The sequence below is a fragment of the Phaenicophaeus curvirostris genome, chromosome 10, assembly GCF_032191515.1.
Source record: "Phaenicophaeus curvirostris isolate KB17595 chromosome 10, BPBGC_Pcur_1.0, whole genome shotgun sequence".
Classification (NCBI taxonomy): domain Eukaryota; kingdom Metazoa; phylum Chordata; class Aves; order Cuculiformes; family Cuculidae; genus Phaenicophaeus; species Phaenicophaeus curvirostris.
The window spans coordinates 27,570,922-27,712,670 of NC_091401.1; the positions used below are offsets into that span (position 1 = coordinate 27,570,922).

The 141,749-nt window shown below is 49.1% G+C and overlaps 5 protein-coding genes and 2 long non-coding RNA genes across 13 annotated transcripts in view; 3 read left to right on the forward strand and 4 right to left on the reverse strand.

The window, feature by feature from the left end:
* Positions 1 to 3,175: 3,175 nt before the first annotated feature.
* LOC138724660 (G-protein coupled receptor 35-like) lies at positions 3,176 to 91,492 on the reverse strand. Its single transcript, XM_069864840.1, has 3 exons — positions 91,487 to 91,492; positions 7,287 to 7,460; positions 3,176 to 5,652 (listed from the first exon to the last, which is right to left on the reverse strand). The coding sequence occupies exon 3, from the start codon at positions 5,638 to 5,640 to the stop codon at positions 4,693 to 4,695; it is 948 nt and encodes a 315-aa protein (XP_069720941.1). The 5' UTR covers positions 5,641 to 5,652; positions 7,287 to 7,460; positions 91,487 to 91,492; the 3' UTR covers positions 3,176 to 4,692.
* Positions 8,973 to 37,454, reverse strand: LOC138724658 (G-protein coupled receptor 35-like). Of its 3 annotated transcripts, none has more exons than XM_069864836.1 (3): positions 37,408 to 37,454; positions 12,583 to 12,717; positions 8,973 to 10,406 (listed from the first exon to the last, which is right to left on the reverse strand). In XM_069864836.1, exons 2-3 carry the CDS (start codon positions 12,663 to 12,665, stop codon positions 9,437 to 9,439), a joined length of 1,053 nt encoding a protein of 350 aa, XP_069720937.1. In that variant the 5' UTR covers positions 12,666 to 12,717; positions 37,408 to 37,454; the 3' UTR covers positions 8,973 to 9,436. The 3 variants fall into 3 exon arrangements, with proteins under 3 accessions (XP_069720937.1, XP_069720936.1, XP_069720938.1); XM_069864835.1 differs by lacking the exon at positions 37,408 to 37,454 and adding an exon at positions 13,868 to 16,105; XM_069864837.1 differs by lacking the exons at positions 12,583 to 12,717; positions 37,408 to 37,454 and adding an exon at positions 13,868 to 16,105.
* ST6GAL1 (ST6 beta-galactoside alpha-2,6-sialyltransferase 1) lies at positions 40,119 to 76,515 on the reverse strand. 5 transcript variants are annotated; one of them, XM_069864517.1, is made up of 7 exons: positions 76,421 to 76,515; positions 54,893 to 55,020; positions 53,130 to 53,802; positions 49,760 to 49,857; positions 44,517 to 44,618; positions 43,076 to 43,250; positions 40,119 to 41,110 (listed from the first exon to the last, which is right to left on the reverse strand). In XM_069864517.1, exons 3-7 carry the CDS (start codon positions 53,758 to 53,760, stop codon positions 40,869 to 40,871), a joined length of 1,248 nt encoding a protein of 415 aa, XP_069720618.1. In that variant the 5' UTR covers positions 53,761 to 53,802; positions 54,893 to 55,020; positions 76,421 to 76,515; the 3' UTR covers positions 40,119 to 40,868. The 5 variants fall into 5 exon arrangements, with proteins under 5 accessions (XP_069720618.1, XP_069720619.1, XP_069720616.1 ...); XM_069864518.1 differs by lacking the exon at positions 76,421 to 76,515 and adding an exon at positions 75,654 to 75,676; XM_069864515.1 differs by lacking the exon at positions 76,421 to 76,515 and adding an exon at positions 62,979 to 63,163.
* ADIPOQ (adiponectin, C1Q and collagen domain containing) lies at positions 91,083 to 96,788 on the forward strand. The gene is given in 4 exon segments (XM_069864843.1): positions 91,083 to 91,167; positions 91,170 to 91,213; positions 94,150 to 94,369; positions 94,772 to 96,788. Coding segments are annotated over 4 exon segments (852 nt in total). The 5' UTR covers positions 91,083 to 91,097; the 3' UTR covers positions 95,290 to 96,788.
* A 684-nt stretch (positions 96,789 to 97,472) lies between these two features.
* Positions 97,473 to 100,042, reverse strand: LOC138724665 (uncharacterized). The gene is made up of 3 exons (XR_011338089.1): positions 99,929 to 100,042; positions 99,776 to 99,844; positions 97,473 to 98,130 (listed from the first exon to the last, which is right to left on the reverse strand). It is a non-coding gene; the product is annotated as an uncharacterized lncRNA (long non-coding RNA).
* An 11,170-nt stretch (positions 100,043 to 111,212) lies between these two features.
* LOC138724666 (uncharacterized) lies at positions 111,213 to 112,155 on the forward strand. Its single transcript, XR_011338090.1, has 2 exons — positions 111,213 to 111,253; positions 111,692 to 112,155. It is a non-coding gene; the product is annotated as an uncharacterized lncRNA (long non-coding RNA).
* A 25,210-nt stretch (positions 112,156 to 137,365) lies between these two features.
* LOC138724752 (uncharacterized) overlaps positions 137,366 to 141,749 on the forward strand; it is a 10,088-nt gene continuing 5,704 nt past the window's right edge. The window contains exons 1-5 of the mRNA XM_069864967.1: positions 137,366 to 137,685; positions 138,292 to 138,481; positions 139,643 to 139,755; positions 140,979 to 141,069; positions 141,403 to 141,524. Of these exons, the coding sequence (XP_069721068.1) occupies positions 137,366 to 137,685; positions 138,292 to 138,481; positions 139,643 to 139,755; positions 140,979 to 141,069; positions 141,403 to 141,522 (834 nt within the window). The 3' untranslated portion in view covers positions 141,523 to 141,524. The remainder of the gene's footprint in view (positions 137,686 to 138,291; positions 138,482 to 139,642; positions 139,756 to 140,978; positions 141,070 to 141,402; positions 141,525 to 141,749) is intronic.

The following is a 141,749-nucleotide window of genomic DNA, read 5'->3' on the forward strand; positions in this document are numbered from 1 at the left end:
GGTTTCAGTCTGAATCATGGTAATTCTCTCATCTTCCATAGTTCTCATCAGCCAGCAATTCTGAGAAAATGCGACACCGTGACCCTGTGACCTGCTGACTTGGTGACAGCTCTGCGGTTGCAGGCGTCTGCTGGTCAAGGGCTCCTCCTTGGCTGTCCGTTGCAACCCATTTACAAGAAGAGCTCAGACAAGTTGGCTGGCAAGCTCAGGGGTCCTACCATTAGTACTTTGAGCTGATGTCTTGGGCAAACACATTTCCCCTTTCTGCTTTCCAGGTCATTTTAGAGCAGTTTCAGGAATATTTCTGCATTGTCTGCTTGTGGATTACAAACCGGCTTTTGGGACTGATTCCTTGCCAGCATATAGTCAGTATAGCACTTAGCTTAAATACTTCTAACTTTCCAGGGACTGCTTTTGCCTTTCTTTTGGCTGCATCTTGGTGGATGCTTATAAGTAGTGACTGACTTATTAGTACACCCAGCTCATTGATCCCCAGCCACCATCAGTTTTGTGTTGTGGTTCTTGTTAGTACTTTAGTTTTCAAAGTCATGCAGCTCCTGGTTTGTGATAGCCTCACCACTGTACAGAAAACACTTTGCATCATCCTCAAGTGTTGTCCGTACATTCCTATTGCCTACGTCAAGGCAATTGCTACCAATATTAACCATAAGCTGTCAAAATTAAGCCTGGAGGGAGCTCAGCTCATAGCATCTGTTTGGACTTGATGATCCAGTGGGTCTCTTCCGACCTGGTTATTCTATGATTCTATGATTCTGTCTCTTCATCTTTGTGATGCTTCCCATCCACAGCTTGCTGCCAAGGTGGCCAGTTGAGGGCAAGTATGTCTCCCACCAGTCTGGTGAGGCTTCAAGGGAGGCACAAACCCCATCACCAGGCACACAGCATCTGCCTGTGATCAGAAGGTTCACCAGGATATGTCAGAGAAACTCACAACCAGTTACCAGCAGGCAAAGCTAAAGAGAACTTAGCTATCCCCGGTGTATCTCTCAGGTCCCTGCCTGATTTATTACTGGACACTGCTGTGTCAGGATACTCATGCCTCTCTTCTTTACACATCAGCTCCCGATCAACCACCTTCTAGACTCTTGCAGTGGCTCATCGCTGGCTTCTTACATCCAGGCACAGTTTTTATCCCCTCTGCCGTGGACCAATGATGCTCACTCAGTATTTTCCCCTGCCTCTGCAGTTTTCAGTTTGCCTCAGCTCCACGAGTGCTGTCACCATGTGGTGTAGTGCAGGTAACACTCATGCTGCTCTCTCACTTGTCCTTGCTGGCACTGCTGAGCACCAGGGCTATGCAAAGCACCTTACTACTCACAACGTTCTCCAAGGGACCTTTTATTGATGCCAATGTCTCCCACACCATGTCTAGAAAAGTGATTTTCTCAGTGAAAGAATTCAGTAATGCAAAATACTCCTGTAAGATGAAGAACCCCTTAACTTCTGCCTTTCTGTTTGTTACATCCCATTTCATGTTATTCAGATGTGTTGTGAAGCTGCACATTTTCTTCAGGTTTCAGCATAGTAGGGCTGTTACTGACCAGACCCTTCCTTTTCTTCCTCCAGTCTAGAGAAGGGATTGTGTTTGACCATCTCTGCCCCGATCCTATTTTGGCCCAGTATTTAAAAGTGTTACTGTGGGTGTGAGCTTTCATGTGACAATTCCTTTAAAATTCTGGACTTCTTGGACTCCTTGGTTTTCCTTACTGAAAACTGTGACAAAGTAATCAGGTGGTTTCCAGGACATACCCATACAACTTTGTTGGTTTTATCAGCACCAATACTGGGTGATCTCACTTCTTTTCTTGTAATTTGTGTATACAGGTAGCTTTTCATATCTAAGGGAAGAATTTGCTAAGCCTCATTTGATCTTTACTCTTCTTGATCTCCAGGACTTTATTTGGTTCTGTACAACTATGCTTTCTTCCCTTGTAAGTTCTGCCTCATATCTTGCTTGAGGCTGTTTCCCAGCCAAAGCAAACCCTTCTCATGAGTGTTTCCTGTGCCTCTGGTACAGACTGCTGGTAGGCAGGGCAGATAAGGTTTGATGGGCTTCTCCCTCCTTTGCCTGCCAGGCAAGATCTCAGCCTCCAACACCTCCCAGAGACTGTGCCCTGCTGGCTATAGCTGCTGGCACATCTCAGTGGGACAGGGCCTCTGGCAGGGTGAGAAGGGTACCAATACCACTCCACAGGTGTGCGGGGAACAGAAGACACTGTGCTACCCTGTGGCATTCAGGCTCTGCAGTGCCTCCGCCCTCTGTGGGGTTGTTTTCCCTGGTTTTCTCATGGGAAGACATGATGTTGTAACAGCAGATCTTGACCAAAACAGAACTACATGGCTGGGAGCAGAATTCGTCAGTCTTATTTTTAGCATGGAAAGCTTGTGAAAAGGCAGTGTTAGGCTGACTGCATCAACCTCGCACAATGGTGAACCCTAGCTGTTGAGATCGTTTCCTCTTTTCCGTTCCTCAGCAGTACACAGCAATTGCATTACTGCGTGTGCTCATGGGGTTCTCTGTACTGTAGCCCTCTCCATACTCCCACAGCATCGGCACTGAAGGGGCTGGCCACACATCTCTGTGTAAACATATCAGCAGCACCGATTTTTTCATTTAAAGTTCAAGCCATTCTTAGTATCTTTCTCTTTCAAGAGATGGAGAGATCATATTTTGTTGAAATGTTAGCAGAATGCAGTGGTCCAGCCCTGCTTGCTGGAGCTGCTCATGAACTGTGACTGCTGCTCCCCACTGTCATTGGCCAGACTCATCTGCTAGGAAATGGGAAAGATTTGTTCATAACCACCTTACCTTCCTCATGGACTGCTGTTCCCGTGCTGTATGCTGGCTGGCAATTGCACTGATAACTCATCTGTTCTGTTTACTGGGAGTGTTCAGGGAGGTGAGGTTTTGCTGAGAGTGTTGGAAACCCATCATAAACATCATTACAACTTGTCATGTAAACCAGATAATTTTTGTCCAAAGTAGTACATATGTCTGCAGGTGATCAGAAAGTTCCTTGCTTATCTTTGTCTTGCACTGTAAGTATCCTGTGGTATAGCTGATCTTCTACCATGATAGCAAAGTCTCTTCTCAAAATCTCCAGTACAGGCTGAGTGTTGACAATAGAGGACTTTGATATATTGTAAATGGATATTTATTTACAGATATATTACTCTGATATAGATTTATTTTCACTTACAAAAGAATGTTTCCTTTCTTGGTTTTTTGGCATTTCAACTAAAAAAATATTGGTTACTGGTGACAGGAGTTGTGAAGTCAACAGATTTCCACTTTGCAACAAGAAAAAAAAAGACATTTATTTTTATAAAATGTAGAACATGAGAAAACTGTTTGTTTTCTAAAAGAGAAAAGCAGTCACTTCATACAGCTCTACCTGTAGTAATGTTGGTTATGTATAGGAATGCCAGCTGTAAATTCTTTCACACAGGTATTGTACTGGTTTTGGCACTGACAGGGAGGAGCAAGTGGCTGTGGGGTGCTTAGGTGACAACCACAAGGAAACCAGGGCAGCTGGTTAGTCCAACAAGAGCGTGCTGTCTGTGAGCCTGCGTTTAAAACTATAGAATCATAGAATGTTTAAAGTGTGGAATGGTTTGGGTTAGAAGGGACCTCAAAGCCCATCCAGTTCCAACCCCTTGACCACCTCCCAGTGGCTCAGGGTGCTCAAAGCCTCATCCACCTCCAGGGATGGGGCAGCCACCACTGCTCTGGGCAATCTGAGAGACCTGTATTTAAGGCCACACGCCCCAAAGCCTCACTGGTTTGTATTTCAGAGTAGTCAACCTAATTGGAGCCCGTTGTAAATTGGACAAAGAGCCCCATGTTAACAGGGAGAAAATATGGACATGCATGGCTTTGGAAAAAAATCAGTTGTTTGCTTTCTGGATTAACAGTAGGATAACAAGTTTATATGAATCAGCCTTCATCTTTTTTTCAAAACAATAACAATTTTCCCAGTAATCTGTTTGGAACAGGCATTCATTATAACCAGTGAGATGCAAAATCCTAGAAGGGCCAAAGGTGGTTTTGAAGGCCCTCTGCAGTGTTTCCGAGCACAGAAGTCTTTTTCCTTGCTGACCACCACTTGCCTGGAGACATAACTGATGCTTGTCATGAGGAGGGATGGCACACCATAAAGGAAAAGGGGCTAATGGGGACTCATAGCCTCTCACTCTCCAAGGACAGGTAATTGCAGCATATTTGCTGACAGCTACAGGGGTGACCACACTAGCACATCTCCGTTAGTGGTAGACAGGTTTTAAGACCAGGAACTATTTCTCTCTTCTATCTTTTCCTGTCTTTGAAAGCAGACTTTAAAAGGAAGAATGAAGGCCTGACAGTGCGCAAGGATTAGGTTGGTCATATACACATACAGCCCTTTTGCTCTGCTTGTAGTGAAATGTCAGTAGTACCAGTGCCTGAAGCTGCAGTACAACTATCCAAGACAATAGTCAAAGCTGGAGTCAAGTCACTGAGGACAGAAGGACAAAATTCAAGTAGACATCAGACCCCATGGAGTTGACTTTCACTTTTTGCACATGTGCCTATACCTACAATGACTGCAAATACTGTAGGTGGACCCATTCCCTCTGCCTCGAAACTTCAGCAGCATTGTGGCTTTTAACACCTACAGGTGCACTACACCTTTGTTATGACATGACTTCATCTGTGGGTTGCTGTGACTCTTCACTTTGGTTCATCTTGGTCCTCATTGTTATACAAGTGGGGAACAGAGAAGGAAATTCCGGAAATTCCTTGGCTGCAAAGTAATAGCAAAATGCATCCAAACAGCAGTTAGAATTTGCTAAGCATGCACAGATATGAATAGAAGCGCTAACTTTTGAGTGCAGAGAACAAGCTCCAGCAACATCTACTGCAAACCGCATGAGCAGTGTGATGTAGAAAGGTGAAAAACACACAACGAATACAAACAAATTCACTGAAACAATGTGGACTGCTTTCTGGATTAACTTTGTCTCATAAGGGCTTGTGGTCATCTTCTTTCTGAGACATTTGATGACTTGTACTGAGCAAAAAATCACAATCCCCAAGGGAATAAAATACTGAAAGATAATGGTGAATAACAAAGAATAATTAGGTTCAAGAGATTGTTTCTGAAAACAGTATTTTTCATTTTGTTCCTGAAATTTTGGTTGCAAGTAGGAATAAATTATCAGTGTTATCCAAAGTAACACACAGATAAAAGCTGATTTCCGTGGGGATCGAAGTATCTTTGCTTTTAGAGGGAACTTGATTGCAACGTATCGATCAATCGCAATCAGGGTGATGATAAAGATGCTCATAGGCATGTTTGTACAATAGATGTTCCGTATGGTGGAACACAGGTTGCCTGTAGGATAGTCATACTTGGTAAAGTATATCAGGAAAGGCAGGGCAAAAAGCAGGAAACTGTCAGCAACCATAAGGTTGATCATGTACACCCTGATCTCGGTCCAGCTCTTGAGTTTGCAGCAGAAGACCCAGAAGGCAACCATGTTCAGTGGGATCCCCAAAGCAAGCACTGGGATATAGACAATCAGTTGAAACAGCACGATGCCATTCTGCAGTGTGTCGTCACCTTCAGTGCAGTTCTCCATGTCGGGCTGTCTCTGCAAGAAAAGGTTGCAGGCATGAGACCAAGCTTGGGGAGAGGTCCCCTGGGCTGGATCCTACTGCAGTGTCCCTGCCCACATGGCTCTGTGGGTCCTTGCAGCCCTGTACTGCACAGGTAGGCAGCCTTTGGAGGGGCTCACTGACTCATCAGCAGCGTATATCCCTCAGCCATCAAAGTTACACTGCCGCTCTCCACCAGCTAGGAAAAAAACCACAGAGGCAACCCACTCTTGAACCTTTTAAAAGGTTAAGCCTGTCTCACCCTCCATCCAGTCCTGGTTTGCACAGTTTAGGTACGCAAAACAGAACGCTGATTTTTGTGGCCCCTTATCTTTGCTGCTGCTGTGGTTATCAGAGAAACACCAATTTTAGGGTAGCCTGAAGCAGAGCTGGAAAGCCTTCTCCCTTTGCCCTCCCTTTGCTGTTGAAGCCACACCATGGGTTTCCTCCAGGTCCTGCCAGGCCTGCGAGCCTCCACAGGACCTGAGCCTTTCCACCTGTGAGGTAGCTCTGGTGGCTTTATGGCTGCAGGTAGCGGTGGGTGCATGTGTGCCATGGGCAGGCCCTCCTCTCACTGCAGGAAGCTGGGCATGAGTTAGCTCAGTGTACCTCCAACCCCAGCAGACAGCGGATCTCCAAGGAGAGAAGGAAAAGCAAGCACAAGTACCTGATTTTATCCTTCAAAGACAGGAAGCCAAAATGTTGCTAGAACAGAAACACACACATTCAAGAACTTAGACTATATCCTGGTATTCTGTTAAATCTTTCAGGGCATTTGCTACCAGCAAGGACTCTGCGGAGGGTGAATCAGACTTAGTCTGCAGCTCATCAAGGAAATGTTTACCCTGAGGCAGGAAAAAAGCCCTCCCAAATCCCTACAATCTCTTATAAATACATTGCCTTTTCAGTCAGCAGATTCTAAGCATCAACATCTAAACTATGGTGAAAATGTCCAATTGTGTGAACTGTTTTTAGTGTCTGAGACTGGGAGGTGGTTCTGGCGGCCACAGAAGAAAGAGTAGCTCTGGTCCTGGCACCAGAACTGGTATGGAATTACTGAACCACAAGGATACAGCCATTTTGGGGTGGAATTTCTGCAGAAACTAACACACAGCTGGTGTCCTGGCTCTCTTGCAGACCTCACAGGTCCTTGGCTGCACTGTGGTACCACCTATACCTCAGCTGTTCTGTGTTGACCTATCACAGTCATCCCACAATGAAAAAGCCGCCCTGCATGCATAGCACTGCCCCAAGGAGCAGCTGAGCCCACTGGGCATCCCAGCCCCATTGAACGCCTCACATGATCACAGATCGGCGGTCATTCCCAGTGTCCGGTGCCACAGTGTACCTGGCGCCAGGTGCATCCATGCTCATGGAAGAGACACGGTAAGAAGCGTTGGTGTGAAACTGCAGCAAGGGATGAAACCCCCACCACCACCCGAATGACCTGTTTGGCTGCAAAGCAGTGAGGCGTAACAGCTGTGAAAGCAGGAGGAAATGAAGGCATCTCTATACGGCTGAGGACTGAGGGCAGGCAGCCTGATCAGTCAAGAGATGAGAAAGCACACCCTGAAGTACTGAGCAGAGCACACCACCCCACACCTGCGTGGGAAGAATTAAAAGATGTTACCTGTTTCTTGTGGGGCTGTTGGGCAGTTTTAGTCCTTAAGCCGGCTGCAGTGTGGATGTGGGCGTGCTGGCAGGGAAGCAGATCGTTTGAGGCCGGGGGTGCTGGTGCAGAGGGCACAGCTGCCCGCGAGTCTGCTGTCAACAGCTCAGGAGTGCTGAGACTCAGCAATGAGCTCTTTGTTTCCTCAAGTGTTTCGTTTATCATCTACTTTTTGGGACGGTGGAGTCTCTGGTGCCCTCTGTTGTTCTACGTCAGCTCAATGTTTCATCCAATCCACACTCCTCTCACAAACCAGCAATTAAAATTTAATATTTTCATTCCTGACAAAACAAATAATTTCTGAAATAAGCCCCGTAATGGCTGCAAATTGCCTGTTTGGCAGCGAGGATTTTCCTCAGGGAGCAGAGCAAGCCGTGCAGCCTCTGCTGTGGCTGCGGAGCGTGCCCCAGGCAGGCAGCAGGGTGGGTGCTGCTGGCCTGTCCAAGGGGGAGCGTTGGCATTTGTGCACCCCATGGCAATGAACCCAGGAGAGGGGGACCCAGCATGCTTCTCAGCGGTGTATTCACAGGAAAGCAGACAGACATTATGGGCCTGCTCATCCCCTGCAAAGCAGCCGGGCATCTAACACTTCTCCGCAGCATCACTGGGAAGCCCACACTGGTAATGGCAGTCACTGCCCAGTGGGCATGGACAAGAGATCCTGGTGTGGCAGTGAGCACACCATAGGTGTCAGGACTGGTAGAAACATATTTAAGAACATGCCCCCGTTGTATTTTATAGTCTTTTCATGGCTTTTGCTGTCTGTTGGCTACAGCAATTGTTGTCCCATGTGAGTGAGCTGGTGGGAGACAAGCTCTGAGTCCCTCGGGATTTTTCGCATTAATTCCTGTCTCCTGAGCTTGCAGTCCCAAAGGTGACAACAGCAGATTGAGCAGCAGCCCTGAGCTCCTTGAAGGCAGGTGCAGGACACAGGGAAAATGCAGAAGTAGGCAGGGAAGACTCCTCTACACTGTCTCCTGGCATGCTCTGAGCATTGCTGAGCTGAGCTCAGAGGCCGTTTGGGGTATTTTTCAGTGTTTAGAAAGAAGAGATGCCAGTCCCAGGGAGCACTGGAATAACATGTAGGGGGTTCAACCCACTCCCCACATTCCCTGACTTTTCTAGGCTGCTAACTCTTGGACAAATGCAATTCACCCCTGAAAATGTTAGAGGTGTCAGTGTGGGCAGGCTGTGGAAACTCGGACCCAGCTGTGTCCAGCTGCAGGGCGGTACCCTGACCCTGCGCTGCAGCCAGGAGGGCAAACCTGGGGGCCAGCCTGGTACCACTGTGTAAACCCAGGGAATAGCAATGTACAGGTGTCAAAGGTCTAGAAAGAGTTCAAAGGGCTTCCCCGCAGGTGGAGCAGCAGCCCCTGGGAGATGACTGCTGGAAGGATGGGTGTGTGTCTGTGTCAGGGCTGAGCAGTGAAGCAAGAGGGGAGGGGGCAGGAGGTCTCTGAATCCTCCTGGACTTTGTGCATTTATAGCACTGGACAAGTCTTGCTTTCATCTTAAAAATGTTCTTTCACATCAGTCTCACCCATTGACTTGAAGAGGAAGGGCAGCAACAGAGCCTGGGCTGTTTTGTAGGGCCCATGTCCTTACTAATATGCTGGTACTACTCCCCTCCACCCCCACCCCACTTGCCAAAAGAATATGATAACAAATAAACTGGATTATTTTAATAATGTAAACAACCTGAAATACTCAATGAGGTGAAACATCATATATTTTTTGTACATGTTGGCAATAAGAATCAATTTACTTTAGCTGCAAGATGAACCAAAACAGGGAGACATAAATGGGTCACCTGTCTTCCCATAAAAGTAACAAGTAGGTGCTGGTCATTGCAATGAAGACATGTTAACAACTAGCAATTACATGTACACTTTTACAGATCTCTGTGATACAACTTATTTGTTTGATAGAAGCACGGAGTGTAAATCACAATTAACTTAGTAATGCTAAACCCAACAAAGATCTCCCTCAAGAGAAAGAGCAAAATTCATCCCACTAAGACTGAAGATGTATCTACTCTTGATGTTGTAGAGTCATGAATTTTGGGGGGTTTGGTGTTTTTTCGTGTGTGTGTGTGTGTTTTTCCTCTTCCTTTAACAAGTGTGCGTCTGCATGGAGTGGATTTGGTCTGTTTTTTCAGTGCTGGATTTGGGCAGTAGAAGGGCTTCATGGAACTCCTTGCTCACAAAATAGTAGCAGATGCTATCCAGGCAACAGTTGGACGTGGCAACACACCTTGTCACAGAGGAGAAGTTCCTCATAACCTGAATCAGGAAACAGGTAGCTCCGACCCTCTCCATTATGAACCTGGCAAGCAATCCAAGGTAGGCTGGCAGAAAACATACTAGAAATACAATCAGATTTGCATAAATAATGTAAACAGCTTTCTGGATTAATTTATTCTCTGGTGAATTTGTGTTCAGATGTCTCTTAAGGTTCCTGATGACTTCTGTGGAGCAAAAACTCAAGATTGCTAATGGAACAGTGAAAACGAAGAAAATGGAAAGCAGGCTTAGAGTAGCAGGTGCAGTAGTATCCTTCTGAAAGCAGAGAGTGGCATGTCTCTGCCGATGATGTAAGGTGGCACCAGTTATCACAGAGACCCACAGAAGCCCACAGAGAAGGGCAGCCTTTGATGGTGACCTGAAGGTCCTGGCTTTCAGTGGGTGCTTTATGGCAATGTATCGATCAACGGAGATAAATGAAATTATGTAGATGCTCACTACCATGTTGATAAAATACATTGCCTCTACAAACTGGCAGAGTTCATCTCGAGTTGACTTATTCCAGATTAAATAAGCCATGAAAGGCAAGGTACAGATGACGAAGCAGTCTGCAAGGACTAAATTGATTACATACACCCTGGTTTCTGTCCAATTCTTTATCTTGCAGAAGAACACCCAGAGGGCGAGGGCATTAAATAGTGCTCCAGAAAAGAAAATAAGGATATACAGAGCAAATTCAATGAGACGAACATGGTGATAGAGTTCTAGATCTGTGACACTGCAGTTGCTGGATGCATTCATTGTCCTGATGTGTAGATGTTGCGTGATGTTCTGAGACCTGAAATGGGAAAAGGTATGGTAAGATTTTCTTCCTACCTCTCAATAGCTCCTATAAAAAAGGGTATTTAAGGAAATATTAACTTTGTTGTGAATGTAAATTTGAGTCTACGAAGATGGTCTTCTCAGTCAGCCTGTAACTGGGATGCATCCTTTGTCAAGCTTTTTTTGTATTTTCTCTGTCACAAAGCAAATAGCTCAAGGTAGACTTCCAATAGGACATGGCAGACAGCCTTTATTAAACAGGGTCTTCTTGAGTGAGAGAGGCAGTTAGAAGAGCTCCCATTGGTAGCAGGGGGCATCCTGTGAAAATGTGAATGCTAATTCTTGTGCAAATGAGGTCAAATCACCCTTAGTTTGGTTCTGAGCTAGACGGGGATCACAGCAGTCAAAGCTAAAACCCAGCACAACCCATGAGCAAAAGCTTTTCTATCAGTTCTGCTGACTCGGTAGACAGATAAGGGTGGTGGAGGACTGCAGGGGCAGAGCACATACCACTTGGTAGACATCCTCGTACTCTGACTCTTAACTGGGCAGATTTCTGAGCGTTTGGACTGCTTTGAGAATCTGGTGTTCCTGCTCCAAGCTGAGGAAAACCAACCTGAACCTGAGTTCCTGCATCCCAAAGGCATGCTTGAAAACCCTACAGGAGTGACTGAGGCACTTCCCCTCTTCAGAAGGGGAAAAGGGAGAGGGGGGAGGTTGAGCGGGGGAGGTTGAGGGGGAGTGGAAAGATTAACCTGATTTAACCCCATTCATATCACGAAAGGGTATGAGCCTGCAGATGTAAAGCAAGAAGACACACACGAAAGAGGAAACACTGGTGCAAAACAAGGAGTGTGCCATTAAGGACTGCATTAGATGGTTCCTGCTCAAGGCAGGTATCCTGTTCCCCTGGGAAATCTGTGAGGTTTAAATAGTACGTACTGAGCCTCTGTCACACTGTCTTTCGTAAGAGTTAGGTGAAGAGTATGAGTTCCTGGGCTGATAAGAATCACCTTTCATCAGACCTTATCCTGTGCAAAGTGGCTCTGTGTGACGTGCACATGGAACAATTCTCTGAACTGGTGATCCTGTGTATATGTCACTGCATTTCTGCTTGCATATAAACACACCTTGGAAAGCATTTAACCTTTTAATTTAAAGCAAGATATTTACCACTTTAACAGGATAGTGAAGTGGTGAGGGAACTAGTGAAATCCTACAGCTTTCAGAGATGTAGCAAGGGACACCATGACTGAATACATCTAGGTAAGCAGTTATTTTTCTCTGCAAGCAATGCAGCCCTTGTGGTCAGCTGGTGAGGGCACTGCCTGCAATATCCAACTTCATTTCTGGATTAGGTGATAAACATACAAATAACTCAATTGCGGGGGAGATATGCAAGTGTCTTAGGTGCTAATAGACACCATTGTGGCTTCTGCACAGAGCTCTCACAGTTCTTGTGTGCTCAGGTCCAGGTTTCCCAGCAGCTTGCCACCTGCTGCCTGCCATGGGAGGAAGCTGGCATCTGTCACCTGGGGAAAACCTCTCTGAACTGCAGTTATAGCAGCAGGGAAACACCTTACAGCAAGGGCCGAAGCTGCCATATCATTGTGCTCACTAACTGCATGGCACAGACATCTTTGCTGGCACAGCTGATGCCCAGGTTGCTTTTTGCTGGCCCTGGTCTGCAAAACCAGCAGGGGCCTCTGTGCTGCAGTGCAGCACAAAGTACAGGCAAACCATGCTGGCGTGCTCTGCAGTGTGAAAGGGCTGAAACCGCCTTGGGACCCGGGGATGTAGCCCAAGCACAGATCCCAGCATCTGCCCTGCCATGCTCAAGTTCAGGATACGCAAGGGCTCCAGGCCACGAGGCAGCCTAGAGACTCAGGGGAGAAGGGAGGAAATGAGCAGAGGGTTTTAAACCAACCCACATCACATAGATATAGGATAGCTGAGTACGAAACATCATTAAAGAGATGCAGTTTGATAAGTTAGCATATCCTGTGACTGCTGGAAGTGCTTAAGATTGGGTAGATGAGATGATTGCAGCATCAGAGGTGCTAATCAGCAACTTACAGCTTTAAGAAATGAATGGAGATGACTAGACAGCATCTTGCTGTAGCTGGAGGACCAGGAACAGGCTGAGGCTCAGCAGACATGGTCACCAATTCTGTGGAGTGTGTTCTACTCACCTCCCAGCAGAGACCAGGGAGAGGCGGTCAGCAGCAGTAGTCCCAACGTGGAAGCTAGTGAGGAAGCGCAGGGCTGGGCTCATGTCCTCCAGCAGATCAAGCACAACAGACTTCTTCCAGACCTTAACAGAGAGCCTAGAAGAAGACAAGCAAGGCAGAGGTTGAAGGCCCAGTGGGTGTCACAGTAGCACTGTGGTGGTAAACATCCAGTGTTTTTCCCAGACGGATGCTGCTCTGGAGAGGGAACCTTGCATGTAAAATCCTCCTTCTTCCTTCTGAGAGGAGCTCAGAAATGAGCAGGTCCTGGAGGAGCAAAGAGTGAATATCGTGGGTAAAACAGGGCTAATGGCAGAGCAAGAGATGAGGTAGGCGTCTGGGGTGGGTGAGGGAAGGGACCTGGAACTGAGCAAAGAGAGTGGAAGAAGGAAGTTGGAATGGGAAGGATAGGGTGCAGCACAGCATCTTCTGCATCGGCTGACTTCAAACCTGCTAGGTGGCAACTGCCCTGATTATCAGCAACTTTCCTATATATTGAGTGGGTAGCTGTCAGCAAAGATTTAATAAAAATGATGCACAATATGAGAACAGACTTAGAGAGGGCAGTGCTCCATGGGGATGTTAATCTGAACATGGGTGCTGCTGGCCAGGCTCTGGGCAGCAAGCTGACCTGGGAGGGAAGCATGGCCAGAAAGAGAGAACAGATAAACTGCCTCCGTAACAGAAGAGCCCTTAAATAAAGGGATTTTTTCCTCTCTGTTTCCCAACAGCACAAAGAAAGCTGGAAACTGCCTGCTCTGACCTTGCTGTTCTGTTCACAGCTCTCAAACACAGTGATCTAAAGCACAGCACTTCTTTATTTTCTTTTTTTGACACTTGTGATCTTTTAGACTTATCTATAACTGCATCCCTTGAAAAACATTAATGCAATCCCCTCAACCACAACATTGCTTTGAAAGACCCTGGAAGGGGATGCAGCATTCACTCAGACAAAAAAAAAAAAAATTGGAATAATTTCCCATGTTGGGATGAATTTAGCTGCCAGTTCCTAGCTTCCATTAGGAACTAACATGCTGTTAAGGCAAAGTACACAGAGAATATCTTGGAGTAAGAACAAAACTGAAAGGCTCGGAGATCAGAACATGCCGCATGGATCTCTTCAGTGCAGGAACTGCACTGCCGTGCAGGAGCCAGGCAAATAAGCCTCCTCTGTCTCCCTCCCCAGCCACAGCAGACCCTAAGCAGCAGTTCACAGAGAGCAAGAGAGACTGAAACAAAGTGATGTTACCTGTAGGTTTAAGAAGATCAGCTGCAGGTCCCACTGGAGGCAGGGCAGAGCGGGGCTGCAGAGCCGTGCAACCCAGCCAGGAGGAGTAGGGCCAGCCAGTGGTGCTGGAGGACTGGCACTGGCTGCATGTGCAGGGCAGGTGACCAGCACCAGCAGTTTATTGTCATTCGAGGGTTTCTATGGCACCTCCCCCTCATACATAGGAGATTTCATGTCAGTTTGGTCTTGAACGTCAGTCTGCTGACCAAATGGGGCTAGCAGTGTTACTCAGCAACTATGACTGTGAAAAGATGTACTGAAACCTAAGCTAAGCAAGGCCAGGAAGATGAGCTGCCTGGTGTTAGATCACCCTGTGCAGCCGGAGATGCGAGGCCTTCCAGCTGAATGCTGAGTGGAGTCATGCTTGCACAGCTCTGGGCAGGGAAGTGGGCACATCAAGCAGCTAGGAATGCAGTATAGACTCTCTCTAGGCTGCAGAAAATCTCCCCAACATGGATACTGCTGCACCCAAAATCCCTTTTGGGATGGACGTGGTGCTTGGAGCAGGGAGGGAGCAGGAGATGGGCACAATGGTGCCAGTGGCAGGGCTGCAGGCTGTGCTTTTGTCTGAGCACAGGTACACCCAAAGCACCCGAGAGCCTCAGGGTGGCAAACGAACCAATGCCTTGGCATCTCACGTGAGTGATAAAGAGACTCACTTGTCAGACCCTACACTGACAGAAGTGGAAGGGAAAGAGAGGGCTGTAAGACCCAAAGGGCTCAGTGATGGTCTACCAAATTGATGTCAATAATCAGCATGCAGTATAGCTAGTGGGGAATTGTCTCACTTCCCACTTACCTGTAGTACCTGACCAGCTGTAACACTTCTTCATTGCAGTGATGCTAACAGTGGTTGGATGCTCATAAAATAACACAAAGGAGAGACCGCTGGCTATTAAAACACACAAGCTGTGAGAGAATGGAAGCCTGCTGGCTTGAGCTCAGGGTGAGCACATACAGGCACAGACAAGGTGAGCAAAAGGATGGCAGGATGGTGATATAGCCCAGGTATCCCTGGCTCAGGAGGCACCAGGTGGCACCAGTCAGAGGAGGTGCTTTGGCACAGCTGTCCTTCAGGGCTATGTAAGGGAGAGGACACAACAGCACATCCTGGAGATAAGACCCACTCACTCTGCTCCACCACAAGGCTTACTCACTAGCCACTCTATAACCACAGAGATGTGTGTGCCAATCACAGCCTTCAAGAGGCAACCAGGCACCCAAAGCCCCCCACACTCGTGTGTCATGGAGGACAAACCATCAGCACATAAGGCAGGAGCCACATAAAATGTCTCTGAACCACATGCTGATTAGATTCTCAGATACCATCTGGCATTTGCAGGGTGTTGTGGTGGAAGAGGGCAGGGAAGTGCACTGATATGGAATATTGCAGTGAAATAGGGACTGGAGGGTCCCTGCCAGTGTTTAAGGCCAGGAAAGACGTGTGAGGAGACCACAAAGAAAATGCTGTGGGAGCTGCAGATGCATTTCCCAAATGGAGGCTGATGCTGTGAGATATTTTTGACTGGGAGCCCAGGATGATGGCTTTTTTCAAAGTGGGTAAGTTTGGAAGGGACCTCTGGAGGTTTAATCCAACCCTTTGCTCAAAGCAGGTTGGCCAGGGCCATGTCCTGGGTCCATCCAAGCTTAGTCATTCACAAGCAGGTGTTAGGAGGACAGGTAGGAGACAAGATGGCTCAGTATGCATCTTTCCATCTCTGTCTCTCAGAGATGTGGTAGGTGCTGAAGTCCAAAATCAAGATGTGAAGGATCCGGCACCTCTTGCTAGCCTTGCTGCCAGCAGGACAGACTGCCCAGCCTCCACTAAGTGAGGTAGAAAGCCCTGACTGGCTCCTATAGATGGAGACAGATGATTTGGTGGCCCCCTCAAATGGAAACAACAGAGTGTCATGAAGTCACCTGTTTGAGTAGTGAGCCCCAAGGATCATCTGAAGTAAATGTGGTGGAATCCATCCATGGCTGGGCTCACAGGCACTGCCTCCTGTACAAGAGCTCTGTCTCCCTCATGGACTGGGAGTACAGTGACTGCAGTCACCCAGGGAACAGACCCTACCCGTCCTCTGCTGTGTGGCAGCACGTATGGTTTGGGATTGCAGAGTACATCCTTTGGTAAACAGGGTTATGAGGAGCAGCTGAGGCAACTAGGACTGTTTAGTCTGGAGAAAAGGAGGCTTAGGGGCAACCCCACCTACAGTTATATATATATTTCATATATTTCATATAGCTCTAGAGCTATATGAAAGGAGGCTATAGTGAGGTGGGTGTTGGTTTCTTCTTGCAAGTAAAAAGTGACAGGACAAGAGGAAATGGCCTCAAGTTGCATCAGTGGAGATTTGAACTAGATATTAGGAAATATCATTTCACAGAAAGAGTTGTCAAGCATTGGAACAGGCTGTCCAAGGAAGTGGTGGAGTCTCTGTCCCTGGAGGTATTTAAAAAGTGTAGAAATGTGGTGCTTAGGGACGTGTTTTAGTGGTGGACTTGGCAGTGTTAGGTTAAGGTTTGGACCTGATGATCTTAAAAGTCTTTTCCACCTTAAACAATTCTGTTACTCTCTAGAGATGGTGCCTGTGATGGTCTTGGTGCAGCTACAGTTCTGTGGTGTCCATTAAGGTGCTTGTGCCTGCCAGTGCCAGTGCCTGCCAGTGCCAGTGCTAAAAGGACATTGAACTCATCCCATGGAGGAGGGGAGAGGGAAGGAGGTGTGTTTCATGGCAGAGTGTTGGAGGTGCAGGTGAGAAGCCCCTAATTTGGAGGTGGTGGCCTAGGAAAGACCCTCCTCCCAAAGAGGGACGTAGGCCAGGAAGGTGAGGTGATTAGGGGAGAAGACATGGGTTTGAGGACAGGGGCAGGAGACAGGCAGGCCATATAGTCAGGACTGATGTGATCTGCCTTGCACAAAGGCTGGAACTGGCCAAGGGACACAAAAATATGGCAGAAGACGACCTCTTGGATGGTGGCAACTAAGCAGCACTGGGAGAAGGTAGGTCTGTGCCAGTGACACCAGCCTGCAGACAGGGTGCCTAGCCTGGACACAGGAATTCATTCCTCCAAGGAGGACAGGAGAAGGCTGTACCTGCTGGGTCTTCCTGGGGTCCTGTATATTTTCCTGACCTTTTTCACCAGTCTTCTGCTGAATCTCAGTGCTGGAGAATGCTAAACTAATACAGATTACATCTGCTTGTGTTTTGATAAAATACAGTACACTAAGCAGGACTATCCAATATGGTTTGGGTTGTGGTGTGAAACAGGGGCAACGCCTACACAGGATGCTGCAAACCTTCACGAGATAGCCTGGGTGACTTTTGAGGGTACCACCTTTTCCACAGCAGCAAGGCAAAAGTACTCTTAAACGTGGGTGGTTTGTTTTTCCTTCCCACCTCTCAACCATGAACATCTCTTTCCTACATGATCAATCTAAAAAGTCACTTTGCTGTTTGATCCTTTGGGTGGGGAACCTTTGGGTCTTCACCTTTATTAACAACCCAAATTCAAAGCTTACTTTATTTACAATTTACATTCACACGTCCAAGAAGGAAAACAAAGATGATACAATGATATCATTGCTTGTAAACCAAGCCATGCTTTATTCAAGTGAAGGCTGCACCTATTTCCCACTTATACAACGCTGTAGAAATACATCATACAGGTGCCTCTGTTCTGAATTATTTGTATGACCTGAATACGTTCTGGAATGGATCCTTAGTGCTTTTCAGGCTGCAAAACAGTGTATTCAGCCTTGTTAATGTTGATACTCTATACTCAAATAATTGATTTCTTGAGCTGAAAACCCTACTTTTGCTCTTATGAAATAACATTTTGTTTCTGAATGCCAGGCATTTGGGCAGAAACATCTGATGTTTCAAAAGCTCTGGCAGATTTTTAATCTCTTTCTCTCAACCACAAGACACACTAAAAAAAAAAAAAAAGGAAAACCAAACAAACTGGGTCTTGCTAATAGGAAGAAACAGAGGAGAGCGGGGGTAGGTCTGGTAGTTGCAACGCATGCCCACCTGACCTTGTCCGGCTCCCAGAACAGCTCAGTTTATCCTCGTTTCCACCAGCTGGTCTGTAGTTTGCCTGTAGTTAATCCCCCATTTCTGCATTTGAACAGAGGCACTATCAGACCAGGAGGAGCAATCACTCCTGAGATGTAGCACATTTGAGTGTTTGTTAGAGGCTTTTGCTTATATTTTTGGACTTTGCCTGTGGGACTTTTTTGTTCCTGGTCTTCTAAGCGTTACTGGCATACACTAGGCTGAAATGTATTGTAGACACACTGATTTCCTGAAATAAAGATGTCCTTAAACCTCACTGACCTCTGGATGCACTGCCCATCATCTCTCATGCTTATTTTTCCACTTGTCTTCAAAATTACATCATATCTTGTTTTTTTTATAGGTGTGGATGAGAAAATGAAGTTTAGTTGAGAGGTTTCCCCTACAGAAGTAGCTCTACTGCCCGGTGTGCTGGCATTTTCTACAGGAGATACTATAAAGCCTCACCTTACCCTTGCCACTGCATCCTGCCCTCCTCTCTGTAGCAGCTCATGGGTCTGTGCTGCTGCTTCCTCTCCAGTTCCAGTAGCCTTTTCAGATGCTGAGGTGCCTGGTGGCTCCAGACCATGCGCTACCCTGGAGCTAACAGTGCACTGTGCACACACAGGCATGCAAAATGGAAAAGATAGAAACAGCACAGAAAAACAGTCAAAAGCTAATGATACAAGGTCCTCTTCTCATTTTCAGTTATAACTCAGGGTCCTACGTCCTCAAGTGATCCTGCCTTTGTGGACAAATGACCATTACTGAACTGCAAACCTTTTGTTGCAGGAGGCCAGAGATAGGGAAGCAGTTGTAAGGCTCACAGAGGTACTGGGGAGAGAGGGGAAAGAAGGGATTTTTTCCATAAACATACCTTTTCCAGAAAGAAAATTATCCCATTATTTAAGAACCAGAAAAGCCTCAGCAAAGGAGAGGTGACAATTTAGATCCAAATCCATCTCACACCATTCATGAAAGATGATGCCTCTGTACCAAAAAGCTGCTGTTGCATCTGATCAATTTCCTGAAATGCAAAACAAATTTAGAAATACAGCTTAATAAGAAGTTTAATAGATGTAAATGTTAGGAATAGCTCATTCACCCTTTGATTCAGTATTTTCAGAAGGGCTATGAGCTAACCAGCCCTAGAGAAGGAAGTTAAGCAGAAATTACAAATGCCAAGGGTTCTATTTTAATCTCTTCTTCATTACAGGATACCAGAAAACCACCCATGGTTCTGCTGGAGGGGTGAGCCATGCACAGGAAGGTAGTGGATGAGCAAAAAAAAAAAATCACAGAACCACTCAACAAAGCATAATAAAGTGTAGCAGCCCTGTTAGTGATACAGCAGTGATGGCCAATAAAACCGGCCACGCGGCAGCATCGCACAGGGCACTGTCTGTGCGTGGAGCCAATATGCTGGGGCTGGCCACTGCTGCTCAGCAGCACTTAGGCTGGTGTCCTTAACAGGCTGCACTGAATAGGAGGTGTAAGCCCAGCAAAGAGCATTTGGTGGAGGATCCCCAAAGCACCAGCAGCCAGAGGCAGCCCAGCTACCAGGCAAGCTGGCACGGAGGAGTTGCTGGGTGGTGATCTCTGCCTGCTCCCCAAGATGCCACAGGTGACCCGTATCAGACATGCTATCAGTGTCACTACAGAACCCAACACATGAAGTCTGCCTGGGCTCAAATGCACCACTGGTTTCCAAACTGTGCCTCGAGGCATTAAGCTGTGCCTTGCTAACCAAGGGAGATGGCAGCAGAAGGTGGATATGGCAGGACTGTGTTGAAGGACTTGGGCATGAGGTTTATCTTTCCTGTGTGAACGTCACACCACACGAGCACTGTAAGCACCTGTCCCAGCTCCAGTGAAGATCAATGTCTTGTCAAGGATTAAGTAGCTAAATATTGGTTTCCTACCAGACTTACCCCAGATTCGTCAATAACATTACACAGCTCCAATGCACTGAGGCCAGAAGGCACAGAAAATAATGATGACAAATGGGCTTTTCCTTCCTGTGTATGCTATGAAGTATTCAATGTAATTAAATTGTGCAATTAGAATAACAGGATTTAATGCTAATGATGCTACCAAAAGCCTGCTGGGTGGTGTCAGCTATAAATCTGTTAGTGCATTTATAAAATATGTAATACATCAGTGATTGTATTGATTGGTAACATTTACAGGACTAGCCTTTTAGACTAAACGATTTAGTTGTTCATGTTTGCTTTGATTTTCATGACAGGGAAGCAGAAAAGTGTACCTATAAACATCAGCCTTTCCTTTTTCTGAAGCTGTGCTGGCACATTACACTTGGAGAATGAAACAGAAGAGCAAAGAACATGCACTTGACCAATGAGCACAGGGTCTGCAAGACAGGCATATTTCCTCCTTACTTGTACTCAAAGCAAGGAGAATGTGGGTTGGGAGGCTTGTTTCCGAACTCTGCCACTGGAATTAAATTTTGACCTTGAACATCTTGGTTTTCAGCATCTCATGTTTAAAACACGTGAGAGAGTGGAGCTGAAAGCAATGCACTCACAGAGCACCACTGATTTTCACTCTTACTGAATTGGTCATGTACTCTGTCATCCAACTACTCATTACCAGTGAGAAGTCAACATAGCATAACACTTAAAATCCCTGACCTTGTGCAACAGACAGCCTTTCGACTCAAGCCCTGACAGTGCAACAGTTTCACCAACACACATACGTCCGCCCGGGGCCTCCCATTTGAGACCTCTGTGTTGTCTAGGAAAAAGAAATAAAACTTGGCCAGGAAATCCAGCCAAAAAGACACTGTCTGGTGGTGGTGGCCGCTTTCCTTCCCAGCCCTCATCAGCACTGAGCAAGCACGGGGCTGCATAGAATGGCGAGCTGTGGGGGTCAGGGAGTGCATGAGGAAGGGAAAACCAAGAAGCCCCTAAAGATGTTCTGGATCCCATTTAACTATGAAGTATATTTAGTGGCTGGGCTTTTTCTGTATTGCTCCATTACATTTCATCTACGCGACAGCCTTTCACCACAGCTTCCTACTCAGAAAAACAGCAAATTTCCCCATAGCTCCTTTGTGCAAAGATCTGACCACAGTGTATTTTCTAGATGCTCCTGATATGAGCTGCCAGATAAACACACACCTTCTTACAACTCGAGTGCCATCTTACACCCGTTCGGGGCCCTGTTTCACTTGGTGTTAGCCAAATGACATCTTGACCTGCCCAGGTTTTGTTTTTGTAATAGTCACAACAGTCTCTTATTTAGGTCCCCAGACACACTTCTCTGTCTAGATCTGGGTTGTCCTTCCCCAAACTGGGGGCTTCCATGAAGAGGCAAAATCAAAGCTGGACATTGCTGCTGGACACACCTGGGCACAGCCGAGCGTGGAGGGCTTGGCACTATGGAACTCGTTGGGAAAGACAGAGAGCAAGGGGAAGCTGGGAAGCAGCAGTTCTGCAGGGACAGTAAGCCCTGGGCTGCTCCCAGCTGGTTACGCTGATCTTCAGCTTCCCCCACAGCAGCAAGATACAGAAGCAGCAAACGCCCTGGTGTGTGTAAGAGGAAGGGAAAGAAGACTGAATAAAATAAGCTTCACAGGAAAGCTAAATATTTAAGGAATTGAACAGCAGATATTTCTGCTTTTAGATGGCCCCAAATTACAGGCAATACTCTGTAAGCCTTTTATCATGCCTTCAGCTCCTGTTGTAAATAGCTTCCCGTAACTGAGGTTATATGCACCACTCACAGGAATAAAATTGCAGTGGGAGATAAGGGTGTTTAGTTTCAGCCAGGCATGAAAAATTACATCCTTTCACTTACCATTTGTATTTTCACATTCTAGTTTCTGTTATTCCACACACACTCCTGTCCTGGGTTGAATTACATCACTATGAGCACAGTGATGCAAAGCTCCTGAGGTTTAAGGGAGGTTTAGCAGCTGTTTCACCTCAGACTCCAAATCTGACCAGCTCCCAGACATTCAGTTCCCCTTCTTGTCCCAACCCACCAGAGCATCCTCCCTTGAACACAGAAAAGGAGAAATGGCATAGCTCGTCAGAGGTCAGGGCTGCATCCTCATCTCCTGTTCTCCAGCTAGCACTAGCATGCGAGCCAGAGGACAGGTACCCAGCTCCAGCAGCCCATGGGGACATTGATGCCCAAAGCCACGAGCACCCACACCAATGCACACACTGGCCCCCTGGTATGGGGAGGGTGAGAGGGCACAGCAGAGCCCCAGGCGAGATTTCCTCCCTCCAATACCTCCCAGACATGCTGGCTACGTGGACCAAAGGCATTTTGGGGACCATGCAATGGAAATAATCTTTTGTGGCCTCTTAAAGCATATGCAGGCTTGTACCACCCTCACCAGCCACTGCAGGGCCCTCTAAGCCCTCAGCACACCAGGGTTAATCACAAGCAAGGCAGGAAAAGCTGGGCTCTAGGCATGCCTTCCATCAGACTTCTGCCCTCTTAGTCCCTCAGGTGTTATGGAAAGGGAAAAAACACAGTAAGGCCTTTGATTTGTTATGTATTAATGTCATTAATTAATCCAGCAGTTCACAATGCTGGGGTAATAGTTTTATACAGCTTGGGAGAGGAAACTGGAGGACAACAGCAGTATTTGCCAACTCCCTAGCACTGGCAAGAAGGGGGAAGGGTCCTCAAGCATTTATCCAGACAACTATTAAAGCTGCTGCAATACTTACTCAGAACAAATTCAGACTGACCTGGGGATGTGCCCAAAGGCAGGAAGCACTAAAGATTGAGAACTGAAACACTTCAAGAGGCAGATAAGAGAAATCACTCAAACCAGAGAAACTTGCCTTTAGGAAAAAGAAAATCCACCTATACACAAAATAAGCAAGGAATTGTTTTTCTTTGCTTCATTTGACTTCAATCCCTGTCAAAATGCAGCTGTGGGGTGCTTTTATATTTTCCCACTTGAACGGTAGCAGTAGCTCTGTGCGTTAACACTGCTCATACTTTGTTCATCGCTAGAGCTGCTCATACTCGATTTGTCTCTGCCACAGGTTCCTTGCAGTAAGTGCTGCTCCCCAGCGCTGGAGGAACACTTCCATTAGCAGCAATAACTCGGGGCACTGGAAGATCAGACATCTATGTAAACACAAAATACTTGTATGACAAGGGCAACAGGGCACATGGTGGCTCTGAAGCGAGGGGCAACACTTCCAACCCTGAGTACAGTGATCCTGTAGGATTTGTTTTGAAGAAGGGCACAGTGACTGCCTTTGGCTTCCCTAGAGAGCCGGAGGGGACACACCTTGTGCTCTGCCGCTGCGTTCGTGTGCAGCAGGCATGTGGCCAACAGTAGTCACTTACTTGGGGAACACACGAAGGTTTTTCCTAGTTGAAAACAAAGCAGCTGTGAACTTTTTTTAGCTAGCTCAAAGGTTTTTCAGCACGTGCTTCAGAAACTCAGCGGTGAAGGGTTCAAGCATTTGCAGATAAGGAAGCAAAGTTTTGCGCACGACAGCAGGGAGCAGCCGTGCCCCGCAAGCTGGGCTGCATGCTCCTTCCTAGAGCACAGTCACCTCCAGCACCAGAAACTGTATTTTCCTTCTCCACTGCCTCTTCATGGGACTCTTTTTAGTGTCACAGGGCTGCGGGGTGACCCTAGGCTCACATCCTTTGCTCTGCTACCTACCACACAGCATTTCTGTCCATTCTATTATCTGCCCCATCGCTGCCCCGGATTTCAGCCCTTGAGCACCTACTTTGCAGGGAAAGTGGGCTCTGGGAAGGAAAAGGGAGAAATCTGCCCCAGGTCTAACCAGCATGAACGTAAGTAGCGCTGAAGTATTTCAATATTCATTCTCACTGGCATGTGCTATGCAGGTTAGTAAGTCCAAAGGCCATGCTTCCTTTGAACTGTAAATATTTTCTGCTTTACACAGTTAAGTATGCCAAAGCCTTTTTCTAACCCCTCTGTACTAGAGAAAACTCACCAGAAGGATGAGGCAATGCTTAGAACCCTGAAACCTCCCAGCCCTGCATCATGCCCCCACTTGGCACTTGAGCTTTCGCAGACATCAACCATGATGAATTATATTAATATTCTGATAGTTAAAACAAATTAATCCCTTTTAGTGATTACAATACTTCTTACAGTTTGAAGCCCTCTATGCTTATAAAGGCAAGCGAGGGGCTGAATTTAGATTTAAATTCTAATCTTAAATCACGTGGTCCATCCTTGTGAGGACAGAGGTGAGTGCAAGAGGATGCTACGAGAACTTCATGGGCACATCTGAACCACACAGCTCTTTCCCTTGTACAGCACAAGCCCCTTCCTATTTGTCATCTGGCACCTTCCAAGCCCTCTCAGAGATGAGAAAAAATTACTTTAGCAGAGGTGAAAGACGTCAGCACAGCAGATGGGAATGGATTTCTTCTCTTTCTCCCCTCTTGCCTCCCTATAAACTTTGGCCAAGGTCTGTGTTAATACTGGAAACCTCAGCTTTGTAAAAACAATCAATAACGGTGGGGTCAGGTCCCTCTGCCCATGCAATAAATACCCCTGCAGGGACTGTGTGATCCTCTTCCAACAGGACACATCCTGAGACCAATGTCTGCTGGTTACAGTGAGCTTTAGGTACTTTTTGTCCAAATTTCCATGATATCATTCTTAATACACTTTCCGTGGGAGATTTTCCACTGTCTTCGTTTACTGGAAAAAAAGACAGTTTGCGGAGGCAAATCTTCAGCCAATCCTTAGAGCCGGGCAGCAGCAAGAGCACAACCTGAGGGCCAAAAGTTGTATTTGAACCCACTAAAAGGGTGGTGTTAGTATCCCCTCTGTATGAATAGGCAAACTTGAAATATTCTGGTGTAAACCCAGCATTAAGATATATGAACACATACTGCATTTAAGGTTATGGTTGTGTGATTTTAAATACTATTTTATGCATAAACATGAAGAGGACTCAGGATCACAAGACTTCCCACGTGTCATGAGGAGTCATAATGTTTATCATCTGGTTCCCTTCCCCTGTAGCCCAAACAAGCGAGGTGAAAGTCTCTACAGCACTCCAAAAGCAATGATGTGCTCAGGTCAGCCTGAACTGTGCTGTAATTTCCAAGGCAGCGGAAGATAAAGCAACATAGAAAAAAAAGAGATGGGGGAAAAAAACAGTTTGACTGGAAAAATGGATCACTAATGTGGATTTTTATCAGGCTTCAACCATAAAAATTATTCATCTGGCTGAAGATTTCTTTGTATTTTCATGCGCCTTGCTGTTATCTTATCCCCTCCAGGGATGGGGCAGCCACCCCTGCTCTGGGCAACCTGGGCCAGGGTCTCCCCACCCTCACAGTAAGATGTTTCTCTGTAAGATCTCATTTCAACCTCCCTTCTTTCAGCTGAAAACCATTCCTCCTCATCCTGTCCCTGCCCTCCCTGATCAAAAGCCCCTCCCCAGCTTTCCCAGAGCCTCTTTCAGTACTGGAAGCAGCTCTGAGGTCTCCCCAAGTCTTTGACTCAGATGAAGGAATTTAGGTTTCTGTCATCAAAATAATGATACGGGTAAGCCTAGCAAGATGCTGATTTACTAGATCTAAACCAGGTAGAAATCACACTAGGAAAATGGAGAAGCAGAAGTTTCCAAGTGACAAACCAGCATTGCTGCTGTTTTTTGCCTCAAGTCATTTTAAGTCCTGCCTCCTGCTTTATTCTTCCCCACCTCTCCCAGTGCAGTGCTATAGTTTGACCCACTGGGCTCAAAACTGTTACACTGATGTAAAATCTGCTTTGTAGAGTGAAAGATCCAGGTCAGCCAGGCGCAAAGCACTTCTCTTACAGACAAGTATTAAAACACAGCTGTAACACATAGCTGGCAACTTGCTTTTTTACTTTTGTTTTAATGACAAGGCATTCAGTGCGTGGGAATTTTAAGAAAGCCTAAGCTCTGAATCAAAGATTACATTTTTGTTATGAATGTGGGTAACATGTTACTAGGTTTTATGATTGCAGTAAGAAGCTTTTAAGCATAATTCAAAGCCTCATGTGTTGGGAGGGATAGAGAAAACTTCCTCAAACCCAAAATCTAACAGCATCTTGCAACACTTCTGTATGGTAGCACCAGCCATTTATTTTTCTTTATAAACATCAGTATTTCAACATTTTTTCACGACTAGGAAAGGCCACAAGCTACTGTTAAACCAGCCACCCTACCATTGCCCTCTGTTCCAAAGCTTCAAGGAAATTCCCTCGAAGCCTTGCAGTAGATTCTGAGGCCACTTTCCTTTCTGTAAGCATTGTGTTAACTTACTGTTTGAAGCTTTCTGCTGCGTTTCCATTTCTTACTTGCTCAGCTCTTGCTAAGCAAGTCCATGCTTGCAGAGGTGGCTGTTCTCATGCCAAGAGGTCTCATGGCCTCTGGATCTCCTGCCCCTGCTCACCAGGTTATTTTGGCAGCCTGCTTGATGCATGAGATACATCCGATGTCATTTTAAGCACCTCATAGCTCTTTCCATGCAACACAGAGGTGTATCGATGTGCATGCCCAGAGATCTCCTGACCTGGCTTACGAGCACCAACCAAGAAGATACAGCACAGAAGCACTTCACAGGCAGTTTCCCCGGAAGCACGTGATGTAACTAATGCAATCCTATTGCCTACATCTATCAGTTCTTGAAAACAGGGAATAACCTGATGTGCAGGGACCATTGGGAATTCTCGCATCTACTTCAGAAGAAATTGGATTGACCTTTAATGCCCAGGCACTGAAATTTAATCAGAACTTTATTGGGTTATAGGCTGGTTCTCTAATATGTATTCAAGTACCTGCAATTATTATTTCACCAGGGCAGAGTATAACCAGTTATAGCTTATTTCATAGATCTTGGACACTATTTATTGACACACAGAACCAAGGCAGTGATGTCTGAAGATGGTTCTGCTGCTGCCACAACTCAGGGGTAGCTGTGCTGTCCCTTTAAAAGAAATGCAGAAGCTTTGCTCGTGTAAGTCAGCGGCCTCAGCAGGGGTGCTCAGGCCATTGCATACCCAGTTGGTTTATTCCCTTCTATCTCTCTTTTTTCCAACTTTTCTCCCATTAGTGCCCTTGTCAGCTCTCCAAGCTCCAAATGCTCTGGTAGTTTCACATAGTCAGTCACTCAGCTAAGCTTCTCAGATCAACTTGTGGACTCAGGAATTAATCCCAGTGGGAGCTTCATGGCTAAACCTCCCAGGCAGTTGTGGGTATACCCAGCTGTGCATTCTGGTCCTGGATGTCACTGAGCAATTTCTATATCCATTGCTGAAAATGCGTGTTTTACTTTCCTAGCAATGTGATGACTGTTATTTCTGCACCATGTGTGTCAGCAATATCAACCAGGAATTTGCTGTGTCCACAGTGACCTCCATCTAAACCTGTTCATATTGTTTGCATTAGTCTCTCATCCACATCCTTCTCTGGTAAGTGACATCCCTTGCCACACCACATATACCCTGAATTTGTAAGCATTTCAGCTCAAATCATTCCCGCTGCACTAGAATGATGGATGCACAAATTCCCAATTATGGTCAATGAGAAAAAGGCAGATGGATTAGTCACTTCTGTGGGCTGAATTGCCTGCAGTTACATGAAGTATCTTCTTTTTTAAGTGACAGAATTCAGCACAGGAATTGTCCGTCTCCTATGTTTATGTCTGTCTCCACTATGCATCCCATTTAAGAGCAGAAGCTAATAAATAGCACAGGCCCATCATGGTTTAGAGTATCCTGAGCAGAGACAAACAGGCAACAGAACAAAATCCTACTGCATCCAGCAAACTCTCAAGTCATGACTTGCATTACGAGAACACATAGTCTATCAGCTCAAATAGAAATGCCTATATCAGATTTAAAACAAACAAAATGCAAAACAACCTCCTCCCCTCCCTCTGAGCACAATCCCAGTATTTTGACAATATTTATCATCTCAAATGGCAAGAAAAACGTGAAACAGCAACATTCTGGGGAGAACTACTTTTCAAATCCCATCACACTACAGGGAAATTACATCTCTCAGATGAGATTCATACTGAGGTACCTCCACACCACTGTCAGCATGGCTATCAAAAACTGGTATCACAGCACTTTAATCACCTCGCATAAGCCAAGTCAGAGCCAGGATACACAGAGGCATAGGTGAATGAGTAATGTAGGAGAAAAAGTGAATTGGATTTTTTTGATCACTGCTTGAATTGGATCCATTTCAAATTGCTCAAGTTAGATTGTTCCCTATTCGTATGTACATGTAGCTCATTCAGGAATAAACAAAGCGCTAAGGACTTCTGCACAGTCCCCACCTGCAGCTGCTGGGCAGTGAGGATGCTGTATTTGCCTGTAAACCCACACCCTCAGCAAATTCCCCAAACAGCCTGTGCTGGACATGTCCCAACAGACCACAAGCACAATGGAAGCCCCTGCACCTCTGCTTCCCCCACTGACCCTACCAATCCACTGAAAGTCATTCCTGTTCAAAGGTCTTAACCCTTCAGTTTTACCACCAAACCCTGAATCCTTTCACGTGTCTTGGGGAGGCTGAGGGTGTTCGCCAGTGGCAGGGTTAGCACAGCACGGTGCTTCCACGTCCATCACATCGGGTTCTTTCTCCACATTCCCACCACCATGGAGCACTCTGCACACACCTCTAGGAGAGTCCCTCTTACAAATAGATAGTTTTGACATTTTACAGATACTTCTAAGCTGTCTTTTCCTTCCAGGGATGTGGATTTATCTTTCCTTCACAATGTTACCAAAAGCCTTCTCACACTCATGCATTACTACACAACTTGCCAGTTCGTTCTTTATTCCTAAACCACAACTGGAGTAATAAACTAAATAGCAGCAAATGTTTGCAAATACAAAAGCTGAACCCATAAAGTGAGGCTTTGCTGAGGTTGCATTGATAGATGAAATCAAAGAAACAGATGCATTTAGTGCTAACGGATACACTACATCAATTGTTTATTCCCATGCACACATTTTAAAAGGTGTTTTGTTATTTTTAGATTACAATGAACACTAAGATTTTTTTAGTGCATCTTTTCCTTTCCTTGATATTGCCAAGGAAATCCTAGCAGCTCAGGAGCAAGCCATCCCCATGTTCTGGAAAAGGAGCTGGAGGGGGAAAAAAACAGCTCAGTTGAGCAGGGAGATCTGGAGGAACATCAAAAAAAGAGGAATGTCTATGAACTTTGGAAGAAGGGACAGGCGTCTTAGGTGGACTACAGGGAGGAAGTGAGATTGTGCAGATTAAAAATCAGGAGTTAACTAGTTTGTAATACAGATTTCTGGTTTTGACACAAATAGTTAGTTTCTGTTCCATTAACCCTGTAACCCATGGCAGACACCACCTGCAACTCCACTGCAGCAAGTGGCTTGTTACTGCACTGATGCTGTCTGGAAACATGCAGGACATTGCAGCTATAAATAAAAGTATTCTCGCACTGTACCTAGCAAACCTTATTTATTATGTGCAAGCAGAACAGCTTGATCTCTCCATGCTTTCACAGGTAAGCTGTTTTAACAGAGAACCTGACCCTGAATTTCAAAGTAGTGGGAACAGCAAGGTGAGAAATGGGATTGCCACAATTCAGGATACTACAGAAAGAATATCTGTAAAATAATATAGCTCCAAAAGGTTTATAATCCTTCCTAAGCACTTGGGAGGCTTCAGCTTTCTTCCCAGGCAAAGAGTTTTGGCAACACTTAGGCAAAAATAAACTCCCACTGTTGAATGCAAGCAGTAACAGCAGCAACAAAAATCCACTTTTAGAAAAGGATTCAGCTTGCTCTGTCTACACACAGCACTCATTTAAGCCTACTACAGAAAATGTCACTTAGCCTTACAATAGGAGGAGGTAGCTGCATGGATGTGAAAGGAGTGGCAGTGGACATGAGTTAGCACAGGCAGGTGGGACCCAGGTTAACAGCAGGGCCAAGAGGTGGTGTTTTTGGAGAGTTACAGAAAGGTTTCCGTGTACACACTCCTTCAGCAGAAACTGCATTAAGCACATATTACAGTGACCATGCAAACTCTTGTTTAAGCATGCTTGCATTGCCCTTTGTGGTTTTCAAGCACACAGGCAGGGCAGGAAGGGCTGTGCTGGGTTTCAGAAACACAGACCTGAGGGGTTGGATGGGCTGGCTGCCAGCTGTGACTAGCCCCTGTGCTTCTGGGTACAGTAGAGTTTGTTTGGATCAGCATGAGAGATGCAGCAGGAGCCCAGCTCTGCACATAAAAGCACTCAGACGCATAATTCACTCTCATAGCTTCACACAATTCCTAACATATGACACCAGAGAGATGGCAGCTGCCCTTTATTTACGCTGTCCAAGAGTTGCACTCTGAATACTTTAAACAATTTGCTGGATAACACAATATAAGTGATGTCCATGTCATTAGAAAAGTAAAACAAAAGAAAATATCAAAACAACAAAGGAAAAAACAACCACGCACACGGAGCACCAATTACAATTTACACCTCTAAAGTGAGCAGAAATGATTTTCTCCTTGAAAACAAGATACAGCTCTCATTTGTTTCAGAGAGCATGCAGCCCTACCCTTTCTGATATTTACGTGACACTCATTTCAGAAAGAACATCTGCTATCTGCAATAGTTGTCATTAACACACTTAGAGCACTCGGATAAGAATCGAAGAATCAGGTTTAGGGTCAAGCCAAACTAATACAAAAAGAAATAAATCTCAAATCGTTCCAAGCAGCCCCATTTTGTTTAGAGGTCTCCCTCAACATTAGTCAAGAACAAGGGATGATTGTGGCGGGTATCTACAGCACACACAACACAGTCTCAGCACACAAAAACGAATGAGCTCTGACCCATGCAACACATTGTGCGTCACCCACCGGAGGCATAAACCAGCTTGTACTTACTAGAGAAAGAGCTTTTAAATGCTCTCTCCTTTAACACTTGGATTGAGTGTTGGTCTATTTCAGGAAGAAACATGGTGCCTGAGGTAGACTCTTCAGTTGATGGGAATGTTCTCATCAACTATAAGAGTGCTTGCTTTTGGTCCATATTCTGAAACTGAATTTTAAGCAACTCTATTCTCAGTCACCTTCTCCCTCACCCTGGATTAAACATAAATATCAGCTTAGCTGGATGAGACCTAGGTCCTACTTAGCAGCAGAAGAGCAGAGTCCCTTGGTGAGAAGGATGAAGAACTACAAGACATGCACAGGGGTGTCTCCCAAGGACATTTGGTTTTACCAATCATGTGCCGGAGGGAACAGTCAACATTCACTCTAGAGTTATTCAGCAGCCGTTATGCCGCAGGGCAGTTTTGGTCAGCACAGGAAAGAGACAACATAGCACCCAGAAAGGCAGGGTGCTGATGTACAGGCTGTTTTCATATAGCACAGTCGCAGGGGAGAACTATATTTAGAGTGAATAACACTGATTTCCGTTGCTATAGTGACTGGTTTTATTTTGTCTTCCACATGGGCTGGATGACTATTTTGTCCTCCAGACCTAGAGAACTTCACCCAAAAAGAAGCAGCATTCTTTGGTCACACAGCTGGCAACAGATATAGCATCCAGCCCCTACAAAGCATTTCTAAGCATATTGGGTACTGCCAACAAAACCATAAGCTAATTCAATAGTATACGGATAAAGTACAGAACGACACCAGTGCCTTAGCCAGCCTGTAGAGGGTTCTGCAGCTCTGTTGTGCTGTTTGGGCAGCCAGATTAGAGAGAGTATACCAAGTGGCACCTTTTGTTTCTGTGAGGTGAACAACAGGGCACCAGCAAGCACTGTTGTTTGGGCAGGCTGGACTTGCAGCCCACAGCTGACTTTCACACAGCACTCTTCTTATCCCTAGGTTTCCTTGCAGAAAAAGCTTTATCATCTTTTCATAGGAGGAGAGAGGAGGCAGTGGCAAATGCTCTTGCCTTATCCACAGTATTTACATGTGATTTTTACTTTAAAATACACCCCCTGTTTTATGCACTTTGCCAGAAGGATTGGTAGCAACAGAGATAAGTGTGACCCCACTGTCTCTTCTGTAAAGCATTATCAGTTGTGATTTAAATACAAAAGTAAGATATTAGCGGCACATTGAGACAGTTCAGTGAAATTTGTCACCAAGATGATAGAGACCTAGAGCTTCTCTAGTTTTTTTCAAAGGATATTCTAGTTATAAGAGGAGGCATTAGCGAAGGGTGTCTTGTAGTTTGATCATAATGTACCACAGGGCTGGAGAACAAGTCCTACAAGGAGTGGCTGAGGGAACTATGGTTGTTTAGCCTAGAGAAAAGGAGGCTGAAGGGAGACCTTATCACTGTCTACAACTGCCTGAAAGGGGGTTGTAGAGAGGTGGGTGCTGGTCTCTTCTCCCAGGTGATAGGATGAAAGGAAATGGCCTCAAGCTGTGCCAGGGGAGGTTCAGACATTAGGAAATATGTCTTCACCAAAAAGGTTATCAGCACTGGAAGGGGCTGCCCAGGGAGGTGGTTGAGTCACCATCCCTGGAGGTGTTTAGAAGATGGGTAGATGAAGTGCTTAGGGATATGATTTAGTAGTGGACAGGTACAGTTGGAGTTGATAATCTCAAAGGTCTTGTCCAACCTAGTGATTCTGTGATTCGATGTGGTTTTGATCATCGTGTACAATATATGTTTCCTAGCAAGGAGGAAGGCCATTTCCAGTGGACAAAAAAGTAAAGATGAGACAGTTTCAGGCCATCAAAGTCCTTCACTTAAAAGCTCCTTCTGCTTGGGGAATAAGACACTGGGGCTCCAGACCTCCCTTCTCTGAGACAGAGGAAATCCAGTCTGAGTTAACCAAGAAGTATGGATTTTGAAGTGAACTGGTTAATTTGCATTAAAGTGCTTTAATTCTGAGTAAGTAGTCCTTACTCTGTTTTATGATATAATTAAGCCAAAGTAAATTACAGTTGCTTGGGTTCAATAATTCATTCACATCATACTGGAGTGACTGGTGCACAGAGGAAAAGATTCTATCTTGCACATCTGCATAACCCAAATACAGTCAGTAAGTTGAGGCATTCCTCCGTAAACCCTTCTATAACAACCCTGTAGAGAGATTTGCCTGCTTCTTTGTATTTATTTCTGCCCATTGACATTCACCCTTGCTGCACAGAGGTGTTCACTTCCAGGGTGAAACCCCTACATGTGCACTACGAAGCAGAAGACAAATTTAACTCTTATGGAAACAAAGGAGGAAATAATTGTGTACCAAGACAGGTATGAAAAATCACTTTGCCAAAATACATTGTTCTCAGTCTGTGATGGTGCATGTGGCTTCTTCCTAACTTTTTAGGAGCATACCAGCTGAAGATTTTCACTAATGAAATAACCCAGCAAGCCTAATTTTCAAAAGCTACAGCTTTTGGAGTATTGGAGTTTCTCAGTATCTCCGACCCCAGTCCCCCACATATACACCACTTCACTTGAGGGCTTTTGAGCAGTTCCCTCAGCATTGGCACAGTCTGAGTTAAGAAGCTGCTACTAAGTCTGTGCAGGATCTAGCCTGTTCAATGAGCGGTATATGAGAATAAAAAAATGAAAGACTTGGGTTCCTGGCTAACCTCCCGGGTGAAGTTCTCAGGCCTGCTCTACAGAAGTCCCTCTGGGCCCTTGAAGAGTCTATAAATAGTCCATGAGAAACTTTCATAAAGTTTAAAGTTAGCATGAAAGACACTGAGATCTCAAATATCTCAGCAGGGAGTTTCACAATCTTTTTCCTACGGTGGTAAGACCTACAATAACCTCTCCACAGCTGCTCACAGAGAGCCCTTCCGTCAGCTGAGGGCCTCCGCTCCTGGCAGCGCTTTGCCATAGCACAGGCACCACCAGCACTGTGCCAGGGCTAAAAAAGATGCCTCCCAATTCCTCCCAATAGGATGATCATGAGAAGCTTTTATGACGTACTTTAAAAGCCCATTTGTTCCTGAGCTGGTAAAATCATCCCCAGTATTAATGTAATCTTCTATCATCTTTCACTCTACTACATTAAAGTCGTGCCTCTTTTATGACAAAGCATGAAAAAGGAGGGCAGTCTTGCCCACATTAACCTTCTCACCATCGCATTTGAATGCTGGACCTGCACAAATGCCACATCATTTACAATTAGCTGGTTATCCTGTTGAACATACATAAGATACATCTCAAAAGAGTGTAAGATATACAAGGTCTAGGGAAAATACAGGAGTGTTTGAGAGTATGCACTTAGGAAGACTGACAGTCCAAGAGCTTTTTATTATCGGGATTATCTAACATCGCACAGTACTTTATTATGAAATAATTTCACTTTGCAAAAAAGCCCAAAAGATGGCAGAATAAAAACATGTTTATAGAACAAAGGAAGACTGATCAATCCAAGCAGCATTAAGGGCTCCATTCAATCTTATTTCTACATATTGGTTTTTAATATCATTTACCTAAATAGATACTTTTTTCCATTAAAAGAAAGACACTATTTAATCAATGAGATTAAGATTTATAAGACAGGCTTTTCAGTGTCAAAATATCTGTAGAGGAGTCTGTAACTGCTAATGAAGCCAGGAGCAATAGCTCCTGATTTGGTGTCGTTTAAAGGCTGGGTTCTCAGAAGCTGCTGCAGTCAGTTCTGCCAGATAACTACCTACATCAAAGCAAAACGCACAGTAGCAAATAAATACAGAACAAATTTTTAACCTGAAGGAATTCAGGCAATTAGTGGCAGGGGCTCTCCAGAGCAGACTTTGAACGAGCTAACTCTAAATGACTCCTGATGAGTCCCTCCAGTGCATGGAGTGACACCAATTTCACCAACTCCATGCTTCCATGAGCACTGCGATCCTCAGCCATCTACTGAGAAGTTCCTGCAACCTCAGCCCTCCTTAGAAGCAAAATATAAAGTGTTTCTGGTTTTTGCTGATCCAGAGAAGAGCTTTGAAACATAACTTCATCACAACTGAAAACCTTGAGCAAGAAGACATGCCAGTGTTCCCAGCTGCTCTGGGGAGCTCAGGGGCATTAATCTGGTGATAGTTCTGCAGTCTGCTCTCACGTAGTGTCTTTATGCTGAAAGCTGCGTGAAAATGTCCCCTCATGGTCATTTTCTTAAGAAACATGTGCCTTTTACCTATCTTTGGTAAATCAAGAGAGAATCAAATAGGGTTCGGTCCATGAAGATACCAAAGGGAAAAAACAGGCAACTGAGAGGGGGAAAATGATTCTTAGTTTGCAGAAGTGATTTGCAGCTTCCTTGAAGGCAGGCTACTTCATTGATTTATCCCAGTTAAAGATCCGGCTCTGCTTTTGAGAAGTATTTTAGGCAGTAATGCAGCTATTCAGCATTTCTGAATAGGTGTGGAATGCTTAGCCAAGCAGGAAAAAAAACAAGTTCCTCCTTTGCACGCTTGTCAAGATTAGTGTTTATATAACACTTCAGACACTGTAAATACTGATTTTGTGATATATAAACCACACGTTGAGGGTGCTATTCAGTTTTCCTATTTTGATGCTGCTGGATGCATCTGAAATTGATTTTTAATGAAATATAGCCTGCTTTCACAAACACCAGCATTTTTTTTTTCTGTTGGGAATATAAATAAGTACTAAAAACACTAGTATTATTTTCACCATCCAGGGCCCTTCATTTCTTTTTGGTCTTTCAGTTTTAGAGAAGGACTCAGATATTCCACATTTTGTCAGGTTAGGTTTATAGATCTGAAGTGGCCAAGGGCACTTCAGCATCACCACAGCGGTACAAAGCAAGCACCCACCAAAGGCTTTGTGTGAATTACTGAGGCTTGGCATGGGTGATAACACAGGACAAGGACCTTTTCTGGAGCAGGAGTAGCAAAAGCTTAGCTGATTTAATCAGTTACAAGGATCCTCCGTCTGTGCTTCTGCACTGATACAGTGGGACATATGGAAGGATTAATACCATGACTGACATCTTCCATGTCCCCTGTGCCGAAGCCAGATCACCCCTCTGCTCGCCCCAACGCCACATGGCAGGCACAGCCACGGCAGCCAGCAGGAGCACCTGGGGAGAGGAGGACTGCAGTACAGCAGAGCCAATACTCTATTCACGTCTCTGAGAAGTGTCGTCTTCTCTTTCACGTGCTGATAGTCATAACCCCATGAATCCTCCCAATTCCCTCTTCTTGGAGAGGACCTAAAGACAACTTCTGCTGTGTTTATAGAGTGACCAACCCAGACAGAGATCCTGAAAGCTCCTATGGCCTGTTACGGCAAACTACTTTCCACCCCAGGAGCTGCACAAACCCACATGAGGTCTTAGAATTCCTCAAAACTGTGAGCCGCACATCCCCATGCTAAAACTGTAACTTTTTCTGACATGCAGCTGTCAGCATCTATTGAAATGCGTTTTGAAAGACTCACTGCTATTTTCATAAGGGATGCCAGTGCCAGGCACGAAAAGCACTGCAAGATACTTGCATGAATTGAAATAAAGACATTCCGAGGTGATTTTTTTCCCAGAAGCACAGCTTTCAGCGCACACTGACCTTGCGAACCAGCAGCACACTCAGAGCTGGCACAGAGACAGCGAGCCAAGTTCACTGTGTTTTGGAAAGTATCTGTTTCTGTTTAAAGAGATTTCGTCTTGCCAGAAGTTACTCACACCAAACTACTTTCAGTTGGCTCCTTCCACTCCTCCTCCTCTCTGCCTTTCAGAGACTTATTTGGAACAAACTGCACTCGACACACACTTATCCAAGCCCTTTTGGAGGTCGAGTTTTCCCTGTTCATCTTCCATTCTGCCTTTGCAAACACCTGTATGTCTTCCCAAAACATACCTCGAACAGAGGATTCTTATCTTCAAATACTCATTGCTTATATTTTCTCCCTAAATCAGTTTAGTTAATTGTACTTTGAACAGAAGTTAATCGTATAGTGCTAAGCTTCAAGTCTGACCTGGCTGTCAAAAGATGCAACCAAATGGAATTTCTCCCTTTATCGCGGAGAAAGATAAAGCCTAGGCAAGTGAACAGACACTAGCTCCCACAAAACATAGCGTTATGACCCATACCAGACGTGGGTAGAAGCATTTCTTCTTCCACGGGGAACAGGCCGCCTTGCAGCCTGATGAAGCCCCACCAGCACACACACTCAGAAGAGCAAATAGGTGAACAAGAAATAAAGGTGTGTCAGAGTTCTCTCTCAAAGAGATATCCTACCTGAACACAGAGCTAATATCCTAGAGGAGAAGTATCAGCAGGGGCCACTTAACTACAGCAAGAAAGCATTTCACAGAACTTAGATGAAAGACAGAGTGTGAAAACCAGCCTCTACAAGAGTACAAGAGCTCCTTTATTTTCCAGTGGAGACAGTGTGAGGGTGGTGTGTTCAGAATCCTCTAGCACAACCCCCTGGAAGAAGCCATCCATACCCATCTCTAGAACAGCAGACAAATTGTGCATGACATAAGCTGTACGTTACCAACTCCAGGAGAAAGCAGATCTCCCTCCATTCTGTTATTAGCATGATCAGTCACAGTCTTATGTTTTGAACCTGTTTTCCAGACCTTTCTTTTACAAGTCAAGGCGGTTAGGCAGCTCATTGAGTTTAGTCCAAAAAGAGCAGCAACTATTTGCTTTCAGAGCAGAGGGCAAATCACCAGTTTTCCTTTATCTGCATTTCAAATACCAGCAACAAAATAGAGACTAGCACATCCTCTTCCTTGCAAGATCCCTCCTTAAAAAGGAGTCCTAATCCACTCCTCCTTACCTGGATTGAGGCACAAAGCCACATGGGCCACAGCTTGCTCCTAGCATTTCCAAGTGAGCTCTTAGGAAGGGAAGAGTTGGACCACAGAGTTCAAAGCACAATTCCAGAGCCCTAGCAGGCATAAGCAGTGGGACAGGAATATGTCCGATAAAGAATACGCCACATGCTTGCACCCCCATCTTTAATTAGGTGCACACACAGAAAACAAAAGGGATATTTGGCTGGGGCAGCTTGCATTTCTCTGCAGGGAGTGCCAGCAGGTACCTTTTTTAACCATCACTGTTGATACACAGGTGTCTTCTCAAATCTAGTTAGTCCCCGCTCAGCCATTCTTCTCAGGGAGGTTCCTTTAGCGAATGCCAAACAGAAGACCCACAGGCAGCTTTGTCAGCCCAGACAATGAAAGCTGTCCTTCAGAGACAACAAACTCCAAAGTTCCCCTGCGAGTAATATCCTGCCATTGCTTTACTTTGCCCAAATATTTCCTTGTCCTCCCATGAGCCCCTGGTAGTTGCACTTACCTCTTCTGGGCTCTACTCACACCAGACAATTTCTCTGGCTCTCCAGTATACCTAAAGACAGAGAAGAACAGGTTCCAGCTAGAGCACTAGCTCAATATCACTTTTTGCTCCGTATTGCATGTTAGTACATTGAAGACTGGACACTTTTGAGATGGGTAAAATTATAGTGTAGAGAAAAAACCTTTCACTTCCTAGTATCTTAACATTATGAATCAGTTTCTACTGCCCTGTCTAAATAAATGACAATATTTGATGATCACAAATCTTATCAAAGGTTGAGATTTTTTTTCAGAAACTATCTTTGGGTTTGGAATTCTAGGTCTTTAAAGCTATCTTTAAAATCTGAATCAGCTAGGTTTTCAATATGGCAAACCATGACCAATATATGCTGCCAAGAGCCCACACTTAGAAATAAGACATCTTGACAGTGTTTATCTACCAGTCCACTGTCAGACTAAAATAGACATTTTGCCAATTAGTCAGTGCAGCTGCAGAAATAGATAGAATACTGGAAAAAACAAAGTTTAAACTTGAAGTCAAGACAATTCAGGGATGATGTCTCTCTGAAATTAAGATAAAAGTTCCCATTACCTTCCAGTATTTACCTCTCATTCCTTTTCCTTTCCCCTTCCCTTTCAGTACTTCAAAGACTGTAGCTTCTGCCAGTGCCATAGATTAGCTTAGCGTTCAAGGAGGAGCTGTGGAGGAGCTAAGGAGGAGTATTTCTAAGCAATATTCAGAAACAGAAATAACATGACAATGAGATCCTTGCTGCACCCAACCCCAAAATAATCCCTTCGTTCTCCTCCTCTCTGGACCTGTTCACCTTCCCCTACACCCTTCCCATATCACTGCAAGACCACCTCCCCAGTACTTGGCCCTTCAGTGGCTAACTGGAAAGGGCAGTGCTGTGCTCTTCCCACTTTCCAGTTAGCAAGCAGCTCACACTCTGGAAAGGGTTAGAGACTGCCGAACAGATAAGGCTTTATCTAGCTATTACTCCCAACAACTTAAACTTGGCTCTTACAAACACCAGACTTGTTATCATTTGTGATTTCTGTTAGATTCAGATCTATGCAGCCAAAAAGAGGCAAAAACAAATGAAAGTGAACATTGGCTTATTTTAAGCTCTGTCATGGTTCCTGTAAAACTGTTTAGATTGTAAATTAATCACTTGCTGGATCTAGCTGAAACTGCTAGTGAAATGTTTGGAATTCCAGGCGCAGTACACTATTGCCCCTAAGTAACTGAGGACTCTGGAGGATCCCAGGAAGCCTGTTCAATATTTGTCTTCTTATAGGAATACTGTGGAGGAGAAGGTGGCTTGGGGGACCCCAGGTGTGCAGCAGGGAGGCTGTGCTTGCTCCCCTGCAGCAAGGTACCATCCATCCATCCATTTCACAGGTACAGCCAAGGAGCGGGGCTGGTCCAGACCCCCTGGCAGAGTGGTGCGGAGAGATCAGATTGTGAGAAATCACAAGTGAGACAGCCTAGGAGAAAGACAGAGGCTATTCGAATCAAACCAAACACATACTAACAAGGCAAAACATGAAAATGAATACTCAACAAGACACAACTGCTTATGGGTTTCATTGCATTCTTGTCCTAGTGCTCCTGAGCAGCAGTGCAAGGACTTACGTTGTTTTACATATATACCTGACATGACAATTTGTAAACACTGACAGATCCGACCCATCCCAACAGAAGGGCACGCGCAAAGCCTCCCTCGGAGCTGGAGAACAGCTCTGCAGCAGCACTCTTACCAAGATGGGGCAGAGCTGTGGGCTCACTGACACATGCAGGTAAGCAGCTCCCTCCCAGCTCTGCCTGTGCTGGTACAAGTCCCCACAGCCAAGGAGCAATGGCATTTACATTGGTTTCACCAAAGCAAGAACAGGCAAGTAATTTCGCAGGCTTTATTCAAAATAGGAGAAGGAAAAGCTTTCTTTATAGACATCATGAAACACCAGTATGGAAGAAGAGACTGAAGGTTTTCGCAATAAAGCACCGAGACTGCAGAGCTGCAACTTCCACCACGCTGTCACAGGAGAGTCCCCTCAAGCAGGGAAATGGTGCCCTCCTCAATTATGCCTGTGTTTCAGCACAAGAAGAACATACTCTCCCTCCCCACCAATCATGAAGCATGGAGGCGATGCATCTGCTCCCCATTGACTTAAAAAACTCCCAGAGCAGCTGAAAGCACCTTGGCTAGGTTGCAGAGACCTGGAACTCATCTGGCCAGCAGCTACATGGCATTTCTGTTACCAGAGACGAGACAGCAAGTAATTTTCCAGTACTTGCCGAGGTAGACTAACAGGGAGCTGGAAAAAGCTTAGGAAGTATCTCCTGCATCTCTCGCACACCATCTTCAGTTGACATGAAGACAGGTATCCACCTGTTGCATGAGCCTGGCTCCACTGGGAGGGAATTTATTGCAGTGACTCATGCAGATACAGCATGAACATGCTGCAGTGTATTAACAGCGCCTTACAGCTGGGAGAAGTAAGGCAACGAGATCCTAAGAGCAAGTGTTGCAACATGGAAGAGCTATCAAAACACACCAGTGCTTAGACCTAAAAATCTGACAACCCTGATTTAAAAAGGTGCTTTGACAGTCAAGAAAAATTCCTAAACACACTAAAGACTGATCTGCTAGCAACGCACGTTCCGGAAGCCAGGCAAAGTAACTTTCCCATGAGTATAGATGTCCTCATCTGTGCCCTGGTTAATATGCTTCACCAAGTTCTTCTCAAACAGGAGGGGGTGGTAAGCTCCCATGGTACAGGCATGGTCATGAAACTTCTGGTAATAGTGGCAAACATCTGTCTGTCGCTTGGAAGGGAGAAATTCGTACACATGCACTTCATCACAGAGCGTCATCATGATCACGATGCCTGGGAGGGAAAACAAGCAGACATCCACATCAAACCAGAGAAGCAGTTAAACATTCCAGCGAGACAGGTGGTCAGCAAGGAATATCCAACTCCAAGGGGAAAGGCTTCCTTTCTGAACATTCAGAGATGGGGAGAAAGCAAGTCTGGCCAGATGGGGCTGTTTTCTGAAGCTGTCTCTTGCAAAGCTTATGACTGCCTTGATTACAGCAGATCGTTCATAGTGACAACCATGACAGAAGTCCAAGTTTTAGGAGCACTACCATTGTCCATGATCTTCATGGAAACCTGAGCACCTGCCAACCATGCACTGCCAATTAGCTGATCTAAGCAGCCCATCTCGAACCTGCTTGGGTAAGCAGTGATAAGACCTTTACCTTTGCACACCTGACTCTAGCGAATGCAGAGGGTATGAGAGTCACTATGCTTGAAGCCGGCTGAGACAGAGCAGGCTCTGCTCTGCAGGCTCCCCCAGCTCCCTGCAGTACAACAGGGCTGCCCTCCTCTGTCTCCTGACAGGGCAATGAACCACTTGAGGATGTTTGTGACAGCACTGGGCACAGATCTGTCAGCTTCCTGGTCTGATCAGAAGTAAGTCATAGTTATGGGCTATTTTCCTTCCAAGTGCAAGTAATAGCGAGAATATACCAGCGAAACAGAACCAATGTATAACATCACAGAAGATTCATGTAGTACCTGAGACATCAGGAACCATGCAGGGGAACACAGTTACAAGACATTAAAACAAAAAAAACCAGCTGTGAAACCACTTGTTTAACTAAGGTGCATTCTAAATGCGCTCTCAGTCACCTTTCCAAGTGACTATTTGGAATTTCAAATCCACACTTAGGCCTTCCAGTAAACCCAGAGCGGCAAACTGGAACTCACCTATGCCCCTAGGTCTGGCACAGTGACTTAAGTTACAAAGCAGGTAACATGGACGAAAGTGAAGCCACAAAGATTGTGATGCCTGCTGTGGCCTGGTGCCTGCCTTGAAGCCATCAAGCCAGCCAACAACAATTTTGCTGCTGAAGCCATGGATGATGCTGTTACACAGTTGTTCTGCACATCTCCCAGCAATGATGTAATAGTACTGGGGCAAGAGCAAGGCTGTGGAAGAAAACTAGATGCCGGACTAGCAAACATAAGAAGTGATTCTGATTACACAGAGGGTGCCAGTGCCCCAGCAGTAATGGGAACAGAGGAGGGCCTAAAGTACAGCAGCTGGACACCCATGTGGCAAAACAAACCATATGCTGCAACTTCAAATATATGCAAACTTCCTGAGAACTTCACTCCTTTTTATTCAGCTGATGATGAGATCTGCTGTTCAATAAGGTGTAAAAGCTTTGCAACAGCACAATGTAAAATGAGCCTCTTTGACAAGAAAGTGGATTTAGCATGCTGAATAAGGGGGAACATCACTGAACTTTTCAAGACAACTATTAACCCTAACCACCCTCAACCCCTCCTTAAATCTTTGGCTGTATATGGTCTTACCGTATTAGTATTACCATCTTTCCATATTAGTATATATAATTATGAAAATCTACAAATACACATATTTAAAATAGACAAGCACTTAGATTTTATCTGCAGTAACCAAATTTATGTGTCTGACAAGATCTGAGCCCGCAGGAGCCGTATCCTTCCTCTCACACCCTGTGGGAACTACTCTGGTGCCAAAAGCAAGAAATTCTAGAGATCATCACAAAGTTGCAATACTTTCTCCTGTTTCCATGGGGAACAAGGCCACGCTAGTAACTGCTGTTCCAGAGGGGTGCTGCAAATCCCTTACTTCAACACAATTGAGCTGCTGCCTTAAAGACAGGAAGCTTAACCACTGTCATAAGACAAACACTGTAAAAGCAACTCTGATAAACACCATAAATCTGTGGTTGTCTTAGAAAAAAGGCATCTGGATAGTTCCTGCAAACCAAACAAGAAGTTTTGGGATAACTATCTTACCAAGCATTCCTGACGATGGTGGATTAGGCTGAATATGCTCCAGGGAATTCTCCTGCAGAATATCCCAGAGCTGCCACTGCATTTTTGGATTCAGGATATAGAAGGGCTGCTCTGGATGTGTACTGCGATACAATTTATAGCTTTCAAAGAAGTTGTAGTCTGGATTTCTGTACCACTGGAAAACAGAAACAAGAAGTCACACTTTTTATTGTTAGCACATTCTTTCCCATAACCAGCAGGAAACAAGGACGAGCAAAGGTGCTGCTGCCAGGGAGCAAAGGCCCTGCTATACCTACCCACACTCACAGCCTGTCCCCCAACACCTCCATTTGCCCCTCGAGTCACTGTGGTGACCTGACTCAGTGAACAGAGTAGGGAAGCCCCACATCTCAGTGAAGGACCATTACATGATATCAGCATCTTTAGTATAATTTCATTCTGCGCTCCCCAACAGCAGATGATGTTGGGAATTCTACTTTAAGCATTACAGACCCTCACCCCTCTCCACAAAGGACTACAAAGTATCCTGTTCTACAAGCAAATGTCCCCAAGCACAGCCTCCTAAACTAGGCTGAACTGATTCATGTTTGAAAACTTCCCCTTACAGTAAAATCTCTTGAAGGGTTTATGTTTTTGTGAAGTCATTTGGAGACTTTTTTCCTACGCTAAAAATATCCCATCCTGGTCCTACTGACTCTTAATCATGCTGTATATACGCCCTCATGACTCCTCGAGGTGGGAGACCAGACACAAGAACAAACAGCAGTGAGAAAATAGGAAATGCAGTCCAGGGAAAAAAATGCAAAGACTTCTCAGTTACAGACAAAAGTTTAAAATAAAAGTAAAGAATGGACTATTCACTCCTACCTTCTTTCACCCTGAGCCTCTAAAGCTCATCACTTATCAAATAATGCCCTTTTGTACTCAAAAGTGAATGCTGGAGGGATTACAACACCCATAAGTGAAAGTCTAGCTGACACAGAGAGGAGACCTTTGCCAAGGCCTTCAGAGGGTTTCCCAATCTGTTCATAATCAATTAAGTATATCTCTTGTCTGACTGGTACTTGAAATATCCAAGCATCAACCATTAGCAAATCTTACAGCAAATGCCAGAAAGAGAAGATCATCCTCTGATGAGATGACAATGTGGGCAGCCAATAGTGACCTCCGCGCAGCACCAGCCCATGGGAAAGTAAAGGTAATAACCCACTACGCTTGGCCCAAGGCCCTTGCCAGCAATTGGGAAGAGGCAAGTGTTTCCCTAGGAAAGCTCATGCATGGGATACTCTCAGACATATGTACAGATATATCTGCAATAACGAAGAGGTAAAATAAGAATGGCCTCAAAAAGCATGATTGCCCAGCTTAGGAGGAAGCAGGTTAACAGCTACACTTCAAAGCATACAAATCTGATTTTATTTACAGAAAAGTCAAGCCTTACCTCACGAATTTCTGCATGATATGGTGCTGGATCCCAGACAATTAAAATTCCAGTGTTATATAGTGCATCCCTCAGGAACTGCTGCTCCTCAACAGTTACAAGCTTAAATAACAAGAAATACAATAATATGCAAGATTCTGTCAGAATTAGCAGGCAGTCAAGCAGTGAAACATCTGAATACAGCCACAGCCACCCCACTGCTGGTTACTGAGCATGCTCCACTGCAGGCAAGTAAGGACAGCACCTCCAGTGAAGCCCTTCCAACAACTACGCCAGTCCTATTTAGTGGAGAGGCAGAGGAAAAACTTCCATTACGCTTTACCAGGTGTTCTCTACCCATCTTCAATAAAAAAATAAGGATAGGACCTGCAGAGTGGCCCAGCCTGTGTGATGGATACCATCACTATGACTACCACATGCAAGCAGGAACATCAGTTGCTGCCACCAGTTGCCAAGATAGTCCAGGAAGAGCCTAATGAAAACACACTGTTGTCTTTATCAAGATACTTCATTTGAACCCAAAAAAGTCTGCACATGGGTGATTTCTCCTGAGTAACAGGAATGCAGGCAGCCAGGGCTCAGCAACCACTGCTGCAGGAGACCAGAGACAATGACACTTAGCTGACCCTTCCACCAAGCCCTCCTTGCCTCTCCAGAGCAAGGCAGTAGAGCTCAAGCAAGGTCTGAACCTCATGAGAGCAGCAGTGAGAAGTAAATCACCACAACAACAAAGCACACCGGCTATAAACGGCACCAGTGGATAGAGGCTGTTCCTCTAGAGGCTTTCCCAAACGGACAAAACCAGTAGTTTAAGCAGAGAGGTTGTCCTCTACAGTCTGGACACAACTGCCACCGCTTGTGATGACGCCTGAGGGGAACTTGGGTCTGCAGCAAAAAGCAAACAATCAGAATCAAATGAGACAGGGATTGATCTCCCGTTCTCTCACCTCAAGGCATAAACTGCACAGACACAGCTTGTAAGCATCTGCTGAAGAAAAGCATCTTCATAAAAATCATCTTCCGTTTGTCCTGATTTTCTTCACAGACCTAATTAAGAACTAGCTAATTGATCCTTGGATATTCCCGCTATGCCAGCAGCAGGCTGCCTTCCTGGCTGTCCCCATAACTAGACCACACGGACACCCTGGTCAGCCCAGACACTAGTCATTCCAAAAGCCAAAAGGGTTTCCTCATCTTCACTACACAGGACAAGGCTTTGGCATTGAGCACATGTACTTCCTGGCTTCATTTCCTTTCAGTAACTAAAATATCCAGGCCACTTGTTAGCTGGAGCATGCAACGCTGCAGCTGTGAGCTTCTGCCTCCAGTGCATGGACATCAGAGGTAGAGGCAAGGAGCGCCTTTGCCAGGTACGAGTGGGATGGAGCACTGCAATGGGATGGGAACAGGGCAAGTAACACCCACGCTTTATTTTCATTTCGTTGTTTCTATTCAAAGGCTAGAAATCTTCCAGGAACTTTGCTGATGTGAAACACATGAAAGGAGGATTCAAGAGAGACTGAGCATCAGACAAGGAAAGGTCAGCCATGCAAAGCCACGTGAGTAGGCAGAGGCACACAAACCCCTAGAGAGCTGTGACAGACGAAGGCAGAGAGATGTGAAATGGGGAGGGGAGTGGGAAGAAAGCACCTCCAGAGCCACAAAGCTGGCCCTTGGCAGCTTTTGTCCTTACCTATTGGTCACTCAGTCCATCTGCTGGAGGAATATGGCTCCCTGCATACCTTTAGTGCCTATTTGTTCTGTTTAATAGCGACTGATTCTTTCCAAGTAGTTAAATTAATTTAAATTGCTACATGACTTATTTGTCTTGCACAGCTTTTTGATCCTAATTATTAACTGATCTGTTGATCTCCTGGTTAACTTGTTCTTTAGCCAATTCACTGTTTAGCAAATACCTTGCTAATAGAGCCCCTGCCCTCCTGGTACATTTATTGACCATCACAAAACTAATTCCTTCTCTCCAGCTACAGCAGTCAATGCCCTGCAATCTAAACATACTCCCTTTTCCCATCACAACCTAACTCAATTCCTCCGATGTGCTATCATCTCCTTTCTCTTTGTCCCTGCAGACTCATTACTGCCAACAACAGCAAATGAGGCCAGAGCAGAGAGTGCTCTCCATGACAGCAAGAAACCAGCCAAGGAGAACTGTAAACAAGGGCTTGGAGGAACAAGGTACTGTGGTCCTCAGTCAGCTCGGCAGAAGGGAGCTGTGTCCTACAGAACGACATTGGCACTCCTCTGGCACACTCTTCAGCCCTTACTTTTGCAATATGAGCACTTTCCCAGGCCAAACCAATGCCTTGTGTAAGACTGTAGGAAAAAATGCCACTAGAGGAAACAATACTGATTTTCTCATACCTTCACTGGTAAGTAAGGCAATATTACGGAATTTTTTTTTTCTTTAGCACAGCTACCAAGCTTGTGAACCTACAAGCCTATCCTAGGATCTGAGGATCCAAATTTCTACCCTCCTGCCAGCATGAGTTAACTAATCTTTCTTTCCCTATGCATACAGATGTTCAAGATACCCCAAATCTACTGTTAAAACCATCTACCCCTACGTACATGATAGAGATTGGCCAGCAAATTACAGAAAAATACCTTAAAACAGTTATTAAGCAACTTAGGGCCCCTGCGCACATGTGCCAAAGGGATACTACTCCATACAGACCAGTTTAGACAAATTTGATTCAGGAGATCCCATTTCCTTCATTTTGAGAATGGTCTGAGGACTGACCAAAAACAAGAGCCAAAATAAGAGCAGCCAAGCCACAATCCCATCCATGTTCTCACTGACCACTTACAACATAAGAAAAGCCAAACCCAGAACAAGAACAAACTACAGCTTGTCCGACCCACGTCTGATGCCCACAAGCAGCTAAAAATAAAATGCAGCCAGGCAATCCTGCTAACAAGAAGGTTAAATGATGTCACCACAACCAGAACAACACTGAACCATCAGAAGCGCAAATAAAGACACAGAAGAAAACCGGGTTCCCAAACCAGTTCTCTCTGATGATAACAGGGACTGCAATTAGAGCTGCTCAGCTTAGAAACTCCTTCACTATTCACACCGAGAGCATCTTTTGCCCTGTTCAGCAGCTATATCAATGCTGCATTTTGAGTTAAATTCAGCCTCTAAAAACTGCAACCCTTTTGCTCTCCCTGTAATTGAAGTTTTCTAAGCTGGTGTCTCCATTCAGAGGGGATGGTGGCAGATGACAAGTGTCACCCATGGCTGCAGGCTGATCTGCATGGAAAACAGAAGCACTGTAACAACACGGCTACAACTACAGTCAAAAATAAGAGCATCCACACGGAGAGTTATTACTGCTCTATTACAGCTGTACAATCACACTGTTACCCTCTTTCCTGTGCAGATAATGCTGGTATCACACAGGTCACACACATGGCTTTGCTGGTAAATGGCTTCATATCACAGTAAGTTTGGCAATGAGTGCATGCTCCAGAGAAAGTGCTTTTTTAAGAGGTAACACCTATCTGACATCATAAAAATACACACAGAAGGGAAAGATAAGAAAACAGAGAGGTCAAACAGAGCAGAGGAAGAAGGATGTCAGCAGCCAGATATGTCTGCTAAAACCAGATTGGTTCAGATAGGGCAAACTGACCCACGTCTCACTGGTGGTTTAATGCAGGGGAATTGAGATGCAGCGTGCAGCAGAACAGAGCACGGCAGCAAGGGGAGAAGGCAAGACCCAAGAACAGAGTGAGCAACAGCATTTGGACAAAGAGCAAGAACATGCTTCAAAAGACATGCAAAATGAACTCAGGAAAGCTAGCTCCACATCTTGCCTTTGAAGAGATTGGCCAAGCTCTGCTGTTTTGAGAAACTTCAAACCTTGTTACACGGCAGCAACCAAAGGCCCTTTTGCATATGAGCAGAAGAGAAAACTCAGGCCTATAAACTCCAGCTTTGGGGTGAGGAAAGGAAACTGCATTTCTGTTTCTGGAGCACATAATCCCCGCTTCAGTCCCCCATCTTTCCTTCACTCACCCTCTCATGCTTCATGTGCCTACATCCTCCTCCCCCTCTCCTGGGTCAGGAGGTGCTTATATTCTATGCTGCAATGCTGTACCAGGTCATTCATCCAATGATTCCTGGCCTATTTGGTATTTTACTGGCCCCCTCCACCCTCTCACAAACGCACGCCACTGTGATTTGCTCTTCTGTCTGCGTATCTACACCTGAAAAAATCTCCTCTGCAAATGGACAAACATGAAGTGTCACAACTACAGGGAAGCAAGGTGCAAACACTCTCCAAGATGTGGCTGGAGCTGTGATTGTCTCTGTTGTGGGTCTCACTCTGCTCCTGAGTGGGTGGCTTACTAACACTGCTAACATATTGCTAGACATGGTTCCTAACCACTGAGGATCTGCTTTGAAGTCTATTGAAGTCAAATGAAAATCAAGAGAAGCACAGCCTCATACCCAGAAAGAGCTCTCAAAGACTCAGGGAGAATTCAACTTGGTAAGTGATGCCTTGTGTTAAAGGTACTTTATCCTGTGCTCTGCAATGAGGTCCTGGACCCTCCGACTCACCCACCACGGTCTATACCTTCTCCTGGCTGCATGCAGGCTACAGCTTTGAAGGGAGGGTCCTTTGCCAACTGTCTTCAGGCATTCAACAATCCTGGCTAGTGTGTTATCTACAGAGTCTGAACATCACTAGGCAGAAAAGAAATATTGTTCTTTTATTAAAAAACAAGTAAGCTTCCTTCATTCTTCCTACCCATCTCTGGGGCAGACAAAGCCCAGCTCTTGACACACCTCAGTTTGCTGAGCTGTGGTGCCGCTCCTGCCTCCCGTTCCCAAAGCAAGCATGCAGCTGGCCTTAGTGCACTTGGAAAGATGCCTCAAGCCAAGCCAAAAATCAAATTACCTTGTACTTGCCGTAAATCACAAGCAGCTTGCTGTAGGTTTGCTAGCATTGTTGATTTAACTGCAGTCACTTCAGATTTGCCAACTGTTCCTCATTACAAGGAAGGACGTCCCCACCTACACCTCTCTGTTGGACAGGAGAAATCAGATGGGAAGTCCTATTCTCCACAGATTCATTTTAAAGACCTCTCGGCAGCAGATGAACCCATAAGCCCTGTGGATGTTGTTTCAGGCCGCTCATCAGCTGCAGGCAGCACAGGGAAGGGATGCAGTTCTGCCACACTCAGCCTATTTAGCGCATGTTTGTCAGACCTACCTGAGAGTTCACAAGACGAATCGTTGTCCTTTGCCCCACATCATCTTGAAACCCCTTGACAGGAGCCCCATTGAATCGCAAGATGGCATCATGGCTGTCTGAAAGCAAACCAGAGTGAAAACCTTTGAGCTAAAGCTGGGGCTTGAGTGATACAGACACGTAACAGATTATTCATCTGCACTTCTAATACAATTGGGTGAGTCTTTGGCTTTCTACACAACAACTAGAAATACGAAGCCAGATTTTGTGGAAGAAGTTGTAAGTCTAACTTAATGATCAATACACTTTTAAAAATCCATGTTTTTACACTACAATCTGCAGGAAGGCTGAGAGTGCAACCCTAGCATTTGCTCTGCATGGAGGAGCACAGCACCTCCTTCCCTCCCTCCCTTCCCCCCTTTCTTCCTTCCAAACACTTTACCGGGAGATAGGCTGACAGAAAATCAATTTACCATGTGGCTGGCTGCAAATTAAGGAACTACCGGTGAGGCACTGTCCTCTCTTGCAGCCTAGAGGTTGACCAGCTGGAGACAGATGTATAATAACCACAACGAAAACTGAAGCTGACTTCAGCCTGCCAACATACCTCCTACGTTACAGAAATAAAACCACTACTCTGCCTTTAACAGGCACAGCTTGTTACATGCCTTGGGATTCCCTGCATTCTCCTGTGCTGGAATCATCTCTTAAGATAGCACAGCATTCCTCCAGCACCCTCCTCTGCCTTGCCACAGCTAGCCATGCCGCCTTAATGCCATGGAGCCAGGCTGCTGCTGTGGCACAGACTCTGTTCATGCCAGTCACCCTGGATTCTCTATACCTACTGTCTAGATTTGAGTAGGAAACCTTTCACATGATCCAAGATGTTGATTTAGAGAGGCAGGACCAACTTCCCTGCCTCCACATCGAGGCCACGTGACCACAGCTCACGGTCAGTGCAGCTGGGGTCCGTGGGGAACTGCTGAGTCCCCAGCCAGGAAGAGCACTCATCTGGTCTAGAACTGGGTCTTTTAGAGATCATCTTCTTGAAAACAGGAGTGTTGTCAAAAGCAATGCTAATGGATCAGTGATCATTGGCAGTAAACATTAGTTTCTCAGCTACTTTATTATCCTAGAGAAGTAGATCTTGTTTAGAGCCCTTCCAAACCAATACACAAGACCCAAAAGGGTGACATTACCAAAGTGTCCACACAAAGAAGTAGTTCCCCCTACAGACCCTTACCTCCACTTCCTACCCTGCATCAATGGAGTACAGGGTTATGATTTCACCATATAACTTCAGCCAGACACCAAGCATTATTATGACCTAAATCTGCACTTTAAAAGGGTGTTCAGTGACTGCACAGGTAGAGTAGCTGGATCTCTGCAGCACTGTCTCCATGTGGTTGTGCTGCACTCAGTTTTCCCATATCAGACTTTTCAGTAGCAATTCATAACCTCCAATAACACCAAGAGCCCAGTAAGATATGAACTGCTCTTCACAAGGTTCTCCCTGGTCTGCTCGGCCAGCCTCCCTTGCACAGACTAATTGCTCATTTAATATCTTAATGTGATTACACAGAACAAATATTCCCTGACCATTTAAGGAATAATAATTCACACTCCTCTATGCAAATGCTTCATTTTAAGGCTGTCAGGTTTAAGGCCGCAGGTGCCGAAAACACTTTGGAAGCTCTAGCAGAGATGATTGCTTGAGCAGAAAGGTTAGAAATTCAGAGAATCACAGAATCACTAGGTTGGAAAAGACCTCCAGGATCATTGAGTTCAACCATTCCTACCAATAAACCATGTCCCTCAGCACCTCATTCACTGGTCTTTTAAACACCTCCAGGGATGGTGATTCAACCACCTCCCTGGGCAGCCTGATCCAGTGCTCAATGACCCTTTCCGTGAAAATTTTTTTTTCTGATGTCCAGCCTGAACCTCCCATGGCAGAGCTTGAGGCCATTCCCTCTTGTCCTGTCCCCTGTCACTTGGGACAAGAGGCCAGCTCCCTCCTCTCTACAACCTCCTTTCAGGTAGTTGTAGAGAGCAATAAGGTCTCCCCTCAGCCTCCTCCTCTCAAGGCTAAAAAGATTCATATATTTCATTTTTCATAGCACTTTAACACACTGCAGACTGTCCAACCCCATTCTAGAATGCGCCCACCTGCCCTGTGGAACACACATGAGTTAGGGGACAAAGTTTTGAGCAACTACCAGAAGAAAACCCTGACCTTCCCACCAGCATCTGGGGACTACAATTCTGAACATTTTGCCCAGGTGGTTCATGAATAAAGTATGAAAGGGCTCTCTACTTGTTTCAGAGGATGAATGCTACTTCCAACTTAGTGCACGCCAATGGGATCTGATCCAACAGGTAACTTACAAACACACTGAAGTCTGCAAATAATTTCCACTGAAGAAAACATCCATAGCCTTTAAAACTTATCCTGAAGTTCTTGGCATCAACACATGCTACATTATAAGCCACTGTACAAGACCAGCATTTATCAAATAATGCATTAACTGCAGATAAATATGTTCAGATACAATTTTGCAAAGCATCAACAATAGAATAAAATCCTCTGAAGCTTTTCAATGGTCTCCTGGGCCAAACTCAGCCACTGCCTTATTGTTCAGAATGAAGCAGTGCCACTTTCAAAAAGCCATGAGCAAGAATTCCAGCATCTCTGAGGCTGGAAGGGACCTCTGAAGATGGACTGCATTCAGTCCTTCTGCTCAATGCTGGGTCAGCCATGGCAGATTTCTGAGGGCTGTGTCCAGTGGGGTCCTTTTCCTTTAGAGTTTTATTTTATTTCTCTGAATAAGTCTTTTTGAATGAAGAAGTTTCTGATCACTGACTGCATCATGAGTGCATTTGTGTTACTCAGTCTACCCCAAGCCCTATCAAGAAACGAACACTTGAGGAACCAAGAGTTCTCCACAGTACCCAGTATTAGTTATACCCTCTGGTGGAACCAATGCAACCACAAAAACTCAAAGGACTAGCTAGAATAGACCTACCTGCACATACATGACATTCTCTCTGCTCAACCCAATGTTTCCATTTCCTTGGGGCTTGCCTGTTTCGGCATGCCCAAGGTCTGGGGCACACAGGCATTGCAATCCAAGGCATCATAAGGCACCCTGCACTGCACAGCAGGTACACTCAGAGAGGAATGGAGTGCCTGACCAGGACTCTCATCTCCTCCTGGGCTGTAATGTTCAATAACTTTAGAAAACATTTAAGGATCATATTCCACTTATATAAACACCTTTGTGACCACAGCAGAGACTTACTGGTAAGTGTATGACAGCAGGTTACTTCTATTCAGTGGAAGTTCTAAACCAATGTTATTTAAATCTATGCGAATAGAAAAGATACCAACCTATCTCTTGTCCCAAATGAGATGATTTCAGAGACCCTGCTGAGGACACAACAGCACAGCGACCCAGGTGGCCCACTGTTTCGCTGAGGCTCTTCACTGGTAGGTACTGATGCCATTCAGAGGTATCAAAAGGACTATCCCATCCTTGTATCATGGTCACATTCACCCTGTCCCGTAGCTGGCAGAGCAGCTTCTCTGGGCTGAGTTTAGCAGCATTCCTCTTTCCATTATAAGTCACATTGTATTTGTTCATGGACAGGTAGTTTTTTCTGACCTTCTGCAGCCTGGGTATAAGGTTTCTGGATGAACTGTCCTTATCCCATACCTTCACAGAGTCTGGGGCTTTCTTGGACTGTTCAGCTGTTCCAGAGGTGCTGCCCTTTAGTTTGCTCTGGTTACTAAACCAAGTTTTGGGTATCTGACCTAGCTCACTGGCTGCTTCACGGAAAAGACCCTGTGATTTAGGTGGGTTCCATTTTTCCAAAGTCCTATGAACTTGCAGATCATTGCTCTCAGTCTTGAAAGGAACATAGTAGCTTCTTCTCGTCTCCCTCCACAGGCAAACTGTGAGGGTGACCAGTATCACCACAAGAACAAACATGGATTTTTTCAACACGTTGATGTGAACCATAGTGTACGGTGCATCCAAACAGGACACTGGAGGCAGCTGGTCCTGGGAAAGAGGAACACAACTCAGTCAGGGCTGCACACACAATCATCCGTATATATAAATGTCAGTGTGGGCAATGGGACAGGACAGGGAGAAGAAAGGGACAATTTTGAAATGTCATGTTGTTTGAAAATCTCAAAAGTCCACCACCTCAAACACCAAATGGATAAACTTGAGCTGGCTATTAGCCATCGCATGCCGTGATCTGAGGCCACAGCCACTCAAACCATTCTTCTGTTCCCTTGCACAAGTAACAGACACATTTAACACAGCCAGTATCATACCACAAGCAGGGCAAGCCTCCTTTTTTTTCCGCTGTTCTTCGATTCCCATCTCAGTCAGCCAATATCCAAATCCCACCACCATTTCTAGAACTGAGCTTCTACTTGATCATAGGCATGAACACTAACGAAGCACATAATGAGGCAAATAACTGTTGAAATAAAAGCTGCAAGTTCACCAACAGTGGGATTTTCACCATCCTGGTACTGACACACTTGGTGACTTCATAGGAAGCTTCTGGAAGCCTGCAATGGCTGAGTACACTCCCTACACTAAACCTCACTAAACAGCTACTGGGAGCCAACAGCAAGGTTTGAGGCACATTTAGGTTCATTAATGCAGTTTGATAAACATTACTCAAGGTATGCTATCCCTGGAGAAAGCAATGCCAGACTATTTTGTAAAGCATTGCATTGTCCTTTTTTCCCTGCCTCATATTAGCAGACACCTCCAACTCCCACCATGTTATAAAAGGGGGCAATTCAATAGGAGGAGTGCTCAAAGGGCAACTCAATCTGGGCAGCACAACGGGCTGGTGTAGGAAACATACACTGAGGCATAAACACCTCATGAGCAGCACACAGGACCAGAGAAGACAGGAGGGAAGCCGCTCATTTCCGCACGTGGCTGCTCTGGGATGCATCCAAAAACACAGTAGCAGGTGTCCCAGTGCTCCTCAGGAGACAAACACAAGCAGAGCATCACCCATCCCAGAGAAACCCTAATGACAACTGCCTCCTTAAGTAACCTGCTGAGAGCAAGCAGTGCTAAGCTGCAGTATGGAGAAGTTACTGAACTACCAACACAGTACCTGTGGAAAAAGCAGCAGCTCTCCAACTCAAGTCATTGTTGGCTATTAGCAGGTTTTCTTCCCAGGTTTTAAGCAGGACGTCCCCAACCACAACAGTTTTAAGAGGCACCCAAAAGTTCAAGAAACACCTGCAAAAAAAAAAGAGGAAGAAAAACCACACTATTGTAGAGGAACCATGTGATTCTGGGGGTGAGCAAGTATTTCCACAGATGAGCCCCTCAGTCTCACAAAAGCTGTTATGCAGGCATGGAGGGGCCAGCAGCAAACACATTAACACCACACAAGCCTTTTGAATGCTTAAACGCCCACTCAAAACAGGCTTCTTCCTTCTTAGTCTGAAACCTACCCTCAGCTAGAGCAAGAGCCAGTTCACAGGCTGTCTGCTCTATGCTCCCATCAGACCCATAGCCTTCTTTGTGGAAAAGACTATGAGCAACAGATATACCCACCACACAGCAAAGGAAAAATCCTAATGCTGATGGTTAACACAACCAACAGGGGAAAGGAAAGAAAAAGCAAACTTTTCCTAGCACAGTATCTTCCCCCTTATTCACGGTGATTCATGCACTCTTCCTCAAACACAGAGGCAGTGAAGACTCCCTGCTTTTTCAGAGCAAGTCAGTTGTATGAAAAGTTGCTTTATAACATATATCTTAATCTACAGGTCTTCACAAAATAGACAAATGCATTTTAGACTTTACAGCTTCGCTCTACTAAAGAAATACAGCAACAGAAAGGGAGATTTCACAGTGCCATACAATTCAAGAAGTAGCTTGCTTTTGCAGGTACTCGGTATACAATGCCACATAAACTAAATTACACATGCTGCCCTTCAGAGAATAAAGTACTAAATTATCACAGCATCCTAATGCTGACTATTTATATTTTCCTTTAACTCTATTAAGTACTCGACTTGATTTCTTACAGAGCACCCCACAATTAAACAACAAACATCATTCTACCTCCAGTTCTTAAACAACAACAAAAAGAATTAATAAGCACAACTTTTACGGAAATAATTCCCCTGCCTTGACAGACCCTCTCGCTGCTCATTTGCTTGAAGGTGCGCTGGCTACCCCACCACCCTGAAAAGCAGAGCTCTTTTTTTCTGGGTCCTGGAAGGCTTTGCCATGGTTTTGATTTCAGAAGCCTCTCCTGAGGGGTTTCCAGGTGCAGGTGACAGCAGGCACATCTCAGTACCATCAGCTTTTGTTTCCCACAGCTAGGATAATCCAGAGCAGTGGTAAATTCATCACAGTGGAACAACTTCACAGTTATTTCAAGGTGATGGCCAGTTCCCACCAGGACACTCCTTTCAATCAATACCACACAGCAGAGGATGCACAGCAAGTCACACCACTTCCCTTCCTCCCTGGGACACACAAAGAAATCTAGAAACTTCATCTTCAGTGCTCAGCACAACATGATCCCTGCTCGCGATGACTGTGCATGCTGCTGTAATGTGAACAATTATTTTGCCTTGATTTACAAGTAGGTTCTGCAAGCAAGTGCACTTTAGCAGAGCCACGACATTTCGAGGGACATTTTGTTCACCATGGGTTCACTGCAGTTCAGTTTGATTATTACTACTACTTTTTATGACATGATCTGATTTGATATGCACAGGTAGTGTCCTAACACGAGGTCCCTCTCAAGCATTCTGCCACCGAGCCTTTTGTGCCAAGCTGAAAGGCAGATGCTCTTCCAGGCAACGTAGGATAAGACACAAGTGGTGCTCTCCTTCCAGACTCTGAGAGAAGTAACTTGTGTGTGCTTCTGTTTCATGGCAGCGAGTACAAACATGCTCTTCTGGAGGTGAGGGCAACTTACCACCTACACAAAGCACAAGTGTCAGCTGGGAGTACTAGAAAGGAAAGGGAAAAAAAAATTCCCCAAAACCTATAAAAATATTTGAATAGTTCCTGCCTTTTTAAAACCTAAAGCCCGATGTGGCTGCGGGGTGTAGCACTGGCTGGTTAGCAGGCAGCCTAACTCCACACTGCAAATCCTCTGGGGGCAAGTTAATTCTCGGCAGAAAACAAAGGAGTGATGCACTATTTTTAAGGCAATCAGGGAATTTCGTCTTGTCCACACACTCTTACACTTAACCCTTATTGTCCAAGTGTCTCACTGTACTTAGGTAGGCCTTAATTATCATAGTACAGAAGAGCGTGAAGGTCTTGCCACCTCTCGCGTCCCATATGCTGCTGTCCACCCTGGTGGAGAACAGCAGACAATCCCCATTTCCACAACCCACAGCAGATTTACCCTAAAACTGCTAACAACAGTGTCTACATCTTGCTAACAAAAAGTCTGTCAAATCTTCACCTGTTTCCTATAGTGACTGACAGCAGATGCAGAGAAACCACATATGTATGGACAAACATGCGCATGTATTTCACTTCTAGTAAATGCACGGCTTCCAAAAAGCTGTGTCACCAGCTGTGCTAATGCCTGTCTTCTGCACATTTGTTTAATTGCTCCTTGAAACCACTCACATTTCCCAAACAGCTCAAGGCAGTGAATTCTGCAGTCGTGCACCATACAGAGGCAACCACACCTCTCTTTGCTTCACATCAGCAAATCCAATTGCACCAACACTGAGCCTTTTGCCTTCATTTTCTGCATATCATTCACGGTCACACCACCTCTCCTAACACCCTTCTTTCATTCTGTTGCTTTTCCAAGCTGCATCCTGATTGTTCTAACTCTTCTTTGCAGAGCAGCTTTTCCAGACCTCCAGCTCCCCGGGTCAACTTCCCCTGCACTGTTGGCAAACAGGTGAACTTCCCTCGAGGCAGGCGCACCAGGACATTGCAGCTGTACATGCTCAGGCCACATGGGCCAACAGCAACACAACAATGGGGCCACTTTGTTCTCCTTCCAAAACTTCCTCCACTTCTAGTTCCTTTCCTGACTGTTTCTCAGCTCTGAGCTTTCAGCTGTCAGCAAAGATTGCAGGATATTTTGCAAGCAGCACTGCCTCACTGAGATTTTTCCCCAGCGCATGGAGGAGGTCAGGAATAAAATATGACTAAAGAGTATTATCTTACTCCTGCTAGCATGGCCTGCCTTTGCTGCTACGCTGCCCAGCCACCCTGGATTGCCAGATCCTTCTGGAGCTGCCCAGTGTTTTCTCTAGTCCCAGCAGCACTCTGAAGACAAAGCCAGCCAAGCCCATAACCCAACCCTTCCTCCTCTCCTTTGCAGATCCATTATGGCTGCTCAACAGTGGAGATCTTGGAGCAAATCCCTGTGGGATTTCTAAGATGCCGTGAAACTTGACTGCTTTGTTTCCTATCCACTAGGCAGTCACTAATCAACAACAGGAACTTTCTCATCCCATGACAGCTTAGGGTTTGTGGTTTTTTTTCCTCTGAGGCTCTGGGTGAACAATCTCACCAAAACCTTGAAAATCCAAGTATGCTGTTTCCCTCTCTCCAGGTTCACCAACTTCTGAAAATGAATGAAGAGGAAATAGACAGGTAGATTTCAAATAAGACTCTTCTGCAAACAGATGACGAGACTTCTCCATTAATTCTTATATATTCCACAAGTGTTACTTTTCTTATGCTGACTGGAAGCACTAGATCCCACCAAAGTACCTCTGAAATGCAATCAAGTCAAATAACACCTTTAACGTAATTTCAACTGTGATTTGAGAGATGCTGCCTCTGGGAATGGGCACATGCAGAAATCACATCTGCCTATTCTTCCATGCCTCTGCTTGGTCCCTCCATTAATACATCACCATCAGCCACTTGCAGGTTTCTTGCCTCTGATGTATGCACAAAAGCTCTTCCATCTAGCAAGGTGTTCCTTAGTCTTTTGGGGGGATAATGCAATAATGATTTCATATTTAAACTTAGAACATTCACATTTCTTTCCAGCTTGCCTTCATTTATGCATTTCCATCTGTACCCACGACTGTGCCATGGCTAAACATACAGCAGGAGTGCTTTGTTCCCAGCTTTTGCTGGTGTATTTTTTAATGGTTTTATGCTCCCCTCTATGAGCAATTTATACTTCAACTAAAGCTTTTTATTCTTTTTTTTTTTTCTGTACTTTCTTGGTATCAACTCTTTCCTATACACAGCACACTCTTTAATATGCTTCTGAAAAGAGCAGTGGTTGGTAGCAGAGGCAGAATGAGTTTGTGTGGAAGTGTGTGAAATGAGGACACCTAAAGAGTAAAGGCACGGAGGCGCAAGGCAGGAATCCCTCCATTCAAAATAAAAGAACATGCCCAAGGAAACTGAAAAAAAAAGGGGGGGTGCAGGATTCAAGAAGTAACCTTGAATCCACATCTGCTCTTAAATTCCCTATTCCTGTCCAGAGGAAAAAAAAAAAGTACCAAGAGCCTTTCGAGTATTAAACAAATAATGAACATGCCATTTTGCAAATGAAGCAGCTATACTCAATACATCAGATGAAAGGTGATAATACATTTGTTCAAGCTAAAGATCTGTCCCTTTGGAGCTGCCTAATACATTATTTACCCTGGCTGTTAATTCAATGTGTGTATTCCAATTTTGTAACTACACAAACAGGGAAATCTGGCTTCTAGCAATTCTTGGTTTTGCTCCAACACATTACTGTGTTGTGAAAATGAAATGTACAACTTGAGCGGATGTTTAGGTAAGTGCTTCCAATGCCATCAAACAGAACAAAAAAAGTGGAGAATGCGGAATTTTCATGTGGAGAATACGGAGTAAAAGAAGCGTTTTAAGTGAGGAACATGGTTAGATTTCAGATGATGTGTTGAGGAGCTATACTAGTCACTTGTTAATGAAATCAATCCCCCCGTTAGTCCTGCCTGCATTCAAAATTCCTACATGTGCCAGAAGAAACACACTGCTGTCACCACTGAAAGAAACCTCCTGCACATGAGCGCACAGCTCTCTTCCCATCCACTCGGTGCCACCTGCCCACAAAGGCAGCAGACAGCTTCTTTTGTGAAGGAAACTCCACCCAAACATAGAAGTCAGGCATCTGTCATACCTAAGATGGATGAGTTCAGAAGAGGTCATTCTCAACCACCAATAATATCGATTACCAGTCACAACAGTCCACTCCTCACTCCCACCTTGTTTTCTAAATGTACCTGCTAAAAATGGAGCTGTCTCCTAGCATATGAGAGCTGCAGACAGTGAAATGAGCACACACAGAACAGCAGGAATTTGCAGAGTATGCGCCTCAAGAGAAACCTAAGTTTATCTTTACTGCAACTTTTCTTATAGCACCAGCAGCTGGCTCTTTTTAAACACTGAAGTCCTTCCAGCACTTCGCCATACAGGTCAGCTCTGTGCTCAGGCCAGCCATATCATAGCACTGCCAATCCCAAGTTCACCCCCTACACAGACCTCGTGCAGGTAAGCAAGCAGAAGCCCTGAACATACAGGAACAGGCTGACACTAGAGTGGCCACCTAGCCACATGCACCCACAGCCAACTCCTGACAGAGCAAGCTCTCCCCGACAGAGAGCACTGGCAAAGCCATCCCTAAGGCACGTGCAAAACAGCAGCAAAACCAAGCAGATGGGCTGGCACCGCACTTCAACATCAAGTATGCTGAATTAATTCCTCTGTTAATCTCACACAATACGATTACATATGCATCATCCTATTATCGTTAAAGAGAATTGTATTTTAGTATGTGGTCCAAGGTTTTGCTGAGTGTGCTCCGCTGGTCTGGACATTTACCTTGGAAAATCATCACTAAACCTGGATGCAACACACTGAGGCACATCTCCACCTTTGTTCTCTCCTCCACCTTTGGCCACCTAGCCCCAACACATCAACAGTACCTCTTCTCCAACAGGCAGGCTCTGCTCAGCCAGCAGCCACTTTCTCAAGGAGCAGGGGTCTGGGGCTCCCACACAGCTACATGGAGCACTGACGGTGAAGGATGAATGTGCACCTATTTTTGCTTTTACTTCCCAACTTCAGATGCACCCAAAGGAAGAAAGAAAAGGCCTGTTTCCGTTTCATTTTTAATATTAACATACTAAGCAGCCTAACTGCTGACAAGAGGGCTAGGCAGACTAAGTGATACAGATGATACAGATCAAATACATCGCTTTGCTGGTTTTCAAATATTCAGCTCCCCCAGCAGCCTTCACGTATTACAACCAGACACCTAACCAGGGTGGCTCGTCTGAAGCCGTGTTAAGTAACAGGGGACTGGGTTTGGTTGGTGAACAGGAAGACTACTGACCATTTCAAAATGGGCTAAAGATTTTGTCCTGGCACAAAAAGAAGGTAACTTTTCAGTTCAGTGTTACCAAAACACATCAAAAGAAGAAATATCTCTGCACTAAAAGCGAACCTGTGCTTGAGAGGTTGGCTTGGCCTTAGATTTCAGCTGTCCTGAAGACAAGTTTCCAACCAAGGCCAGAATAATAGCAATCAGTCATTTCTGCATATCTGTGCTTTGCACATGCACACAGCGCTACTCCACGTTCCCAAACTTCCCAAAAAAACACCTACACAAGATGCTGCTCTCTCACTAGTTGATTTGAGGTCGAACCCCGAGACGTGTCTTTGTCCAGCAAGCAGAGGATTTCCACAGAGGAACAAGGAAGACAAAAAAAACCCTAAAAAACACCCTTGCTATCATGGGGCGGGGGGGGGAAGTAGTTCTACCAAGGTGCAGATTCATGGCTGACTTACTTCTTTGATCCTCTGCTCTAACACCAAAAATCCCACCTAAACAGAAGTCAAGCTGTCTACAGCTCAGTTTCCTTCTTTCCCCATGAAAACAGCAGCTGTCAAAGATGCTCAAGGCAATTTGCCATGCTCTTTCTTTTCCACTTACCTATCTCTATCAAGGCACGGCTGCTCCTGCCAATGTCCCCTATGCCTCATACCACTTTGTCTTGACTTCCTTGCAAATTCTGGCTGCTCTTTGCCCTCTTTGGAAATGGAAAACCAGCAGGCCCCAAGCAGACAGGCTGCTGGAGCTCCACCACCAAGTGTTTCAGTTTGCAATGCTAAAGGTAACACAACCCTGGGAGGGAGAAGTGTCCCTGGCCAGAAAGGAAGAAAGAGTGGTGCATTTTCCGTATTAAAGATTCAGGTTTTAAGCAGAGGAAAGATTAACATGTCTCCAGCAGAGGGCAAAGTGGGGCACAACATCTGACACTCTGGATGCCAGCAAGTTAAGTTAAGGATTTAAAGAAGCAGCTATACAATGAGGTCCTTCCAAATCTTCACCACATACGAAAACAGGCATCGATTCAATACTTTTATCATCTCTAAAAATGCCCCCAACTGAGTTAGCTTTCCAAAGTAGAAGAGAAAAGGGGGGAATCCCAGCATCACCACCTTTCCAAGTCACTGCAACCAGCTCAGGCTGCCCAAGAGTCTTGCTCTGCATGATCAAAACCTTATGACATACACTAACTGTATAGCAGCATCCACACAATTATTGGACTAGTCAGACCCAAAACTAAATCACAGAGCTCTATGAATATTCAGTACATGATACGGATCTTTTGTATGAACTCGTCATCCCAGGAGGCAGCTGCTGAAGGATTGGAGTGCTCCAGTAAGGGGCAAGATGCCAGCTGGGAAAACTGACAGAAGGGAAAAGTAGTGGGCCCAGCCACAAAAGCACTTCAGGGATGTTCAGCAGCATGAAAACAGCCAGCTAATTACTCCAACCTAGCAGCACCAGCAGTATCCTCAGAGGGTTTCTGGGGAAAACCCAAACTGAAATGGCATCCGGCACATATCTTACATTGATTTCATGCAAGTCAGACCACTGTATCTTAGACAGGTATCTCTGAAGCATAACCAATACATACCAACATCTAGAAAGGCTCCTGCAAGAAGCAGAATAAAATGCTTTATTTTGCTTTAAAAAAGAAAAGCAGTATAGTTGCAAGGTGAATGGCAGAGAATCCTCCCTATTATCTTTCCGGTCCTCCCAACTCTGCACACGACACAAGACAGCGCCATTGCAAACAGCAGTTCCTCGGAAAGGATGGGGCCTTGTCACGTCAACAGCAGCCATACTCTTGCTGCAGGCATGTGAAACAGAAAAGACAGGCAAGGAAAAGAAGAGGAAAATCTATGGTCATCACCTTCATCTCCAGGTTCCTTTGCTGTCCACACCAGTTCCTGTCAAACCCTTCCAGGTAAAAGGAGATTGCCAGGTAAGATCTGTAAGAGACGACACCATGGGGAGCATATCTGTGCCCTGCAGGCAATACTTCATGCCCCCATCTCTCTTTTAATCGAGTTCTCTAGCCTAGGAAAGAAGGGGAAGATGTCAGACAGCCATATCAGACTGACCAGGACCACCAGACTGGGGACTACAACTGTCAGCTGGGATCACACAGTATGTCAGCACTGATACGGAAATGCCCAGTGCCTGCAGACACTCCTGCACCCATACCACAGGCAAGGGAGTCCTGGGTAAGACGAACAACTGAACCCCCCAACACCTGTATGTATAACCTGCATTCAAGTAAAATAGCACACAGACTATTATTTTGAAGGCAAAATCTGTCGGCAAAGACCTGCTGGCTGTGGGACTCCCCAAGTCCAGTGCCAGGAGCCAGGGTCAGAGGCAACTGGTCATGCCTACATTAAGGCAGAAGAAGTCACCCTCAGCAGTGGAGTTCTGGTTCCCTAAGGAGATCTCAGCAATTCAGTCTATATAAATGCCTCTGTAAAGCCCCTCTTGTGGATCCCTCTCCCACTGAACCATTAACAGCAGAGCCACTGCCTACACTGATGCAACAGAGCAGTGATGCACTGCACTGAACTGGTGATCCTGGCTGGAAACACAAAAGAGCCTTTACAGAGTTTATTTTTTCTAACCTCTCCCCTACTTCTTAAAGAAACTCAGCATAACTGTAGCATGTGTCCTAAAATCCTCTTAAATAAGATATTAATCACAAGGCTGTTTAGCAAGTGAGAGCACACAATCAGCTTGAAAAACACTGCCTCCCATAACTGTCTTGCTCTGGGCAAGTTTCCAGTGTACGTGCATGGCCTGGCATATGTTTCACCCCTGAGTCCAGCAGCTCAGCTTTCTGCTCTCAGCACAGAACCTAAGCACTCACAGTTTAAGGTCAGGTCCCAATACGCTGATATCCCAAATTACTGCCAGCTTGAGCCATCCAAGGATCCTAACCCACGGCAGCACACCACAGCAGGGCAAGGAAAGCCGTGGGGAAAATGGAAGCTCAGGCTTTACAAAGCCTGTGTGATGAAGAAAGGGAGGAGGATAAAAAAGAGAGGTAAAAAGCAAGCAAGAAGGAAGACAGAGTGAAGAGGAAGGGTGCTGCTCAATGCAGAGGTGTCATGCAATGCCTTACTACAAATGCTGAGGCCCCACCAGTGCCAGCTGGTACAGGTTCTCACAGTGTGAGAAAAAAAAATGAAACTAAAACGACATTTGAGGGTTAGGTCAAAGGGGGAGCCGGGGGGGAGGAGGAGGAAGACAACGACACACAAAAGTGACAGAAAGAGCTGGCTGCTAGACTGAAAATCACCATTCTTCACTTCTCCTGGCCATGAGCAATACTTCAGCATAGCTGCACCTTTGAGAGCCACTTTGGCCAGAATGGGGTTGACCAGGGCACAGGGCAAGGCTGGGGGTGAGGCAGCTGCTCAGCTGCCCAACCACTCCCTCCCACTAACAGGGCGCAATGCTCGGGAATATTCACCAGCCATCCCCAGGAGCCAAGAGGATCAAGGGGACATGAACCCCTCACCACAGCAGGACAGCAGGAGTGCCTGCGCACGAGCACCACTGACAGCTTGATTCCTTCCAGATGGGCACGGAGTCCTTGCTGGGATGGGCAGTGTCCCTCAACAGAGCTTGAATCCTCAGGACTTATCCTAGAAGCCACGAGCACAAGAGTGATCAGGCCCCTTTGCCCTCTGCTCGAGCCAGAGTTTGATAAATTCATCATCACAGCATTTCTATAGGGCAAACATCTGCACCACCAAGAACGCTAGCAGTGAGCTACTGAAAGAAAGGAAACCTTGAAAGCTGCCAAGGTTAAGTAAGGTCTAGTACCAGCCCAGGCGAGTTTATCTGTCTGAAGGGAAATAATTAACACTCTAGTAACATCCAGGCTCCAGTGTGACAGGTATGTGCACTAACAGTCAGCAATCAGGTAGTGGTACCAGGAGGAGAGAGAAGACATCAAGCCTCTGCTGTCATTCAGCATCTCCATCCACTGGCAGCAGCAGATACTTAGGGCCTATCTTCTTTCTACAGGCAAGAAATTATTTCTCCTTCCCACCACACTCAGCTGCAGCAGAACCAACGGCCTGACAGCTGCTTTGGCAAAGGAGAACACATTGCTGTCTGAGTTCTTGTACAAGAAATGGTATTTGTTTATTGCTTAATTGTTAATGCTGATTCATCCCAAAATTAGAAATCTTCCACATCTCTTCTACAATACCATAATCAAACCCCTGCCTCTTGGTTTAATTACGGTTAAATAGGAAATGACTAATCCACTGCAGAGCAGTGCACCATCCAGGACCGCATCCAAACCAAGTGGCACAGCCAGGAAGGCACTGGTGCACACTGCCACCATGTCTCCTCACAGGGAGCCAGGACATGAACACATGCCACTACTAGCACAGATGCTGCACCTGCTGATCACATCAGCCATCTCACATCAGAAGATGTGAGAAACGAAGGAGCCTGGGTGAGCAGACTACCCAACCCAGGGAGTGGGACGTGAAGCCTAGAGAAGGGCTCAGCCAAGAACTGGAATTAGATGCTGAGGAGCTTCAGAGCAGGACTGGACTACGAAGACAACTAAGGCTAGGACCTGGAGGTGGGCTGGCAACAAGCTTGAGAAGATGTAACAGCTACTGCAATTACCTGCCTCTCAGGCCACTGATAGAGCCAATGGTTCCCCAGGACACCAGTACCAACTAGCCAACAAATCTTCTTCATACCACCTCTCCTCCCCTCTGAGGGTCCACAGAGAAGACAATATTCCATTGCCACTGCCTGGTGATCACTCCAGTGTCAGAAGTCCCTGCAGTGGGCTGAGCCCAGCCCCTGGCAGAACAGCTCTCTCCTCTCCCCACAAAAAAAACCTCATTTTGTCACAGTACACTTCCCCCACACAGCAGAAGCACTCACTGAAGGCAAAGTTCTGCCTGGGTATTTTTTCCACTAAATAAGTTTTTTGAAAAAGCACAGTAAATAAGGCACAAAGGCCAGACAAAGAGCCATGAGAGAGGCAAATCAAAGCTGCCAGAGGGAAGCAATTCCTACCTTGCTTCTGTTAGAGCTGCTATGAATCAAACAAACAAATTTTTCACATCCCTTATTGCTAGCCCTTTGCACAAGATCAGACCCATGATTGAGTCTGGGCTGGCTTCTCAGCACCAGAACTGCATTTCACCTGACGTCAGAAATTACTCAGATGAGTAAAGTCCTGGCAGTCTCCCAGAACAGCACCCAAGACTGGCTGGGTACCCTGTGTGTACCAAATATCCAGAGATGCTTTCCCAGTAAACACACTTCAAACTGCAGGTGCTCAAACATTTCTGAGGAGCACCACAGAGAGACAAACTGCAGAATTTATGTTTCTGTCCTTGAGGCAGAGTTTAAGCACACAGCAAGCAAAGCACAGTCTCAGAGCAGAAAAAGACAAAAAGGAAGAAAAAAAAGACCCCACAAATACACATCCGTTTTGCACAATGAGCAAGCAACATCAAGCTGAGAAGCAGCTGTGAAACCATGCAGTCAGAACCTGCAGTGCACACACAAGTCAAATTAGGCTGTATAAGTAACTTAAATACTATCCTGCCTTCTGAGAGCCTGGCCCTTACTAAAGCAAATTCTAGGACAAGCCTAGAGCTACTGCAGACTGCTGCAATTAATTCCAGTTACACACATAAGTTGGGCAACTTGTGCTTAGGTAGAAGAATGATCTTCATCCCAGAGCAACAGGTCTTTACAAACACTAGACAAATTCATCGCCACCACAGTAGACACAGAAACCCAAATGGCATCCCTTCTGCAGAGGAGAAGCTAAACAGCCAGAAAGCAGTGAAAATACTAACATGGTGCATTCAGCAGGGATTTGGGGACGATGTGATTGCTGCAGCCAGACCTCAACCTCTGCTACTCAGGAACTGAGGAACTCAAATACAGTTACTGATTGCTATCTTGGTCATTTGCCTGGCGAAACACACACCCAAGCTGTGACATTAACAGAATATGTATGTCAGTGAGGAAATCCCCTGCTATCACACCACCTCCCCAGGAACAAAGGTAGAAACTCACCTGCTGAAAGGCAAGTTCAAGCAGAATTTTGTTTCCCACGCTTCCCCAGGACACAGTGCCATAACAGAAACACGGCCAACCCACACATCAGCCACGGTTCAAGCTAGAGTCACACATGGCCACAAAGACAGATGACTTGTGCAAATCATGGCTAATCCCATCTCTTACACCCTGCAGCCTCACCCCGGCAATACCCTAGGAGGACCCTTTTTCCACACTTACCAGCTTCACAGCAGTTTCTCAGTGCTTTCCCCAGACAAGGTACTGCAAGCATGAACACTTCCACTTCAAACCCATCTTGCTCAAGATAAATTTAACTTCCTTGACACCCCTCCCCAAACCAGAGCTGAAGAGCTGCTATTCTTCCAGTAAGCAACACCAAAGTTACTTCTCCCCAGGTGTTTTTTAAGACAGTAGTTTTTGCAGCTCATCAGTTCTCAAGCAGTACACCTTCTGTTTGACACAGACAGCTAATAGTCTTCTGGTAACTGGCTGTTAGAACTACTGATAACACCACGGCTAAATTCAGTTTGGGGAAAAATAATAAGTGTAATTACAGAGAAGAGATGCAGAATGTATCTGGACATTTAGGGTTTTTTTGGTTGGTTGGCTGGTGGTTTTTTTCTCTGATTCCAGAGTTTGTTTTCATGAAACCTAAAAGAAAGGAAGCAAAGGGGGGTCGTGCTCAAAGACGCCCAGGGACCAGAACGACCTAAAGGTTTCTAGAAGACGGCTGCTTAGAAATCTGGCAGTAGCTGCAAGGGGCTAGAAGGAGTGACACTGGAAAGAAAAAGGTTTCTTGGAGTGTGCTGTTAGCCAGGCATTTGGATAAGGCAAAAGGTGTGGATTTCATATTCTGGGCATGCCTGCAAGGTGCTCTTTAGGCTGCCCATCTGAGAAATACTTTAACACAACCACAGGATTGCAACACACACCATTGAAACCTGCAACAGGCTGTGGGTCCATCTCAGAAATCCCAGCAAATGAGCTTAGGGCAGAAATGACTGCCAGGGTCTCCAACAGCCATTGCCACCGTTCCAGGAGCCAGCTGGCTGAGAACTGCACGCATTGGGGTTGCCCACTCAGGGGATGTGGGGGGCTGGCAACACACTTGCAGCAGGTCCCTCCACTGGGAACCCTGTGGAGCATTTAATCACACCCCAGGTTGATTGTCTTTTGGATTGGGGAGTTATGGCAACCAGGGAAGGTCCACACAGGTGGAACCTGGGCAGAAAGATTTGCTTTATCAGCTGAATTGCCAAGCAAACCACTGCTGAGATGCTGGGAAGGCTGCGTGCTGCCCAAGACGGCTCTGACAGATAGGCTGTCTAAGACTCGTCTTAAAAACCTGCCCAGTGGTGGGGCTGAGCTGTGAGCAGGAGCAGCTGGAATAGAGCTTTGGGTCTCCCTGGTCCTTGGGCATCTTTGACCCTCTTGCATTCTTTACTTTCTTTCTCTCAGGTTTCCTGACATGCCACCTCCACGCCCCAGCTCCTGCCACGTCACCAACTGGCTCCAGTGCACATGTGGCACCACATTACATTCTTGCCTGAGAACACTCCACAGATGTGAAATGCTGGCACCAGCAAGATAACGTTTAGATGCAAAATTAAGCATTTGAAATATTACCTGCAGGGCTTTATTGGCTGTCCTCACCCAGCACAAAATCTCAGTTTGGAGGCTGTGAAGGAATGATGGGAGGGAGGAAGGCATTTCTGCAATATCTCAAAAAAAGTCAGGCTTCCAGAGCGTTGTCTGCATGGAGACAGATAGGAAAAATCAAACCAAATTAAAGGTAGGCATGAATTTAAAAGTATGAGTTAATATACATTAATGACCTTCGGTCAATCCCCACATCTGTAGCTACAGTGAGCTTACATTTCTGTTATTTCCTTTCACTTCCAGCATGAACAGAATTAAATTTATGATGAAACTTAATACCATTTCTGACATCAAACTTAATAACTAATTCTTAATTAATCTTTCTGTATTTTTCTCCTTATATTGCATGTATATGAACACTTAGCCACTTAATTAAACAATCCATTAATATCCAATAAAATTTTTATCTGACTGTGTTCTCCTACTAACTAGGAAACTTCTCAGCCTTAGAAGACACAGTTCATCAAAATGCATCTGTGTCGCCCATCTGAAAGAGAGGGGTGTTTCGCTGAGCAAAAGTGATAAGAATTTTGCAAGAATGAGAGCAGAAAGGGAGCCATGCCACACTCAAAAGTTAACTTCATTTTTACCCCAGGTGCAGACTTGAAGTAGATCTCCTCGATTTTTAAAAGCACACTTCAAACCACATTTGAAATTGCTGAGCTGCATCCACAGGACCTAAACTATCTGCAGTCCACACCCATGTGTGTTATAAAAGAATAAAATAGAAGACAGCAAGTAGTGGCTGCTCTGAAAACCTGCAGATGAAATCCCTTCTGTGCAGCTCTCCCACCTCTCTGCACTTCTCAGACCCCTTCATTAAAAGCATGCAGCCCTTCACCAGCTCAGGCTGGTCAGCACAGCAGCAGTCCCTGCACACAACACCAAAGCTCCATGACCTCTTCAGACTCCTCAACCCACATGTGAGCTACTCTTTTTGCCAGATTCAAGGTGACTGCTCATTACGTGAAGAGCCCGAAACTGACAGTGATGCCTCAGTTCTCAGCAGGTACCAAGAGCAGAAAGCCTGACCAACCCATGACACAAACGACTCTTGAATGAAAGTGTCCTTCCAGCATTGCTCTTCCTTCTCTTCCAGCTATTTTCCCATCTTTCAAAATACCCTTTCACGTTACAGGCACAAGCAACACTTCTATTGACCCCATTTTTGCCGTCAGGAATCCCCCTGCTTCCAATATGAAAACACACCCTTGGAACTATTCCTTCATCTCTGCTTCTGATGCCTTCAGCCTGAACCCCACCTCTGTTCCACTGAAACCTGCCCCTGCAGCATTTGCTGGAGGTTAACTCACAGACTATCACTCTCTTCCTGGAGAGGAGGTTCCCTCTGTGACATGCTTCATTCAGAAAGGTGCAAGGCAGCTTCCTAAGCAGAATTCCATAAAATGTAAGCCATCAAGCTCTGAAAGGAATTTGAAGGAATTTGTGAATGCACAACTTTTTTTTTTTTGTTTTTAACCTGCCCAGGAAAGCTCCACTCTTTCATGGACATAAGGAGTTGTGAAAAGTGAATTCCAAGATTCCAAAACCAGCCGTTAATAGGAAGTGAACTTCAAATTCACAGTTACCTGGATGAGAGCAAAACCCATCCAGCACCTTCCAGACTCTCAAAAAACATACAGAGTATTTCTGTCAGATTCATCCATGAAACACCAGCACAAAGGAGCTGGAATACAACATTCCCATCTCTGCTCCATTTCTGCTAACAGACCCCATTTACAAAGTGCCTGACTACCCCACAACTGTTTACACTGAATGTCTGCTGGAGAAACAAGAGCTGGGTGGAGCGGTAATATATATTTATACAAAAATGTAAACATAGTGAGACCCAAACAGTTATAATTTTGTACCCCAAAATCTCTAAGTTTCCTTAAAAACCCCTGCCAGCACAAAGGATACCAGGATTAGTCGGGTCACAGGAACAAGTGAGAAATAACACAGTGATTATCCATCCCTGGACCAAAGCAAAATACTTAAGTTGCACAGAGCTGTACCTTGGGAGAAGGAGAAAAAAAACAAAACCAACCAAATAAACAGATATAACATCCCAGCTTCACTAACGAAGGATCACACTCAAACTTTCAGTCTTGCTAGGCAATGCAACTCAACACATGAGGTCATCTTCTCTGAGCAATCAGATTATTTGTATTTATTTATTTATTTAAAATAGAAACTAGCTAGGCCGCTCTGTTCAGAAGAGCTCCTTGTGATCACAACACCCTTCCGTTTGCAGTGTTAACTGAGGATTCCAACTTATAAACAAGTCAGAAAACTGGTACTGTGAGTTAAATGCTATTTCAAGATAAAAAGCAGCTCCTTGAGGTGAGTCTTCTGCAGCAGGAAACCACAATTGCAGATCTCTTAGTCCCCAGGAGATGCATTTCAGAAAGTAGTTCTCGTTGCTGCACGATTGCTGCCACAATGTCATTCTCCATCTCACCCCACTGAGTACACCATCCCCACAGAGCGGGGACTTGCTGTAACACTCAGGGTATGTGCAGAAAAAATCCACTGAAGGTGGTCAGGCCGATTTGAATCCCTTTAGGTTTTTTAATCAGAGAATGTTGTATTACAGAGATACAAAGGGCAAGCCATAATGCATATTGAAAAAAACAATCACTGCTGTCAACAACTTCTGCAAAATTTTAAAGCTGAAAAAGCAAACTGCTTCATCCATCGTAAACGGAACTGGATGCAACATCTATTTAGAGAAGCATCAGCTCGCTTCCAGTTTGTCTCACCCCTGGGAATCCCAGGCACAAGCCCAAGCTCCATGACAAACATGCCTGCCAGAGCCACAGGAGCTGATGAATGAAGATGAGGATATAACATACAGATAGATGGGCATCCCGTGCTGGATGTTCCTCCGGCAGCGCAGAGGGATGTACCAGCAAGCAGCTTTGCTCCGTTAATTTTCAGGAGTTGCCAGGAAACACGCAACAGGAGCACACGGAAATTTCAGCACAGCCTAGCACAGAGCACTATTCTGCCTGCACAGACATACTGTTCCCAGGAAAAGGCATCAGGGGCAGAGGAGTAAATGTCAAAAAAGAGGCCTCCCTGCCCTCCAGCATCCTGCTGGTAATGGGGGACACATTCTGTGCACTATTTCTACTTTAAATAAAGATTGGGCAAACCAACCTGTTTTGAACTGTTAGAAGGATAAGCAAGATGCTGTGTTGCAGCTTTCTGCACAACTTTTGTTTGAGATCAGAGGTTAGGATAACTGGTGAGATCATAAGCAAATACTTAAGATCATGTGACGATGTACCGGCAGAGCTGTAAGTTCAGAGACACTCCGAGCCAAGCACCCAAGGCAGAAACTCAGCAGGTGGCTTCTAAACACTGCTGAGGGAACAGCAAACCTGAGCTAAGCAGATGCACCACTTGGGACCTGCTAAAACAGAAAACCAGAGTACAGATATCCTGTGTCACACAGAGGTGCTCAGTCACGCAGCCCTGTCCTCACACTCAGAGGAGCTCCCAGCAGCTCACAGGAGCAAATAAGGTCTCATACCCGAGATCTGCAGGTGAATGTGCTGCCGTAAGCACACACCATTTGAAAGCACCTTCACCGACCCTGGCACCAGCTAACACACCAAGAGGGACACATGCAGTCCATGGTACACGTTGGGATGCACACACATACACGTAGTACACGCACTACTCATTGCTTCCCAATGAACCTCAGGGAGGTGAGAGGAAGCTTTGGGTTCACATCTCACTAAAGGCTGAACTGCACTGCACATTTCAGAAAGGCAACAAAACTCAATCTTTACCTATAAGCACGTGGCCTAAATATACAGGTTTTACCAATGTTTTTAATCACACAAGTGATTAGGGCATCTGATAATAATGATTCCCACTGGCTAGACATCTAACTACTTTATAAGGAAAGCATCTCATTTAATCTTCTAGGTTTTTTAATCAGCACAATTATAATTAAAAGAACATTCAAAGGAACCACTTAAATTTCACACTTCGTAGACAAGCTACACATCAGGCAGCAGACTTCAAGAACATTTGAAGTCACTACGATTTTTAATCAATCTCTTTGTAATCTCAGTGAAATTCTCAACACACAGAGATCTCCAGCAGCAGGGCCACCTTACACTTAGAAACAAAGCTTGTCCTCAGGAAAGTAGTTACAGCAACAGCCAGACTATGTAGGTCAGCAATCTAAGAAGGGCTATGGTTAAGACAAAGTATCAGATTGATTCATAATGCTCTTTGATTGCTAATCCTGTGCAGAGTCATGATTTACATTAGCAAAAGCTGAGGGCCACAGAAAAAGTCCGTGCATTTCGTAAAACATCATCAAATCTCTTTTGTTAGAACTTTTACCATAATCTCTCTGAAAGTTGGGTTGGCAACAGGAAAATGACATTGCTACCAAGGGCTGTGCACGCCCTGTAGCCTCTCCTGTGGAGAGACAGGAGGACCCGGACTCTCCACCATTGTTCCTGCCCTTTCCAAAGCTGGCAATGCAGCAGATCAAACGTGTCAGGAGATGCACAGGAGGCAGAAGAACTTGAGGTCAAACATCTCCTCTGTGCCAGCCAGCCTCAGAGCAAAGGGCAGGACAACCTGACATAGACTTTGGCCAGCACCCACTACCATCCTCCATTTCCTCCAGCCTGGAGCGATGTGGAAGCAGGGAGGGGAGCGATGTACTTCGCAGATGCCTGTGGTGAGGGTGCCTGCATGGGCGGCATCACGCACTGCTGTCAGCAAAGGACTAGGCTTCAGCCAACCAGCCACCCTCTGACACAGGCAGGCAGGGAAATAAGCCTCTGAACATATAGTAATCTGCCTTTGCAGGCGAGTTCCTCTGGCACCACAGTCTCAAGAACAGAGTTAGAGATATGAAACACTACTGGCTGTGTCTCATTTACCATACATCAGACCACCCTCAGCCATCTCACACCAGCACCTCAATTTCCTCATTTTGGTTTTAACCAAGTCACAGAGTATTTGCAAATAAACAGTACCCACCAATCAAGCAGCCCATTTATCAAAGCCTCATCAACAAATATTTGTTTGCACAGGAATTATGCAGAGATGATCATTTATTCCTCCTGTTTTCTGAAACGTAACCTCACATGTGCTGTCAGCAACAGTAACACTCAGGCCCAGCCCAGCAGAGCAGCACCGCTGACATGATGGCAGCTCGCTGCATGGGGTTTCCATATCCATTCTCAGGCCAGCTACGGCTTTTGCCAGAGGCACTTATGAAACGGGCTCCACAATACTCCCACAAAGCCCATGCTACATCGCTAATGCTGCACATGAACACAACCCAAAACAGAGTTCCTTCCACTTTATTTTGCCTATCTACCACAAAATGAAGGAAAGCAAGCCAGTGGACAGATCCACCTGGAGCCCAGCTGCAGCCCTAGCTGTCCTGTCCCCAGCACCCACTGTGGCTGTGCCGGAGCTCCCTGAGCGCACGCACAGGGCACTGTGGAGCTGCTTGTCTCTGCAGCACGATCACCTCCAGCAGCAGCACCAACCAATTTGTTAGTTACACCAGAAGAAACCAGATGATTTGACTAGCCTCAGCACCTGCATCACCTCCAAAATAGCTGTTTACACAGAGACAAGGAGATCATCTGCCTGGAGCAGATGAGCCCTGGAGACAGGGACCCTTGGAAGTCCCTGTGCCCGATGACTCCAGACCCCCAGGCCCTCACCTTGCAACAGAAAAAGCTGCAGCTAACAGGGAAAGTTTGCCTCCTTAGATGCTCTTGGCCTCTGTCCCAGGAGCCTTCTGGGGAAGAGTTTTATTAGGAATATTCTTCCTCCTGGGGAACATTCAGAACATTCACTCATATCTATACTAGCTCCTCAGTTACTGAACGTGTCACCTAAACCTTCCCTGATGCCATGACCCAGGCAAAAGGGCACAGTTATGAAGCGTAAGGGACACAAGCTCGTCGTGTTATCTTCTCCTGGACTCCCGCAGGCAAGGAAAACTCTCCAAGATGTGCAACCAAGGCCAATAACCAGGGTTGCAGAAGAGGCTAAGGACAGAAAGCAGCCTCTTTCCCCCTCGGTAAACACGTTTCAGGTACGCCTGCCCCATACTGCTGGTATCTTCTTCCACAGGCTCTGCTCTGAGCGCAAGAGGATGGTGCAGGCACGCATCACAGCGCTCCCATATATTTAAGGTTATCCCAGCTCAGGAAAAGTATTCCACAGGTCTTCGTGTAAGGAGAGTTATAAAATCCCATCACCTTAGCCACTAGCGTACCACCAGGGAGCTGCACACGGTTAGATCCATCCCTCACACACCAGCACGCAGCTCCAGCTTCTCCTTCCCTCACAGCCCAGAAAACCTCCCGCTACACGCTACTGCCCCGCACGGCACCTTCCCCCTCTCGGGCGGTTTTGTTTTGACGCTGCCCGTCATCAGCTCCGCTCTCAGCCGGCGGCTACGGGCGCAGCCTCCAGCGGCAGCAGCTGCCGCTCCTCCGCCCCGGGTCCCGTCCCGCCGCCGCCTCACGCCGCGACCTCCCGCTCCGCAGCCCGACCCACCGCGAGCCTTCAGGAGCGGCTCCGGCCCCGGCAGCGGCGCATCGCCCGCCCGGAGCCGCCGGGGTCGGGGGGCGGAGCCCCGCCGGGACCCTCACGGGGGATCCCGGCCAGGGGGGCGGCCGCCGCTTTCCCGCTCGCGGGGCCGTAAGGGCGAACGGGAACGGCGAGCGGCCAAAGACCCGCCGCGGCTGAACCCTCGCTGTGGGCCGGAGAGCGGCTCCGCCCGGCCCCGCTCGCCCGCCGCGCCCCACGGCCCCGCGCTCACCCGCCGCCGCCGCTGGCTTTGTTGCCGCCGCCGAGGCGTTTGGGCGCCGCAACCGTGCGCGGCGGGGGCGGGGGCGGCGGGGGAGGCGCCGGGGCGAGCAGGCACACGCACACACACATACACACACACGCGCGCGCTCCGGTAACGCAGGGTCAGAGTCAGCGCGGCTGCCCTCCTGGGAAGGACGAGCGATGCGGAGCGGCGCGGCTCCTCGTCCCCGTCCCCGTCCCGCCGCGGCGGGGCTGCGGAGCGGCAGGAGGCAGCCCGAGGCCGGCAGACCCCGACTCTCCCCGCGGGAGCCGTTACCGGTGACATCGTTCGGATGGAGGGGTGGCCAGGGCAGAGGGGCTGGCTCGGTGTGGTACGTGGCTGCGAGAAAGTGTCCCTGGCCCCCTGAAGAAACCCCCTGTAAGGGCGTTGTGTGCCCCGGCTCTGTCCGCCTGCCTCTAGGGAGCTGTTCCTGGAAACAAAAAAGCGCTCGTGGCTCCGTTACAGACACGGAGAGAGCCCGGCTCCCGCGAAGCCGCCGTCTGTCTCGCTTACTTCAGGCTAATTTTGAACATGGGACTTGGATACATAGAAGCATAGAATCATCAAGGTTGGAAAGTACCTTCAAGATCATCAACTCCAACCATCGACGCAATGCCCGCGTGTCTCTAAACGATCTCCCAAAGCACCACATCTACACATTTTTTTAACCCCTGCGGGGATGGAGACTGCACCTCTGCCCAAGGGGGAGCAATCGGGATGCAGGACACAGTACTTACCCTGACTGCTGTGCTTCTACTGCTCAACTGGAAAGAGCAAGGAAAGTTTCTGGGGTGTATTGGTGTTTTCCCACTTTGAAAGAAGTCAGCTTCTGGTCTGGGATCACAGCCTACAAGTTGGCACGCGCACTCGGCATCTCACTGTGCTTGACTCCCACCTTGGCATCAGATGATGTTCTCCTGCACGTGGACCTCGCCAATTCCACTGGAGTAAGGTCTTCACAAGGGTTCTCTGACATCCGAGGAGGGACTGGATAGGGCGCTCCTCACAAGCAGCTTGATGCGCTGCCTGCGCAAATCGGGGAGGCAGAGCGTGCCTGCCAGGACAAGGCTGGGACATGGGGCTCAGGTCCTGGCTGGGTTTCCATACAGCACCCCATGCCCCTCAGGACCCTTGGCTGTTCCTGTACCACAAGCACCGGAGCTGGGGTTTCACAGCTCACAGACACTTTGCTGCGTAGGCAAAATGGTTTAGGGCATTCCCAGCATTTAAAACCTGGTTAAACCTCATGTATATGGTGAACCTGAAGGCAGATGAGGTCTTGTGACTCTTTCAAGTAGGGAGGCAAGTGAGATGGGCAGCTGGCCAGCCCACATTTACCACTAATTGTGGTATCTCTCTGTGGATGTTTGCTCAGAAAGGTCTTTGCCTGGGCTGAGATTGTTCATGAAGCATCTTCGAAGTCCTTTTGCAATTTGACTACATGGAGGTAGGTACCTCCTGTCAGTCCAAGGAGCTGAACAAAAGCTCCTGCTCTCCCCGTCAGGGGCTGCAGGTCCGTAACACGCGGGCTTGTGGAGGCTTCCCCAGGCCGCAGGACGCCGGGAAGCGGAGGCTGCCCTTGAAGGACCTTGGCTGAGAGAAGGACAAACAAAGCAACAAGAAGAAACACGAAGACGGCGCGTGAACGGTTAATCTTAGCCAATCATATGCCTGGCCTAGGCTCGTTAACAAGTGGCAAAACCCGATCATTGTAAAGAAAACAGCGTGTGTTTTACTAGTTAACATATATAAAGGAGGCATTAAGCCTAATAAAGAGTTTTCTGTTCATCAGGCAGCAGTCCGTGCGGCCATCCCTTCGAGTGCTGCTTTCTCCTTCTCCCTCCACCCACTTGCAGAAGTCCCCTTCTCGCTGGTCCTCAGCTCCAGCTCAGATTCCCCTTGCTGCATGCAGGAAGGAACACAATGAGTTCACTTGTCTGGGTAGTACAGAAATCCCCAGACCACTCTAAGCATCCCCTCCTCACCTTCCAACACTTGCACTATCCCTCCCTTCTTGCACTATCAAAGTTTTAAACCGTGATTGTACTTGAAGAGGGACCACCCATGGTGCAGGGAATCCTTCTTCTAACTCAGGAAGCTTTTAGAAAACCTGCAGATAACCAAATGCAGTCTTTTCTAGAGCCCAGGAGCCTCCACGGGGTGAACCTCACCCACTTGCCTTGTCATGCCCCCGGGCAAGCCGCAGAGGAGATCACAGCAGTAGCTAGGGAGTGCATCCCGATTCCAGAGAGACAAGCTGAGCTGTGCTGGCTTTTTCAGGCTCATGACTCCTACCTTCCAGTGTTGCTTCTTTCTGGGAAACAAAGCCGGAATCAGCATCTTTGTCCAAGTCATTTTTTCCTACACTGCAAAAGAACAAGCAGTTACAGGGTAAGCTCTGTGAGTCCTAGTCACTCCTTTCCATTTGTCAATCTAAAGAGTTAGGCAGCTTCAAAAGAGGAACAGCGTAAAAAGATTGCTTTTGTCCTAGCATGCTCTTGTCCTTTCCCTGTCCCAGGCATGTCTCAGACCAGTTCGGGGACTCCTGTGCCACCCTCAGCATCAGCAGCTGCTGTTGCATATCCCAAAGTTACCGATTCTCCGTTGGGTTCTGTTTCCAGTGCCCTTGATGAGAAGAAGCTGGCAGGTCTGTAGGTTGCTGGCTTATAGCTTTGCCCCCATGGCTATATTTGTGTGACTTCTAGCCATGAATGTCTCAGCAGGGACTGGTAACAAATAATGCTTTTATGGGGCTGCTAAAGGGATATTCCTCAAAGGCTCCTTTACTGAGAAGCTTATAAAGGTGGGTTTGAGTGCCTTTTTTTTTTTGTCACAGCTTCAATTCCTTACCTCTTTGAATAAAGCTTTAATAGCTTTATGAGAAAAAGTTGCCACCTCCTTGGTTGCCTCACCTGCCTGTCCCCAAGTTGCAGGGCAACCACTGATGCTGAACAGGCCAGTTGCACAGACGTCCCACCACACTTGGAATATGCATAAATGCTTCCAGCCCATGCAACGGCAAAAGTTTTCTCCTGAAGTTTCTGGCCTGAGCACCTAAACAAGAAATATTGAAATTAAGATGACCCCAAAAATCCACGTCATCCATCCTTGCTGCCCAAACCTACGTTATTGACAGAGGTTTGTCTAACCTGGTCTTAAAACTAGGTGGAGGCACCCTAACTGTATCTTTTCCAGTGCTTATTTATCCTGCAGTTGGAAAGTTTCTCTCAATGTTTTTTTTAAAACTATTGCAATTTTTTTCCCTATGCCCAATGAAAGATTGATTTACTGCCTTACTCTGTGGCAGTCTTTATATACTTAAAGGCTTCACTGGTTTCACCAGTTTTCCTTCCTCTGGATTAATTAGCACCATTTCATTCAGTCTGCACTCATGGGTCACGTTTCCAAATTCCCTGGTCCTTCTTGATGCCCATCTCTAGTTCCTCTCCAGTTAGGCTTTGTCTTTTGATATCTGTCCTGAAGCCTACCCTGCCCTGAGGAGAGAAGGGTTGCGTGGTGATGTACATGTGCATTCCTATATGTGTTCTCTATTTCATTGGCTCTTCTCTCACAGGTTGTTGCTGCCAACTCCTGTTCAGCCTGGGACACACTGCACTGACCTAGTTTTTTTTTGGTAAAAACAGCACACAGCCAGCCCCTCACCAGACCTTGCTGGGCAGCAGCAGCAGCCGCAGCCAGCCCCCTCCTCAGAGAGGGACATCGGGAAGAGCAGAGCAGAGCACGATACACGCTCTTGCACTCATGGGCATGTGTCCTCCTCCCAGCACGTTCAGTATCCTGGATTCTTGCACAGGCAGGATGAGTCTTGCCTTCTGAATTCCCATGGATGCACTTTCCAGGCAAAAGTGAAGAAAACTAAGACCTGGGCCATGGTGCTTCATCCCTTGGCCAGCTCTGGACAGATTCCTGGGGCTGAGCAAGTCTACCAGAGCCCACGATTCACAGTGCCTGTGCTTTTCTTAGTGTTGGGATGTTGCTATTCAATAGAAAGATGACACATTTGACTGGTAGGGAAGTGGCAGCCCCAGGGCAGCAGCAGCAACGGGAAGGAAGGATGTGTAATCCTCGCTGGCACGTATACAGTATATACACACAGCAACAATTAGGCAGGTTCAATTGTTTCAGATTACAGCTGCAGACAATGTTACAAATGCAAGTTCACACAGAGCCCAAGCTAAAATAGGCAGATCCATTTTTTTGCTGAAAAATTCTGTGTCACCAAGTTGCCAAATATGGAGGAAAGCAAAATCTCACTCAGAGCCAGGGTTCTGCCTGCGAAGGGGTTAGCACAAATCCTAGCAGCCTGTGGGTCACATTCTCTTCTCCCATTTCTATCCGCACAGGCAGAGAGTTTAGGATGGTACAGCATCCTGTGAACTTGCATCCTCCTTTCATCCATTAGAGGAGGGAGAAGGGGCTGGATCCTAAGCTGGGACATAGCTCTTTGGGGATGCACCTCTGCTCAGCTGCCTGCTGCTACCCTGCCACAGTAAGCAGTCCAGGTTCACTTCTGGGCACAGCTGAAGGAGCCAAAACATGGGGGAAAGGTTATTAGTTTATATAACCAGAACATATTAAAGGTAGCCTTTGCTCTTTGCACACACTGAGCGTTACTACGATCTGGCAGGATGATGGATCTATTTTAAGATCCCTCTCCTAATAAATGGTATGAGGAAAATCCAGCATGGCAGGTCATGGGAGCTGGGATTTTGTCAGATACACCTTTGGTCAGGGTGACTGACCGCATCCATCTTGTGCCCTAGGGCACAGCATAACCCCATGTATACTGTTTTACAGTCCCACTGGGCTGTGATTATTCTATTCCAGCAATCCTGTAGGCACAGCAGTGGGGTGGAGTAGAGTACGCGCAGGCATGTGCAACCCAGCCCCACTCACTTCCAGCCTCCTCCCAGACTGGTGCAGGAAGAGGATGCTCCAAAGCCAGATTGTGATGCACAGCAACATGCAGATGAGACAAATCACACCCCTCCCTTTGGTGTTATGTTCCATTCAAGATAAAAACAGCGACTATCCAACTGCAGGTACACTTTCTTTGTTTTCTTCACATGGGGGGTTCAAGTCTGAACAATTAATACCTAGGATGCTGAGTGCAAGAATCATTCTAACATCATTATGTATGCTGCTGATGTCTTCAGCTCCTTGCAAGTGTAAAATGGGGAAGAAAATCCTGTTGAACATTATTTAGGTAAGAGAGGAATTCATACACTTTAAAGGTTAGCAGAACCAGACTAGATTAATGGCTTTTTCCCCTACTCCTTCTTATTATCCTGATTATGGTTAAAAAAAGGTAAGGTAGCCTTTCTAACTAAGAAAATGAGAAACTTGTTTTCTGCAGAAAAGGACCACACAGGTTACACAGCTTCAGCAAAGGAACCCAAGGTCCTTGATATTGCTACAGAACCTGCTGCCCTCCAAAAACCAGTTTGTAGAATGGTTAATTTCAAAACACAACTGAAACATCTTTAAAGGGCCGGGGGAGGACTGGTAACTTCACAAACTCTTTTCCCTAACTTGCGCACCGTGGTGCCTCTTCCTCACACTCTCCCTGCCAGGCTGGCTTCACTGCTTGCTCCTGGCCCATTTCAACCTCAGAATGGCCCCATGTCCATCTAGGTATGGGCACAAACACTGACACAAGATATCTGCCAATGACAAGGGCCAAATCCCTCTCTAGCATGAGTGGGTGATGCTCCAGGCACAGCAGGCACAGGTCTATTAGGAACAGGTCTCCACCTTCAAAATCAGATTCACTGGGAGCAGAAAGTTTTGCCATGAATTGCAACTCTCGCAGTCTCTGAGCATTCCCAGCATAAAGAGGAGGGGACATTACAGGGGATGCTCTTGGGAAAGCAGTTACCCAATTCAAGAGCAAGAGAGGCTGTGGAGGAGTCAATGGATCAGAAAGCCCAAACAGAGAGGATGGAGCTGAGCAATACTGAAACCAAAATGCACCAAAGGCTTCCACAGTGTGTGGCTGACTCACCAGCTGACTGCGAAGGTTACTGAACTGCCTCTATAAGTGGAAAAAGCAGGAGGGTTTCTGTACCCAAGGCTGGGCCACCATGCAGCAGCCTCGGGATGCATGGATACAGAGGAGCTGCAGCTGAGACAGGTTCCTACCCACCCTCCTTTACCACCTCTTGTCACCAGTATTTCCTAACCCACCTGTAATTACACTCTCAACATAAGGAAATGAGATCTCATTGTCTCATAAGGTCTCACCCACAGCCCTTTCATTAGAAACAATGACTAATTTGTGCTGCCTTCCCATACCAGCAGTAGAAAATACGATTCAGGTGTTCAGGTGTTCAGGTGTTGCTGGGTTAGTGTTCTGCTCAGAACTGACTGCAAATGAAAAAATAAATATGCAAAAGGTAGTGAGGAAACAAATATCAGGTGAACAGTGCGGAAGACAGTAAGAAGAGTAATGAACAAATCCAGAGAAGCTGCGCAAAATAAACAGGACAGAGAAAGAATATTTCTTTAGGCAATGCAACACATTCAGTGCTTCTCTTTGGTAAATGTGTATGAAACCTCCCTGCATATGACAGAGTTGCGATGGGAAGCTGGAGAATCAGGGCCCAAGGACCATTCAGCTAAGGGGCCCTCCTCCTGTGTGAGGAGGCAGAGTCTGCGGAGGGAAGAGAGAGGAGAGCCACTATGGGTAATTTTGTAATATTTTTTCCACCTCAAAGAACAGGTAATTTCAGGTTTGGAGAAATGCTAGGCCCAAGCAATGGCATTGGGGCTACTCATTCTCCTCTTTTGGTATGTCAAAACCACTGCATTTTGGAGTCCCTGCAGTGCAGCCGCAGCACACTGTTTTGAAGGGAAAGGCTGCTATGATACTTTGCAATGCTATCAAGGTTGAAAATGCATTGCCACATGTTGTCAGGGTCTGCTGAGGAAATGGCATCACATTTTTAATTGAATCATGAAGACATGTGCTTGGTGAGCAGCAGTCACTGAGGAACACTTGCGGATATGCCACTTCCCTACATTTCAGAAGCAAGTATAAAAAATGACCAAGACATGGAGCCAATTATTCTCAGAAGTATCAGGAAAGGTGCCGCACACTGAGGGGAAGGCAGGAGATGAACAAAGCCCAGAAACAAAAGTGAGAGAGTGAGAGATGACAAAGCCACTGAGCACAAAAGCACCCTGATTGTCTCTAGCAAACACATTCCGGCATTTGCAGGCTCACCACAAACCCAAACAGCAAAGCTGTATACAACTATTTGCGGTTCAGCTGGATGAAAATATTTGGGGAGAACAAGCCAAGAAACAACAAACAAATAAGCTGTGGGGCTCAGGGGCTGTGTTCTGCCCTGGGCCAGGGGATGGCAGCGGCACAAACATCACCTGTCCACACTGGTACCCACTTGTGTGGGTGAAACCATTTGTTTTTGAAAGACATTGCTGCACAGCCATGCATTGTGGGTGACATCTCAGCATCCATGTGCCACCAGCCCTGCGAGAGATCCGGCTAGCTGGGAAAGAGCTCAGGGTCAGCAGGCACCAGGGCTCTGCTGTGCCTTGGCAGAGTGAGGTGCTACCACAAGCACTTGTTTCTGCCTCAAGTCAGCAGGCTGGATCAACATGTCTGCAGCGACATGTGTTGAGGGCCCCAGTCTGATCTTGGCTGCCAGATCTGCTTCTCCGGCTTGCAAGTAAAACTCCCAGCAGACACGAGGATAGGTGCTGCAGCCCAAGTGTGAACAAGGGCTGCTGGGTAAGCCGGCTGCCTCTGGGGCTGCCAGGCAGAAAGGTACTTTCCAAAGTGAGAAACATATAAAATGCAGTGCTAGCTGGGAGTGAACCGGCATTGTTTCTCATATGGAAGAGAGGCAAAGCTTGCAGCAGGGGCAAAGTCTTTCGATTCCAGATAGAAAACAAATTTACTGCTGAAACCAGTCACAATGTGGTTTTGGCTGTTCAAGTCAGGAGAACAAGCACTTACAAAAGTGAAGACATTATAAGTCTTTTATTAGCCCTATAGGAACCATAAAGCCTTCTGCTAAGCATAAAGAAATGCCCTATCTAAAGTGTCACAGATATAGTCTTCTCTTTGACTTCCTAAAGAGCATTTAGTGATGATTTATACTGTGCAATGCCTAAAGGAAAAACATACAGTAATCATTTTCTATTATATTTACAGTGAAATATGTGTCACTCAGATTCCATGATATTTCATTTTATAGACAATGTACGATTCATGATGCTTTAATTAGTCATGCCCTCACTTTTAAAGTGATTAGGTTTTGTAAATGATGGGAGAAACAAGCGAACTGCTATCTCTTAGCACCTGTTTTGAAGCATTGCTGTTTTGAAGCAAAGATTATTGAGCTTGAGCATAGGCTCTCAGAAAGGCATGCAGGGACTGGTCGCCAGGTCCAAGAATACATTGAACTCAGGCTCATTGGCAGTTGAATTTTAGTCCAGGAGGGTCCTGCACTGGGAAAACAGCTCCAAAATCCATTGTGCCTGTGCCCAACTAGCCTGCTCCACCACCCTGCCATCACATCCATTGCTCTGCAAAAGCAGAAAGTCAGCTAATGCAAAGCAGAGGTTACTGGAGCTGGTAGCATGGGATCAATAACACAGTGAATGGAAAAAACATTGTGCCCAAAAATGATTCTCTGCATTTACATAATGCAAAGGGAAGTGTGATGGGAGGGTGTTATCTCACTTGTGGGCTCCTGACTTTCACCCCAGCAGTGGGGTGGACACACATGTGGACAGCACTGGGCTGTCACCAGGCACAGCAGTCAAGAGCTGTGGTTTACAGGCAAGAGGAGCCCTGCCTGCACCCTGCCTGCCTGAGGCCACATTCAGAGGAGCTGGGTGCACCAGCACCCACATGCCTGCCTGTAGTGAGAGCAACTGTCCTGTTTGCAGTGGGGTATAACAGGAGGGAAGGGACAGAGGGAAAGAACCACCCCTCCTTGCAAGGAGTCATAAATCCCACCAGCTGCTGTGAGGAGAGCTGGGGCTCACCCTGAAACCTCAGCAACAGCAGCAGGAGCCCCAGAATCCCATGGCCCCTCACTGCCTGCCCTGCACCTCAGCACGGAGCCAGTTGCTCCCACACAGCCTCTTTCAAACCATTTGGGGTTATGGAATTCCACAGGCCCCCTCCCCTTTCCCATCAGACCCGAAGCAAATACACTTTTCTCGTTTGGGAGGCTCTTCCAGACTCCCCACAGCACAGTTATTCCAAATCAAGAGCAGCGGGTGCATAGGCTGAAAGAGTAATGGAAAGGGGTGACCAGAGGGGATGATGCCATTTATGTACCTCAGCAACCACAAGTAATGAAAAATAGGGGACTGGAGGGGCAAACATCCCTTTAAAATGGCTGGAGTATGGTTGGAGTTGATGATCTCAAAGGTCTTTTCAAACCTAGCAATTCTAAGATGCCTGGAAGAAACCACCATGTGACCTCCTGCTGCTCTCCACTGGAGCAATGGCTTTTTGGGGGGACCACTGCAAACCTGCCCTGAGTCCCCCGCTACCCTAGTGCTGCTCAGCCAGTTAGCAGCATCTACCATCCAAATCTTACAGCAGAGGGGTCTGGCTGACTCCAACAATGTGGAAATCCATCTGTGCAAAGGAAACTGCTCTTCTCCATGCTTGAATTATTCAGAAACATTCCCCTAATAAATAGTTTATCTACTTTGTGAAACTGCATTTTGATGTACACAAGTAGGCTTTGGGGGACTGCATGGCTTCCTCACCTACATTGGGGTGTTCATTTTAACCAGTAAGTAGAAATCTCACTAAATAACTCCTGAATAGCTCATCCTATGGAGCAAAGCCAAAGGGGAGGGCCAGGCAGAGGCACACTCGCAGGTGCCTCGTGTGAAAGATGTGATCACTGCTGGGAGCAAAATTTGGAGAGGAAGCTTTGGCAGAGGATGTTGCAGGGGAATGTGCTACATACTAGATGGCTGAGATTGTTATTCTGTTCCCTGCCCAGCCTCTTCCCAGCCCAGAACAAGCCCCCCAAAAAGACCAGGCTGTGCTAAAAGAAGCCAGTACTCAGCTCAGCTGTGAGTTGGCACTAGAGCGGAGAGGACCTGGATAGAGTTGTGTAGAACCCCCTACATGGGCCTTTGGGTGCATTTCCCTGGCACAGCCCAGTGAGGGCAAAGTGGCATCCCGAACTTGCCCTGCAGAAATGAGTGCTCTGGGAACAGCTATGACATAAATAAAAGGAGCTTTGAGCAGTATCTACAGGGCTATGTTTCCTGAAAAAATATGTCTCAACGTCGCTTTCCAGCATGGGAAACACTGCTGTGCCAAGACCCCTCCCTGGGATCAAAGCAGCAATTCCCTGAGGCCAGGAAAGTTTATTTGTGATCACCGAGATGAGAAACACATTGTTGCTCAAGCCTGGCAAGTAGCTGTTCTGCCCAAGCTGCCCATTACAGGGAAGAAAAGTGACCGTTTGTCCATGTGAAGCAGGCCGAGAATTTTGTAACCCCACTGCCAAGAATCAGATAGGGTTCATCCAGCAAAGGCAAAGGTGTCAGACACATCCCATGGTCCTGCAGCCAGAGGGGACCAGGGCTCCCTTCACCCAGTCGAGCAGAGCACGTCCCTTCTTCACTGCTGGCTTCTGGTGCCCCTAAATGCTGGCTCAGCGTTCCTATCATGGCACACATCCCTGGGACTCCCATCTCCTCCACCACCCAATCCACACTGCCATCACCTTGGGTGAGCAACCCACCACACACAGCCTAGGCTTCTACTTGGCTCCAGGAAGCTCATGTTCCCTCCTGCAGGCTGGCCCGACCTGCGCTGCACCTTCACAGACCCTGGCCACTACTGCCTGCTCTGCCTCTCCCTGGACATAAGCTGCCTCTTCGTGCTAATGTAGGAAAATCCAGTGGGAACATAAGGGTCCATTAGCTTGTAACAGGCATGGCTGCACCGCATGCCATGCCAATGCTCCAGTGGAACGATGGGGTACACAAACGGCTGTCCTCTCCTACACAAGGTGCCCTCACCAGCAGAGTGGACCCTGTGGGATCTGGGGTGCTGGAGAAGGGGGCTGAGCTGCCCCCAAGGGCACACAGGACCAGGCTAACCCTCCAGCCTGCCCACAGGGAGAGAGCTCCTCTTCCCCATTAATAATTAGCCACCATAGAGAAGTGTAATGCTCTGCAGGGGAGGGTTTGGGCATACAACAATGCACGAGATCAGAGATTTGCCATTTGTGGCCAGTGGCACTGGAGCTAAAGGCTATTGTACTGCTTTTTCACTGGATTTGGCTCCTCAGAGCTTGCCACTGCATTGTACTCTCTATGGGTGCCTATGGAGTAACAGTGGAGCTGGGCGCAGGTCCTGTCCAGCTGCAAGAGTGGACTTGGCTCGGCTGTGGCTGCAGAGTGAGCCAACTTGGCCAGGGCTGCCAGCAGAACCTGGGAACAGAGCAACAGCCCTAGCATGGAAGCTGCAATCCCTCTGCTGCGCACAGTCTTGGCCAGTACCAAAATAGCATATCACAGCCTGCCAGCCCACTGAATGGCGTAAACAGTTCTTGCCATTTTTAGCAAAGTGGGGAATGCTTGTTGTTTCTGGGACGTGCAGTATCCCAGGGTCAGTGGAAAGATGAGGGAAGGGCCAGGCGTCCCAGGGGCACAGCGAGCCAGGGCAGGGCAGGGGTGAACTCCCAGTGGAGGGGCTCCAGGCCCGGGGCTGGAGGGGCCACAGTAGCCTTGGGAAGGGATGACCGGAGGTATGAGTGTTCCCATGGGCTGGGCACCACAGTGGTGTTGGCTCAACCACGCTGAGGAGGACAACGGTAAGCAGCTGGAGCTCCTTCCCTGGCCCCTGCAGCACGGATCCTGCCCACAGAGCCAGGCTGGCCTGGGCAGCCACCAATGTATTCCTAAGGCAGCCGTCCCAACCTCCCTGCAGGTGGCCAAAACAACTTCTCACCTCGCAAATCACACCAGCAGGAATCATGACTGTGGTGATGGAGCACAGCTAATAAAAAGCCTCCTGCTCTATTTTATTCCATTTTATAGAAGGCTAAATATAAATTTCTGCTTATTTTTAATTCTTAACAAAAGCTGTGATCCACAATCCATCAAGCTGGTCTTGTATTTTTCATATTTGCAGTCTTGCATCAGATCCAAAAGTGAAAAAAAGATCAGGCTCAGCATAAGGTCTGTAGCCGAGTTAGGTGTGGGCAGCATGTCCTACCCTGGAGATCTAGTGACCGCAATGCAAAGAGGAAAAGGTATTGCAAGACTCGGGGACTGCAGGGTTCTCTGTGCTAAAAAAGCACCTCCAGCGCCAGCCAGAGCTGCTGCCTCTGAGCACCACAGCTGTGGGCACTGCCAGTCCAGTCTACGTTTGGTGACAGGTTTTGCTTGTTACCAGGCAGGGCACAGGGTACTTTAAATGTTTTCCAATCCCACAGGGAGAAGTAGCTCACTGGATTGTACAATATCTCCCTCTGCAGTGGGAAGAGGAGCTGGCACCAACATGCAAACCAAATAAGACAATATAACCAAAAATCCGTGCATCAGAGGTTGTGTCAGCTGGTTGTGGCCCCATGGATAAGGCAGGCATCCAGGGCCGCCCTCCACCTCCCTTCTGGGAGGCAGAGATAACAGCTGGGAGGCTGTCTGATGGACCACTGAAAGATTTTTCACTGTGATATTTTCCTAACCAGTCAGGCCCAGTCAACATGGGTTCACAAAAGGCAGGTCTTGCCAGACTAACCTGATCGCCTTCTATGACAAAGTGACTCGGCTGCTGGATGAGGGAAAGGCTGTGGATGTGGTCTTCCTGGACTTCAGCAAAGCCTTTGACACAGTTTCTCACAGCATTCTGCTTGAGAAACTGTCAGCCTCTGGCCTGGACAGGCGCACACTCTCCTGGGTGGAAAACTGGTTGGATGGCCGGGCCCAGAGAGTGGTGGGAAATGGTGTGAAATCCAGCTGGAGGCCAGGGACAAGTGGGGTTCCCCAGGGCTCAGTGCTGGGTCCAGCCCTGTTCAATGTCTTCATCAATGATCTGGATGAAGGCATCGAGTGCACCCTTAGCAAGTTTGCGGACGACACTAAGCTGGGTGGAAGTGTCGATCTGCTGGAGGGTCGGGAGGCTCTGCAAAGGGATCTGAACAGGCTGGACCGCTGGGCTGAGTCCAATGGCATGAGGTTTAACAAGGCCAAATGCCGGGTCCTGCACTTGGGGCACAACAACCCTATGCAGTGCTACAGACTAGGAGAAGTCTGTCTAGAAAGCTGCCTGGAGGAGAGGGACCTGGGTGTGTTGGTTGACAGCCGACTGAATATGAGCCAGCAGTGTGCCCAGGTGGCCAAGAAGGCCAATGGCATCTTGGCTTGTATCAGAAACGGCGTGACCAGCAGGTCCAGGGAGGTTATCCTCCCTCTGTACTCGGCACTGGTGAGACCTCACCTCGAATGCTGTTTTCAGTTCTGGGCCCCTCACCAGAAGAAGGATGTTGAGGCTCTGGAGAGAGTCCAGAGAAGAGCAACAAAGCTGGTGAAAGGGCTGGAGAACAGGCCTTATGAGGAGCGGCTGAGAGAGCTGGGGTTGTTTAGCCTGGAGAAGAGGAGGCTGAGGGGAGACCTCATTGCTCTCTACAACTACCTGAAAGGATGTTGTAGAGAGGAGGGTGCTGGCCTCTTCTCCCAAGTGACAGGGGACAGGACAAGAGGGAATGGCCTCAAGCTCCGCCAGGGGAGGTTTAGGCTAGACGTTAGGAAAAAATTCTTTACAGAAAGGGTCATTGGGCACTGGAACAGGCTGCCCAGGGAGGTGGTTGATTCACCTTCCCTGGAGGTGTTTAAGGCATGGGTGGACGAGGTGCTGAGGGATATGGTTTAGTGTTTGATAGGAACGGTTGGACTCGATGATCCGGTGGGTCTCTTCCAACCTGGTTATTCTGTGATTCTGTGAATTATAGGCCATGTGACAATTGCAGCACTACCTATTAGACATGTCAGGCCCGATTTTCAAATACTAGCAGCCTAATAAGTACCCCAATCATGCATTTTGGGGTTTAAGCCAAGAGTTGGCAGGGAAACCAGCCTTGTCTTGCTCACACCCTCTGGGAAGGCAGCCACAAACTTCGCCTCCACTGCAAAAAAAGTTGTTTCAATTCCAAGATCCTGCTCTTCCATTCATTGCTCAGGAGAGGAGACCTCGATAGAAATACTGGCATTACATGCACACAAATGCACACACATGGCTCTAGCAAATCATGTTACAGAAAAACAACAGATCCAGATAAACCTCTGTCATATTTTACTGGGGTCACATGAGGGATTGTTTTAAGTCTCAACATTGCATGGAAAAAACATCATCCAAACCCCCAAAAATTTAGATTCTTCAAACTAAGGACTAAGGGCTTGACCAAAACAGCACAGGCAGTGAACAGTCATCCTGCGGCTCCTCCCTTCTGCACCCTTCTCCTCAGGACTTCAAAATTCACTCTTGATGACTCACAGCTCTACATTATAACAAATCATTTGTGCGTTCATTTATACTTTTTTTTTTTTCAGTCCTTCCAGGTAGCCAAGTCTTTACAACAACTCAGTAATTCAAGGTACTGTCCTGTTGACATCCACTTCGCTGAGCTACCCCTCTCCCAAGGACACCAGCTCCACACACGTGGCTGCAACAACATGCATCACACTACTTTTTCCTGGTCCAAATCTGAAAGCCCAGTTTTGCAAAGGTCCCACCTAGCTAACCTTGAACCCCCCAAGTGACTGGGGAGGAAAGCCTCTACTCTCCAAGGTTCAACCTCTGTTTTGGAAGGAGAGGGAGACGGGGAAAAGGCTTTGTTTTGGCCTTAGGAGAGCCTTAGGCCAAAACATGTGGCAGGTTGAAAGCCATCCATAGAGCTTATATTACTCTGATGATTTACAATAGTGCTGGCTCGGTGCTGGGTGATGCATTCCTTCCCCTCGAGCAGCTTTGCCCTTTTTTGGTGGGGCAGCAGCTTCCCTGCAGGAATGGCTCTTGCTGTTAGAAAGAGAAGCCAAAACTTCTCACACAATACATATACTAACGTTGAGAAAAACACATTGAAGTGCATTAAGGGAGGCTGTAGACACACTTTCTCCACCACCTGCTAACATTTTCCAGTTTACAGCAGCAGCCTGTTTTGTACAAGTCCAGCCCTAGACGAGCAGGCTGTCACACGGGCTTCTCTGGCAAACCACTGCTCCTTCAGTTCCTATACATTTCCCAAATCTATCTTTTTAAAGATGTCTTTGCAAGCTATCCCAGTGTGACTGGGTTATATACGTGGTACAAAACTTAAGTGATGGCCAGGAAAAATTGATGGGAAAAAACAGCTTTTAGGTCAGCATGCGCAACAGCAAATGGAAAAAGCAGTGTCTGAGCCGATAGCTCCTTGTGCCCTTAGGGACAGTGATGTGGTAGCCGGGCTTCATTTCTAGAGAGACTGCAGCAAGCCAACGAGGACTCAAAACAGCTGGTAAGCATGACTTTTTGTTTTCCCCCTCTTAACTAAGCTCAGTTTTCTTTTAGGCTGAATCAGACAGATTTTTCTGTCCACCAGAAGTTTCCTTTCTTAGAGTTATTCTCAGAATAGCCAGTGATTATTTTAAACCAAGAATAGCTGATCTCCTTTAGATCCACACTCCTGGGTCTGGAAACACTATTTAGATATCAAAATCCTAAATCAAAAGTAGTCAGGAACGACAGCGAAAACCCACATGGCTGTAACAGTGAGCCCCTTTCAATTAACTGTGTTCCTCAAAGGCTCCTGGGAAGACTAGGTTTGTCTCAACTCTCCTTGAGTCATGTCAGCTCCTTGCCAGAAACCTGCACCACCCAAATTTAAGGTGTGAGCCCTTGGAGCAAGTCTTCACTGGAACATCGACAAAAGCTATTCTACAGGCAATTACAGAAAGAAAAAAGATCAACATAAGCCAAACACCTGGTCAATACCCTTTGAAGAAAATACTGACGTTGGAAAACAGATAGATTTTTTATGTATCTTATGCAGAGAGTTCTTCTATTTTATATATACATATATAATATTTGTATAGTGTTATGTGAAATTTAAATTTTGAATCGCGGTCTGAATCACTGCATAGCACTTACGAATGGCATTGTTCTCATGGATGATATGCTGATTTCCACTGATGAACTAATAGGCTTCATATAATGCATACGAGCTTTTATTCCCTTGGCAGCTACTGTGTTAACTAAATGCTGCGAAGAGTACCAAGTTCATCGCTTACTTGTCCAAAAGGTACAATTGACATTCAAATATAGCAGATTATTTTGTGCTACGCTGCTAAGCATCAGATAGAAAGACAAAAAGAAATGAGAAATATGTAGCAAAAGGATTTCATACCAAAACCAGAGCTTAAACTCAGATTAGCAGTCACTGCTTAAACCTTTCCCTCTGTAAGACATGCTTATGCCAGACAACTGCATTGTTTCTCAAGCAAGCAAACCACTTGTAGTTGAGTCAAATTGTAGCAACAAAAGTAGTTTTCTATTTGCATATCACAACACTTTTCTTATTAGAAAGGAAGGAGCTAGCTGGTATACCATAACTGCTGTGAAGAGCCACCCAAGGGTGCTGTGGGACCAGCACCATCAAAGCAAGCAAGATAGCGTCTGTCAGCAACACTCCGCGCAGCCCTGCCTTGGGCTGCCTCACACTTCCACTGCTTTGGACCATAACAGAGGGGTTTATTTTGCACTAGCAGAAGACCTGGCTCTGGGGCTGTCTATTGAGCACACATCACTAAAGTGTTAATCATATTTCAGCTCTAAGCAGCATATGAGAAAGCAAAACCGCCCCCACAAAATCACCAAAGCACAACTCAACAAATGCACTTTAAGGCAGATTTTTATTGAATGCTAGCATGTTTTCATGCATGGAGCAGAGTCAGAGGGGACCCACATAGGGAGTCAGGGCCCCCTCCACTCAGTGCAGTCCACTGGGGCACAGCAAAGGGGCCAAATGTGCACAAAGCCACTTCCCAGCCCAAGACTCTTTCAGGATTGAGAGACATTCACTTGTCTGCTCCAGCTGATGGACAATCACTACCTCCTGTGTAAGGTTCAGGCTGTGAACACTGGAGTCCATGACACCCTCAGTCCCAAACCTGCCTCCAAGCCAGGGCCACCGAGTCATGGCAGGTTGCCATGGGGCTGCTGAATTGCTGGAGCCCAGCAGAGTGGGCCCAGTGTTAGGAGTTACCTGAGTTTGTGCGTTAGGTACTACCAGAATCACTAAGCAGAGCTTTGAAATTTTCTTTGAAGGCTGCCCCAATACCTTGCAAAAACTGAAATCATGTTAACCTTTGTTATTTCATTTCCTCTCAAGCAATTAGGTGAGAGCTAATAAGATGTTATTTAAAATATGACATTTAAATAGCTTGCCTAGGAAAGTAAACCCTGCAAAGGAATTGCTCCAAATTATTATTTTTCTTGGAAATCACAGAGCTAAGGGAGTCTAAAGGCCATGGTGGACTGCCTATTATGTCACTTACAATCCTCTTGGCAGGATACCTTTATTGTTCCAGGTATAATCTCTGCCTGGGGAGCAGTATCACACAACAACAGTAATTTTTAAATATCCATTTCCTAAAAGCCCGTCAAAGTCCCACTGATTTCTGGGAGCATCAGAACAAAAGCCCAGGCTGGCCACAGGGTGTCACCACCCATCTAGTTCTCAGGAGCTGCATTAATTGCTCTGACAAGCATTGCAACTAGATTAAAGACAATCCCGACCCTACAGTGCCTGAACTCCACAGCCTGTACTCCTGTAATCCAAAAAAACATCATTCGGGTGGAAAAAACCCAGTATGATGATTTCATATAGTCTTTCAGAGGAGACTGAAAGCTCAGCTGTAGTTCCTGTTGACACGAGACAGAGCCAGGTTAGAAGGCTATATGCACAGCAATGAATAATACATGATAAATGCTCAGCTGAAATGCTTCTGTGGTTTTGAGACAGGCTCTGCCAGACCCATCCTTTCAGGCAGCTGCTCATGCAGCAGGGCAGAAGGTAGAGTGCATCGCGGCTAATTGAGCAGAACTCAGAGAAGGCATCAGCCACAGATACCTTGGCCTCTGCCGTGCTTGGTCCTGAGCTAAATCTGGGCCCGTGCAAACAGCTTGCAAGTACTAGGGGAGTAACTGCCCCCTCTCCATGCTGAGGTCCACGCTGCTCCCAGAAGCCCCATCCCAGCTATGCTCATGGAGTTCACAGCATCACCATGCTGGATCTGGAAGGGCCCTTGGGGTGAGCAGAATAGCTTTCCTTCAAACACGCTGATTCAAAGTTTAGTCCTCCGTGCCTCTCTGTTATTTAGGCATGGGGGTTCATTTTTTTTTTTTTTTTCTCCTACTAACCTCTAAGGTTAACAAAGTGCTTGTTCGTATCAGGAATCGACGATGAGGTGCCCACCAGGCTTTCTCCTTTGCTCACTGCTTCTGGTGGCCCCTCATTGCACAGAAGTGGCTGCCCAGGAGGTACAACCTGACCCCAAAATGCCGTGTGCCAACTGGATGGGAGGAGCACCAGGTTACCCTGGCCACAACGGGCTCCCTGGCCGGGATGGGAAAGACGGACAAGATGGATTAAAGGGAGAGAAAGGAGATAAAGGTTGGTGAGAAGCCGCAGGAACGTCAGTGCTGGAGCCTGTGGGCAGCTCCAGCCCTCAGGCCCAGCCCTGGTAGGTCTCATGTCTGGTGGGTCTATGCCTGATCTTTGTCCAGATGGCTTTTAAGTTTCTCAAAGAGTTTGGTCTGGTGATTATTTTTCCTGTTAATTGTGTTTTTTCAAACCTGCTGTTTTCAGTAGCTCTGTATGCAGCCAGGAGGATTGAGCGGGCTTTCCACTCACTGCCTCAGCTCATGAGGGTTGTTGAGGTCATCCAGCCTTTCCTCAGGGACACCTTTCACTCCATGCTGCTGAGCAGATCCTCAAACCACAGCCCTCTCTGCCTTTAATGCCAGTGGGTTGTAGCTGCCAGCTGCAACATCCTGTCTCCACTGTGTCACCTAGGTGTGCAAGGACCAAAAGGCGACCAAGGAGAAATGGGAATCCCAGGGCAGGATGGGCCAAGAGGATATCCCGGACAACCAGGGCAGAAGGGTGAAAGTGTCTTTGCTTACCGCTCGGCCTTCAGCGTGGGACTGACAGAGCGAGCCCCTCCACCCAACGTCCCCATTCGCTTCAGCAAGATCTTCTACAACGAGCAAAGCCACTATGACACCAGCACCGGCAAGTTCCTCTGCAACATCCCAGGCACGTATTACTTTGCCTACCACCTGACAGTGTACCTGATGGATGTCAAGGTCAGCCTCTACAAGAAGGACAAGGCAGTGATCTTCACCTATGACCAGTTCCAGAAGAACAACGTTGACCAAGCGAGCGGCTCTGTCTTGCTGCACCTTAGTGCTGGGGATGAGGTCTGGCTTCAGGTGTACGGGGAGGAGGGCAAAAACGGCGTCTATGCTGACAACATCAATGATTCCACTTTTATGGGCTTCCTCCTGTACCCAGACCTGGATGTCCATTAAAGTAGAGGGTCGTGCATGTGCAAGGACGAGGTGGCTTAAGCCCAGACAGTGTTCTGGGGCACTGGCGCTACAGCTATACTGTATTTTCCAGAAAACTGCCTTTTGCACAGGCAACAATTGCCAAGGGTGGACCTTATCTCCTGTGAAATCAGTGAGGTTACACGAGTGACTTCCATGAGACCAAGAGTTTGCTCCTACCTCTGCTCTTGATCTCCTTGTGAAAACCTCAGCCTAAAGTCAAACACTGTTCCTGCCACATCATGAAAGATTAACTCTCAAGAGAGTTTAACCTTTTTATTTAAATTTAAAAGCGGTAAAAGAAGTTACATTTAAATATCACATTCTCAATTTCCCTTTTCTAACCATCCAAATTAGTTTAAACCATTGGTACGTATTTTAGCCAGCATTTTAAAATTTAAGTAGAAGAGAGAGAAGACTACTCACAAAAGCCATCTCTGCTCTTGTTTCCAGCTGGAAGAGATAGCTCAGTTTTTTCCATAACTCTGTCTTATTAGAGCCTTTGACTTCCACCCATGGTTTGTTGTCTCCCTTCTTTATCCCAGATCTTTAAATATATTCAGATTATTAACTTAGATTGATTTTAATCCTTCAGTTTTCTGTTTATGTTTATCCCTATTGTTACCTCTAACATAGATGGCATGCTTGGTTAGGGTAGGGATCTTCTCTTCTGATTTATCTGAAAAGCCACCTGAACGCTGGTGAGGCTCCACAACAAAAGCAGCCCATTGACCACATGGCTTTTGGGGTTCCAAGATGGTCATGAATGTGTTGGCCACACAGCTCAGAAATGACAGCAGCTTCCCTGCAAACACCTTGCCTGACCAGGGAGCATAAGGTACCTCACAGCTCCTGGGCAGAGAGGACCGCAGGTTGGAGGTGTCCCCTCCCAAAACACTCACCAGGCACTGTAAGCAACGGCTCAGATACTTGTTCAGCCAGAGGCCATCAGCATGGAGCACATGAGCAGCTTCCACCTGCAAGCTGGCAGGGTCTTGGCCCATCTCCCCTCTGAAGAGCTCCCAAGCAGTCAGAAGTTGAGAGTTAGAAGCTTTTTTTCCACATGGTGTGTGCCATTGGCAATGGCTGGCACACCAGCTGGGCAGAGCATCAAGAGGTGCAGCCTCGCATGTTGGATGGGCTCCTCGGATGAACACCCTCAGGACCTGTCCCAACGCTCAGCAAGGGTAGCTCACTGGGAGAAGAGCGTTAAGGCCGATATTAGTAGCAGTCCCATCAAACTGTTCTCCAAGGAACTTGCTTGACTTAGCTAAAAAAGGATTTGATGGCTTCTCAGCTATGTTCAAAGAAGACTCCCACTAAGCTTCAGAACAAGCTAACACAGATCAGAGCTGATGCATTATTACAAGCAAAAAACAGCATTAAGAGCTTCAACTGAAATTACTTCCCACAGCAGCATCTTCTACACTCCACTGAATTACCACATCACAAGTGATAATAACAATAAACAACTCTTTCAATGAGAATGCTTCTGCCTTTTTGTATGTGTTGCTGGGAATGGTTTGAAGAAAAAAAGCCAAACAAACAAAAAAGACTTTCTGCAAGCCTGGAAGCCCCCGTTTCAAAGCCTGTATCTGGTTTTGGTCCTGGGTCTTCCCTTGTCCCAGCTGTATGGGTGCTTGGGGCTGTGAATCCAGAAAGAGAAGGGTCACCCAACATCACATTTACTGTGATATTAATGTAACAGCAGAATATATATGCCTTATATGTACACGCATGCATGTTATCACAGACCATGAGATAACAAAGCTCCACAAGAATGCTGTATATTAGTATATAATGTTCTTTATCTTATTTAATCACGAAACAGGTAGCCTTTTTATCACCCTATAAATGGCTTTTCCAAACTCACCCGCTAGCAACAGCCTCATGCACAGGTGCCCACCTCCTTGCATGCTTTGGTCACCAAAGGGGGCAAAATCAAACACTACGGAATGCTTTTAGAAAACTCGCGTCAAAATCTGAATTAATACTTAACAGACAGATTCATACGTCCCATATGCATAAGCATGAATAATTACATTACCTGCTGCAGGAGAATGATTTTATTTCTGTAGAGTACAATTTAAAGAATTAAATTAGATTTTTAAATCCAACCAGATTAAAATCTGGTTTAAATCTCTGTTTAAATCCAACAGAGAATGTTTCTTTGCTTAAAACATCAAGATAAAATTATTACCTTTTATTCCTGTGCTTCCTATATTAAAAGGGTTAAGTACTGACAGTAGGCGAGTATCTATCTTGAAAGAGAAGACAACACACACTCAGTGCAACTGGCAAATAAGAGTCAAGCTACTTGGAAAATGTGACCATCCTAGCCTTAGATAATCCTGTACTGTGGGATGAATAAAACTTTTCTAGGCAGCAATATGTCCTGCCCTGTATCTTTATGCAATACCCAAAAGTAACAGTGAAAAATTTAGTAAAAGAATCATTCTCTAAGGGAGCTCAGGACACATCAATACTTACTTTCAAAGTACATCCCAGAGAAAGGTGGGGTTTTTTTTAGTAGTTTATTGAATGAATCCATCAGCAAGTAAAATTTTAAGAAAAATCTACACACAGTCTCCTAGAAACAACAACCCACAATTCCCTCCTTAGTTATTTTTAACCATCTGGTTTTCATACTCCCCGAGCTGCTGATACAGGGTTTCTCCCTGGCTCTGCAATTTTCCTGTTTTGATTATTTTAATAAATAATGGACAGCACAGACGATCCTAAAGAAAAATCCACAACTCAGCATTGCATAGTTGGCCAACTAAGTTCACTGGATGTCATCATCATCGAAGAGATCTTCAAAATCTAGTCAGAAAAATAAGAGAAGGTAAAATTAACCTTAAAAGCTTTAACTGTTACATATGCACATACTTCACAAGTACACTTTTTCATTATTTGGATAAAGACAGAGATAAAGACAAATTAAGTGAATGAATTGCTGCACCATCAGGTACTAGAAATGTAACATCAGAGTGGGAAGAGAGAGTAGAAAGAAAGGCAGAGCCAAGTATGTTCTCTATTGTACACTAATGAAACACTTCAGTCACACAACACAAGCTTTGTGATCAATTAATGACAGCAAAGTAAAGCTTCAAAAGCAGAACTTTTATAAACACATTAAGTATCGATCATGCTCATAGTGGATCAACTATGATTCCCAGACTCCAGAACTAAAGAGGTACAAGCTTTACGCATGCAGCAAGTCTCAGATGCAGACACTCCTGTAGAATTCTGCCTCTAGAACACAGTACCCAGGCACATACTTATATATTTTTCAAAGTGACAATTGCATTTGTGACTTATTGTTAAAAATCCCTTCCTTAAAGGACACTGCATTGCTGTGACAGCGCTAATAGCATTTCTCTCTCAGAAAACTCATCTCACTCAGACTAAGGAAGAGTAGCTGGCCAGTCCCAGCCATCCCAGACATCTTTTGGAAGGGCTCTTAACCATTTGTCTTTGTATATTGAGCAGAAACTAACAAGCTAACTGAAACCAAGTCTTTATTCTGCTGTGTGGCAATATACAAGTGTCCTACAACAAACTGAGGATTAATCCTCATTTAGAAGAGTCCTAAACTACAAATGGAATATAATACAACAGCATGACAGAACTCTATGGAAATACTTACTCCTGAATATGCTAGCCCCCCCCAAAAAAGCTACGTCCCTTACAGCTGTTGAGAGTATATACTAGCTGAACTTCCTTTTTCTCATGCATTCTATATCTCCAGCAACATGAGCAACCTACTTTATTTCAGAATTAATACCATTTTGTGACATCGACGCCACCACAATGACCACATTTAATAACGTATCTGAAATTCTCAGTTGAAATGTCTAAAAACAATGCTTAAGAAGCATTAACTCCCCCCTAGTAACCAAACGTAAGGTGGTATATGTTCTATCCCTAACTGCCCAAATACACAGCCATTCTTTTCCCCAAAAGCAGATACGCATACTTGTACATATATACAGTTGACTTCCAAATGCAGAAAGCATTTTAAAAGCAAGGTTTTCTTTTGCTTTGGATACATACCCATGCATACCTTAAGAGATTAAAGAATTAACTATGAAGTAGTAACAGAGACAGCTTGCAAAGTTCTGTCATCTTTTTCAGATGTATTTGCACTGTTTAATATAAGCTATTTGATACACAAACAGCCCAAGGTATTTTTCATTGTAGTGATCAGTATTCAAAGCCATCTAAAACCTCCAGCAGAGAAGAAACACCGCACGGCGTCCCACCCACCCCCTGAGCACTGAGGTGCCCTAAAAGGCAGCGCTGACGATGCGTACGGCTGGGGACAGCGTCACCGACCTCCAGGCACCACAGACACGGGACCAGAGACGCAGCGCACGGCTGGCTGCAACACCCTCGGTTCCCGCCGCCCAGAGCGCTCCCGTCCCGCCGGCCGGCCCCGCGCCCCCAGCCCCAACGCGGCCCTCACCATTGAAGAAATCTGCGTGCACGGCTTTCTCGTTCGCGGCCAGGTCCATCAGCAGTCCCGTGCTTCCCCCTGCCTGGGAAAGCAGCCACTGAGCACGACCCCGCCACGACCGAGAGCACCGCGGGCGGCTCCCGCAGCGCCTGCCCCCCTCACCTCATCGAGATCCACGTACGGACCGGCTCCTTCCGGGAACATCTCATCCACCGCCGGCTTCATAGCTCGACCCCTCCGCACCGGAAGCTTCTCCGCACTTCCGCTATGAGGGCGGGGCCGCTCTGCGCGCCGGGCGGGGCTGCCTCTCGCTGGTTGCGCGCGGCCGCTCTGTGCGCCGGGCGGGGCTGCCTCTCGATGGTTGCGCGCCCGGTCTGCAGCTCAGTCCCTCGATCAAAACTCCGTGCTTACAGCGGCGTGAGGAGTACCTCCTCAAAGGCTGGCTGGGTAATTAAGCAGAAAACGTAACTATCCACGCTAAGCTGGGTAGAAATGTGGATCTGCTGGAGGGTTGGGAGGCTCTACAAAGGGGTTCGGAACATCCTGGACCGCTGGGCTGAGTCCAATGGGATGAGGTTTAACAAGGCCAAATGCCGGGTCCTGCACTTGGGGCACAACAACCCCATGCAGTGCTACAGACCAGGGGAAGTCTGGCTGGAAAGCTGCCCAGAGGAGAAGACCCTGGGGGTGTTGGTTGGCAGCGACTGAATATGAGCCGGCAGGGGCCCAGGTGGCCAAGAAGGCCAATGGCATCTTGGCTTGTATCAGAAACGGTGTGACCAGCAGGTCCAGGGAGGTTCTTCTCCATCTGTACTCGGCACTGGTGAGACCGCTCCTTGAATGCTGGGTTCAGTTCTGGGCCCCTCACCACAAGAAGGATGTTGAAGCTCTGGTGCGAGTCCAGAGAAGAGCAACAAAGCTGGGGAAGGGGCTAGAGAAGAGGTCTTATAAGGAGCAGCTGAGAGAGCTGGGGTTGTTTAGCCTGGAGAAGAGGAGGCTGAGGGGAGACCTCATTGCTCTCTACAACTACCTGAAAGGAGGTTGTAGAGAGGAGGGTGCTGGCCTCTTCTCCCAGGTGACAGGGGACAGGACGAGAGGGAATGGCCTCAAGCTCCACTAGGGGAGGTTCAGGCTGGACATCAGGAAAAAGTATTACACTGAAAGGGTCATTGGGCACTGGAACAGGCTGCCCAGGGAGGTGGTTGGGTCAGCTTTCCTGGAGTTGTTTAAAGGACGGGTGGACGAGGTGCTGAGGGGCATGGTTTAGTGATTGATGGGAATGGTTGGACTCGATGATCCAGTGGGTCCTTTCCAACCTAGTGATTCTGTGATTCTGTCTCTCTTTCCTGACAGCCCAAAAAGCCAGTCAAGAGAATGTCCTTGCTGCAGAAAACCTGGCAAAAGTCTCACAGAACAGCCCCGCTTTTTCGAAGCCTGGTATTCCTCTGTCTTCCGTCCCATTGTGAGGAGTAACGGTGATTTTCTTGTGCTTCTTGCTGCCTCCTCAGCGTCTGTCCTCTACTTTAAGTGTGGCTGAACTGGTGCCTCAGGAGGTCGTCTGGTGGGAAAGAGCGGCTGCTAAAATATTTCTCCTGTTAGCTTAAGGGCTAAGGTATCCCATGGTGCTGAGATCGGGGTTAGGAGATGGAAGCGCGGCCTTTCAGAGGCTGCTGTACCCGGGTGAACTGCAGTACACCTACCTCCCTTGAGAAAAGCCTCCGTTCGGAAAACTCAGTCACTTGTCCTCCGTCCGATGGCCTCGGAGTGGCAGGGAGAGCTCAAGGAGCGTGGTGGGCTCAGGCCCATCTGGCACAGCTTAGAGCTTGCTGGGCGTTGGGGTGTCACACGTGGTGGCAAGAGTGGTGGGGGGTGGGGGGGTTCATTTAAAGCATGGTTACTTGGAGTACTTTGCCGTAACAGCTCCTTCCTTTTGCTCTGCCAGCAGAGAGAGTCTGACAGATGTGTTGGCAATGAGAGAGCCCCTGCGGGATCTTGACCGCTCTCCAGGGAGAGAGGGAGAAACGACATGGCGGTGCCCTCCAGGCCAGCAGTGTTCGGGTACGTGGCTTTCTTGGGGCTCATCTTTGCTAATTGCCATTAATTGAGTTGATGGTGCAAGCCGGAGCATTCTCTGCGTCAAGTTAGTGCTTGATGACATCGCGTTTAAGTCCGTGCCAGATCGAGACGACAATACTATGGTGCAATGTGCTTCGCCAGCTGAACCTCTGCGAAGGGAAGCGTTGCTTTCAACGTGGGGAACAAAATTGTTCCTTGTGCTGGCAACAAAAAGGGAGCTGCGAAGTAACCCCAAGAGGGGTTATGCAAGAGCATACTAAAGGAGCCAGTGTTGCTGTTGAGCTGCCTTCAGACTGTCTTTTCAAGTTTCCCTGTTGCAAACTGACTCCTGGTTAACTTTACAGCTGGTCTGAAAAAGCTCCCAAACCCAGCGAGCAAAACCACCTCTGCAAACAACAGAGGCAGCTCTGCCGAGATGGTTGGGTTTCCGAGCTGTACAAGTGTGGTTGTGAGAGCAGAATGATCTCTGTAAAATCCACAACCTCGAAGTGTGCCTCACGTCTTCCTGGTGGCTCACTCCAGTGCCCGAGGCAGCGAGCGCACTTACAGACAGGCACCTGCCTGCCTTCTTCGCAATGATGATCCTCCCTGCTGCCAGTTTCACCCTCGTCAAAACTGCAAGCGTTTGCTTCATTTCAGCTTTGATTGCTGTTTTCACAGGTTCACAAGGCAAACCTGGTGTGCGAATAAATACCGCAGTGTAGGAGTGAAGCCTGGCGACCGGCCACTGACCATGCCGAAGTCTCCCGGCGTCTCAGGTAGGTGCCGGTGCTGATGGGCGTGCATGTGATAGTAGGAGGGACATCTCGACCCTCTCCTCTCTCTTGACAGGCAGAGAAGAGTGGGAGTGGTTGATTCTGTGCGGCTGCTCGGTCTCGATCCTGCGCTTGGTTCTGTTCTTGTTACGCCTGACATGTGGGTGGGGGCGAGCTCCGTATGAGGCATGGCACACGGGCAGTGCCGTGCAGTCTCCATTGCCTCACTTCGTGTCCAGGCATCTTGTCCTCTGGAGGCTAAACCAGGCTTTGTTCCTTCCTACAAATATCGCGTGCCTGAACTAAACCAAAATGCCTCACCCGATCACTGCCCCTCACTGCCGGGCTGAGTCCCTTTCCTGCAGAGGCTTTGGTGACAGGTGGTTGCTCGACAGGCGATGATGCGTGTGTCTGGAAGAGCTGCCTCGCCGTCGCACCTCTCACCTCCACGCGTGTGTTTCTCAGGCCTGTAGTCTGGGCCAAGCTCGAGTTGCGTGCAGTGACGTGGTTCCTGCCAGCCGGCGCGTTGCAGGTCTGACCCCGGCAAGAGAAGAGGCGTGCCGGGGGGAGCCTTCTGTGCCTCTGGAGGAGGATAAATAGGGTGCCTGGGCTGCTTTTCTACGCTGGGCTGTCACATGGGCGTGATTTAGAACATCTTAGCGTAACGAGTTTACACTGGGTAAGACTCGGTTTGGTTTCGTTTCTCTTTTTGACCAAGTACATCTAACAGAATAACTATTAAAATGAATCACATTCTCTCTGGACTTTTCCAAAACTTGGTCTGGTGACATTGCTTTCTGTCTGGTGAGTCCTCCTGTTGCTTGCGGTTTCCTTTTGGGGGGGACGAGTGAAACCTTTCGCTGTTATTTTGAAGGAGATTCTCTTCTCGGCTTGCTTTGGGGGGGCTGTAGAGCAGGCGCTGCGGGAGTTGGAAGGTCAGAGAAGGAAACGTGGGTGAAGGAGGAAAGCGTTTTTGTCCTGGGGCCGAGGGCCGCCTCGTCTCTCATCGCCCTGCTAACGATCCTTTCTGTGCGTTCCCTCCCGCAGGTCTCTCTCCTCTGTGCGGCGTAGGAAGTGGATTCCTCTCCTCCTGCCCACGCCCAGCTGGAAGGCGCGGCCTCGTCCAGACCCTCTGTCCCGGTCGCGCTGCCGCCACCTTTGCTGCGTGACTGGGAAGAGCGTGTCTGTCTCCAAGGATCCTTTGGCCTCTTCTGCCCAGGTGTGGGGAAGCCAGAGGAACCCCGTGTAAACCAGTGGTGTCCACATTAAAGCTTTCGATCGGTCGCCGACTGCCGTACGCGTTTTGCTTTTTCAGTGTTGGAAGCGAAGAAAGAAGGTGGCGGCAGAGGCCATTCGGGGTGCGTGGCGATGGCGCCACGAGCCACAGTCCGGCACGGGGAGCGCTGTGCTGCGCAGGCTCCGAGTTGGCAGCCTGCTGCACGCTGTACGGGCGGCCGATGGGCTCGGATGGGCTCGCTGGCGGCCAGGGGCGCGTGCCGGATCACGATGGCGTGCGGATGTTCGGCAGGGAAATGTTCTCGCTGTTGATGCGTCTGCCGCTTCCAAAGTCCCCTCGTGTCGGACTGGAATTCCGTGTCCTTTCCTGCAGCGGGTCAGTTGTTCCTTTCCAGCCTGCCCGTATGGCACAGCCGCAGGGCCTCCCGTCGGAACGGCGTCCGTCGTCCGGAGACGGCGTGCGGGAGCGGGGAAAGCTGCGGCCTTTCCCCTGGAGGCGCCACCTCTCCCTTTCAGCCGCCGCTCGGAGGTTTCCCGGCCGCAGAGGGCTCGGAGAGCGGCCCCTCGGCGGGGAGAGCGGAGCCCGCGGCCGCCGCGGTGCCCGTGAGCGCAGCCCTGCTCGCCGCGGGACCGGAACGAAGGGGCGGCCCGGGGGAAGGCAGGCGCGGTCTGCGCTGCTGCGGAGCCCGGCAGCGGGGGAGGGTGTGCGGGCAGCGCCGCGGGAGCTGCTGCTCCGGGCGGTTCGGCGCCCGTCGGGATCGAACCCGCAACGGGAGAAAACGGTGAAAAGGGGAACGACGGCAAAAAGAGCTTCGCCCGGCTCGGTGCTGCCGCGTCGTGGCCGCGGAGCGGTACTGCAGCCCGGGGACGTGTGGCGACTCAGTGCTGCCGTGCCGTGGCCGAGGACGGTACTGCAGCCCCGGGCGGGGGGGGCGCACAGGGGCCCGATCATTGACCATATAAGGGCAAACCGGGCCAAGTGCCATAAAGAGGAAAATTGCCATAAAGGGGCAAATTGAGTATATGAGGGCGAACTTGGCCAACTGCCGTAAAAGAGCAAAGTGACCATATATGGGCAAATTGCCATAAAAGAGAAAAGTGACCATGTAAGGGAAAACTGGGCCAATTGCCATAAAAGGTCAAATTAACAATTTAAGGGCAAATTGAGCACATAAGGAAAACTGAGAAAATTGCCCATAAAAGGGCAAATTGAGCATATAAAGGCAAACTGGCCCAATTGACAATAAAAGGGCAAATCGTCCATCAAACGGGCACAGGACATGGCACGGGCAAAGCGGGATCCAGAGGCGACCAATCAGAGTGCGGCGTCCGCAGCCAATCGGAACACAGAGCTGGCAAAGTGGGATCGAGAAGTGACCAATCAGAGCGCGGAACGCACAGCCATTCGATGCCCTAGGCAATGAATGGGGCGGGGACTCTGTGCCGCCGCGCCGTGGCCGCGGAGCGGTACTGCAGCCAGGGGCTGAGGGGGACGAGACGGCCCACAGGGGCGGGGCGGCGGAGAGCAGGGCGGGGCGCGGGGAGGGGAGCGGTGCAGAACGGAGAGGGACAACGTTCCGCGTCCCGCTTTGAAGCCTCCCCGCCCCTGCCCGGGGTGCACGAGTCCCCTCGGCTCGGCCCCGCGCGGCTCGCTCAGGCTGCGTTGGGTTCCGCTCGGTGCCGGCAGGCTGCTTTGAAACGGGCCCCGCGGGGACAGCGGGTGCCATACTAAACGGAACGCAGTGGCTCCATGAGGTGCGCCGCCATGTTGTACGGCACGCATGCGCAGTGAGTGCACGTGGACGTCGCCATGTGCCTAGCACGCATGCGCAGTGACTGCTGATGGGCGCCGCCATGTTGTACGGCACGCATACGCAGTGACTGCTGATGGGCGCCGCCATGTTGTACGGCACGCATGCGCAGTAACTGCTGATGGGCGCCGCCATGTTACATTACACGCATGCGCAATGAGTGCTGACGGGCGCCGCCATGTTAAACTGCACGCATGCGCAGTGACTGCATATGGGCGTCGCCATGTTGTATGGAACGCATGCGCAGTGACTGCATATGGGCGCCGCCATGTTGTACGGCACGCATGCGCAGTGACTGCAGATGGACGCAGCCATATTGTACTCCACGCATGCGCAGTGACTGCATTGTGGGCGCCGCCATGTTATACTGTACACATGCGCACTGGCTGCACGGCTCAGCGACTGGCAGCCAATCAGCTCCGGCAGAGCGATGGAGGGGCGGGCCCTGCAGCAGCGCTCCCATTGGCCGGGATCCCTGCGCTCGGAGTGAATAGGGCGGAGACTCAGTGCTGCCGCGACGTGGCCGCGAAGCGGTACTGCAGCCCAGGGTGGGGGAGCAGGACGACTCAGGGGGCGGGCGAGCCGGGCGGAGCGGGGCAGCTCGAAGAACAGGCGGGAGGCGCTCGGCTTTTCTCGGCTTCGCGCGGCGGAACGGCGGACAACGGAGTGCGGGCTGGGGCTGGGAGAGGGACAGCGCCCCGAAGACCCCGTTTTCCCCCCAGGGGCCCCCGTGTCCCCCCCAGGTCGGGAGCGGCTCGAACGGGGCCGGGCTCGGGTGAGTCAGAGGCGCCCGGAGAGGCGCGGGGGAGCGCTCTGTGGCCGGCGTCGCCGCTCCGGGCTCGCTGTCCGCGAGCCGCGGCGCTCCCGGGGCCGGCTCGGGCTCAGGGGCGGTCGGGGCCTTCGGGGCTGCGTCTGCGCTCGGCGTGCGGCCCCGCGGGGGAGATCCCCGCTCGGGAGGGGGAGGAGGGAGGGAGAGGGGGGTGGGAAGGAGTGGAGAGAGGGGGAAAGCAGGGGGGGAGGATGGGGCACAATGGGAGGAGAAGGGGGGAAAGAAGGAGGCGGGGAGCAGGGGAAGGAGCGGAAAGGGAGGTTCAGGGGCAGGGGGGGTTCATTTCAAGCACGGTTACTTGGAGTCTTTTGCCGTAACAGCTCGTTCCTTTTGCTTTGATACTGGGTTATGGGGAGGAGGGGACTGAGTGCCCGTGGGTTGAAATCAGGGGAGCCCACAAGAAGGCTGATATTGTGATGGAGTCTGTTACAGACCAGCCAGCCGAGAAGAAGCAGCTGATGAGCTCTTCTATAAACAACTGGGGATAGTCTCAAGATTGCTCCCTCTGGTCCTCGTGGGAGACTTCAATCTTCCAGATATCTGCTGGAAGTACGATGCAGCGGAGAGGAAGCAGTCTAGGAGGTTCCTGGAGTGCGTGGAAGACAACTTCCTCACACAGCTGGTGAGTGAACTGACAGGGGAAGGTGCCCTCGTGGACCTGCTGTTCATGAACAGAGAAGGCCTTGTGGGGGATGTGGTAGGAGGACGCCTGGGACAAAGCGATCACAAGATGATGGGGTTTTCAGTTCTAGGTGAGGTGAAGAGGGAGATTAGCAGAACAGTCACATTAAACTTCCAGAGGGCAGACTTTGGACCGTTCAGAAGGCTGGTTGGCAAAGTCCCGTGGGAGACAGTCCTTAAGGGCAAGGGAGCCCATGAGGGCTGGGAGCTCTTCAAAAAGGAAATCCTAGCAGCTCAGCAGCAAGCCATCGCCATGCTCCGGAAAAGGAGCCGGCAGGGGAGAAAAACAGCTTGGTTGACTAGGAAGATCTTGAGAGACATCAAAAAGAAGAGGAGGGTCTATGAGCTTTGGAAGAAGGGACAGGCATCTTGGGTGAACTACAGGGAGGAAGTGAGATCATGCAGAGGAAAAATGAAGGGGGCTAAGGCCCAACTAGAAATCAAATTGGCTAAGTCTGTGAAAGATAACAGAAAATCTTTCTATAAATACATTAACAATAAAAGGAGGACTAGGGAGAGTGTTCAGTTCCTATTGGGTTCAGAAGGGACAACAGTGACAGGGGACGAGGGCAAGGCTGAGGTACTTAGTGCCTTCTTTGCTTCAGTCTTTAATAGTAAGGAAGTAAGTGCCCTCTGTACTCGGCACTGGTGAGACCGCTCCTCGAATCCTGTGTTCAGTTCTGGGCCCCTCACCACAAGAAGGATGTTGAGGCTCTGGACCGAGTCCAGAGAAGAGCAACAAAGCTGGTGAGGGGGCTGGAGAGCAGGTCTTATGAGGAGCGGCTGAGAGAGCTGGGGGTGTTTAGCCTGGAGAAGAGGAGGCTGAGGGGAGACCTCATTGCTCTCTACAACTACCTGAAAGGAGGTTGTAGAGAGGAGGGTGCTGGCCTCTAGAAAAAATTTTTCACAGCAAGGGTCATTGGGCACTGGCAGAGGCTGCGCAGGGAGGGGGTTGAGTCACCTTCCCTGCAGCGGCTTAAGGGACCGGTGAAGGAGGTGCTGAGGGACATGGTTTAGTGATTGATGGTAATGGTTGGACTCGATGGTCCAGTGGGTCCTTTCCAACTTAGTGATTCTATGATTCTTTTTGCTTTGTCAGCAGAGACAATCTGACAGAACTGTTGGCGATGAGAGAGCCCCTGCGGGATCCCGACCCCTCCTCAGGGAGAGGGGGAGAAGTGATGTGGCGGTGCCCTCCAGGCCAGCAGCTTTCGGGTATGTGGCTTTCTCGGGACTCATTCCTCTTTGCTAATCACCGTCGATCGAGTTGACGGCACTAGGTGGAGCGTTCTCGACTTTGGGTTAGTATGTGACGGCATCGCGTTTAGTGAACGCTGGATCGAGACAACAATACTAGGGTGGCAGGGGCTTCGCCAGCCGACCCTGTGCACGCCTCACAGCATGAACATGCCACACACACGCCAGGCCCATGCCACACACATGCAATTCACCCCCCATGCACATTGTGCTGTCCCCACGCACACGCCATGCACATGCCAGGCTAGCGCCACAACCACCTCATGCACATGCTTCGAACATGCAAGTGGCATGCCACACACGCCACAGCGCCCTTGTACACATCGCAACATGTCACACAGGCCATGCGCATGTTATGTGCATGCTGTGTACATGCCATCCCCAGGCAATGCATATGCTAGCAATGCACCATGAAGATGACACACCTGCCACGCACACACCTTGCACACGCAAGCAACATACCACATACCACTCGCATGTATTGCACACGCAGGCAACATACCACACACACGCCACTGCTTCCATGCACATTCCAGGCTCATGCCACAACAGTCAAGCACATGTCACGCACACGCCTTCCACATGCAGGCAGCATGACACGCATGCCACACTCTCCCTGTGTATGTTATGTACGGGCTGTGTACATACCATACACATACCATGGACATGCTAGCACATACCATGAAGATGACACGCCAGCCACACTGCAAGCACACCGCACACACGCGTAGAGGGAAAGGAGGAGAAGGGGAGCTTTGGAAAGCGCTTTTATGTTGTTAGTGTAGAGAGTGCCAGGAGGGAGGTCGCTTCTTTGATTCTCTTCTATAACCAGGCTTCTTTGCATTTAAAACCCTTCCGTGTCACAGGGTTTATAATGGTGCAACATCCGTTACGCTTGCTGCAGATCCTCTTGGTTCAGACATTTCTCTGTTTCCAGTTACACAGAATACCTGTTCAGTCTTCTCACTTATTTTGAGGCTTAACATCTTTTTAGACTTCTTTTTAGTGTTTGTGTTAAACTATGTCCCGTAACAGTGGTACGGAAGGGGAGTTGTTGCGTTCTTGACGGTAACTGTAGAGTTAAGGTACCTCAAGTGCCTTGGGGAAATGCAGACGCACCTCTTAGAGGTCCCTTATCTTTGCAGAGCGCTATGGAGCCTTCCCATCTCTCTCATACGCTTGTGGCGGAAGAAGAGGAGGGCGCCCACGGGTGAAATGGAAGCTGTTGCCATTCAGGTGAGAGGAGAATAGTCCGCTTTGCAGCTCTGAGCGAGGGTGACGTTTGTGATGCTGACTCCTGGTTTGGGACGCAGCTTCCAGCTCCTCCGTTTGTTTCTCTGTGGATGAGGGCTCGGTGTATCGGCCCAGCTTCTGTCCAGTGATGTGGTCCTGTCGTTGACCACATCGTCGTTCATTGTGCGTGGGGGTGGGGGGCTTTTTCTGTTTTCTTACTTAAGCTCCGATTGTCACCTGTAACTGGACAAATGACTCTCTTAGCATCGTGATGGTATTCCGAGGTGGCGTTAAAAATTCCTTAACATATCGTGCACGTCTCTCTTACCTCACAGCCCAAAAAGCCAGTCTGGAGAAGGTCCTTACTGCAGAAAACCTGGCAAAAGTCTCGCAGAACAGCCCTGCTTTTTCAAAGCCAGATATTCTTCCACCTTCCATCCCGTCGTGAGGAATAACGGTGAGTGAGCTGGCACGGCACGGGGGGAGGAGGAGGATTTAGCCTGCTCTCCGCCGGCTAAACGAAAGGGCTGTGGGACCATCTTCACGGCATCATTGCCGAGCGAGGCCTCGTGTTGTTGCCCTTTAGCGTTCCTTTGCACGTGTGTACGTGTGCGCTTATGCACGAGTTGATGTTGCGTCACGGCTGTCGGGTGAAACCCCGGGGAAGGCGATGGCCGAGCAGAATGCGCGCAGGCCGTCCGACGCTGTTCAGAAGGCGGTTGGATCCCTGACGAGCCTGCAGAGGCACCTCAGGGCCCCGCAAGGGTGCAACGTTCATGTTCACTTGGCGTGGAGACAGATGGTGGTGTAACTAAGCGGGTAGCTTCGCTGTTGGGATCTGCAGCTGGAAGCTGTTGTGGGATCGTCCTGCGGGTCTGAATTTTTCCAGTGCAGAGGCCGTGTGCTGGGACCGCCGATCTGCTTGCTAAGCCAGAGGGACCAGCTCTAGGGGTGGAAAGGTGACGCGGTGTTGGCCGTCCTCGCCACACGAGAGCCGGCAGCACCAGGAGCCTCCTTAGCATGAGGGTGCTGAAGTGCCTTCTTTTGCCTCTCTCTGCCCAAATTGGGAAGATCTCATCCTTCAAGCGAACGCAGAAGGCTCCGTATGCTCCCAGGTCCCATAGAAAGGGACGTTTGGGGATTCACCGACTGCAGTAACCCCTGCTGCTGCTTGTGGGTTGTTGTGCCAAAGACACCCTTCGTGCAGGGAGGGGGCACATGGGAGATGGGGGATGCGCTTACGTAAAGAGTGTCCTGCGGGCAGTGTGTCTCCTCGGAGCTGTGTGAAAGCCGACCTCCGCTTTCTCTTCCCCTCTAGAGCGGGCCGAGGATGGGCTGCAAGGCTGAGAAAACCAGAACGAGGCAAGCGGCCAGCTAGATTCAAAGTGGGGAGAAACACTGATGCCTGGTGAACAAAGGAGTTTCCACTGCTGAAACGGATGAGAACGGACGTCACGAGCATCCTTCTGTTGGGGGCTGGCAAGGGAACTAGAATTGTTTCTCTGGGGTGAACTTGCACACGGCTGGGGGGTTCTGTCATGGGAGGTGACTGAAACCCAATTCCCAAGGGCCACGAGACCTTAAGGCAGGGCTCTGCTTCGAGGCAAAGGTGAGTGCCCCATGTACACGCCATACGCATTCTAGGCTCACGCTATGCTCACCCTATGCATACGCCATGCACAAGCCTTGCGTACACCACTGCGCCCATGCACACGCTGTGCACATGCCAGGCTCATGCCACAACCACCCCATCCACATGACACACACATGCCTTGCACACACAAGCAACATGTCACACACGCCACACATGCCATGTGCTTGTTATGTTTATGCCTCGTACATGCTCACACGCACCACAGACACGGCAGCACGCTGCCCTCCCGCTGGCTGCGGCCAATGGGATGCAGGCTGGGCCTGGGAGAGGGACAGCGCCCCGTGTCCCTCCCGTCCCCCTGAAACCCTCCTGTCCCGGCCCGGGGGGCCACGCGGGGCCAGGGTGAGGGCGGGGATACACAGCCTTTCCTCTTATGTCTGCTCTCTTTTTTAGTTTCTCTATGACAGCTTTATTGGACTTGAGTTTTAGCCTCATGACTGTGCATAAGACGTGGCTGAATGTGACGGGAAGACTGCTGGGAAAATGGCAAGAAGAGGATTGACAAACAGTGGAACACGCCCTTTAGAGTTTCCTGCTTGTCCCGCTGCTGAGAAATGGGAGTGTCTCTGAATTTGCTACTGCATGAGACAGATTGAAGAAGTTTAATAGAAGTTCAGTTCTATCTAAATGGTAGATGGGACTGTGCTTATGTAAAGCGTATTGTGTGTAACTGTTACCAATACGCTTCAATGCACTGTATCTCAGCAGCCAGAACATGGAAGGAATCTTTTAATCTGTACAGGTTTTTTAGCAATGATAATTGACGTTTGGTGGCTTAATAACATCTATAATTTTATATCATTTCAATCAAGCCTGGCTGTCATACACTGAACTTTCAGTAAACCACCAACATTTTATACTTAGGAGTAATTTCTTATTACCCATCCTAAGTGGGATGCTATAGTTTTGCTGTTAAAAGGGTGGGTCTTGTTCAAACCCTCTGAAGGTCATAGTTGGGTTGGTTAAGTCTGTGCCACACCTGTGGTCAGCAACTAGGTACAGGTGAGGAGTTTGCCCCTTAAAAGGCCTCTTGATTTAGAGCTGGCTCTCCCCTGCAGCTGGAGCATTCAGTGAAGGAAGGGGCTACAGAAGCCTGCCTTTCTTCCTTTCTTTGCTGTGTTTTGAACAGTTGAGTGGTTTTCTTCGTGGTGCGTTTGAGCCTACAGTCATCGTTTCTTCTATGAGTTTCAGGTAATGCTTTTGCTTGTGGGTTTGCTTTTTACTCTTAGAGTAAAATTGGTTTGCAATGTGGCAGCTTCAGAGAAATGTTACCACAAACGTTTGCAGTCAATGTCGTCTTTCTTTGTTCTTGTTTTATTAGTAGAAGTAGGGATTTTTTTTTTAGCTTTTTTTTTTTTTTAATCTATTGGGGCCCTAATGATTTAGGCTCAGCCTAAATAAGATTTCCAGATTTCCAGTGTAGTTTTAGTGATAGCTGTTACTGTTTTTCCCAGGGGTGGTTTGTTTAATTTGGGGTTTGTGTCGTAAGCAGTTGAAAATTATGTTTGCCCAGAACTTTTTGACGAAATGCCCAAGAAAACTGTTAGCTTGCCTCTTCCTAGCCAAGCTGGGTTTTTTTTTTCATATTTTATGTATTTTATTTCAGACTGCAATGCTGAACAAAACTGCTACAATTTTACTGTAAATAGAGCTCAGCCCTAACTCAGTCTCTGCTGTTTCTAGAAGTTGTTCCAAAACCATCACGTGGCTTGGCACAGTTAAATACAATTGGCAGTCTCTGCTCCGTAAAGGTACTTAATGGAGCCACTGTGCAGGGTGAACTGGTTTTCACATTGGGATGCAGTGAGGTTTATGGAAGTTAGCGCAGAGGGCACTGCCAGCCCTGTCCACATCGTGTCTCTCTCAGCTGGAGTTGCTGTGTATTGCTTGGACAATGCCCTCAGTTTGGTTCTGGCTTCTGCAGTACATCCTCACATAGAATTTCACACAGTGAGTAACCAAAACAATTGTATAACTGGAGGGAATGGATAATGCAAGCGCCTTCCCATGGAGCTAGGGAACTCCCTCTGTTAACCAGGCTCTGTTTTCCTCCCCCCCATAGTGGGGAGGGCTTGCTGCTGTGCCTGACTCCTTTATTGATGTGAGGCCAGAGATTATCATGAGATCAGAAAGGAACTGTCTGCAGAAGCAAGAATGATAATTAAGACTTGATATTGATCATCTGCCCATGTGTTGCATTTTAGTCACTGAGGAAATGCCAATCCAAAAATTCCTACTTGCCGGTCCATAGGAAGAAGAATATTTTCTCCGTAATGATGACAAATTGTGAAATGTGGAATTCAGTGGCTGTATTAATATCAAGTGCATCTTTTTTTCTTCATTGAATTTTAAGGCAAAGCTTCTGGAATCCATACAGTTGGGAGGGGAAGGAGCCCTCTGTCTGACCAAATATATGCATCTGCTTGATCTAGGTAGGCATGTTTCAAACTCCTTTTCCACCCAAAGTGCATAAAGGCTCTGTGCATTTCATAACATTTCTAGCTGTACCCTTTTATCGGTACAGCTTTTTACAGTTTGAGCATTCGTCAGTTTGGCTTAAATTGCAGGCATTAAAGGGCTTAGGCCGGAAGTTCTCTTTTGGAAGCTTAGTGTAGGGCATCCCCTAGTCCTGTAAGTGCAGTGCAACTTAAAGTAATAGTTATCTGAGTGATGAATGCTGTACAAGGCAGTTATTCTGATGGTGCGATGGTGCTTCCCTGTCCCTGGAATGCCATCCGCCTCTGGCTTAGGTAAGCAAAGCCCCCACTGTGACTTGCTTTTGTCTTTCTCACTAAGTTGTTTTGTGGAATCAGACTCTGTAACTCCGTTAAAGGGTTATAAAGTAGGTATGTGTTTATTTGCCGGCGGGTGCGAGGGGCTAATCCTCCTAACTTGCGCACCGTGTGGTCTAACAAGCAGATAGTTATAGTGTAAAGACGGGCCTATTCATAAGCGCCTATTACATATTCATGACCTTTCCCTGTTTCTTATTATTGTTAGGATCACAAATCACCTTGGGCCCCTGCAGGAGTTAGTTAGCCAGCTCAAAGAATGCAGCACTGTGCAAGTAAGGAACAAGTTGACCAGGGATAAGGTGGAAGGGAGGAAAAGGGGGGGTTTAGAAACTGTTTGGCGCAGAACAGCACTGCAGCCTTGAAGACTGCCAAACTAAGACAACTCTGTAAACTTAGCTGATTTATTATCTGGCTTGCAAAAGCCTGTATAGAAACTGCATGTGTCTGTGTGAGTATAAATACATCCCTTAGTGCACCGATTCGGGGTCGTCCTTTGTTGTCTGGGGTGACCCTGGCCGGTCAGTTACCTGATTTCCTCTGCGCATTTAATAAACATTTACGTTGCTGGCAACTCTGACTCGTCTTGTAGCATCCTGAACCCTTGCAATTATAATTAGATTCGAGAAGCTTCTCCCGTACTTGCGCAGGCGCAGTGTCGTGGTCTGGGGCTCAGGGCTGAAGTCGCCTCCATCTTCCTTGTGAATCGTCCGTGAGCCCAGTCTGTGCGCAGGCGCCTTCTCGTCCTGGTCGAGCTCCGAGTCCGCGGAGCAGGAGGCACTCGGCTTCCCCTTATCAGTTACTGAGCTCCTCCCTTATCACCATCCAGGGTCTTGGAGGCCTTTGCTAGCAGACAGTGCGTATTTCAGTGAGGTAAGCCCTCTTAAGTTTTTCGAGCTTTTCCCCTGTCTCATATGCCCGCACATCACACACACCTGCTTCCTAACCCTTAACAGAGTGATAGAGGGTGATTCCCCAAAACAATAGAAGGGCGAACTGACCCTCAAAGGGCAAATCGACCATATAAGGCAAACTGGGCAAACGCCTTAAAAGGACAAACTGGGCGAATTACCGAAAACTCTTGAATGAAGAGACAGTGAGAGACTCAGGGTGGGCTCGCCGCCATCTTGAGTGAGGGCACGGCGTGTCGGTGTCGCCGCCATCTTGAGTGAGGGCACGGGTTGTCGGTGTCGCCGCCATCTTGAGTGAGGGCACGGGGTTGTCGGTGTTGCCGCCATCTTGAGTGAGGGCACGGTGTGTTGGTGTCGCCGCCATCTTGAGTGAGGGCACGGCGTGTCGGTATCGCCGCCATATGGAGTGAGGGCGCGGGGAGGCAGATGGGCAGGCCCGCCGCAATCTTGAGTGAGGGCACGAGGGGACTGCCGCCATCTTGAGTGAGGGCAAGAGCGAGTGAGAATGCGCGGGCTCGCCGCTGTCTTGTGTGTGGGTATGGCGTATTGGTGTCGCCGCCATCTTGAGTGAGGGCTTGGTGATTGATACGGGAGGGTGCGTCGCCATCTTGAGTGAGGGCACGGGGAGAGAGACGTGGGGGCTCGCCATTCTCTTCAGTGAGGGCACGGCGTGTTGTATTCTCCGCAATCTTGAGGGCACGGGGGAGGGAGACCGGCAGGTCCACCGCTATCTTTAGTGAGGCCACGACGTTCCGGTGCCACCGCCCTCTTGAGGGAGGGCACGGTTCCCGCCGCCATCTTGAATGAGGGAAAGGCGTGTCGGTTTCGACGCCATGTTTAGTAAGGGTAAGGGGGGGAAAAAGAAATCTGGCCGCCACCTTTAGTGAGGGCACGGGGGGGGGTCTTGCCGCCATCTTGACTGAGGGGATGGCGTGTCGCTGTCACCGCCTTCCTGAGTGAGGGCAGGCCTTGTCGGTGTCGCCGCCATCTTTAGTGAGGGCAAGAGGAGGGAAACGGGAAGTCACGACGCCATCTTGAGTGAGGACACTGGGAGGAAGGCGGATTGGCCCGCCGCCATCTTGAGTGAGGTAACCGCCAATTGACCAGAACAGGGCAAAGCGACCATAGAAGGGAAAATTGACCATAAAGGGAAAATTGACCGTAAAAAGACAAACTGGGCCAATATCCATAAAAAGGCAACTTGACTATAAAAGGGCAAGTTCGCCATAAAAGGGCAAATTCGCCATATAAGGCGGTAAGGAGCGACACGGAACGACATGGAAACACGGAACAACACAACACGGAACGACACTCGTGCCCCAACCCCCGCCGCGCACCCTGAGTTATAGAGTTTGATTCCGCAAAACACAGCGAGGGGTTCAAGATCCTCCCCCACTCCCCGCCCCGTCGGCTTTCAAACGCCGCGCCTCCCCCCGGCTTCCTCCCCCCGTTGGCTGAGTCGCTCGTCACTCGGAGCGCGGCAGCCAATCAGCGTCGGCAGCGCGGCCGGGGGCGGGATCCCTGCGCTCGGGGAGAACGGGGGGCTCAGTGCTGCCGCGCCGTGGCCGCGGAGCGGTACTGCAGCCGGGGGGATTGGGCGGGCGCACAGGGTCCCTGTCATTGACCGTGCAAGGGCAAACTACTTTAATTGCCATAAAAGAGCAAATTGACCATATAAAGGAAAACTAGGCCAATTGGCATAAAAGGTGACATTAACAGTATAAGGGCAAGTTGAGCATATAAGGCAAACTGGGAAAATTGCTCATAAAATGGCAAATTTACCATATAAGACAACCAGGGCAAATTGCCATAAAAGGACAAATAAATCATAAAAGGGAAAATTGCAATAAAAGGGCAAATTGAAAATAAAAGGGCGAATTGATCATACAAGGGCAAACTTGGCCAATTGCCATAAAAGGATAGATTGACCGTTAAAAAGGAAATTGAGACTATAAGGGCAAACTGGGACAATTGCTGTCACAGGGCAATATGACCATGAAAGGGCCCAAACCAATCCGAACGCGGCACAGACAGAGTAGGATCGAGAAGCGACCAATCAGAGCGCGGAAGGGACAGCCAATCACAAGACAGCGCTGTCTAAGCGGCCTTGAGAGGTGACCAATCAGAGCGCGGAAACCGCAGCCAATCAGAACATGGCACAGCATAGTGGGATCAAGATAGGACCAATCAGAGCGCGGTTCATGCAGCCAATCAGAAGACAGCGCTGGCGAATTGGGATTGAGAAGTGACCAATCAGAGCGCGGAAACCACAGCCAGTCAGAACACGGAACAGGCAAAGTGGGATCACGAAAGGACCAATCAGAGTGCGGTTCGCTCAGCCAGGCAGAAGACAGCGCTGGCAAAGTGGTGTCGAGAAGTGACCGATCAGAGCGCGGAAAACACAGCCAATGAGATCATGGCACAGGCAAAGTGGGATCCAGAAAGAACCATTCAGAGCGCGGAACTCACAGCCTTTCGATGCCCTGGGAAATAAATGGGGTGTGCCAAGTGCTGCCACGCCGTGGCCGAGGAGCGGTACTGCAGCCCGGGGCGGGGGAACGGGACGGCCCACAGGGGCGGGCGAGCCGGGCGGCGCGGGGCGGGGAGAGCGGGGCGGTTCGCAGAGCGGCTCGGATCCGCTCGGCTGCTGTGGGCTCCGCGCGGCGCCGTTCGGGATGGCTCGGCTCTGCTCTTCGCTGCCCTCCCGCCCGCCGCCGGCTGCGGCCAACGGGGTGCGGGCTGGGGCTGGGAGAGGGACAGCGCCCCCGTGCGTCCCCCCCGTCCTCCCCGAGCCCCGCGTGTCCCCTGTCCCTGCCCGGGGTGCCCGCGTCCCCTGTGTGCCCTGACAGCCCCGCGTGCCCCGGCTCCGCGTGTTTCTGCAGCGCTCGGCTCGGTGCGGCGACGCTCGGCTGCCCCTGGGCAGGGCCCCGCACGGAGCGCTCCCATTGGCTGCGCCGCGCGTCACTCAGCGAGCGGCGGCCAATCAGCGCCGGGAGAGCGCCCGGGGGGCGGGCCGAGGCGGAGCGCGGGCGGGTGGTTCGAGCTCCGCACGGGGCCCGGGCGCCGCCTGCCGTCGCTGCCCGCCGGGGCCCGCGGCCGCAGCGGCACCGCTCGGGAGCGGCTCGAACGGGGCCGGGCTCGGGTGAGTCAGAGGCGCCCGGAGAGGCGCGGGGGAGCGCTCTGTGGCTGGCGGCGCCGCTCCGGGCTCGCTGTCCGTGAGCCGCGGCCCTCCCGGGGCCGTCTCGGGCTCAGGGGCGGTCGGGGCCTTCGGGGCTGCGTCTGCGCTCGGCGTGCGGCCCCGCGGGGGAGATCCCCGCTCGGGAGGGGGAGGAGGGAGTGGGGGGAAGGGAAGGAGGGGAGAGAGGGGGAAAGCAGGGGGGGAGTATGGGGCCAAATGGGAGGAGAATGGGGGAGAGAAGGAGGTGGGGAAGAGGGGAAGGAGCGGAAAGGGAGGTTTGGAAAGCGCTTTTGTGTTGTCGGTCTAGAGAGAGCGGGGGGGGGGTGTCGCTTTTTTGGGGTGTCGTGCGCGGTGGCGAGAGCTGCAGGGGCAGGGGGGGTTCATTTCAACCACGGTTACTTGGAGTCTTTTGCCGTAACAGCTCGTTCCTTTTGCTTTGATACTGGGTTATGGGGAGGAGGGGACTGAGTGCCCGTGGGTTGAAATCAGGGGAGCCCACAAGAAGGCTGATATTGTGGAGTCCGTTACAGACCAGCCAGCCGAGAAGAAGCAGCTGATGAGCTCTTCTATAAACAACTGGGGATAGTCTCAAGATTGCTCCCTCTGGTCCTCGTGGGAGACTTCAATCTTCCAGATATCTGCTGGAAGTACAATACAGCGAAGAGGAAGCAGTCTAGGAGATTCCTGGAGTGCGTGGAAGACAACTTCCTCACACAACTGGTGAGTGAACTGACAGGGGAAGGTGCCCTCATGGACCCGCTGTTCATGAACAGAGAAGGCCTTGTGGGGGATGTGGTAGGAGGACGCCTGGGACAAAGCGATCACGAGATGATGGGGTTTTCAGTTCTAGGTGAGGTGAAGAGGGAGATTAGCAGAACAGTCACATTAAACTTCCAGAGGGCAGACTTTGGACCGTTCAGAAGGCTGGTTGGCAAAGTCCCGTGGGAGACAGTCCTTAAGGGCAAGGGAGCCCACGAGGGCTGGGAGCTCTTCAAAAAGGAAATCCTAGCAGCTCAGCAGCAAGCCATCGCCATGCTCCGGAAAAGGAGCCGGCAGGGGAGAAAAACAACTTAGTTGACTAGGGAGATCTTGAGAGACATCAAAAAGAAGAGGAGGGTCTATGAGCTTTGGAAGAAGGGACAGGCATCTTGGGTGAACTACAGGGAGGAAGTGAGATCATGCAGAGGAAAAATGAAGGGGGCTAAGGCCCAACTAGAAATCAAATTGGCTAAGTCTGTGAAAGATAACAAAAAAATCTTTCTATAAATACAATAACAATAAAAGGAGGACTAGGGAGAGTGTTCAGTTCCTATTGGGCGCAGAAGGAACAACAGTGACAGTGGACGAGGGCAAGGCTGAGGTACTTAGTGCCTTCTTTGCCTCCGTCTTTAATAGTAAGGAAGGTTGTTCCCTCTGTGTACAAACCCAGGAGTTAGAGGAGCAGAATGAGGCTCCCATGATCCAAGAGGAGGTGCTCAGAGCCTTGCTTGCCCAGCTAGACAGCCACAGGTCTGTGGGACCAGTTGGTCTATGGGCCCTTTCCATCATCTTCCAACAGTCCTGGCTGACTGGGGCAGTTCCACTGGACTGGAGGCTGGCTGATGCTGTGCCCATCTACAAGCAGGGTCGCGGGGAGGACCCAGGGAACTCCAGGCCTGTGAGTCTGACGTCAGTGCTGGGAAAAGTCATGGAACAGGTGATCTTGAGTGCTGTCATGAAGCACATAAATGGAGTTAACTCCAGCTGGAGGCCAGTTACAAGTGGGGTTCCCTAGGGCTCAGTGCTGGGTCCAGCCCTGTTCCATGTCTTTATCAATGACCTGGATGAGGGCATTGAGTGCAACCTTAGTGAGTTTGCTGATGACACTAAGCTGCGTGGAAGTGTTGGTGTCTTGGAGGGTAGGGAGGCTCCAAAGGGATCTGAAGAGGCTGGATGGCTGGGCTGAGACCAATGGCATGAGGTTTATCAAGGCCAAATGCCGGGTCCTGCACTTGGGGCACAACAACCCTATGCAGTGCTACAGACTAGGAGAAGTCTGTCTAGAAAGCTGCCTGGAGGAGAGGGACCTGGGGGTGTTGGTTGACAGCGACTGAACCTGAGCCAGCAGTGGCCCAAGTGGCCAAGAAGGCCAATGGCATCTTGGCTTAGATAGAAACGGCGTGTCCAACAGGTCCAGGGAGGTTCTTCTCCCTCTGTAGTCGGCACTGGTGAGACCTCACCTCGAATGCTGTTTTCAGTTCTGGGCCCCTCACCACAAGAAGGATGTTGAGGCTCTGGACCGAGTCCAGAGAAGAGCAACGAAGGTGGGGGAGGGGCTGGAGAACAAGAGGAGCAGCTGAGAGAGCTGGGGGTGTTTAGCCTGGAGAAGAGGAGGCTGAGGGGAGACCTCATTGCTCTCTACAACTACCTGAAAGGAGGTTGTGGAGAGGAGAGAGCTGGGCTCTTCTGCCAGGTGACAGGGGACAGGACGAGAGGGAATGGCCTCAAGCTCTGCCAGGGGAGGTTCAGGCTGGACATTAGGAAAAAATTGTTGACAGCAAGGGTCATTGGGCACTGACAGAGGCTGCCCAGGGAGGTGGTTGAGTCACCTTCCCTGGAGGGGCTTAAGGGATGGGTGTATGAGGTGCTGAGGGACGTGGTTTAGTGATTGATGGAAATGGTTGGACTCGATGGTCCAGTGGGTCCTTTCCAACTTAGTGATTCTATGATTCTTTTTGCTTTGTCAGCAGAGACAATCTGACGGAAGAGTTGGCGATGAGAGAGCCCCTGCAGGATCCCGACCCCTCCTCAGGGAGAGGGGGAGAAGTGATGTGGCGGTGCCCTCCAGGCCAGCAGCTTTCGGGTATGTGGCTTTCTCAGGGCTCATTCCTCTTTGCTAATCACCGTCGATCGAGTTGACGGCACTAGGTGGAGCGTTCTCGACTTTGGGTTAGTATGTGACGGCATCGCGTTTAGTGAACGCTGGATCGAGACAACAATACTAGGGTGGCAGGGGCTTCGCCAGCCGACCCTGTGCACGCCACACAGCATGAACATGCCACACACACGCCAGGCCCATGCCACACACATGCAATTCACCCCCCATGCACATTGTGCTGCCCCCATGCACATGCCAGGCTAGCGCCGCAACCACCCCATGCACATGCTTTGAACATGCAAGTGGCATGCCACACACGCCACAGAGCCCTTGTACACATTGCAACATGTCACACAGGCCATGCGCATGTTATGTGCATGCTGTGTACGTGCCATCCACAGGCAATGTATATGCTAGCAATACACCATGAAGATGACACACCAGCCACGCACATGCCACGCACACACCTTGCACACGCAAGCAACATACCACACACATGTATTGCACACACAGGCAACATGCCACGCATGCCATGCATGTGTTATGTTCGTGCCCCACACTCCACACACACGGCACTGCTTCCATGCACATTCCAGGCTCATGCCACAACAGTCAAGCGCATGTCACGCACACGCCTTCCACATGCAGGCAACATGCCACGCATGCCACACACTCCATGCGTGTGTTATGTATGGGCCGTGTACATACCATACACACGCCATGCACACGCTAGCACATACCATGAAGATGACGCGCCAGCCAGGCACACGCCGCGCACGCGCCAGACACACTGCAAGCACGCCGCACACACGCGAAGAGGGAAAGGAGGAGAAGAAGAGCTTTGGAAAGCGCTTTTATGTTGTTAGTGTAGAGAGTGCCAGGAGGGAGGTCGCTTCTTTGATTCTCTTCTATAACCAGGCTTCTTTGCATTTAAAACCCTTCCGCGTCACAGGGTTTTACAATGGTGCAACATCCGTTACGCTTGCTGCAGATCCTCTTGGTTCAGACATTTCTCTGTTTCCAGTTACACAGAATACCTGTTCAGCCTTCTCACCTATTTTGAGGCTTAACGTCTTTTTAGATTTCTTTTAATGTTTGTGTTAAACTATGTCCCGTAATAGTGGTACGGAAGGGGAGTTGTTGCGTTTTTAACGGTAACTGTAGAGTTAAGGTACCTCAAGTGCCTTGGGGAAATGCAGACGCACCTCTTAGAGGTCCCTCATCTTTGCAGAGCGCTATGGAGCCTTCCCATCTCTCTCATACGCTCGTGGCGGAAGAAGAGGAGGGCGCCCACGGGTGAAAGGGAAGCTGTTGCCATTCAGGTGAGAGGTGAAACGTCCACTTTGCAGCTCTGAGTGAGGGTGACGTTTGTGATGCTGACTCCTGGTTCTGGAAGCAGCTTCCGGCTCCTCCATTTGTTTCTCTGTGGATGAGGGCTCGGTATATCGGCCCGGCTTCTGTGCCAGTGGCGTGGTCCTGTCGTTGACCACATCGTTATTCATCGTGCGTGGGGGTGGGGGGCTTTGTCTGTTTTCGTACTTAAGCTCCGATTGTCATCTGTGACTCGACAAATGACTCTGTTAGCATTGTGATGATATTCCAAGGTGGCATTAAAAATTCCTTAACATATCATGCACGTCTCTCTCTCTTCACAGCCCAAAAAGCCAGTCTGGAGAATGTCCTTATTGTAGAAAACCTGGCAAAAGTCTCGCAGAACAGCCCTGCTTTTTCAAAGCCCGGTATTCTTCCATCTTCCATCCCATCCTGAGGAGTAATGGTGAGTGAGCTGGCACGGCACGGGGGAGAAGGAGGATGAACTTTACCTGCACTCCGCCGGCTAAATGAAAGGGCTGTGGGACCATCTTCACGGCATCGTTGCCGAGCGAGGCCTCGTGTTGTTGCCCTTTAGCGTTCCTTTGCACGTGTGTACGTGTGCGCTTACGCACGAGTTGATGTTGCGTCACGGCTGTCGGGTGAAAGCCCCGGGGAAGGCAATGGCCGAGCAGAATGCGCGCAGGCCGTCCGACGCTGTTCAGAAGGTGGTTGGATCCCTGACGAGCCTGCAGAGGCACCTCAGGGCCCTGCAAGGGTGGAACGTTCATGTTCACTTGGCATGGAGACGGATGGTGGTGTAACTAAGCGGGTAGCTTTGCTGTTGGGATCTGCAGCTGGAAGCTGTTGTGGGATCGTCCTGCGGGTCTGAATTTTTCCAGTGCAGAGGCCGTGTGCTGGGACCGCCGATCTGCTTGCTAAGCCAGAGGGACCAGCTCTAGGGGTGGAAAGGTGACGCGGTGTTGGCCGTCCTCGCCACACGAGAGCCGGCAGCACCGGGAGCCTCCTTAGCGTGATGGTGTCTGCAGCTGAAGTGGCTTCTTTTGCCTCTCTCTGCCCGAATTGGGCAGATCTCATGCTTCATGTGAATGCAGAAGGCTCCGTATGCTCCTAGGTCCCATAGAAAGGGAAGTTTGTGGATTCCTCAACTGCAGTAACCCCTGCTGCTGCCTGTGGGTTGTTGCGCCAAAGACACCCTTCGTGCAGGGAGGGGGCACATGGGAGATGGGTGACGCGCTTACGTAAAGAGTGTCCTGCGGGTGGTGTGTCTCCTCGGAGCCGTGTGAAAGCCGACCTCCGCTTTCTCTTCCCCTCTAGAGCGGGCCAAGGATGGGCTGCAAGGCCGAGAAAACCAGAAGGAGGCAAGCGGCCAGCTAGATTCAAAGTGGGGAGAAACGCTGATGCCTGGTGAACAAGGGAGTTTCCACTGCTGAAACAGATGAGAATGGACGTTGCGAGCGTCCTTCTGTTGGGGGCCGGCAAGGGAACTAGGACCGTTTCTCTGGGGAGAACTTGCACATGGCCGGAGGGTTCTGTCATGGGAGGTGACTGAAACCCGATTCCCGATCCTGGTTTTGTGAAGGAGAAGAAAGGGCCGCGAGACCTGAAGGCAGGGCTCTGCTTCGAGGCAAAGGTGAGTGCCCCATGCACACGCCATACACATTCTAGGCTCACGCTATGCTCACCCTATGCATACGCCATGCACAAGCCTTGCGTACGCCACTGCGCCCATGCACACGCTGTGCACATGCCAGGCTCATGCCACAACCACCCCATCCACGTGACACACATGCCTTGCACACACAAGCAACATGTCACACACGCCACACATGCCATGTGCTTGTTATGTTTATGCCTCGTACATGCTCACACACACCACAGACACGGCAGCACGCTGCCCTCCCGCTGGCTGCGGCCAATGGGATGCAGGCTGGGCCTGGGAGAGGGACAGCGCCCCGTGTCCCTCCCGTCCCCCTGAAACCCTCCTGTCCCGGCCCGGGGGGCCACACGGGGCCAGGGGGAGGGCGGGGATACACAGCCTTTCCTCTTACGTCTGCTCACTTTTTTAGTTTCTCTATGACAGCTTTATTGGACTTGAGTTTTAGCCTCATGATTACGCATAAGATGTGGCTGAATGTGACGGGAAGACTGCTGGGAAAATGGCAAGAAGAGGATCGACAAGAAACAGTGGAACACGCCCTTTAGAGTTTGCTGCTTGTCCCGCTGCTGAGAAATGGGAGTGTCTCTGAATTTGCTACTGCATGAGACAGGTTAAAGAAGTTTAATAGAAGTTCAGTTCTATCTAAATGGCAGATGGGACTGTGCTTATGTAAAGCATATTGTATGTAACTGTTACCAATACGCTTCAATGCACTGTATCTCAGCAGCCAGAACATGGAAGGAATCTTTTAATCTGTACAGGTTTTTTAGCAATGATAATTGACGTTTGGTGGCTTAATAACATCTATAATTTTATATCATTTCAATCAAGCCTGGCTGTCATACACTGAACTTTCAGTAAACCACCAACATTTTATACTTAGGAGTAATTTCTTATTACCCATCCTAAGTGGGATGCTATAGTTTTGCTGTTAAAAGGGTGGGTCTTGTTCAAACCCTCTGAAGGACATAGTTGGGTTGGTTAAGTCTGTGCCACACCTGTGGTCAGCAATTAGGTACAGGTGAGGAGTTTGCCCCTTAAAAGACCTCTTGATTTAGAGCTGGCTCTCCCCTGCAGCTGGAGCATTCAGTGAAGGAAGGGGCTACAGAAGCCTGCCTTTCTTCCTTTCTTTGCTGTGTTTTGAACAGTTGAGTGGTTTTCTTCATGCTGCATTTGAGCCTACAGTCATCGTTTCTTCTATGAGTTTCAGGTAATGCTTTTGCTTGTGGTTTTGCTTTTTACTCTTAGAGTAAAATTGGTTTGCAATGTGGCAGCTTCAGAGAAATGTTACCACAAACGTTTGCAGTCAATGTCGTCTTTCTTTGTTCTTGTTTTATTAGTAGAAGTAGGGATTATTTTTTTTTAGCTTTTTTTTTTTTTAATCTATTGGGGCCCTAAGGATTTAGGCTCAGCCTAAATAAGACTTCCAGATTTCCAGTGTAGTTTTAGTGATAGCTGTTACTGTTTTTCCCAGAGGTGGTTTGTTTAATTTGGGGTTTGTGTCGTAAGTAGTTGAAAATTATGTTTGCCCAGAACTTTTTGACGAAATGCCCAAGAAAACTGTTAGCTTGCCTCTTCCTAGCCAAGCTGGTTTTTTTTTTCATATTTTATGTATTTTATTTCAGACTGTAATGCCGAACAAAACTGCTACAATTCTACTGTAAATATAGCTCAGCCCTAACTCGGTCTCTGCCGTTTCTAGAAGTTGTTCCAAAACCATCACGTGGCTTGGCACAGTTAAATACAATTGGCAGTCTCTGCTCCGTAAAGGTACTTAGTGGAGCCACTGTGCAGGGTGAACTGGTTTTCACATTGGGACGCAGTGAGGTTTATGCAAGTTAGCGCAGAGGCCACTGCCAGCCCTGTCCACATCGTGTCTCTCTCAGCTGGAGTTGCTGTGTGTTGCTTGGACAATGCCCTCGGTTTGGTTCTGGCTTCTGCAGTACATCCTCACATAAAATTTCACACAGGGAGTAACCGAAACAATTGTATAACAGGAGGGAATGGATAATGAATCAAACTCTATAACTCCGTTAAGGGTTATAAAGCAGGTATGTGTCTATTCGCCGGTGGGTGCGAGGGGCTAATCCTCCTAACTCACACACCGTATGGTCTGACAAGCAGATAGTTATAGTGTAAAGACGGGCCTATTCATAAGCGCCTATTACATATTCATGACCTTTCCCTGTTTCTTATTATAATTAGATTCGAGAAGCTTGTCCCGTACTTGGGCAGGCGCAGGGTCGTGGTCTGGGGCTCAGACCCATCTTCCTCGTGTCGCCTCCATCTTCCTCGTGAATCGTCCGTGAGCCCAGTCTGTGCGCAGGCGCCTTCTCGTCCTGGTCGAGCTCCGAGTCCGCAGAGCAGGAGGCAGTCGGCTTTCCCTTATCAGTGACTGAGCTCCTCCCTTATCACCATCCAGGGTCTTGGAGGCCTTTGCTAGCAGACAGTGCGTATTTCAGTGAGCGAAGCCCTCTAAGTTTTTCGAGCTTTTCCCCTGTCTCATATGCCCGCACATCACACACACCTGCTTCATAACCCTTAACAGAGTGAGAGAGGGTGATTCCCCGAAACAATAGGAGGGCAAACTGACCCTCTAAGGGCAAATCGACCATATAAGGCAAACCGGGAAAACGCCTTAAAAGGGCAAACTGGGCGAATTACCGAAAACTCTTGAGTGAAGAGACGGTGAGAGACTCGGGACGGGCCCGCCGCCATCTTGTGTGTGGGTATGGCGTATTGGTGTCGCCGCCATCTTGAGTGAGGGCTTGGTGATTGATACGGGAGGGTGTGCCGCCATCTTGAGTGAGGGCACGGGGAGAGAGACGTGGGGGGCTCGCCATTATCTTCAGTGAGGGCACGGCGTGTTATAGTCTCCGCAATCTTGAGGGCACGGAGGAGAGAGACTGGCACACCCACCGCTATCTTTAGTGAGGCCACGGCGTTCCGGTGCCTCCGCCCTCTTGAGGGAGGGCACAGTTCCTGCCGCCATCTTGAATGAGGGAAGGCGTGTCGGGTTCGACGCCATCTTTAGTAAGGGCAAGGGGGAAAAGAAATCTGGCCGCCACCTTTAGTGAGGGCATGGGGGTCTCGCCGCCATCTTGACTGAGGGCATGGCGTGTCGGTGTCGCTACCTTCTTGAGTAAGGACATGCCGTGTCGGTATCGCCGCCATATTGAGTGAGGGCGCGGGGATGGAGACGGGCGGGCCCTCCGCAATCTTGAGTGAGGTAACGGCGTGTCGGTTTCGCCGCCATCTTTAGTGAGGGCACAAGGGTCTCGCCGCCATCCTGAGTGAGGGCATGGCGTGTCGGTGTCGCCGCCATATTTAGTGAGGGCACGAGGAGGGAAACGGGAAGTCACGACGCCATCTTGCGTGAGGACACTGGGAGGAAGGCGGATGGGACCGCCGCCATCTTGAGTGAGGTAACCGCCAATTGACCATAACAGGGCGAAGTGACCATAGAAGGGAAAATTGACCATAGAAGGGAAAATTGACCATAAAAGGGCAAATTTACCATAAAATGAAAATTGACCGTATAAAGGCAAACGGGGCCAATATCCATAAAAAGGCAACTTGACTATAAAAGGGCAAATTCGCCATATAAGGCGATAAGGAGCGACACAGAGCGACATGGAAACACAGAACAACACAACACGGAACGACACTCGTGCCCCAACCCCCCTCACCCACCCTGAGTTATAGAGTTTGATTCCGCAAAACACAGCGAGGTGTTAAAGGTCCTCCCCCACTCCCCGCCCCGTCGGCTTTCAAACGCCGCGCCTCCCCCCGGCTTCCTCCCCCCGTTGGCTGAGCCGCTCGTTGCTCAGAGCGTGGCAGCCAATCAGCGTCGGCAGCGCGGCCGGGGGCGGGATCCCTGCGCTCGGGGAGAACGGGGGGACTCAGTGCTGCCGCGCCGTGGCCACGGGGCGGTACTGCAGCCGGGGAGATTGGGCGGGCGCACAGGGTCCCTGTCATTGACCGTGCAAGGGCAAACTACTTTAATTGCCATAAAAGAGCAAATTGACCATGTAAGGGAAAACTGGGCCAATTGGCATAAAAGGTGACATTAACAGTATAAGGGCAAGTTGAGCATATAAGGCAAACTGGGAAAATTGCTCTTGAAATGGCAAATTTACCATATAAGACAACCAGGGCAAATTGCCATAAAAGGACAAATAAATCATAAAAGGGCAAATTGAAAATAAAAGGGCGAATTGATCATACAAGGGCAAACTTGGCCAATTGCCATAAAAGGATAGATTGACCGTTAAAAAGGAAATTGAGACTATAAGGGCAAACTGGGACAATTGCCGTCACAGGGCAATATGACCATAAAAGGGCCAAAACCAATCCGAACGCGGCACAGACAGAGTAGGATCGAGAAGCGACCAGTCAGAGCGCGGTATCTACAGCCTATCAGAACACGGCACAAGCAAGGTGGGATCAAGAAACGACCAATCAGAGCACGGTTCATGCAGCCAATCAGAAGACAGCGCTGGCGAATTGGGATTGGGAAGTGACCAATCAGAGTGGGGAAAGCACAGCCAATCAGAAGACAGCGCTAGCAAAGTGGCATCGAGAATCGACCAGTCAGAGCTTGGAACGCACAGCCAATCAGAACACGGCACAGGGAAAAAGGAATCCAGAAAGAACCAATCAGAGCGCGGAACTCACAGCCTTTCGATGCCCTAAGAAATGAATGGGGTGTGCCAAGTGCTGCCGCGCCGTGGCCGCGGAGCGGTACTGCAGCCCGGGGCGGGGGAACGGGACGGCCCCCAGGGGCGGGCGAGCCTGGCGGGGAGCGGGGCGGGGAGCGGAGAGCCGGGCGGGGAGCGGGGCGGTTCGCAGAGCGGCTCGGATCCGCTCGGCTGCTGTCGGCTCCGCGCGGCGCCGTTCGGGACGGCTCGGCTCTGCTCTTCGCTGCCCTCCCGCCCGCCCGCCGCCGGCTGCGGCCAACGGGGTGCGGGCTGGGGCTGGGGGAGGGTCAGCGCCCCGAGGGCCCCCGTGCCCCCACCCCGTCCTCCCCGAGCCCCGCGTGCCCCCTGTCCCTGCCCGGGGTGCCCGCATCCCCTGTGTGCCCTGGCAGCCCCGCGTGCCCCGGCTCCCCGTGTTTCTGCAGCGCTCGGCTCGGTGCGGCTGCGCTCGGCTGCCCCTGGGCAGGGCCCCGCACAGAGCGCTCCCATTGGCTGCGCCGCGCGTCACTCAGCGAGCGGCGGCCAATCAGCGCCGGGAGAGCGCCCGGGGGGCGGGCCGAGGCGGAGCGCGGGCGGGTGGTTCGAGCTCCGCACGGGGCCCGGGCGCCGCCCGCCCTCGCTGCCCGCCGGGGCCCGCGGCCGCAGCGGCACCGCTCGGGAGCGGCTCGAATGGGGCCGGGTCGGGTGAGTCAGAGGCGCCCGGAGAGGCGCGGGGGAGCGCTCTGTGGCTGGCGGCGCCGCTCCGGGCTCGCTGTCCGTGAGCCGCGGCCCTCCCGGGGCCGTCTCGGGCTCAGGGGCGGTCGGGGCCTTCGGGGCTGCGTCTGCGCTCGGCGTGCGGCCCCGCGGGGGAGATCCCCGCTCGGGAGGGGGAGGAGGGAGCGGGGGAAGGGAAGGAGGGGAGAGAGGGGGAAAGCAGGGGGGGAGGATGGGGCACAATGGGAAGAGAAGGGGGGAGAGAAGGAGGTGGGGAAGAGGGGAAGGAGCGGAAAGGGAGGTTTGGAAAGCGCTTTTGTGTTGTCGGTCTAGAGAGAGCGGGGCGGGGGTGTCGCTTTTTTGGGGTGTCGTGCGTGGTGGCGAGAGCTGCAGGGGCAGGGGGGGTTCGTTTCAAGCACGGTTACTTGGAGTCTTTTGCTGTAACAGCTCCTTCCTATTGCTCTGTCAGCAGAGAGAGTCTGACAACTGATGATGAGAGAGCCCCTGTGGGATCCCGACCCCTCCTCAGGGCGAGGGGGGAAGCGACGTGGCGGTGCCCTCCAGGCCAGCAGTGTTCAGGTACGTGGCTTTCTTGGGACTCACTCCTCTTTGCTAATCACTGTCGATCGAGTTGACGGTGCGAGCCGGACTGTTCTCCGCTTTGGGTTAGCAAGCGCTGGCATCGTGTTTGGTGAATGGCGGATTGAGGTGACAATACCAGGGTGCCGTGGGCTTTGCCAGCCGAACCTGTGCACACCACGCACAAGCCATTGCCCCTGTGCACACGCCGTGCACGTGCCAGGCTAGCGCCACAACCACCCCACGCACTCTCCACGCACGTGCTTTGAACATGCAAGCAACACGTCACACAGGCCATGCGCGTGTTTTGTGCTTGAAGTGTACGTGCCATCCACAGGCAGTGCATACGCTAGCACACACCATGAAGATGAAACATCAGCCACGCACACGCCCTGCACACACAAGCAACATGCCACGCATGCCATGCACGTGTTATGTACATGCCACACACACGCCGTGCACACACCAGACACACTGCAAGCACACCGCACGCGTGCCAAGGGGGGAAGGAGGAGAAGGGGAGCTTTGGAAAGCGCTTTTATGTTGTCAATATAGAGAGAGCCAGGAGGGAGGTCGCTTCTTTGATTCCCTTCTGTAACCAGGCTTCTTTGCATTTAAAACTCTTCTGTGTCACAGAGTTTTACAATGGTGCAACATCCGTTACGCTTGCTGCAGGTCCTCTCGGTTCAGACATTTCTCTGTTTCCAGTTACACTGAATACCTGTTTAGCCTTCTTGTCTGTTTTGAAGCTTAACGTCTTTTTAGACTTCTTTTTAGTATTTGTGTTAAAATACGTCTGGTTCTGGTAACAGCGGCATGTAAGGGGAGTTGTCGCATTCTTAATGGTAACTGTAGAGTTAAGGTACCTCGAGTGCCTTGGGGAAATGCAGATGCACCTCTTAGATGTCCCTCGTCCTTGCAGAGCACTATGGAGCCTTCCCATCTCTTGTACGCTCGCGGTGGAAGAAGAGGAGGGCGCCCATGGTGTAACAGAAGCAATTGCCATTCAGGTGAGAGGAGAAACATCCAGTCAGCACAGGTTCATGAAAGGCAGGTCTCGCCAAACTAACCTGACAGCCTTCTATGATGAAGTGACTTGCCTGCTGGACGAGGGAAAGGCTGTGGATGTATCTTCTTGGACTTCAGTAAAGCTTTGGCATGGTTTCTCACAGCATTCTGCTTCAGAAACTGTCAGCCTCTGGCCTGGACAGGCGCGCACTCTCCTGGGTGGAAAACTGGTTGGATGGCTGGGCCCAGAGAGTGGTGGGAAATGGAGTTAACTCCAGCTGGAGGCCAGTTACAAGTGGGGTTTCCTAGGACCCAGCTCTGTTCAGTGTCTTTATCAATGACATCGATGAAGGCATCGAGTGCACCCTTAGCAACTTTTGCGGATGACGCTAAGCTGGGTGGAAGCATGGATCTGCTGGAGGGTTGGGAGGCTCCAAAGGGATCTGAACAGGCTGGACCGCTGGGCTGAGACCAATGGCATGAGGTTTATCAAGGCCAAATGCCAGGTCCTGCACTTGGGGCACAACAACCCTGAGCAGCTCCAGACTAGGAGAAGTCTGGTTAGAAAGCTGCCTGGAGGAGAAGGACCTGGGTGTGTTGGTTGACAGCGACTGAACATGAGCCAGCAGTGGCCCAGGTGGCCAAGAAGGCCAGTGGCATCTTGGCTTGGATCAGAAACGGCATGACCAGCAGGTTCAAAGAGGTTATTCTCCGTCTGTGCTCGGCACAGGTGAGACCTCACCTTGAATCCTGTGTTTAGTTCTGGGCTCATTACCACAAGAAGGATGTTGAGGCTCTAAAACGAGTTTTTTTTTTACGGGAAGGGTCATTGGGCACTGGCAGAGGCTGCCCAGGGAGGTGGTTGAGTCACCTTCCCTGAAGGTGTTTAAAGGATGGGTGGGTGAGGTGCTGAGAGGTATGGTTTAGTGAATGATAGGAATGGTTGGACTCGATGATCCTGGGGGTCTTTTACAACCTAATGATTGTGTGATTCTGTCTCTTTTCCTGACAGCCCAAAAAGCCAGTCTGGAGAATGTCCTTGTTGCAGAAAACCTGGCAAAAGTCTCGCAGAACAGCCCCGCTTTTTCAAAGCCTGGTATTCTTCTGTCCCATTGCAAGGAGTAGCAGTGGTTTTCTCGTGCTTATTGCTGCCCCCTCAGCGTCTGTCCTGTACTTTAAGTGTGGCTGAACCGGTGCCTCAGGAGGTCGCCAGGTGGGAAAGAGCGGCTGCTAAAATATTTTTCCTGTTAGCTCAAGGGCTAAGGTATCCCGTGGCACTGAGCTCGGGGTGATGAGATGGAAGCGCAGCCTTTCAGAGGCTGCTGTACCTGGGTCAACCGCAGTACGCCTGCCTCCTTTGAGGAGAGCCTCTGTTTGGAAAACTCGGTCGCTTGTCCTCCGTCCGGCTGCATCAGAGTGGCAGGAAGAGCTAGAGGAGCGTGGTGGGCTCAGGCTCATCTGGCACAGCTCAGAGGATACCGGGTGCTGGGGTGTCGTGTGTGGTGGCAAGAGCTGCAGGGGTAGGAGGTGGTTCGTTTCAAGCACGCTTACTTGGAGTACTTTGCTGTAACAGCTCCTTCCTTTTGCTCTGTCAACAGAAAGAACCTGGCAGAAGTGTTGGTGATGAGAGAGCCTCTGCGGGATCCCGACCCCTCCTCAGGGAGATGGGGGGAAGCGACATGGCGGTGCCCTCCAGGCCAGCAGCGTTCAGGTACGTGGCTTTCTTGGGACTCACTCCTCTTTGCTAATCACTGTCAATCGAGTTGACGGCGTGAGCTGGAGTGTTCTCTACGTCGAGTTAGCGTGTGACGGCATCACATTTGAGTCTGTGCCAGGTCGAGACGACAGTACTAGGGTGCGATGTGCTTCGCCAGGCGAACCTGTGCGAAGGGAAGCGTTGCTTTGAACGTGAGGAACAAAATTGTTCCTTGTGCCGGCAACAAAAAGGGAGCTGTGAAGTAACCCCAAGAGGGATTATGCAAGAGCATACTAAAGTAGCCAGTGTCGCTGTTGAGCTGCCTTCAGACTGTCTTTTCCAGTTTCCCTGTTGCAAACTGACTCCTCGTTAACTTTACAGCTGCTCTGAAAAAAAGCTCCCAAAGCCAGCCCCGCAAACGACAGAGGCAGCTCTGCCGAGCTGGCTGGGTTTCCAGGCTCTACAAGCATGGTTGTGGAAGCGGAATGATCTCTGTAACATCCACAACCTCGAAGCGTGCCTCGCGTCTTCCTGGTGGCTCGCTCCAGTGCCCGAGGCAGCGAGTGCACTTACAGACAGGCGCCTCCTGCCTTCTTCGCACTGATGATCCCCCCCACTGGCAGTTTCACCCTCGTCAAAACTGCAAGCGTTTGCTTCCTTTTGGCTTTGATTGCTGTTTTCACAGGTTCACGAGGCAAACCCAGTGCGCGAATGAATACCACAGCGTAGGAGTGAAGCCGGCGACCGGCCACTGACCGTGCCGAAGTCTCCCAATGTCTCAGGTAGTTGCTGGCGTGGATGGGCTTGCATGTGATCATAGGAGGGAGGTCTCATTGCTCTCCGCTCTCTTGACAGGCGGAGAGGAGTGGGAGCGGTTGCTTTTGTGCGGCTGCTCAGCCTCAAACCTACACTCAGTTCTGTTCTTGTTATGCTTGATGTGCGGGTGGGGCTGAGCTGCATCTGAGGCACGGCACGCGGGCAGTGCCATGTGGTCTCCGTGGCCTCACTTCACGTCCAGGCATCTTGTTCTTTGGAGGCCAAACCAGGCTTTGTTCCTTCCTACCAATATCGCATGCCTGAACTAAACCAAAATGCCTCAGCCGATCGCTGCCCCTCTCTGCCGGGCTGAGTCCCTCTCCTGCAGAGGCTTTGGTGACAGGCGCTTGCTGAACGGGTGCCGGCGCGTGTGTCTGGAAGAGCTGCCTCGCCGTCGCACCTCTCGCCTCCGCACGTGTGTTTCTCAGGCCTGTAGTCTGGGCCAAGCTCGAGTTGCGTGCAGTGACGTGGTTCCTGCCAGCCGGCGCGTTGCAGGTCTGACCCCGGCAAGAGAAGAGGCGTGCCGGGGGGAGCCTTCTGTGCCTCTGGAGGAGGATAAATAGCAGGGTGCCCGGGCTGCTTTGCTACGCTGGGCTGTCATGCGGGCGTGATTTAGAACATCTTATCGTAACGATTTTACACGGGGTAAGGCTCGGTTTGGTTTTGTTTTTCTTTTTGACCAAGTTCGTCTAACAGAATAACTGTTAAAATGAATCACGTTCTCTATCGACTTCTCTGAAACTCGGTCCGGTGACACTGCTTTCTGTCTGGCGAGTCCTCCCGTTCCTTGCGATTTCCTTTCGGGGGGGATGAGTGAAACCCTTGGCCATTCTTTTGAAGGAGATTCTCTTCTCGGCTTGCTTTGGATGGGCTGTAGAGCAGGGGCTGCGGGAGTTGGAAGGTCAGAGAAGGAAACGTGGGTGAAGGAGGAAAGCATTTTTGTCCTGGGGCCGAGGGCCACCTCGTCTCATCACCCTGCTAATGATCCTTTTTGTGCATTCCCTCCCGCAGGTCTCTCTCCTCTGTGCGGCGTAGGAAGTGGATTCCTCTCCTGCCCATGCCCAGCTGGAAGGCGCGGCCTCGTCCAGACCCTCTGTCCCGGTCGCGCTGCCGCCACCTTTGCTGCGTGATGGGAAGAGCGTGTCTGTCTCCAAGGATCCTTTGGCCTCTTCTGCCCAGGTGTGGGGAAGCCAGAGGAACCCCGTGTAAACCGGTGGTATCCACATTAAAGCTTTCGATTGGTCACCGACTGCCGTATGCATTTTTCAGTGTTGGAAGTGAAGAAAGAAGGTGGCAGCGGAGGCCATTCGGGGTGCGTGGTGATGGCGCCGCGAGCCAGGGTCCGGCACGGGGAGTGCTGTGCTGTGCAGGCTCCGAGTTGGCAGCCTGCTGCACGCTGTACGGGCGGCTGATGGGCTCGGACGGGCTCGCTGGCGGCCGGGGTCGCGTGTCGGATCGCGATGGCGTGCGGATGTTCGGCAGGGAAGTGTTCTCGCTGTCAATGCGTCTGCCACTTCCAAAGTCCCCTCGTGTCGGACTGGAATTCCATGTCTTTTCCTGCAGCGGGTCAATTGTTCCTTTCCAGCCTGCCCGTATGGCACAGCCGCAGGGCCTCCCGTCGGAACGGCGTCCGTCGTCCGGAGACGGCGTGCGGGAGCGGGGAAAGCCGCGGCCTTTCCCCTGGAGGTGCCACCTCTCCCTTTCAGCCGCCGCTCGGAGGTTTCCCGGCCGCAGAGGGCTCGGAGAGCGGCCCCTCGGCACGGAGAGCGGAGCCCGCGGCCGCCGCGGTGCCCGTGAGCGCAGCCCTGCTCGCCGCGGGACCGGAGTGAAGGGGCGGCCCGGGGGAAGGCAGGCGCGGTCTGCGCTGCTGCGGAGCCCGGCAGCGGGGGAGGGTGTGCGAGCAGCGCCGCGGGAGCTGCTGCTCCGGGCGGTTCGGCGCCCGTCGGGATCGAACCCGCAACGGGAGAAAACGGTGAAAACGGGAACGATGGCAAAAAGAGCTTCGCCCGGCTCGGTGCTGCCGCGTTGTGGCCGCGGGGCGGTACTGCAGCCCGGGGACGTGTGGCGACTCAGTGCTGCCGTGCCGTGGCCGCGGCGGTACTGCAGGCCCGGGGCAGGGGGGTGGTGCACAGGGGCCCGATGATTGACCATATAAGGGCAAACCGGGCTAAGTGCCATAAAAAGGGAAATTGCTATAAAGGGGCAAATTGAGTATATGAGGGCGAACTTGGCCAGCTGCCATAAAAGAGCAAATTGACCATATACGGGCAAATTGCCATAAAAGAGAAAATTGACCCTGGAAGGGAAAACTGGGCCAATTGCCATAAAAGGTCAAATTAACAATATAAGGGCAAATTGACCACATAAGGCAAACAGAAAATTGCCCATGAAAGGGCAAATTGAGCAAATAAAGGCAAACTAGGCCAATTACCATAAAAGGGCAAAGTGAGCATATAAGTGCAAACTGGCCAAATTGACAATAAGAGGGCAAATCGTCCATCAAATGGGCACAGGACACGGCACGGGCAAAGCGGGATCCAGAGGCGACCAATCAGAGTGCAGAGTCCACAGCCAATCGGAGCACAAAACTTGCAAAGTAGGATTGAGAAGCGACCAATCAGAGCGTGGAGGCGCAGCCAATCAGAAGACAGCGCTGTCAAGGTGGGATCGAGAAGTGACCAATCAGAGCGTAGAACGCGCAACCAATCAGAACACGGCAATGGCAAGGTGGGATCGAGAAGTGACCAATCAGACGCACAGCCATTCCATGCCCTAGGCAATGAACGGGGTGTACCAAGTGCTGCCGCGCCGTGGCCGCGGAGCGGTACTGCAGCCCGGGGCGGGGGAACGGGACGGCCCCCAGGGGCGGGCGAGCCGGGAGGGGCGGGGCGGGGTGGGGAGCAGGTCGGATCCGCTCGGCTGCTGTCGGCTCCGCGCGGCGCCGTTCGGGACGGCTCGGCTCTGCTCTTCGCTGCCCTTCCGCCCGCCGACGGGGTGCGGGCTGGCGCTGGGAGACGGACAGCGCCGCGTGTCCACCTCCGAAGCCCCCCCATCCCTGCCCGAGGTGCCCGAGTCCCCTCGGCTCGGCTCCTCGCGGCTCGCTCAGGCTGCGTTGGGCTTCGCTCGGTGCCGGCAGGCTGCCATTGAAACGGGCCCCGCGGGTCGCGCGGCCATTGTCTGAGAGGGGCGGCCCTCAAAGCGCGGCAGCCAATCAGCGCCGGCACATTGCCCGGTGAGGGGGTGGGGGGGAAGGAGGAGGGGGAGAGCGCCACGCATGCGCAGGAATGAACAAACGTGCCGCGAAGTTGTACGGCACGCATGCGCAGTGGCTACATGATAGACGCCACCACGTTGTACAGCACGCATGCGCAGTGGCTACGTTATAGACGCCGCCATGTTGTACGGCACGCATGCGCAGTGGCTACGTTATAGGCGCCGCCATGTTGTACAGCACGCATGCGCAGTGGCTACACTACAGACGCCGCCATGTTGTACGGTACGCATGCACAGTTGCTACATTATAGGCGCCGCCATGTTGTACGGCACGCATGCGCAGTAGCTACGTTATAGGCGCCGCCATGTTGTACGGCACGCATGCGCAGTGGCTACGTTATAGGTGTCGCCATGTTGTACGATACGCATGCGCAGTTGCTACGTTATAGGTGTCGCCATGTTGTACGGCACGCATGCGCAGTGGCTACATTACAGGCGCCGCCATGTTGTACGGCACGCATGCGCAGTGGATCATCCGCTCAGCGACGGCCAGCCAATCAACGCCCGCAGAGCTGCCGTAGGGCGGGCCCTGCAGCGAGCGCTCCAATTGGCCGGAATCCCTGCGCTCGGGATGAATGGGGCGGGGACTCAGTGCTGCCGCGCCGTGGCCGCGGAGCGGTACTGCAGCCCGGGGCGGGGGAACGGGACGGCCCACAGGGGCGGGCGAGCCGGGAGGGGCGGGGCGGGGAGAGAGGCGAAGAGCGGCTTGCATCCGCGCGGGCTTGTTCGCGAGGGCTTGGCTCTGCTCTTCGCTGCCCTTCCGCCTGCCGCCATTGCGGCCAACGGGGTGCGGGCCGGGGCTGGAAGAGGGACAGCGCCCCGAGGGCCCCCGTGCGCCCCCAGGGCCCCCGCGTCCCCCCCAGGTCGTGAACGGCCCGAACGGGGCCGGCCTCGGGTGAGTCAGAGGCGCCGAGAGAGGCGCGGCTCGAGGGCGGGCGGGGGGCGGCCGGGAGAGGTGCGGGGGAGCGCTCTGTGGCCGGCGGCGCCGCTCCGGGCTCGCTGTCCGTGAGCCGCGGCCCTCCCGGGGCCGGCTCGGGCTCAGGGGCGGTCGGGGCCTTCGGGGCCGCATCTGCGCTCGGCATGCGGCCCCGCGGGGGAGATCCCCGCTCGGGAGGGGAAGGAAGGAGGGGGGGAAGGGAAGGAAGGGTGAGAGGGGGAAAGCAGGGGGGGAGTATGGGGCAAAATGGGGGGAGAAGGGGGGAAAGAAGGAGGTGGGGAGGAGGGGAAGGAGCGGAAAGGGAGGTTTGGAAAGCGCTTTTGTGTTGTCGGTCTAGAGAGAGCGGGGGGGGGGGTGTCGCTTTTTTGGGGTGTCGTGCGTGGTGGCGAGAGCTGCAGGGGCAGGGGGGGTTCATTTCAACCGCGGTTACTTGGAGTCTTTTGCCCTAACAGCTCGTTCCTTTTGCTTTGATACTGGATTATGGGGAGGATGGGACTGAGTGCCCGTGGGTTGAAATCAGGGGAGCCCACAAGAAGGCTGATGTTGTGATGGAGTCTGTTGCAGACCAGCCAGCCAAGAAGAAGCAGCTGATGAGCTCTTCTATAAACAACTGGGGATAGTCTCAAGATTGCTCCCTCTGGTCCTCGTGGGAGACTTCAATCTTCCAGATATCTGCTGGAAGTACAATACAGCGGAGAGGAAGCAGTCTAGGAGGTTCCTGGAATGCGTGGAAGACAACTTCCTCGCACAACTGGTGAGTGAACTGACAAGGGAAGGTGCCCTCATGGACCCACTGTTCATGAACAGAGAAGGCCTTGTGGGGGATGTGGTAGGAGGACGCCTGGGACAAAGCGATCACGAGATGATAGGGTTTTCAGTTCTAGGTGAGGTGAAGAGGGAGATTAGCACAACAGTCACATTAAACTTCCATTGGGCAGACTTTGGACCGTTCAGAAGGCTGGTTGGCAAAGTCCCGTGGGAGACAGTCCTTAAGGGCAGGGGAGCCCACGGGGGCTGTGAGCTCTTCAAAAAGGAAATCCTAGCAGCTCAGCAGCAAGCCATCGGCATGCTCCGGAAAAGGAGCCGGCAGGGGAGAAAAACAGCTTGGTTGACTAGGAAGATCTTGAGAGGCATCAAAAAGAAGAGGAGGGTCTATGAGCTTTGGAAGAAGGGACAGGCCTCTTGGGTGAACTACAGGGAGGAAGTGAGATCGTGCAGAGAAAAAATGAGGAGGGCTAAGGCCCAACTAGAAATCAAATTGGCTAAGTCTGTGAAAGATAACAGAAAATCTTTCTATAAATACATTAACAATAAAAGGAGGACTAGGGAGAATATTCAGTTCCTATTGGATGCAGAAGGGACAACAGTGATGGGGGATGCGGGCAAGGCTGAGGTACTTAGTGCTTTCTTTGCCTCAGTCTTTAATAGTAAGGAAGTAAGTGCCCTCTGTACTCGGCACTGGTGAGACCGCTCCTCGAATCCTGTGTTCAGTTCTGGGCCCCTCACCCCAAGAAGGATGTTGAGGCTCTGGAACGAGTCCAGAGAAGAGCAACAAAGCTGGTGAGGGGGCTGGAGAGCAGGTCTTATGAGGAGCGGCTGAGAGAGCTGGGGTTGTTTAGCCTGGAGAAGAGGAGGCTGAGGGGAGACCTTATTGCTCTCTACAACTCTCTGAAAGGAGGTTGTAGAGAGGAGGGTGCTGGCCTCTGGAAAAATTTTTTCACAGAAAGGGTCATTGGGCACTGGCAGAGGCTGCCCAGGGAGGGGCTTGAGTCACCTTCCCTGGAGGGGCTTAAGGGAACGGTAAAGGAGGTGCTGAGGGACATGGTTTAGTGATTGAGGGGAATGATTGGACTCGATGGCCCAGTGGGTCATTTCCAACTTAGTGATTCTATGATTCTTTTTGCTTTGTCAGCAGAGACAATCTGACAGAAGTGTTGGCAATGAGAGAGCCCCTGTGGGATCCCGACCCCTCTTCAGGGAGAGGGGGAGAAGTGACGTGGCGGTGCCCTCCAGGCCAGCAGCTTTCAGGTACGTGGCTTTCTCGGGACTCATTCCTCTTTGTTAATCACCGTTGATCGAGTTGATGGCACTAGGTGGAGCGTTCTTGACTTTGGGTTAGTATGTGACAGCATCGCGTTTAGTGAATGCTGGATCAAGACAATACTAGGGTGGCAGGGGCTTTGCCAGCTGAACCTGTGCACGCCTCACAGCATGAACATGCCACACACATGCCAGGCCCACACCACACACATGCAATTCACCCCCCATGCACATTGTGTTGCCCCCATGCACATGCCAGGCTAGTGCCACAACCACCCCATGCACATGCTTCGAACATGCAAGCGGCATGCCACACACGCCACAGAGCCCTTGTACACATCGCAACATGTCACACAGGCCATGTGCATGTTATGCGCATGCTGTGTACATGCCATCCAGAGGCAATGCATATGCTAGCATTCACCATGAAGACGACACACCAGCCACGCACATGCTACGCACACACCTTGCACACACAAGCAACATACCACATACAACACATATGTATTGCACACGCAGGCAACATGCCACGCATGCCATGCATGTGTTGTGTACATGCCACACACTTCACACACACGCCACTGCTTCCATGCACATTCCAGGCTCATGCCACAACAGTCAAGCACATGTCACGCACACGCCTTCCACATGCAGGCAGCATGCCATGCATGCCACACACTCCATGCGTATGTTATGTACGGGTCATGTACATGCCATGCACATGCCATGCACATGCTAGCACATACCATGAAGATGACATGCCAGCCACACTGCAAGCACGCGGCACACACTCAAAGAGGGAAAGGAGGAGAAGGGGAGCTTTGGAAAGCGCTTTTATGTTGTTAGTGTAGAGAGTGCCAGGAGGGAGGTCGCTTCTTTGATTCTCTTCTATAACCAGGCTTCTTTGCATTTAAAACCCTTCTGTGTCACAGAGTTTATAACGGTGCAACATCCGTTACGCTTGCTGCAGATCCTCTTGGTTCAGACATTTCTCTGTTTCCAGTTACACAGAATACCTGTTCAGCCTTCTCATCTATTTTGAGGCTTAACATCTTTTTAGACTTCTTTTTAGTGTTTGTGTTAAATTATGTCCTGTAACAGTGGTACGGAAGGGGAGTTGTTGCGTTCTTGACGGTAACTGTAGAGTTAAGGTACCTCAAGTGCCTTGGGGAAATGCAGACGCACCTCTTAGAGGTCCCTCATCTTTGCAGAGCGCTGTGGAGGCTTCCCATCTCTCTCATACGCTCGTGGCGGAAGAAGAGGAGGGTGCCCATGGGTGAAACGGAAGCGGTTGCCATTCAGGTGAGAGGAGAAACGTCCGCTTTGCAGCTCTGAGCGAGGGTGACGTTTGTGATGCTGACTCCTGGTTTGGGACGCAGCTTCCAGCTCCTCCGTTTGTTTCTCTGTGGATGAGGGCTCGGTGTATCGGCCCGGCTTCTGCGCCAGTGGCGTGGTCCTGTTGTTGACCACATAGTCGTTCATCGTGCGTGGGGGTGGGGGGCTTTTTCTGTTTTTGTACTTAAGCTCCGATTGTCACCTGTAACTGGACAAATGACTCTGTTAGCATCGTGATGATATTCCAAGGTGGCATTAAAAATTCCTTAACGTATCGTGCACGTCTCTCTTTCCTCACAGCCCAAAAAGCCAGTCTGGAGAAAGTCCTTACTGCAGAAAACCTGGCAAAAGTCTCGCAGAACAGCCCTGCTTTTTCAAAGCCCGGTATTCTTTCATCTTCCGTCCCGTTGTGAGGAGTAACGGTGAGTGAGCTGGCATGGCATGGAGGGAGGAGGAGGATTTAGCCTGCTCTCCGCCGGCTAAATGAAAGGGCTGTGGGACCATCTTCGTGGCATCGTTGCCGAGCGAGGCCTCGTGTTGTTGCCCTTTAGCGTTCCTTTGCACGTGTGTACGTGTGCGCTTACGCACGAGTTGATGTTGCGTCACGGCTGTCGGGTGAAAGCCCCGGGGAAGGCAATGGCCGAGCA

What these genes read in the sequence shown, in the direction of transcription:
- LOC138724660 (XM_069864840.1), bottom strand. Translation starts at nt 5,640, where the DNA reads ATGGAGAACTGCACTGAAGGTGACGACACACTGCAGAATGGCATCGTG.
- LOC138724658 (XM_069864836.1), bottom strand. Translation starts at nt 12,665, where the DNA reads ATGAGCCCAGCCCTGCGCTTCCTCACTAGCTTCCACGTTGGGACTACT. An exon ending in TCCCTGGTCTCTGCTGGGAG is followed by an intron (nt 10,407 to 12,582) that starts GTGAGTAGAACA and finishes TTCCCATTTCAG; the next exon opens with GTCTCAGAACATCACGCAAC.
- ST6GAL1 (XM_069864517.1), bottom strand. Translation starts at nt 53,760, where the DNA reads ATGGTTCACATCAACGTGTTGAAAAAATCCATGTTTGTTCTTGTGGTG. An exon ending in TTCGTCTTGTGAACTCTCAG is followed by an intron (nt 44,619 to 49,759) that starts GTAGGTCTGACA and finishes TTGTTATTTAAG; the next exon opens with CTTGTAACTGTTGAGGAGCA. An exon ending in ATCATGCAGAAATTCGTGAG is followed by an intron (nt 43,251 to 44,516) that starts GTAAGGCTTGAC and finishes TCTGTTTTCCAG; the next exon opens with TGGTACAGAAATCCAGACTA.